Raw genomic sequence first — 144,179 nt, 5'->3', positions numbered from 1 at the left:
TTTAAATTGTTTTATGTTTTGTTAGAGACACTTGTTTAAACTGCCAAGTATAGTTGTTTTCCTAGAGAGAGGAGGACGGCCACAGCTGAGACAGCTGTGATGGAGCACTGGTGAACACCTGCTTGTGGATAGAAGTGAATGCAGTCTGTGACACCCTTGACTTCATCAGGAGTTCTATTGGTTGTTGCAATCTCTGCAGTTTTGTTTGTCATAGCTTTCTTATTTTCAGTGTTTCCAGAATTTTAAGAAGATGTACCATTGCTGAAGGTCAGCTGCCATAGGAAAGGCTTCAGATTAAACCAACTGCTGCATGGTTTAATTGGTCTGGTACCTAAGGCTTCTGATCATTTGCTTTGTACAAATGCATTTCAACAGTTTGCTGTGCTGTAAGCATCTCATAGCTGCTACCATTGAGAACCTTGCTTTAGAAATGAGTTAAGAGGCATCTTTCCAGTTTAAAGCCTAAGGCCCTGGCCAAGCCTTGACTTTACCTGGACAGAATGTTTGCCAGCAGATCCAGATATTTTCTGTCCCAAATCAGTATGTGAGTCACTTTTTGACTCAACAATTTGACCCTATTAATATGACAGCTGGATCAATTTTGAAGTGGGCTTGGAGAATCATTCCCGGAGGTGATTATCCAATCCTTCACTGATGATTTTTTTTGTTTCTGTTTGTTTGCTAACTATGGGATGCTGGTGCAGTGTTTTAGTAATTAATAGCAGTTTTATATTATATACCTTATTAATAATGTTTAAGATTTAATTGATTTTTAACTAGTATAAGTTCTTATTAATTGTGTATATGGTTTTGTGTTGCTGTTGATGTTTATAACAAAAGTACATCTAATTTTTATTTTTTTTAAGAAAAACAGGGGAAATGGATGCCCCACAAGCATTTAATTAGTGTAATTTATTAACTTCAAGGAGAGAAGTGTCTGTGTTTTGTTGGCAGGTTCAGAAAGGTCACCTGTTCATCTGACCAGACTGTGTGCCTCTGAACACACGAGATCCAGTGAACAGAGATGTCATCACACAGCCTTGGTACTCCAGACATGGATCAGAAGTGGACCTGTCAGGACACAGTTGTGTCTGAACACTATACAGACAGTTGCCAACAGAACTTTTAAGTTGTTATTATGATGTTGTGTCTCTACCAATTTTCAGGTATCCTTTGTTTTAAGATTTTGAAGGATCTGAAGAACACTTGAACATCAAAGCCCTCAGTCACCGATCAACTGCCAGCTGACATCACAGGAGCAGTGAACATTCCAGGACTGAATCGTGCTGGAGAAATTCTGTAGAAGATCTAAGAAGAGACTCCATTTAACTGTATATAAAGCAAACTGTAGTTGTGAGTTTACCCTTTTAGCAAATTGCTTTCATGCTTAGACTACATATATACCAGAGCACGTGTGTTAAAAGTAGTTAGATAATAGTTTAAGTGTTTAGCTTGTATAGTAATTGTTATGTTAGTATAAAGTATAAGCATTCCCCCTTCAAGAGGTAGTGTAAGCATCTTTGAAAGTTCATTTAACGATTGAAGTTCTAGCTGTGAGTTTGCAAATATGGTGTCATTTACATGGTAAAATGCTTATGGTAATTGTGTTGTGTATAGTCATGACCAACTGTCTGCTAACTAACATCCAAAAGTGACAGAACATATGGGTCACACTGGCACATTGAACTGGCCAAAGGTCAATGTGTTTGAGCCCAGCCACCCCTGGAGATCCTTTCGCACCTGTCTCGTAGGAGTCCCTGAATGGGATCCTCCAGCATTTAAAGGTTTAATTAGTAATGAGACTCGACTGAATCGATTGGCAATGTTGCAAGAGTGCAGTCGCACTGTTGGCTTCACATTAAGACAACTTGAAGCCTGTTGGCAAGCAAAAATTACCAAAGTTCTCAATGCTACCATAGAGCCCTCAGAAGAATTAGATTTGTTAAGTTCCACCAATACCTCAGGTGGATGGATAATGTTTGAACCCCCAACAAAAAGTCATTCTAACAAAGTAATGCAGCACTGGGCTGCAGTCAACCCTATAGCTGATCTCGTTACTACCACTGTAAGTAAAGCCTTTATTCATGGTGCAATCTCACAGGACAATTACCAAAGCGATTACCTAGTTCCATATTCCTAATCTGTGGAGATAGAGCATGGAATTAGATTCTTGCTAATCCACATGGAAGACCCTGTTATCTTGGGAAACTCACTTTGTTCCACCCAAGCTTACATCAATTGTTGAATATAGCTAGCAAAATGAAGAACATCAAACAGTCAAGGAGAAGCCTGAATGAATTAAAGTTTAGCCACCCTAAAAAGGCTCGCTTGCTGAACTAGGAAAGAATTAAACTTAACATCCACAATGTTAAGTGAGCTTTCAGCCGATGTGAGTAGTGTGTATCATGCAGTATTATGAAATCAAGTTGCAATTGACCTTTTGCTCTTAGCAGAAGGACATGGTTGTGGGGAGTTTGAAGGCATGTGCTGCTTGGATCTTACTGATCATTCAGCTTCCATCCATGAGCAACTACAACAGCTACAGGATGGGTTGCATGCCCTGAAGGAAGATAGTGATCCCATCAGAGGTTGGTTCGCCAGCTGGGGCATCTCTGGATGGTTGAGGTCTCTTGTGCTAGAAGGGGGACGGATTTTACTTATAATGTTAATTGGGACGACAGTCTAAGTTGTATGTTATCTTATCCAAAGCCTGGTTTGTGCAAAAAGAGAAAGGGGGATTTGTTGCTATATTTTATATATTAGTAAAGGCCTGTATGCACAAACCAGCCTTTGAAATAAGTCATGATATTAAGGGCTAAAGTCCTTGAAACCTTCATGCAGAAGAGAGAGTAAAGCAAAACAATATCCCTGTGTGTAAGAGAAAAAATGTAAACTGTGTGTGTTAGCCAATAGTAACTTGCTCTGCCCGCAGACCCTGTAGAACCCTATAAAAGTGTGCTAAAGATAGAAATAAACTGGCATTCACAATTACTTCTGTGAAGACTGGTGAAGAGCTGGCGGTCTCTCAATAAAGGAGTAAGCGGAAAAGATGAGCGAGTGTATTTTATTCAACCATTGTTAATAGATATGAGGGACAAGTTTGAAATGCATGAGTTCCTGTTTGTTCCTAATTGTGATTGTAATTTACTGGGAAGAGATTTAATGGCAAAAATGGGAATGCAAATCAGTATTATAAAAAATGACACTGAGTCCAGCACTGTAATATCTTTGTGTAAAATGTCTGAGAGAGCTTATGCTGAAATAGATCCGGAAGTGTGGGCAGCCCCGGGAAAATATGGAAAATTAGACATAGAGCCTCTCCAAATTACTTTGAAGCAACCAGGACAAGTTGTGTCAAAAAAACTATACCCTCTTTCAAGGGAGGGAAAGAAGGGGTTACAGCCTATCATTGAGTCCCTGCTAAAGGCAGGTCTGTTGGAACCATGCATGTCTCCTTATAACACCCCTATCTTACCAGTTAAGTAACCAGATGGAACCTACAGAATGGTGCAAGATTTAAGAATAATAAATAAAATTGTCAAATCAAGGCATCCCACAGTTCCGGATCCCTATACGATTCTGAACCAGGTCCCCTCCTCACATCAGTACTATTCAGTACTGGATTTAAAGGATGCTTTCTGGGGGTGTCCGATTACAGAAGAGAGTAAACAGTATTTTGCCTTTGAGTGGGAACAAGAGGAAGGAGGTAAAATGATAAAACAGCAATTGACTTGGACAGTCCTCCCACAGGGTTATACAGAGTCACCTGTATTGTTTGGACAAGCTTTGCAAAAAATACTAAGAGAATTTACTCCACCCTCCAGAGTTAAGTTGTTACAGTATGTAGATGATTTATTGTTATCAGGAGAACAAGAAGAAATGGTTGAAAGAGCCACTGTGAAACTGCTTAATTTTCTTGCTAAAAAAGGACTTAGAGTGTCTAAAAAGAAAGCACAGTTAGTAGAGAAACAGGTCAAATATTTGGGGCATATTTTAACTGGAGGTTTACGGTGTATTGATCCAGAAAGGATACAAGGAATTCTACAAGTACCATTACCCCAAACAAAAAGGGAATTGCGGCAGTTTTTAGGGTTGGTAGGATACTGCCGAGTGTGGATAGAAGACTTTTCTGTTGTGGCCAGACCTTTATATAGCTTTTTAACACAAGACAGTCCTAATGTTGTAGTATGGACACCAGAAGGAGAACGAAGTTTTAAAAAGTTAAAAGACAAATTGGTTAAAGCCCCAGTCCTAGCTCTTCCAGATATAGAAAAAGATTTTGAATTATATGTAGATGTTACACAAGGCCATGCAAAAGGAATTTTAGTTCAAGAGCATGGGGGAACAGAGAGACCTGTTGCCTATTTTTCAAAAATGTTAGACCCGGTGGCCAGAGGCTGGCCCCATTGTTTGCAAAACTGTGCAGCCACAGCGCTGATGGTCGCTGAGGCTAGAAAGCTGACAAGGGGGGGTTATCTGATTGTTAAAGTTTCACACCAGATTAAAGCTTTGTTAACTGAGAGAGCCTCTAAGTGGATGACCAGCTCTCGGTTGTTACAATATGAGATGTGTTTATTAGAACAGGAGGATTTAGAATTTAAAAGCAAGGAAAGTTTTAACCCAGCCTCCTGGTTGAATGGCCCCGAGGAGGAGAGCCAAGGCAAAGTCCATGATTGTATTCAAGTAATAGATCTGCAGACTAGGGCAAGGAATGATTTTCGAGACATTCCATGGCCTGAAGGAGAAAATGTGTTTATTGATGGGTCTTCAAGGGTAATCAATTAAAAGAAGGGGGGAGGTTACCGCCCACCTGGTCAGCTCAGACGGCCGAGCTGTATGCGCTTGTGAGAGCCTGTGAGTTATACCGAGACAAGACAGTAAATGTTTTTACTGATTCTAAATATGCGTATGGTGTGATACATGCATTTGGGAAACTGTGGGAAGAGAGAGGTTTATTAACCTGCAGAGGAAAAACGTTAGCTCATGAGAACTTAATCTCCCGCCTATTGGAGGTGGTGAATTTACCAAAAAAGGTAGCAATAATACACATCAAGGGACACCAGGCAGGGTGCTCGGAAGAAGCAATAGGAAACAGACTAGCTGATGAAGAAGCTCGAAAAGCTGCACTGTTGCCAGAAATCTCTAAGTTGCTTCCCTTGCTCCCAGTAATTGCCCCCTTGCCAGAAAAACTGTCTTTTCCACCAGAAGAACTTGAGATAGTTAAAAAGAGTGGGGCAGAAGAAAGAGGGGGTAATTGGTTTACAAGAGATGGTAAGCAGTGGATACCGAAAGCTTTAGCCTTACAGCTGTTAAAACAGCTCCACGAAGGGAGTCATTGGGGCTCCCGAGGGATAGCAGAAACCTTCCCCAAGATGTATGTTGCTGTGGGTCTTTTTGTTCTAGCAAAACGAGCTGTTGATGGTTGTTTAATTTGTGCTAAGACAAATAACAAAGTTACAAAGAAACTGGCCAGGGGTGGAAGGCCTTGGGCCGTATGTCCCTTCCAAAGATGCCAGGTAGATTTTACTGAGATGCCCCGAGTGGGGAAATTTAAATATCTTTTGGTAATAATATGTCAATTAACAGGATGGCCAGAAGCCTTCCCTGCTGTTTCAGCAACCACAGGGTCAGTTATTAAAGTATTCTTGGAACAAATAATTCCAAGATATGGGATGGTAGAAGCAATAGACTCAGATAGAGGAACTCATTTTACTGGAAAAATTCTTAAAGGAGTAATGACTGCTTTAGGGATACAATGGAACCTCCACACTCCCTGGCATCCCCAAAGCTCAGGCCAAGTTGAAAGGATGAATGGAGAGATAAAAAAACATCTTCTGAAGCTAGTGATAGAAACCAAAATGCCATGGCTCCGGCTCTTACCACTGGCTTTAGCAAGAATAAGAGCCAGACCCAGGGAAGATATTCAACTATCTCCCTTTGAATTGATGTTTGGAATTCCTTATCCTTGTAATTCTCAGCCTGGGGCGGGAGTAGAGATAAGTGATGTATATCTAAAACAGTATGTGGCTCGGATACTGTCTCTTGTGAAATCTCTTCGACAGGAAGCTCAGCTGACACAGACCCTGCCTTTGGACTTTGCTGTGCATAATATCCAGCCAGGAGACTGGATCCTAGTTAAGGAGTGGAAAGAAGCACCCCTAGTGGCTAAGTGGCGTGGACCTTTCCAGGTGTTACTGACTACAGAAACAGCCGTCAAGACAGCTGAACACGGGTGGACACATCATACTCGAGTCAAGGTCTCTAAAGCTCCAGAGATTTGGACATCTCAGCTGGAGGAGAAGGATGGGAAGCCGCGACTGACACTCCGCAGGAGTGGACTGGAGCAGTAGCTGGTGCGTCGACATCGGGGGAAGCCCTGAGTGCCTACCCACAGACTGACTGCTGAAATAGTCTGTATGGGCATCCCTACTCTCAAATCTCCAGACACTGAGAGCCAATCCAGGCTGTCACTGCTTTCTTTATGCTAAAATGTTTCTGTGCTTTCACTTGCCACAGGTGGTGTAGAAGACAACGTGAAATTGAAAATTAGAAATTAGATTGTAACACTATTAGAATGTTTCTCTTAATAATTTTACCTTTATATTTTCAGTTAAGTTGGAGTCTAAAGTGGGAAAATAATTTTTTTACTTTAGGAGAACAAGTAGCAAAGACCTTTAACCTTAAGAACTGTTGGGTCTGCGGGGGGCCGGGGGGATCTGAAAGCTGGCCATGGGTGGCCAGCCCGGTGGAGCCTAAATGGTGGGTTAGCACCCTGAGTGTAGTCCATAATGGAACAGGATTTTGGGACAAAGAAGGAAGTCCATGGCAGCTTCATTCTTCTGAAAGAGGCATTTATTGCCTAAACAGAACAGGGAGCACATATGTGGGAAAGAGCGTTTGTGACTGGACTTTATCTTTGGGTTTAGATTGTTGGACCCCCAACTGCCCTCCTTATGACTGTTCCAGATATCAAGGCAGATGGAATCAAACACATGTTAAGCTCACTAATGGTAGCTGGGTAAAGTGTTCCTTCCATAATTACCAAAAAGATTTTGAAGGCTGTAAAGCAGTGGGGAAGGATAAGTTTTTTGACCCTTTATTTTTAAGCTGCCCCCGAGATAATTCCACAAGTCCGACACATGTTGTCCGAGACTATCAGTGGAAATGGCAACACCGGAATGGAACTCGAACCCTTTTCAGTAAGTTCTAGTCCAGATCTAATAAAACAGATCTGGGATGTGATTGCAAGTGGAAGCCTCATGTAGGAGCTTGGAAATGTAAATATTGTGATTCTTATGGCGAGGCAACTATTGTTGGTGGACCACTAGGCCCTGGAAGCAAGCTGTATTTTGACCTACCAGTTGATGATGAAAATTGGAAAGGTCCCTTCGCTAATGGGACCTGGGCTCTAAAGGGGCATTACTGGATTTGTGGCCAAAATGCTTACTGCAAGCTACCCCCAAACTGGTCAGGGATATGTTATGTGGAGTATATTAGACCATTGTTCTTTCTGCTACCACAAGTTCAGGGAAATCAGTTAGGAATCAAAGTATATGATGATCTAATTAGAGAAAAGCGGTCCATTGATACATTCCTGGTTGGAAAGAGCACCCAAAAGTGGGGAAAAGATGAATGGCCACCTGAACGAATCATACAACACTATGGACCAGCTACCTGGAACCCAAATGAATTAATATCAGGTGCCAGAGAACCCATTTATAATCTAAATCGGATAATTAGGTTGCAAGCTGTCTTTGAAATAATAATCAACCAGACAGCTACAGCTCTTGACCTTCTTGCTGACCAGTCTACCCAGATGAGAAATGCAATATTTCAACATCGGATGGTATTAGACTACTTATTAGCAGAAGAAGGGGGGGTGTGTGGAAAATTTAATGACTCAAACTGCTGTTTGCAAATAGATGACAATGGAAAGGTAGTGAAACAAATAACAAAAGGAATAAGAAAGTTAGCCCATGTACCGGTCCAAACATGGAAAGGATGGGAATGGGACATGTTTTCATGGTTACCTGGTGGCCTATGGGTCAAACAAATGCTTTTTTTCCTCTTATGGTTGTAGCAACTCTAATCTTTTTACCATGCATGATCCCTTGCTTCATACAACTCATTCAACATGTGATCAAAGGAATGCAGGTAGTAGCAGTGCCTACTGACCCAGAGATAGCTACAAAAGGGCAGAGAGTGATGCCACTGCAAATAATTGCAAAGCCAAAAAGGACCCAAGAACAAGAAATTAAGTCAATGATAACTAAAGTTTGTAAAGACAATTATTAACAAAAATTAAAAGAGGAGGGATTGAGAGGAATGATAGGTTTGTCTTTACAAACAAGCTGTGGGTCAGTTGATAAGATGTACTATCAGTGAGAGACGACAGAAACAATGGGATGGATTCCAGTAGAAGATCAAAGGGGCACTAAAAGAACACTATGAATTCTATAAAAGTTAAGAAGGGATTATGCATGGGGGGGGGGGGGGGGAAGGTATCACCGCCGGTATCAGGCGTTCTGGGAAGTCTGTACCTCTCAAGTACCTTAGCCTATGGGGAAAGAGAGAAGGGACAAGCGGCCGGGAATTAGGATAAAAAGGAGGCTGCGCCCTCCAAGAATTTGAGAGACCCCAGGGGAATGCCCCATGGCCTCTCCCTTTATTCGAATAAAGAAAAAGGACTCCTCTGTCTCCTTTTTGGACATAAACCTCTAGTGTTTGTGGATTAATTTTCCTGACAATTCTATTAACACTTAATCTATATCAAATAAAAGCATAACTTAATCTTACTCTATTATTACAAAAAGGCAACTAAAAGTTTGGTATATACCTTTTGAACACAATATAACAGTAACATGGATTGACTATAAAGATTATAAAAATGTAACAAATACATCACAATTCTATGTCATTTGGCTTTAAAAATAACTCACAATAACTGCAAATGTTACTAAAAAGACTTAATCGTAGCAGGAATTTGCTTGATATATGTCGCCCTGAAAACTCAGCTTCTGAGCTTGCTGACATAGTTTTCTAAAGACTTTCCCAGGACAGTAACTGTAAACATAGATATGTGTACATTCTTTCTGTTACATGTCTTGTGATGGACATCTCTTATGGCCAGTGCAGTGGGAAAGTGTTTGTTGAGGGTTAGGTGGGTTTTTTTTGTGTTTTATTTTGTGTTCTGGCCTGCCCAGGGAATTTTTACCCATTATGTGCTGGGACAACCTAACTACTGGTACTTAGGGGTGCTCACAAAGGACAAAGAGTGGCCGGGCCCGGGGGGGGGGGGATGGGGGGGGGATGGGGGAAGGGGGCAGAAAAGGAGGGTGGGGACAGTTTTTAGCTGGCTTTCTTCGGCTTCGGGGAAGGACGTTCGTGTGCTGGGTCGCAGAGCTGCTGCGGTGGAGAGAAGGGAATTTCGTCATCACCCAGACGGAGCTGCTGCTTCTTCTCCTTCTCCCCTCTTTGTTGGTGGCCTTGCACCCCCTGTCCTGCCGGGACGCGTGGCAGCCACAGCCGCGGAGCTGCTGATCCACCTCAGCCACCGGCCCAGGACCTCAGCTCGTCCCTGCTGTTTCCAGCCGACTGTTCCTCGGAGCCCTGCAGGAGCACCGGGACTGACTGCCCAAGGGGGTTTGTGAAAACAAAACCTCTCCCCCATCCCATCTCAGCCGAGAAAGCTGTCCCGGAGTCCCTGGTTCTGTGTTCTTGTTATTGCTGTAGTTATTGTTGTTTGTTTGCCTGGTTGTACTAGTAAAGAACTGTTATTCCTATCCCCAGATCTCCACCTGAAAGCCCCTTGATTTCAAATTTATAATAATTCGGAGGGAGGGGGTCTACATTCTTTCATCCCAAGGGAGGCTCCTGCTCTCCCTAGCAGACACCTGTCTTCTAGAACCAAGACAGTGTTATTCTGACCATCCAATCCCTGGCCGTGGTCAGAAGCCTATAAATCCTGGGAGGAAAAATAAACTCTCTCTTCCTTTCACCACACCTTGACCTGTGTCCGTGTGATCTATTTATCTTCAGCGGCAACAGATATATGCTTTAGTTGGTTAGGATTTTTAAAGTGCAGTTTTACTAGAGAAAAACCACAACAACACTGGATTTGGCAAGTTGCCATTCAGCTTTTGTAGCACTTTTCAGAAACATCAAGTCCAATTCTTAATTAAAATCTGAAGTCCAAATTGGTATATATGCTGTTATACACGTTTTTTATAACAAAAGGACTCACATTGAAATTGATTTATTAAAATTGTGGAAAAAACAAACAAATGGGTAATATATGCTTAACTTAACTCTGTCTTGTGCAGTGAAGTTATCCTAGGTAATTATTTTTAAACCATTAATATCTTTTGTAAATAACATTAATTGGAAGGTCATTTTATTAGTAGCTGTAAATGATTCAATATTTGGACATTAGGTTTAAAACTAATTATTGCAAGGTAACTTTTTCTTCTGTTAATATTCACCTTAAACACTTTTTTAAAAAGGGGCTTTTTGAACTTTCAAAGAATCACAATAATTTCTCTAGTAAAACTCTAAAAACTGCAGCTGCATAAACTCATAATTACTTAAAACACAAAATTAACTCTAAAAGAGTGTATAAAAACATTTTAAAAAAACAATGAATCATGACTTTTTAACAAACTGGGTACTATCCCAATGCTTTTTCTTGGGGGCGGGGGGGGTATGTGAATTGCCCTCTCTGCTGCTGCTCTGCTACTGTGTCCTGTGGAGACTCTACTTTTAAGATAGCTTCGGGAGCTGGGGGGAAGTTGAAGCTGCGGGAGGCTGATGGGAGTTTTTCTCCTGACCAATTGCTATCCATTTCTGAGAACTGAGAGTGATTCTGACCACTGAAAAGTGAGATCAACTTGTGAATACCTACCTTAAGACTCAAGAGCGGGAATTTCTCTTTCTTTTTTGGTTTCCAGCTTTTGGAAAGGTAGTTGGGCTCCGGCTTGGCCTCCCCCCCCCCCCCCCCCCCCCCCCCCCACCAGGCCGGACAAGGCCGCAGAGGGTAGGGGGGAGAAAAGCAGAGCTGGACGGCCTGACTTGGTTTGCAGTTTCTGACGCTGAACTGAAACCTGACACCATGAACATCTGTAGCTTTCCAATACTTTAACTCTTTTACTGCCTGGATGAGACTTACAGATTACTCTTTTTTCCCAGAGAGAGGGGAAGAGAGAGAGAGAGATAATCAACATGAAGAAGATACCATAAAACCATCAAAGACAATGAAGAAAAGAATTAAATTTTACATGGGGAAGAGAGAAAAAAGAGATGCTTTAATAAGCTGAAATATTTTTCTGTTAAAGTTATGGAAATGGACAATAGTGTTTTGAAAAAAACCTCCTTTAATTCATGACAGTATATTGGGAGGAATGGAGTGTTCAAAGTGTGGATTTTGAGCAAAAGGTGGAGTAGTTGTGATACAGTGAGGTGCTGAAACAGAGGGGGAGAAGTAACAGTTGAAGATTTAGGGCCGTTAAGAGGTAAAGAGAAAACTGTTTTCCAGAGAAGCTCACAGAGACAGATGAAGAGAACTTTTGCCTTTGAATAACTCATCCTTAAAAATGACATCCCTAGACTCATTTGACCCATAACACACCTCAGAGTGATGTGAAATGGGAGGAGACAACTGATGGCAAATTTTTTCCAGCCAGCTGGCATCAGAGAAATAGAAAGCTATAACAGAAATAGTTTTCTTGTGAGAAACTCCATAGATTAGCAGAAGAAGACTTCTGTTTCTCTGCAAAGACTGATGGAAAGACTATAGCAAGAATTAGGACTGTTGTAAACACTCAAGTTTTTTTGACTCTATGTTGTCATGTGAACAAGGGAATGGTTAGGTAGTGGGGGAGAAAAGGGTTTTCTGGAAGTTTTATTCTGGTTTTCTTATTCTTGTAATTTTGTTAATAAACTTTCTTTATTCCTTTTAAGTTTTAAGCCTGTTTTGCTCTTGTTCTAATCCATATCTCACAGCAAGAAATAAATAAGTTTTCTAGTGATTTTTTAGTTGCTGCTTTAAAACCACAACATACTGTTATCTCTGAAAGGTTTGAGTGAAGTCTTCGTCATTCTCCACATACTCTCGCAGAGGGGAAAAATGGAGAGCAAAAAAAAACTCACAAAGTTAACTTTAAAAAATGCAGTTCTTTCTCTCAATATTTTTCTCGTTGTTCACAGAGGGAAAAGGGCACAATTTTACAAAAAAAACAGTGTTACACGAAAAGCCTCTCAAGGCCAGGTGGTAGCAACAGTGATCATTGCAACTTATTAACCTTTAATTACACTGATGAATTTCAAACTAGATATCATATAGTTAGCGATTTTTTGGCTATTTTGTCTCCCATTGAAGCTGTCTGAGCCACCTGTTTCTTCTCAACTGTTTCTGTAATTGTTGATACTTGTCCCACGTGGCCTTGGAGCTTCTTCTGCACTGCCTCTGCCCTGGGGGGGCCTTTGTTCTCTGCGCACACTTCAGTGCTCCCCCCATGCCCCCCTGGTTCAGGTGGAAACCGATCTAAATCTGGCTTCTCTTCTTCCAGGGTAGCAGAGTTGGAACTTGCATAAGATTGTGGTGTTAAAAGGGTCTCCAAAGGTGGAGTAGATGGTTCAGGACGTATCATATCCTGCTGTTGCTGAACAGATTCTGTTCGTTGTTTCAGCGTTTGCTGTGGAGCTACTTTCTCTTGATGATGCTGAGCTCCACTTGTACTTAATGACTGCTCAATATGAGCTTGTAGTTGTTGCACAAGTTTCTCTATTTGTTGTTGCCACTCTAATAGATCTTTTTTTGATGCATCATTACAATTTACTGGTTCTTCTCATGCCGGTGGTTGCCCATCTTCTGAATGCATCGACACGTCTGGGGGGAGAGGGACGCCCTGCGGCTTTCCCAAGAGAACAGTAGATGGTGGATGGCAATCTGGGGCTCTTATTTCCACTGACATTCAGGGCTCCGCCTGGCTGGGTGTCCTGGGGTGACTTTATGATACTGGTATCCCCAATCATCTGGTTTATGTTATATATTAAGTTCTGCACCTTTAGGACTAGATCTGAGAGTGAGGGGGGGGGGGGGAAGAAGAAGCACGCAGTTTGTGTTAAAGAAAAACATTACTCCCCCACATCCCGCTCCTGGACTGTGGTGTCTACAGAACAGACACACTGCAAGACAGAGCTTCTCTCTAGCTTTTAGTTAGTTTTAGCTAGCTGAGTCAGAGGAGTTCCCTGGACTTCTTTTTTTCTTTTTTTTTCCTGAATCTGTGCAAACCTGCTTTGGACTGAAAAACACCCAGACAAACCCTGGGAGCTCATGCCTGTGGCTTACCGGGGCCTGGGCCTCGGTACTTTCCAGCGCCGGAGGGACTGATAAGAACCTGAGCAAGCCGAGCTACACCACATGAAAAGGACTTTTCTTCCTAGATTTGCCATCCCACCGAACAGCGAGAAATTTTATTATTTAATATTATTCAATTTCTGTTAAATAAACAGCTTTGTCCACTTCTCTCCAAAGAAATTTCTTTTCCTTTCCTGGACCAGTTTGGGGAGAGGGGTCATTTGAATTTTTTTTCCCTGGGGAAACCCCCATTTGGAGTTTTTCTCCCAAATTTGCCCTAAACTAAGACAAATACTGTTCCTGGCTCCCAACGTGGGGCAAGAGAAAGTAGAAAAACCTGTACTGATTACTGACTGTATTTTGGTTGTACTTACTCTGTATTGAGATAAAGCAGTCAGTAACCATGTTGTTTAGATGCATAATATCTCTCAAAGTAGAGACCTTCATGTGGATCTGGTCCCTAGAATTTTTTTAAGTTTTAATACCTGTCTTTTGCCTCTTTTACAGTAGAAGAGCATGGATTAGAATAGTTATTGTGCTAGGCTCAGTAATAATTATTTATAAGAAGTTCATAAAACTACTGAAGTTTCTACCAGGTATGCTTGGCTTATAGTTTCTTCGTCCAACCCTGCCTCCCAGTCCCAGTAGCACATTTTGAGAGTTTATTAGTGATTGTACCCAGTTTGTTAAAAGAAGAGCAGAAGATGAGGCTTTTCAGCCTTTTCTTTCCTTCTTCTCCTTTGAATCTGTTATATCCCTCTTTGAGAATATCCAGTTTCCCCTGAGTGTCAAGGATGCCACTTTCTAGTAGTTCAACTGTTAAGCTTCCTCTATATAGTCTTCAACTTCTCTAGAGTGAAGGCTGAGATAGCCAGAGGAGTCAATGAGACCCCTGCCCCAAAAGTAAACTCAAGCGTAGGAAATCCTGAGTAGTGTAGAGAATGAGAGAGAATGGGCCAGAATCTGAAGAAATTTTCTGATCCCCCAGCCATGAAATTTTCACATGAACAAATTCAGAACCCAGATGAAGTAAAGAAATATCTGGAAGAGAATTGCTATAATGATTCTAAAGAGAAAAATTTCATTGCAATAAGCTAAGCCCTAGCGTATGCTTATTGCACAATGCTAGATACTGTAGAATAGAGAGATAAATCAGCAGCTACCCCAGTGACTCAGGCTGCAGCCAAGCCAGCAGCTAAAACAGACAGTGAGCCCAAGCCAGCAACCAAACCAGACAGTAAACCTAAGCCAACAGCCAAACCAGACAGTGAGTCTAAGACAGTGTTTGTTACTCCTACGACGAGAGGCATGAAATTCAAAACCAAAACCGATCAGCCAGTAAATGATGATAATAGCAATGCAGGGGAAGGACCCTCAAGACCAGCAAATGACCAAAAATCAGAAGGCACTAGTGAGCCCTTCTCCCTAAAGAACCTTCGTGGCCTGAGAAAAGATTACACTCGACAACCTGATGAATCTATAATTAGTTGGTTAGTCCGTCTGTGGTATGCTGCAGGTGAAGCTACAGTTCTAGATAGTACTGAAGCAAGGCATCTGGGGTCCCTGTCACACGATCCAGTTATCGACCAAAGAATGATGAGGGGGGCTGACCCGTATAATCTCTGAGAACGGGTCCTGAAAAGTGTGGCACAAAGATATCTTTGTGCACATGATCTCTATATACAGCAAACTCGTTAGAAGACCATAAAACAAGGGATTCAATGCTTGAGAGAAATGACAATAGTAGAGATTGTCTTTGTGAGTGACTTAAGTACTAGAGATCCAAACTTGGTGCCATGTACATCCGTGATGTGACGAAAACTTGTTCGACTTGGGCCACAAAAATACGCTTCTGCTTTAGCAACAATGAAACAAAATGACAAGGAAAAAACTGTGCTGGATATAGCAAAGAAACTCTGAGTATATGCAGATACCGTGCATGGCCCCATAAAAGCAACAATTACAGTTATAGAAACACGCATACAAAACTTCCAAGACAAAATGGAAGAGAATTTCAAAAAACTCAAGAAAGACCTTCTTCCAATCTCAGCAGTACAGACCAGGAGCCCTGGTACTCAACGCAGAAGTTCCCCAGATAGAGAGAAAAAGCTACGAGCTGAGCTGTGGTTTTTCCTACGTGACTGTGGAGAAAACATGAAAAAATAAGATAAAAAATCTACTGCTGCTCTGGCAAAACGAGTGCATGAATTAAAAGACAGCAAGACTCAAAGAGGATACTCCACCAAAAAGAAAACCACTCCAGTAGCCTGTAGTCAAACTGACAAGTATAATGATAATGATGACGTCTGATTCCCTTGAAGGAACCTCCAAGACATATACCCAAAGAAATAAGAATAACCAAGCTTAGAGGGGCCCTCCCTCTAACCAAGTAGAGGCTAGAGAAAACCCTGTCTTTTGGACTGTGTAGATTCGTTAGCCTAGCACATCAAAACCATGAAAATATGAGGCCTTAGTTGACACTAGTGCGCAGTGCACACTAATCCCATCAAGACATGTGAAGACAGAATCTGTTTCTATTGCTGGTATGACAGGGGGATCACAGGACTTTACTTTAGTAGAAGCTGATGTGAGCCTGACTGAAAATGAGTGAAAAAAACACCCCATTGTGACTGGCCCAGAGGCCCCATGCATTTTAAGCATAGACTACCTCCAAAGCGGGTATTTTAAAGACCCGAAGGGGCTTAAGTGAGCATTTAAAATAGCAGCTGTAGAGACAGAGGGCATCAAGCAATTGAACACCTTGCCTGGACTATCAGAGAACCCATCTGCAGTAAGACTCCTGAAAGCAGAACAAGTACCAATTGCCACCTCGACAGTGCATCGCCGGCAGTATAGGACAAATCGAGATGCTGTGATCCCCATCCACAAGATGATCCAAGAACTAGAAAGTCAAGGAGTGGTCAGCAAAACCCACTCACCCTTCAACAGCCCCATTTAGCCTGTGCGCAAGTCTAAAAGAGAATAGAAACTGACTGTAAACTATCGTGCATTGAATGAAGTGACTCCGTCGCTGAGCGCTGCTGTGCCAGACATGGTAGAGCTCCAGTACGAGCTGGAGTCCAAGGCAGCGAAGTAATATGCCACTATTGACATTGCTAATGCATTTTTCTCCATTCCCCTGGCAGCAGAATGCAAACCTCAGTTTGCCTTCACGTGAAGAAGAGTGTAGTACACTTAGAACCGATTACCCCAGGGGTGGAAGCACACCCCACCATCTGCCATAAACTGATCCAAGCTGCACTTAAAAAAAGTGAAGCTCCAAAACATCTGCAGTACATTGATGACATCATTGTGTGAGAAAATACGGCTGCAGAAGTCTTTGAAAAAGAAGAGAAAATCATCCAAGTTCTCCTGAAAGCCAGTTTCGCCATCAAGAAAAACAAAGTTAAAAAACCTACTCAAAAGATCCAGTTCCTGAGAATAAAGTAGCAAAATAGACAGCGTCAAATTCCTATTGATGTCTTCAACAAAATCACAGCAATGTCTCCACCAGCCAACAAAAAAGAAATGCAAGCTTTCCTAAGAGCCATAATTTTTTAGGAAATGCACATTCCTGAGTACAGTCAGATTGTGAGCCCTCTTGAAGAGACCCTTCCTTAGCCCCTCGACGTAATCCAGATAGCTCTGTCGATGGAGGGGTTCAGGAGGTCCTTCGAGACCAAGAAAAAGACCAAAAAGGATGCTGCTTCTCCCCCCGGAGTAACGGAGGATGTTTATTCTGGCTGGAATCCAGGGGAAAAAGAGACCGGGTTTCTCCTTCCCGGGCTTTTTCAAACCTCGGGAGAGGGGCGGGGGGACATATAACACCAACCAATGGGATAACGTTTCAGGGACAGGGAGGGGAGGGGAAAAACACGTCACAGCTGCTTAGAAGATCCACACAGAAACTAGGTAACACTCAGAGATATGCATTACCACACCCTCTCTACCTGATCACCTGCAAAAAAACCACTTTCCAGTGAGGCCCTGAACAGCAACAAGCCTTTGCTCAGATCAAACAAAAAATCGCTCATGCAGTAGCCCTTAGCCCAGTCAAGACAAGACCAGATATAAAAAACGTACTCTACTCTGCAGCCAGGAACAATGGCTTGTCCTGGAGCCTTTAGCAAAAAGTGCCTAGTAAGACTTGAAGATGACCACTGAAATTCTAGAACCAAAGCTACAGAAAGTCTGAAGCCAACTACACTCCCACAGAGAAAGAAATTTTAGCTGCCTATAAAAAAGTTCAAGCTGCCTCAGAAGTGATTAGCACAGAAGCACAACTCTTCCTGGCACCCCGACTACCGGTGCTGGGGTGGATGCTCAAAGCAAAAATTCCCTCTATCCACCATGCCACCAATGCCACATAGAGCAAGTGAATTGCCCTCATCATGCAGCGCGCCCATATTAGAAACCCAAATCACCCTAAAATTTTAGAAATAATTACAAACTAACCAAAAAGTAAAAACTTTAGTCTCACTAATAAAGAAGAGCAAAAACAAGTAACACAAGCTGAAGAAGCTCCACCATACAACCAACTGCCAGCAAAAAGTTATACTCTTTGCACTGATAGTTCCTGTCGCATTATAAAGATGAACCAGAAATAAAAAGCAGCCATATAAAGCCCCACACGACAAGTCCCAAAAGCTACTGAAAGAGAGAGTGAATCAAGCCAACTTACTGAACTCAAAGCTGTTCAACTGACCCTGAACATTGTTGAAAAAGAGAAGTGACCAAAGCTCTACCTCTACACTGATTCATAAATAGTAACCAATGCACTGTAAAGATAGCTGGAAAAGTAGAAAAAAGCCAATTAACAACACAGAAAAAGCCAATCTGAGCTGCCGATAAATAGAAAAACATCGCTACCAGAATAAAAAAACTATCTGTGAAAGTCTGTCATATAGATACCCATGTCCCCAAGAATGAAGCTAATAAAAAAAACCGAAACAATAAACAAGTAAATCAAGCTGCAAAGATAAAAGTATCAAAAATAAACTAAAATTAGCAACACAAAAGAAAATTATTCCTAGCTCGATGAGCCCATGATACCTCAGGCCATCAGAGTAAAAATGCCACCTCTAAGTGAGCACTAGACGGAAGAATAGATCTATCCATAGACAGTATTTCTCAAGTTATCCATGAATGTGAGACGTGTGCCACAATCAAGCAAGCCAAGCAGTTGAAGCCGGTATAGTATAGTGAGCGTTAATCCAAATATAAGTATAGGGAGGCCTGGCAAACTGACTACATCACAGCGCCCCAAACCCGCCAAAGCAAGCACTACATGCTCACAGTGGTAGAAGCCACCACTAAATAGTTAGAAACCTACCCTGTGCCTCATGCTACAGCCTGTAACACCATCCTGAAACTTAAAAAGCAAGTCCTTTAAAAGCATGGTACCCCTGAGAGAATTGAGTCAGACAATGAGACTCATTTCAAAAATAACCTTATAAACACCTGGGCTAGGGAACATGGCACTGAGTAAGTGTACCATATCCCCTAACATGCACCTGCTGCTAAAAAAGCGAAAAAGTACAATAGACTGTTAAAGACTACCTTGAAAGCGTTAAGTGAGAGATCTTTCAAAAATTAAGAACAGCATCTAGCAAAACACACATAGATAATTAACACCGAAAGTTCCACCAACCGAGCAAGCCCAACCCAATCCAAGCCCCAACATATAGCAAATGAAAACAAAGTCCCAGTAATACATGTCAGAAGTTTGTTTAAAAAAACAGTTTAAATCAATTCTACTTCGAGTGCAAACAAACCCATTCGTGAAGCTGTCTTTGCTCAGACCAAGTTACGCATAGTAAATAATACCAAAAAAAATAAAACAACACAATGTGTACCTCAGAAAAATCTAATTCTTGAGTAAAAATCATGAATGAATACCTTTGTTTGTATATAATGTATGTGTTATAGAGTTAAAATATATATATTAATTTTAATAATAAATTAACAATATAGAAATAAAGGGAAAAATGTCCTAGAGTAACTTTATCATACTGATATCCCCAGTTGTCTAGTTTATGTTATATATTAAGTTCTGCACCTTTAAGACTAGATCTGAGAGTGAAGGGGGGGGGAAGAAGAAGCACGCAGTTTGTGTTAAAGAAAAACATCACTCCCCCACATCCCGCTCCTGGACTGTGGTGTCTACAGAACAGACACACTGCAAGACAGAGCTTCTCTCTAGCTTTTAGTTAGTTTTAGTTAGCTGGGGCAGAGAAGTTCCCTGGACTTCTTTTTTTCTTTTTTTCCTGAATCTGTGCAAACCTACTTTAGACTGAAAAACACCCAGACAAACCCTGGGAGCTCATGCCTGTGGCTTACCGGGGCCTGGGCCTCGGCACTTTCCAGCGCCAGAGGGACTGATAAAAACCTGAGCAAGCCAAGCTACACCACATGAAAAGGACTTTTCTTCCTAGATTTGCCATCCCATCGAACAGCGAGAAATTTTATTATTTAATATTATTCAATTTCTGTTAAATAAACAGCTTTTACCACTTCTCTCCAAAGAAATTTCTTTTCCTTTCCTGGACCAGTTAGAGAAGAAAAGTAATTTGAATTTTTTTTCCCTAGAAAAACCCCCATTTAGAATTTTTCTCTCAAATTTATCCTAAACTAAGATACTGGGGCTGGCACCGTCTCCTTCCAGAGACGCCATCATTTCTACATCTGCATTCGGTGGAGTAACTTCCGGCTTTGGCTCAGCTGGCGTGGTCTTGCCTGCCCTGGCACACTCCTGAGCTTTTAAAAGTTCCGAGACCGAGCTACATTGCTTCCCTGTGAGCCCCTTCACTGGCCGAAGGTGCCCAACCCCAAAGAAAGCACCCAGATGGCTGATTTTCCCTGTGATCACTTTTTCCCCACAACAAATCTCCTATGTCTTCCCATTCTTCTGCTGCAAAAAGCAGCAGCGGGATCTGGAGGTGCCCGCGCCTATCGTCTCTAGCCCATAAAACAAGCTTTCCAAGGTCCTTATCCTTGACTGTCTCTCCTCATTTAACAATAATGTTTAGAAGCAGTATCCGTGCTGCTGCAAATTCATCCATGCTAGCAGCCCTGCAGGCAGGGGGAGGGGAGCAATCCCTCCTCCTGGGTGCTGACGTGCACTGGCCTTCGTTCTTTGCCCCAGTTCCTCCACCCTGGTTTTCCCCAGCTAGGCTCGCTTCCACGTCCCACCGCATGCGAACTCGCCACCCGGTACCGACCCGCTTCCATGTCTTCCCGCATGCAGACCCGCCAAATTCCCTTTGCCCGCAAAGGGTCCCTGTTCGGGCACCAGGTATTGAAAAACCGCTCAGACTATTCACCGAGTCTTCACAGAAGTATAGCGAATGTCATTTATTTCTATCTTTAGCACACTTTTATAGGGTCCGACAGGGTCCGCGGGCTTAGCAAGCTACTATTGGTTAATACATATTGTTTTACATTCTTTCCCCAGTACACAATGCCATTGTTTTTCTTTATTCTCTCTGTTCCAGGAGAGTTTCAAGGACACTGCCTTTAATATTGTCACCTGGATTAAAGGCTGGCTTGTGCAGACAGACTTTTACTAAAATGTCATGCTTTTACTCTGTTAAAATGTTTCCCTACAGAGCCTCTTGATTTCAAGATTATAATAATTTGGAGGGGGGGGGGGGGCTGGTAGTTTACATTTTTCCATTTCAAGGGAGGTTTCTGCCTTCCTTAGCAGACACCTGTCTTTTCAAACCAAGCCAATATCCTCTGTTATTTTATTAATTTCCTTTAAATCCTGCACTAATCAATAACTTTTACCATCAGCTTTCTTTACTGGCCGGTTGGGTATATTGCACCTGAATTCACATTCCACTAACAACCCAAATATGAGAAACATTTCAATCACAGGTGCTAATCCCTTATGACCTTCTAATTTCAGAGGGTATTTTTCTGCCTTACCAGTGTAGCTCCTACTTTAAATGTAATATTCACAGGTTCAGCTCTCTTGTATCTCCCATGAAAATCATTGGCCCACTCTATTGGAATGACAGCATTTTCAACATCTGGGAATTTTCCTATAGCATTCCTGTGTGGGAATAGCATCTGCTTTGACAAATTTAGATTCAGGAATTATAACTTTCACTCCCCCTTCTCTGGAAAACTTAATTTTCATTTCTAATTTCTCCAATAAATCTCTACCCAATAATGGTATTGAGGAATTTGTCATATACAGGAACTGGTCAGTCACCCAGTGTTTTCCAATTTAAAAGTTGGAAGAAAGGACTTGTTTCACTTACTGTAGTGGCTCCAACCACATCCACAGTATCCTGGCTCAATTTATCTTTTAAAGTATTTAACATAGAATATGTTGCCCCCTTATTCACCAAAAATTTAACATCATTGTTACTCAGCTTAACTACAACTGAAGGCTCCGCTGGGATTGATGCCTTCAATCCCCATCAGTTTTTATTCACAGTTAGTTCTGGAACTGGGGGCATCTTTTTCACCTGTGTTGGACACTTGTTCTTCCAGTGCCCCTTTTTCTTGCAGATGGCACACTGATCATCAGCTAGAGGAGGAGGGGGACCCCTTTTTGGTGTGCTAGATAACTTTCCCTTATTGTACCTTTTCTTGTGGTGGACTTTATCATGTTTATCCCTATTTGCTGAATCTCTATTCTGGTACACCTTCCAGTATGAATTCAACAATTTACTTCTATCAAATCTCATCCATTTTTTTTTGCAGCTTTTTCCTTATATCATTTGCAGATTGGCTTATAAACAGGAAGGCCGGGTGAGACTGCTGTGCAGGTGAGTCGAGGTCCAGATTAGGGTATTTTTGTGTAGCCTTTTTGAGTGTATTCAGGAACTTTGTAGGGGTCTCATTTGCGTTTTGTCTGACCTTGTATAATTTAGACCAATTCACTGTTTTAGGACTGGCACATTTTAACTTAAAGATAACCCATTTCTGGTACCACTTCAACTTTGCCATTTGTTCTGGTACATTGGGATCTCAGCCTGTATCTGCTAATGGGAAAATATAATTAATCATAGAATCACAGAATCACTAGGTTGGAAGCAACCTTCAAGATCACTGAATCCAACACATGCTCTAACACCTCAACTAAACTATGGCACCATGTGCCATATCCAGTCTTATTTTAAACACATCCAGGGATGGTGACTCAATGACCTCCCCGGGCAGACAATTCCAGTACTTTATCACTCTTCCTGTAAAAAACTTTTTCCTAATATCCAACCTATATTTCCCTTGGTGCAGCTTGAGACTGTCCTCTTGTTGTCAGATGCTGTCTGGTGAAAAAGACCAACCCCCACCTGATTACAATCACCTTTTAAGAAATTGTAGAGACTTATAAGGTCACCCCTGAGTCTCCTTTTCTCCAAGCTAAACAACCCCAGCTCCCTCAGTCATTCCTCATAGGGCTTGTGTTCCAAGCCCCTCACCAGCCTTGTTGCCCTCCTCTGGATGCGCTCAAGCGTTTCAACATCCTTCCTAAACTGAGTGGCACAGAACTGGACACAGTACTCAAGGTGTGGCCTCACCAGTGCTGAGAACGGGAAGAATGACCTCCCTGGTCCTGCTGGCCACACTATTCCTGATACAGGCCAGGATGGCATTGGACTTCTTGGCCACCATGGCACACTGCTGGCTCATGTTCAGTTGGCTGTTGACCAGTACTCCCAGGTCCCTTTCTTCCTGGGCACTCTCCAGCCACACTGTCCCCAGCCTATAATGTTGCAGGGGGTTACTGGGGCTAAAGTGCAGGACTCAGCACTTAGACTTATTAAACTTCATCTTATTGGACTTTGCCCATCCATCCAACCATTCCAGGTCTCTCTGCAGAGCCCTCCTACCTTCTAACAGATCGACACACACACCCAGCTTAGTGTTCTCTACAAATTTACTAATGAAGGACTCAATACCCTCATCCATGTCGTCAATAAAAATATAGAACAGAACTGGCTCCAGTACAGACCCCTGAGGGACACCACTAGTGAGTGGCTGCCAGCTGGATGCAGCACTGTTCACCACCACTCTCTGGTCCTGGCCATCCAATCAGTTTTTAACCCAGCAAAGAGTGCTCCTGTCCAAGCCTTTGGCTGCCAGCTTTTCCAGGAGTATGCTGTGGGAGACAGTGTCAAAGAACTTGCTGAAGTCCAAATAGAGAACATCTGTCGCACTATATTAGGAACGGCGATAAGCGTGACACGACTTTCTTAGCTGCATTGTCCAAGAGAGCAAAGTTTATTAGTCTTGATCTTCTTTTATAGACATGTTTGAGAAGGTCCGAGAGGTAAAACTCTCATTGGTCATTAAAGCAACACATCACCATCATTAGTTAAGTGGAACACCACCCCTTGACTGTTTCCTTGCAAGTAAACCTAAATACCTGCAAAGATTGTTGTCCTTTACCAAGGACTGTTTGGATTCTTTCTTATGCTTTCTCAGGCCAGAGTGAGAAGCCTGTGTGACTTAGTTTCACACAGGCTCTGTTCCTTGCTTGCTTTTTGCATTTAGTATCCACAAACATCAACATCTCCCCTTTTCTCTTTTAGGGCAGAAAGGCAGCATTTGTAATCTCTTGTTGGGCCCTTGCAGGAAAGAGAACAAACACAGCATCAGAGGTTTTTTTAGTAACTTGTTGATTACCAGACAGAACTTCAATTGGACACTGACTTAGAATGGTCAGGGAGATTCTCTGGCATGTGTTATTGAATTTTTCATGCACTACTATTAAGTCCTGTTGTTCATTCTTGCAAGGAGTCAGTTAAACCTGGTAAATTGGAGTGACTCTGAATGTGCAGGAAAAGTTTTCAATAATCAGATTCATCTTTGAAGGTATCAATAGCTTTTCTTGTTTTTCTGAGCCATCAGTAAAAGATGGTGGTCTTTGCACTGGCATCCAGCTATTTTTGGCTGCAATGACAAATTGGTTGATTTTGCCAATTTCAATAATTTGTGGCTGCGCAGATAAGCAATCAGCCGTGAAAATTTGCAGCATATTTTGCAAAGGAACACTATTTGCTGTTAGCAAAGCTCCATTAAAATTTTTCCTGCTATGTTGGAAGAACAATTTTCAAATTGTTTAATTCAGACAGCACAGGTGCTGGTTCTTTATTTTTGTTTGTTTGTTTTTTTACTTACACTTTTTTATTTTTGCAGAAAGTGTAGTGAAAATACTAGAATGATCTGTATGGGTTTTGTAGCTTGTATGTTTTAGAAAGACTCATTGCAGGATTGGACCACTGATTACTCAATTGCCAATGATACCTGTATGTTGCAACATGGCTCGGGGGAGACAAAGAGTTACATTGTCCCACCCCAAGCCCCTTGTGAAGGGCGGCCCAGGAGTTCTGATTGGGTTTGAGTCCCTGGGGGGTTCTCCCTTGGTGTGTGGAAACCCTCAAAAGTTCTGTCCCTCAAAAACCCCTCTTCGGCCTCTGTTCGGGGCTCTCTGTTCTGGACCTGAGTTTGTTCCCATGCTGAATAAATGGTTTCATGAACCGGGAGCCCGTCTTGTTGGTGTTCCATGCTGGTCCCCAGAATCCTGCGGCTTCCTGGACGAGATCCTGAAGTTGCGGACTGCAACACCTGTAGGATGATAATTTGAATTGAAAACATTAATATCAATGAAGGAATTTGTCTGATGAACTTGATCCTTAAAGATCTACATGATTTCAATTACCACAAAGTAAAACCACAGCTCTTGGTAACTACAAACAAACCAAAAGCATGTGAGATATTACATGAGGTACAATTACATCTTTTTGTAAAATCAATAATTTTTGGCTTAAAGTCCAAATAAATGAAACTCAGGGAAAAGTCCATCAGCTGAAGACATTGATCTTTAGCATCACTAGATGTCTTTTTAAATCTTGAAACATGTCTTTTTTCACTCCTTAAAGGTGATGGATGTTTGATGTGAATGCTTGGACCTGACAGTAATAAAACACAGGCATACCTTCTCTCAAGTTAATAAATTAGTTAGACTTTACTGTTTTTAGTCAATCAAATTTTAGATTTGATAATTCATTTGTCAAGCTTCTAATACAAATATACTTTGTGCAAATTCATCATCCCCTTTTCTTTTTTTTTTCCCTCTGCTTACAAACTGCAAGCAGAAATATCTGGGTTTGTTGATAATTCTTATTCAGAAAGAGCTGGCATGGCCAGTGCCTACTCCGACTGGAAAAGAATCTCTTACACGACATGATTGTAAAACAAGATTCCCAAAAATCATGGTGTAAAAACCAAATGAATCTTTAAACTGTAATTTATTAACAATATCATGTCAGTAGATTCACATTCTGTAATTAATATATCAATACTTTTTCGTTCGTCGCCCCCAGGGGAAGGGGCGGGCGAAGGCAAACCGCTATTCCCCTTGGTGGAGCCGCTCCGCTGGACCGGGGAAGGGGGGAAGCCGCACCCATCCCCTGCCACGCTGCGCTAATGTTACAACAGCGGCTGCTTGCTGCGCGGCAGGAGGGGGAGAGGGGGAGCCCAGACCAGACCTAAAAACCGGAGCCGCCACTTTCCAACCTTCCCCCCGCCGGCCGCCGCCCCAGCTCCTCCGACACCAGAGCGGGGGGAAGGGGGCTTCCTCCCGCGGCTAATCGGTAAAACAAACATAGGAAAAGTTAAAGGCATAAAACACTCAGAAAACAAACTTTTTCGCCCCGAAACTCAGGGGGTGCGACCATGTGGAGAACGTCTTTGTTACAGCGTCTTTTGTCCGACTTCTTCTCAGCTTTGTGACCACAGTCTTCTGTCCAAAGCTGTATCACTGGAACTGGTCTGTGTTTTCAGAAGTCTGAATGGGCTGGAAGCACCGAGGCGGGGGAAGGGAACCACATTCGGCAGGGAGAGGAGGCGGTGCAGACTGATGCGTGGGCCCCATAGCTGGAAGTGGAGCTGAGGGGCTGTTTGCAGCAAAGGCTTTCTCGCGGCCGCTTGCGTTGCTGAGAACGGTGGCGCGGGGGAGAGGAAAGGAGGGGGAGATCTGCCGCTTCCCTGCCACTCCTGTGTTAGCGGAGCCTTCGCGAACTGTTGCGCGGGTTAAAGGTATCTTGGCCCCAGCAGCCGAATCATCCGCATCTCGACCCCAGATGGCCACAGCTGAAACACTTTAAAAGCCTTCTGATTCAAGGAGTCTTATGGTGTTTACACCCAATTCAGAGAAAGGACGAGTCGTTCCTTTGCGCAACTTTTGGTTTCTTTTTGCAGGAATACTGGTATCCCGATGACCAAATGCAATATGCAAACTCAGTGGCTTATCCCGGGAGTCAAGCTCTAGCTTCGTTGAGATTGCTGTTCCAGGCCTGCTCACTGGCTGGCCTCTATTCCGTGGTTGGAAAAGACCAGCTCCCTCCAGGAGACCGTGGGAGATTTTTGCTTACCTCTGTCTGGAGGCAGCAGGTGGAGTCTTTTTCAAGTTCGGCTGCAAATCACAACGTCATCGGGATCCACCATATGTCACACTATATTAGGAATGGCAAAGAGTACAACGTGACTCTCTTAGCTGCATTGTCCAAGAGAGCAAAGTTTATTAGTCTTGATCTTCTTTTATAGACATGTTTGAGAAGGTCCGAGAGGTAAAACTCTCATTGGTCATTATGAAACAAAGAAATTAAGAATTAGGAAGAAATGCTTGAAAGGGGTGTCTGACAAAAACCAGACCCTAACACCCTAATCCACAAGAACAGGAAAAAGAGTCAGACTGCAAGATAAGATAAGGAGCTGGAATACACAAACAAGATGCAAAGACAAAGGCACCACAGGATAAAGGAGATTCCTGGACCCTAAGCCGGAAGAAACGGATTTGAAGTCCCAAAAAAGTGGCCAAAGGACTGAAAGGGGCACAGGGCTAATTGTAATATGAAGTGAAGACAGGCGGGGTTAGGAAATTAATATGTATTAGGCATATCGTGTAAACCTGCTCTGTAAACGATAAAAAGGGAAAACCCAATCAAAAAGGGGGGCACGTTTTTTGGAGGAGATATCCCCCATGTACCTCAGCGCTGAATAAATTCATACCTGCTCTTATAACTCCTCTGCGAGTTATAGGGTTCCTTTTATTCCGCAAGTCAATTAAAGCAACACATCATCATCATTGGTTAAGTGGAACACCACCCCTTGACTGTTTCCTTGCAAGTAAACCTCAACACCTGCAAAGATTGTTGTCCTTTACCAAGGACGGTTTGGATTCTTTCTTATGCTTTCTCAGGCCAGAGTGAGAAGCCTGTGTGACTTAGTTTCACACAGGCTCTGTTCCTTGCTTGCTTTTTGCATTTAGTATCCACAAACATCAACAGCCATTCCCGCATCCACCAGGTAGGTCACCTGGTCATAAAAGAAGACAAGGTTGGTCAAACATGACCTAGCCCTTCTAAACCCATGCTGGCTAGGTCTGATACCCTGGCCATCCTGTAAGTGCTTGTCGTGGTTTTAAGGCAGTAACTAAAAAAATCACTAGAAAACTTACTTATTTCTTGCTGTGAGATATGGATTAGAACAAGAGAAAAACAGGCTTAAAACCTAAAAGGCATAAAGTTTATTAACAAAACTACAAGAATAAGAACACCAGAATAAACTTCCAGAAAAACCCTTTTATCACCCACTACTCAACTATTCCCTTGTTCACATGACAACATAGAGTCAAAAAACTTTGGAACTTTGGTGTTTAAAACAGTCCCAATTCCTGCTAGAGTCTTTTCATCAGCCTTTGTAGAGAAACAGAAGTCTTCTTCTGCTATTCTATGGAGTTTCTCACAAGAAAACTATTTCTGTTATAGCTTTCTATTTTTCTGATGCCAGCTGCCCTGAAATCCTGTCATCAGTTCACTCCTCCCATTTCACATCACTCTGAAGTGTGTTATGGGCCATGAGTCTAGGGATATAATTTTTAAGGATGAGTTATTCAAAGGCAAAAATTCTCTTCATCTGTCTCTGTGAGCTTCCATGGAAACAGTTTTCTTATTGCCTCTCAAGGCCTCAAATCTTCAACTATTACTTCACCTCACTCAGTTCAAGCACCTCACTGTATCACAATTACTCCACTTTTTTCTCAAAATCCACACTTTGAACACTCCATTCCTCCCAATATACTCTGTCATGAATTAAAGGAGTTTTTTTCAGAACACTATTGTCCATCTCCATAGCTTTAACAGAAAAATATTTCAGCTTAATTAAAGCATCTCCTTGTTCTCTACCTCTTCTGAAGTTTAATTCTTTTCTTTACTGTCTAATAGTTTATAAAATCTCTTTACATGTTGATTACTCTCTTTTTCTTTCTCTGGAAAAAAGGATTAATCTGCAAGTCTCATCTGGGTAATGAAAAGGTTAAAATCTTGCCCAGGCTTGGTAGATGGTTCTGTGATCTCTGCCGGAGCAGCAGCTGGAGTTGTCTGCGATGGAAGATTCTTCATGGCTGCTCTGGAGAGTGTGGTCACTGTCTCAGCCCGCTGCAGGTCAAGAGTTTTTTTCTTTCTTTACTCGGCAGTCTCTGGTGAATTCAGTCACAGCAAAAACTGCAGCTGAGCCAGGGACTGGCCTGGCCCGGCCAGAGCCCGGGGCAAGCCCCGCTGGTCCCATCTCCTGGCCGGGAGCTGTGGCAGGCCCAGCCCAGCCCCTGCCTGGGCTGCATGGCCTGGGCAGGGGACGGGAAGCCAGCTAAAGCTCAGTTACCTTTCACAGCCAGGAAACAAAGAGAGAAAGAAATTCCCGGCTTAGGTCTTAAGGTGGTGTTCACAGGTTGATCTCACTTTTCAATGGTTAAAACTGCTGTCAATTCTTAGAAATGGCCAGCTGTTGGCTAGGAGAAAAACTCCCATCAGCCTCCAGCAGTTTTAACTTCCTTAGGTGTTTCTCTTTGTTTCCTTAAATGCCAATCTATCACAGTGCTGCGTGATGACACTCAATATAAACTGTTCCATTACCTTACCAGGTACTGAGGTCAGGCTAACTGGCCTATAATTTCCAGGATCCTCCTTCCTACCCTTTTTGTGAATGGGTGTCACATTGGCCAGCTTCCAGTCATCTGGAACCTCACCAGCAAGCCAGGACTGTTGGTAAATGATAGACAGCAGCTTCACAAGCTCATCTGCCAGCTCCCTGATCGCTCTGGCATCTATCCCATCTGGTCCTATAGATTTATGAACATCCAAGCGGCTCACCAGTTTTCTGACTGCCTCCTCCTGGATAACAGGGGGACCATTCTGCTCCCTGACACCATCTACCAACCCAAGAGGACAGTTGTCCTGAGGACAAGCAATCTTCCCACTAAAGACTAAGGCAAAGAAGGTGCTAAGCACTCCTGCCTTCTCCTCATCTGCAGTTACTAAGTTCCCTCCTGCATCCAATAAAGAATAAAGGCTGGTCTTACCCTTGCTTTTGCCATTAATATATTTGTAAAATATTTTTTATTATTCTTTACAGATGTTGCCAAATTAAGTTCAAACTGAAGCTTGTTCTCTCTAATTTTTTTCCTACATGCCCTAACAATCCCCTTAAATACTTCCTGAAACACCTGACCATCCTTTCAAAGATGATATATCCTCTTTTTATTCCTAAGTTCCTTCAAAACCTTGTTGCCCATCCAGGCTGGACATTTGCCTCATCGACTCATCTTTTGGCACACAGGGAGTCTGTTCCTATGCCCTCAAGATCTCTTTTGAAGCATGTCCACCTTTCCTGGACTCCTTTGTTTTTAAGGGCTGCTTCCCTGGGAGATTCCCAGCTTAAATTTGAGCCTCTATAGCAGACGTAGCAGTCTTATTAACCATCTCCTTTTCTGTGCTATCTAATAATTCATCTATCCTAACATTCAGATCACCCTAATCTGGGTTTTGGGCTCTGATTGTCATTTCTGCATGCATAGCTACCCTCTCTGGGTTGTCTCTTCATTTCCCAACCGAGTTTTTCCACTGCTGTAGTTCTCCAAGGGAGAACGGTGTTTATATATAAACCATTCCCTGATTTCCCACAGCTTGTCTCAGAGGTACTTCCAATACAGGCTCTTCCCCTCCTTCTTCTTTCTTCAATCTCGTATGATTGGCAATTGGACTGGCAGCTCCTATGGCCTCTTGTGTTACCTTTCCCATTCTCTTACCATCTTCTTTGTGGGAACCATTTGTATTGGAATAATCTCATTCGCTTTTAATCAAGACCGTTTTATGGGTATTAGAGGTTGTCTCAGCCAAAGGCCGGTCAGGGACTGTGTTGCAGCGCCCTCAGGGAGACAAAGAGTTACATTGTCCCACCCCAAACCCCTTGTGAAGGGCGGCCCAGGAGTTCTGATTGGGTTTGAGTCCCTGGGGGGTTCTCCCTTGGTGTGTTTCTAATGGTCCCTGACCCTGAACTCCACCCTCAAAGGTGTAAACCCTCGGTTCTGTCCCTCAAAAACCCCTGCTGTGCCTCTGTTCGGGGCTCTCTGTTCTGGACCTGAGTTTGTTCTCATGCTGAATAAATGGTTTCATGAACGGGAGCCCGTCTCGTTGGTGTTTCATGCTGGTCCCCAGAACCCTGCTGCTTCTCTGGACGAGATCCTGAGGTTGCGGACTGCAACAAATGGTGGAGAATGCGGGCATCCAGCGAAGCACCAGGAGAACAGCAGGACCCGGCTCCATGGACACCTCGTAAGTCCCCGGCTGATGGCTTGAGAGCCGGCGAGACCCCCGCCTTAGAAAGGAGGACTCGAGAGTACCTGGCAGGGAGACTGGGTTGAGAGTGCCTCGGGCATGGGGAAGAAAAGGGATTACGGAGGTGTGGGAGCAGAGACCAGACGCTGGGACAAGCACCTAACATCACCCAACGAGACGTATTATGGACGATATCAACATTATGGACGATTATGGACGATATCAACACTATGGACGATATCAACATTATGGACGATTAACATTATGGACGATTATGGACGGTATGGCTCTTCCAGTGGACTGTTTTTGTCTTCTGTGGAGTTCCTTTTTTGGTGTATACCTCCCTGTACCTTCCCCTTTCCTCTGTTCCTAAGGGCAGGACAAAGGGTGAAAAAAGCTAAGATGGCTCGGGGTTGCTGCCGACTCCCCGTCACCCCAGTGTCTTTTCTGCCATCCCATCCCCCGTTTTCCTGAAGGCAGGCAAGGGACGGAGAACATCCAGAGTGATGCGGGTCTGCTGCCGTCTGCCCGCCGTTCCGTGTCCTCCTTCACCCCTGTCTTTCCATATTCCCGTTCCCTGTCCGGGAAAGCCTGTCCCGGCCTCCCCCCCCATCCCAAGATGGCGCCGGCCACGCTGCCTGGGATCCCTTGTTTCCCGCCTTGCTCCTTCTTTTCCGGTCCCAAACCTTCCCTTCCCGAACCTCCCAGTAACTCCTGCTTGGCCCCATCCCTTTGTTCGGTGCTCCACCCCTGGGGGCTGTGCCTTCTCCATCGTGGGCAACACCTCCTCTGGGGAAATCGAAACTGTAACCGAGCTCCGAAAGCCAGTGTTACACCGAGATCATCTAAAGGGGTGACGCCCACATGGGAGCCAGAGCCGAAGCTGGAGATCGAAGAATTCTGCCCCTCGTAAGAGGAGATCTAAGAGCTGCACCCTTCCTAACAGAGAATCCTAAAGTGGAAGAGACTGAACAAAAAAAAAAAAAAAAAATTATGTTTGCATTAAGTACCATCACCGTTTAATTTGCCCGGCGTAGTCCGAGATTTAAGTGTTCGTTTTCAATTTTGTTTTTTCTGTTTGCTTAATGTGTTTTGTTATTGAGCTATTGGTGTCCCACAAAACAAAGTGGGTGCTCTGTGGAAGAGGTGAGATTTTAAGGTGTATGTTTGGAAACGTTTTAAGCTCCTAATTAAAATTTGAAAAAAAAAAAAAAATAAAAAAAAATAAAAAAGGAGCAGATGTTGCAGCGCCCTCAGGGAGACAAAGAGTTACATTGTCCCACCCCAAACCCCTTGTGAAGGGCGGCCCAGGAGTTCTGATTGGGTTTGAGTCCCTGGGGGGTTCTCCCTTGGTGTGTTTCTAATGGTCCCTGACCCTGAACTCCACCCTCAAAGGTGTAAACCCTCGGTTCTGTCCCTCAAAAACCCCTGCTGTGCCTCTGTTCGGGGCTCTCTGTTCTGGACCTGAGTTTGTTCTCATGCTGAATAAATTGTTTCATGAACGGGAGCCCGTCTCGTTGGTGTTTCATGCTGGTCCCCAGAACCCTGCTGCTTCTCTGGACGAGATCCTGAGGTTGCGGACTGCAACAGGACTGCTTCTCTTAACCATGGCATTGACAGCCTGGCAGAGCGGGAACCGCCCTTGGCCCCATCTGTCCCCAGCTCTGGTGGAGCAATCTAGGTCAGAGTCATCCTGCCTGCCTTTAATTGGAGTGGCTTGGCCCCTAGCCCTGGCACTGATGGCTCAGTGGAGCAGGAGCCACAGTTGGGTCCCCCTGTCCCCAGCCCCAGAGGAGCCGGGGGCGGTGGTGAGCCCACCTTCATCTCCACCCTTATTTCTGCCTTCAGGGCAGTTGGGGGACTGCGGTAAACCCACCCCCTGCTTCTGCTTTTGCCTCCATCCTTGGAACGGCTAGGGTAGAGGGCCGCGGCAGTGGCAGTGGTGGCGGCCCATGGCCGGCCGCCTCCGGTTTCAAAGCGGCTGCTGGCCACGGTGGCAGCAGCGGTGGTGGTGGCTGCACACTGCTGTCCCCTACTCCCGGATGGCACTGGTGGTGGCAAGGGGGGTGATCTTCCCCCCACATAAAAGCGAGCACCACCATATCTACGTCCATCATGTCTGTTTTTCCCAGTCCCAACTGGATCAGCCAGTGGCTGTTTCACCCTACCTCTCTCTTTTTTCTTCCCTTGTAAAACCATTTCCAAACAGCCTTTCTTCACTTCATATGCTTCGTCTCTATTTAGAAATACAGTAAAGAGTGCCGCATACCTCAACTCATCAAATCTGTGCAAGGACCAAAGTTCTACTAATAATTCTCTGACTAATTCATTTTTTAGACTGCCAAAGAGAGGCTACTTTCCTTGCTCCCCTAATTTTAAAGTTGGCCAGACCTGTGTAGAGAGTATGATCAACTCTCACGTGTCAAGGAGGGTTTTTCTCCCCCTTAGATATCGCTAATGTTTTAATATCAAATCTAACGGGAAATTGCAGGGTATTTGTACATTTTAGCAAAGGACGTGCAACCCATATCTTACTTATAAACGGGAAAAATCTGCTGGAAAGGAGTTATTAGTCCTGCAATTCAGCCTGGAATCTGACACCGGAAGTCCCACTCTCCTGGCAAACTATCTAGTCTACAAGCCACAGCACCTAGCCAGATGTACCAGCATAAGAAGTTGACTATAGAGAGTGAAAGTGCTTGCGTGTGAAAAACTTTCCTTCACCAGGATCCAACCTCATGACCTCCCACCTATTCACTCAGCACTTTAAGCCTCTGAGCCACTCTGCAGCTGCACACTCCCAGCCTCTAGGCCCTCTGCATTCAATGGAGGTCGTCCATCCCTCTCCACAATTTTGCGGGAATGGAGTTAAATTCTCCCCCCCTTTTATGGGCCTCTTTGGCCACACTCCCGCCCTATCTTCCTTGTAGATCTCTCTTACCTGATGCTAGCACAATACCGTCCCCTTTTTAACTCACTTCCCTTCCATCCTTCCGTGTTGGGTCCTGGAGCCCTGATCACAGTCCTGGACTGCCACCTCAGTCCCTGTAATATGCTGGCAAAGGGGGTGAAGCGAGGATGTTCTTCAATTCAAGGACTGCAAGTTTCAGGGTCCTTCTAGTCCTGGTGGAGCCGCCAAAACCGATGCCTTTTCCTTGGTCTTAAAATTGAGAGCCAGACACGGTTAAGGGATAAAGGGGTTTTACTTTGGTATTTAATAAGGATCTTTATGGTGCAACACTTTGTCAAGATGAAGCACACCGAAATGCACACCCCCGATAGATCTCGTATACAATTTTATAGACTTTGCAAATTAGCATATCTAACAAAAATGCCCCAATGAGAGGCTTGAATGAATAGCGTAATATCCCCCATCCTGAAGAATTACCCCCTGGATGGGCCTAATCCTAGTTTACAGGATGTATTGTAGAGAGGACTTCGGTTTTTCAAGACAGCGTAGGGCTTTCCAGCCTCTAACTGTGAGGCCTCTAAGATGTTTGGTCTTCTGGCCTAACAGAATACCAGGACTATGCTAAATTATCAGAGTTAAGGAATTACAAGTATGCATGCTAAGAGGACTGAAGATATATAAAAGAAAAGGCAAAAAATCATCATGGCATCAGGGGATACTGCTGATCACAGGCCCAGCGGTCCAGGAGAGATCAAAGGGCCCCATCTTGGACCACTGTTTATAGGGTTGCAAGAGAGTGGGCTTTAGTCATAACAATGTTTCATTCGGGCTGCAGTTTGGGTTGGCACTTTCTTTAAAAGGGTGAGAATTGGAATGTTATGCTATTCAGGCCAGATAAATATTTTCCCAGGCTGGTCATGAGGAAAACAGAAGCTTGTTAGGAGTTCCTGGAAACAGACTGTTTTTTGATAAGCTCAGAAAGAGCTGAGCCCAGGTGGTGTTTTCAAGGATAAGACCTAACAAGCATTTCTCAGATCACACTGCAGCCTGGAAAGGAGTGGAGGAGGAAGATGCACCATCACAGCGCCTCAGATGGAAACTAAACTTTGTTTATGAAAAAGTGTCTTTAAGAGCTGTTTTTCAGCCTTGGTTACTTGAAAGAACCAAGATAGGATGAAGGGCCTTGTAATGTGTTTTGTCTTTGTCGTGGTTTGACACTGGCCCAGTGCCAAGCACCCATGAAAGTCGCTCACTCACCCTCCCCTGCCACAGCTGAGCAGAGGAAAGATAAACAACAAAGGGTTCATGAATTGTGATAAGGATGGGAAGAAAACACTTCAAGGGCAAAACACGTTCAACTTAAAGTTGCAAAGTGAATTTATTACTAACAGAATTAGAGGAGGATAATGCGAAGTAAAATAGGCCCTTAAAACATCTTCCCCCCCCAGGCCTCTCTCTCCTTCCCACTAACAGTGCAGGGAGAAAGGGCATGGGGGTTTTTTGGGTCAGTTCACCACTGAGATTTTCTTCCACTGCTGTGGGAGAGAAGTCCTTTCCCTGTGAGACCATGGGGTCTTTCTGTCCTGGGGTGACTTTATGATACTGGTATCCCCAATCGTCTGGTTTATGTTATATATTAAGTTCTGCACCTTTAAGACTGGCTTTGAGAGCAAGAGAGGGGGGAAGAAGAAGCATGCAGTGTGTTAAAGAAGGGGAGGGGCATTTCCCTGGGGAAATCTCCATTTGGAGTTTTCCTTCCTAATTTGCCCTAAACTAGGACAAATACAGTTTTTGGGCTACTGGGACTACAGGTGCGCGCCACCGCGCCTCCCCACCAACTGGTCCGGGAAAAGGGAAAAAAAAATTCCTTGGAGAGAAGTGGAAAAAGCTGTTTATTTAACAGAAATTGAGTAATATTAAATAATAAAACCTCTTACTGTTCAATGGGATGGCAAATCTAGGAAGAAAAAGTCCTTTTCATGTGGTGTAGCTCGGCTCGCTCAGGTTCTTATCAGTCCCTCTGGCACTGTAAAGTGTCGAGGCCCAGGCCCCGGCGGGCCACAGGCGTGAGCTCCCGGGGTTTGGCTGGGTGTTCAGTGCAGAGCAGGCTTGCACAGATTCAAGAAAATTGGGAAAAAACAAGGTCCAGGGAACTTCTCTGCCTCAGCTAGCTAAAACTAACTAAAAGCCAGAGAGAAGCTCTGTCCCGCTGTCTGTCCATGCTGCAGACACCACAGTCCAGGAGTGGGATGTGTGGGAGTGATGTTTTTCCTTAACACACTGCGCGCTTCTTCTTCCCCCTCTCTTGCTCTCAAAGCCAGTCTTAAAGGTGCAGAACTTAATATATAACATAAACCAGATGATTTGGGATACCAGTATCATAAAGTCACCCCAGGACACCTTCCCATGGAAGACAGTTTTCCATGAACTTCTCTGGCATGGGTCCACTCTCATGAGCAGCAGCCATAGCACACCTGCTGTAAATGTGAATCCCTCCCACAGGCAGACAGTTCTCCCAAAAGTGCTGTGGGGTGGGTCTCTCTCCACGGGGTGCAGTCCTCAAAGGACAGGCTGCTCCAGCCTGGAAGCAAGGGCCCTCTGTCTCTACCTGGTCTTCCACTGGATCATAGCCTCGTTCAGTCATCTACCTGCTCCAGCATGGGCACCTCCTTCATGGGCTGCAGATGGATGTCTGCATCCCCTGTAGACCCATGGGCTGCAGGGGGACAACCTGCTTCACCATGATCTTCACCACGGCCTGCAGAGGAATCTCAGCTCTGGCGCCTGGAGCACCTCCTCCTCCTCCTTCTCCACTGACTTTGGTGTCTCCATGTTGTTTCCCTCACATGTTCTCACCTCCTTCTCTTTGACTAGAAGCAAAACCATGTGACTTTGTTTTGATTTTCTTAAATATGTCCTCCCAGAGGTGTTTCCAACCTCTCATTTTTGTTGCCCCTCTGCTACCAAAAACCAGGCCATGCAAAACCAATACAGTCTTTCTGCCTATCAGAGTAGCGAAAAGGTAGGGAAAACTAGCTACGAATAATAGGCTACAGAACTACAAATATATGTGTAAAAATATAGAGAAATAGAAACAGGGCAAAAATAATTTGGCATCAGATACTGGAATATTACATCCATGTCTTCATCTTGGTTGGGTGAAGTTATAAGACTCCCATCATGAGATCTGCCTTGTTGGCCTCTCCCCTGATGGTTTCTTATAGACACAACTCTTCCATCACCATTGTTAATCTCTAGACAATCAAAACATCCCATGACATACAGGGTTACCTCAGTGCCCCTCCTTCCTTGCTTGTCCCTTCTAAAGAGTTTTTAGCCATCCATAGCAGCATTCCAGTTGTCCAAGTCATCCCATCATGTTTCTGTGATGGCAGCTATATAGTTTTCCAGCTGTACAATGGCTTCTAGCTCCTCTTGTTTGTTCCTCACACTGTGTGCATTGCTGTAAATGCACTTCACTTGGATTATTTGCCCTTCCACCTTTTTGGGGGGGATAAAGCCCTAATTCCTGTGACTATTCTCAGGCACTTCCATGGTTTCTCACACATCAATATCCCTTGTGTCTTTGCTGCTTTGTGGATCTCCATCCCTTACTTCCACTGAGATGGCAGACCAAAGGATCTCACTGGCTCACCATTCTTCCTCAAACACTGGTAAGCTGCCCTCAGACTTAACTCTAGCAACCGTGTTTTTCTGCCTTTCCCTTTTGAGATCTAGTTTAATGCTCTCTCAATGAGCCCTACTAACTCCTGTGAAAAGATCCTTTTCTCCCTTTGAGACGGGTGCACCCCATCTGACATCAGCAGGTCTGGTGTCATGTAGACTTTCCCATGAAATATTCATCAGTGTCTTGGTTTTGGAAGACAGGTGTCTACTAGGGAGGGCAGGAGCCTCCCTTGGAATGAAAATGTAGACCCCTCCTCTCTCTGAATTATTATAATTTTTAAATCAAGGGACTCTCAGGCAGAGATCTGGGGATAGGGATAACAGTTCTTTACTAGTATGTACAACAAGGCAAACAAACAACAATAACTACAGCATTAACAACAAAACAGAACCAGGGACCCCATGACAGCCTTCTTGGCTGAGACAGGAAAGGATGGAGGAGAGGCTTTGCTTCACAAACCCCCTCGGGAGGTCAAGTCCCAGTGCTCCTGCAGGGCTCTGAGGAACACCCAACTGGAATGGCAGGAATGAGCAGAGATCCCGGGCTGGTGGATGAGGTGTATCAGCAGCTCCACAGCGGTGGCTGGCACTGCTGCACGTCCTGGCAGGGCAGGGGGTGTGAGGCCCACCAACAAAGAAGGAAGAAGAAGCAGCAGTTCCATTCGGGTGATGGCGAATTCCCTTCTCTCTGCCGCAACAGCTCCCAGCAAGTGTCCTTCTCTGAAGCTGAAGAAACCAGCAAGCTGCCCCCGCCCTCTCTTTTTTCCTGCCCCCCTTCCCTCCTGGGCCCAGCCGAACTCTTTGTGTTTCTCAAGCATCTACTCAGTACCAGCAATCAGGTTTTCCCCTGCAACTAATGGGTAAGAATTCCATAGGTGAGCCAGAATTAAAGGAAGGACACCTAACCCCCAACAAACAGTCAAAGCCAAAGTATAAAAACTTAATGGCCTTGGTAAACATTTCTGGGTTTTTTTTACTGTGTGATCCTTTGAAGAACAGCAACTTGAAAAGAAACTACCAAACCCAGTGGTAAAATTTTTGGTTTTGATAATATTCTTTTAAACAAATATATAACTGAGAGGAATGATGAGCTTGTCTTTACAAACAAGCTGTGGGTCAGCTGATAAGGTGTAGCTATCAGTGAGAGACAACAGAAACAATGGGATGGATTCCAGTAGAAGATCAAAGAGGCACTGAAAGAACACTATGAATTCCATAAAAGTTAAGAAGGGATTATGCATTGGGGGTGGGGGGGAAGGTATCGCAAGTATTAGGTGTTCCGGGAAGCCTGTACCTCTCAAGTACCTCAGCCAATGCGGAAAGGGAGAAGGGACAAACGGCCGGGAATTAGGATAAAAAGGAGGCTGCGCCCTCCAAAAATTTGAGAGACCCCAGGGGAATGCCCCATGGCCTCTCCCTTTATTCGAATAAAGTAAAAGGACTCGTCTGTCTCCTTTTTGGACATAAACCTCTGGTGTTTGTGGATTAATTTTCCTGACATAACTAACAAAAGAAAACCAAGAAAGTAAAAAGTTTAAAACAGAAGGGAAACCAACTAGGTGTTTACTTGTACTTAAGTGGTTAAATGTTGAGAGAATTGAAGGTTAAGCAAGCATATATGAAAGTTTAAAAATTGGTAGTGAATAGTAAGAGAATATTGTAACTTCTCTCTTCTTGCCTCTTTTGGGCTGAATTTTTTGTGGATATAACTTTTCTCTAGTCTCTCAGCCTCCTTTGGGCTGAATTTTCTTGGGATCCTCCCTCGTGGGGAGTCCCACTTATCTCAGTCCTTATTATTCGAAGAAAACTCCCGGGCTCATTAGATTCTGGTTTCTTGTGTTTATTGAAGGATCCTTACAAAAACTTGTCAGGTCTATCCAGACTAGCTGCACAAGCTCAAATCACTACAGCCTGGCTCATCTCATACTAATGATACAAAATGGCCTCGAACTACACGGTTTTTTCACTTTTATACTAATTTTTATCTTATTAACTACTGACACGTGTATTGTAATTATATCTCAACAAATAAGTTTTCTATATCTACTCACGTAATTAAAAGTGTGACTAACTTTAAACTAATCATTCATTGTGCTTCTATAAAATGCAGAAGCATGGAGAAGAAGGAAGAAGAAGGATTAAATACTACACCCTTTTTCTTCCATCTTTACTCCACGTGTGAAACCTTCTTAAAATTTGTATTTTCACCTATGTGTTAAAAGAAACATTTTTTTTACTTTCTAATTAATTTCTTACAAACTCTGGCTTGCTCAGGGATATTTGGAAGCCTTTTTGTCAATATTATATATGATTGATGTATTTTTTAAAGAACTGTATAGACAGAGAAATGTCCCTGCATTTCTAGACTCCTACAAATATAATTATACCAGAATAGAAATGGATATATGCACAATTTGTTCACATATAGAACTCAATATATTTGTACACTTCTATCTTTTAGAGAAAAACAGTTTCTATCCACTAATTGGAACAGGAGTCTTTGTGTAATCTGTAGCTCTACCAGTAGCGTGTGAAGATGAAACTTGTTCATTTCAGCCCATGCAAAAAAGTAAAACCAATGCTACTGTGATATAATTGGTAACTTCACTCTATAATGCTTCAGTATTCACACAGGTGGGTGTGAAAAACTTGTCTAAAGAAAGTATTCATCAGACAGCATCTGACTCTGAAGCTGGGGGATACCTAAACAGCATCTTCTGCATGGTCAGACAAGTGTACTGACCAGTAAGTCTTTTTGTGTGACTGGCCTTTTTAATCCCTTTGTTCCCTCTGTTTTTCCACGCTTGTTCTTCTGAATCTATTTATATCTCTCTGTTTCCCCACCTTTGGTTTCTCCCGTAAAAATCCCATGCAATCCCCAAATGTTCTTCACCTGCAGTCCATAATGTATCCCATACCCCTAGGCAGCGGTCCCTCAGTCCAAAAGGGGCTCCCAGTGTTGACTCATCTTGGTGGGTTTCAGCCTGAACAATGAATTTACATTTGGACTGAATGATCTTAGAGTTCTTTTCCAAACAAAATGATTGTATGATTCTGTGATTCACCCTGATCAGACAGACATGGGACCAGGATAAGGCAAATGGTGCTGTGTTTTTGTGAGAGCTGAATGTGTCTGTCTTGGTTTGAAAGACAGGTGTCTGCTAAAGAAGGCAGGAGCCCTTGGATTGGAAAATGTACACCCCTTCCTTCTGAATTATTATAATTTTGAAATTAAGGGGCTCTCAGGCAAAGACATGAGAAAAGGAATAACAGTTCTTCACTAGTATGTATAATAAAGCAAACAAACAACAATGGCAGTGACAACAAACAGAACCAGGAAACCAGTAACCACCTTCTCGGCTGCAGGTACTTTCCCCTCCGGTGCAGTTACAGTCTCAGCTGTCTGGGGCGCTGTTGACTCCTGGTGGGCAGGGCAGGTGCAATGATTCCCCTGCAGCTGCAGGGGGCGCTGTGGCGCAGGCTTGGAGGAGGATGTGGTAATGGCGGCTCAGCTGAGATGGGAATGGGTGGAAGAGAGGCTTTGCTTCACAAAGCCTTGGGCCAGTCAATATCGGTGCCCCAGCAGGACTCCCTGAAGCAGCAAGCTGGGATGGTAGGACATCTCGGCAGGCAGGGGGTGCAGGGCTACAGTGTAGAGAAACACAGAGCAGTGCTGAAGAAGCAGCGAGGGCGGGGCAGTAGCAGCCTGGCTCTGAGCAGGGCAGGGAGAGGCAAGCTCAGGACCCCAGGCACCAGAGCAGATGGTGATAGGTCCCTCTTTTAGTGAGGTAGGTGATAATAAGGTCCCAGATCAGTGGATGCTCTCACAGCAGAGGCTCACCCCACAGAAAAAGAAGCAGCTCCAGGCTGGGTTGATGTCACTGATGACAGAGACAGGAATGCGACATAGACATGCCAAGATCGTGCAGCAACAGCCAATGTTTATTGAGGGGCAGCCCTTTATATAGGGACTTTGAATTCCCCAGGCTTAAAAACATGATTGGTTGTGATCTTAGTACCGCCCAGCTCACTTGACCAATGATATGTGTGCATCCATGATTCATAGGGATTGGCTGGGGTTCCCTTGTTTGAGCTTGAATTCAGCCAATCACTTTCATACCTGGGGATGTGTTTTTCTCAATTCCCTAACGAGCTAAGCTGTCTGTCATGGCCAAATTATCTGTGCAGCTATAGATCAGCTATAGCTGTCACAGGTTATGGCAATGACAGTGAATTCCTATCCCTCAGACAGAAGTCAAACCATCCTCCTCTGAAGCCCAGAGAGAGAGCAAGCTAGCTGCTTCCCCCAGCCCCACCCTTTACCTGCCCAATTCTCAAGGTCTTTCCCCCCTGGGAGAATAACTTCCAGTGCCACCAGATGCCCTCCTCTCCTGAGGTTTGGCCACTTCTTTGTTTTCTTAAGTACACAGTTGTTAAGGTTTCCTAGCAACTTATGGGAAAAATTCTACAAGTAAAAAGGAACAAAAGGAAGAAAAAGCCTAACCCCCAACAGTCTGTCTGTGTTAATCTGTATGACTAGCTGTGCATATATGCATATATTTGTGGGTATATGTATGTTTATGTGTGTGCATGTGTCTGTGCCTATTGGGAATATATTATTAACTTTGCTACTAGTTAGGCTTTTGGGGCATCGAGCTGTGGCAACCTTGCTCACCTCTGTCAATGGCAGGCAATCACAGGGGAGTCTGAGAACACTATGGTGGAATCAAAAATGATGGCTCCCTGCCATAAAATGATGGCTGAAAGAAAATGGCAGCCTCTCTGCATGTAGTAGGAGGGGTTGCTGGTTCTGACATTTTTCCAGGTAAAATGAAAGGAGTGACTTGCTCTTCTGTCCAATTACAGGGCAGTCTGAGAACACATGGGTTATGACATTTTAAAAAATGCCAGCCTCCAGGGCATCCTAATTTCCCGGTCGCATGCCCCTCTCTCTTTCCCCATTGGCTGAGGTACTTGAGAGGTACAGACTTCCCGGAATGCCTGATACCTAAGATTCCCCTCTAATGTATAACCCTCCCTCTTAATTTTTAATTCTTATGGAATTTATGGTTTTTCCCCATTGTTTCTTTCATCTTTCAATATCCAATTTCATTTACCAGCAAACCTACAGTTTGTTTGTAAAGGTAAATATCTTTTTTTTTTTCCATTCATCAACCAGTGGAATCCTTCCCATTGTTTCTTTTATCTCTCAGTGCTAGTTTTATTTACCAGCAGACCCACAGCTTCTTTGTAAAGACAAATCCGTCATTCCTCTCACTAGCAACATCAGTGGTGGAACTCCAGGCACCCTTCAGGAAAACTGGGGTAATTTCCAGTTATGACTACCATGTCTGCTCTACTGGGAAGCAGCTGGAGGTAGTAGGTTGCCTGGAGAAGTTGAGTTCTGTGACTAGATTTTCTAGTTCAGTCACGAGCTCTCAGTAATGCTGAGGTGGTACAAAGGAGCTGCAATCCAATTGTGACTTGGTAAGGAAGCAGGTTCCCAAATATCAGAGAACTTTTTCTTGGTCAAGAAGGATGACTGTTGCACTACTCAGCTCTGGACTTCCCTCCTTGTGTGTGAGGTATCCAGAGAGTGTAATCCTTTTATCAGAGGCAGGGGACCTGTGTTAAATACCTAGAGTTACTGTCTGTAGAATCTGCACTTATGGATCCTTTGAGGTTGAAGCAATGATTACAGGAGATCACTCCTTGAGTCTTCCATTACTCTAGAATAATAAAATAATTTTGCTTGGAAGAGAGAACAGGAAGCCATCTAGTCTGTCTACTCAGAGAAGGATGATCAGAGGATCATAGAATAATTTAGGTTAGAAAGAACTTCTGTAAGTCATCTAGTCAAACCTCCTGCTCAAAGAAGGACCAATTTGACCAGGTTGCTTGGGGACTTGTCCAGCTGAGCTTTGAGTATATCCAAGAATGGAGATTCCACCATCTGTCTGGACAATCTCTCAATATTTGGCCAGCCTCATGACGGAAAGGGTTTTTCATTATATATAATAGGAATTTCTCATGTTACTACTTTTGTCCATTACCTCTTGTCTTATCACTGCACCTTTGAAAAGAGTCTGGCTCTGTCTTCTCTATACCCTCCCATTAGACATTTATAGACAGTAATAAGATAACCCATCCCTTTTGCCTTCTGTTTTTAGGAAAAAAATCTTATGAAAAAAATAGCTGAGAAGAAAAACAACCCATAGTTCTCAGTCTCTTCTTGTATGCCCTAGGCTCCAGCCCTCTCATCATCTTGGTGTTCCTCCACTGGATTAATTTCATTATTTTCAATGTCTTCCTCCTCTTGAATGAGGAGCCCCAAAATGCACACTGTACTCCAGATTCAGACTCAAAAGTACCAACTAGAGGAGAATAATAAATTCTCTCATCCTGTTTGCTACAGTCTTGCTAATACAGTCCAGTAGATGGTTGGCTGTTGTAGTTAAGGCCTTGCGCTGCGGAAGAACTCGGGATGTAACGAGAAAGCTAGAAACCCACCCCTCTCTGTTAGGATAGCAAAACCTGCAATTAGCCAATAGCACTTAGGTGTGACGTATGTAGATGGGAGTAACACAATGACCCTAGGTTATAAATTGTCAAATTCCCCTGCAATAAACGCCATTGCTTCGCCATCCATCATATTGATGTCTTGTGGGTAGACTGGCCAGGGTGGCCCTGGAGAGAGGCCACGGGCTGGCTCCTGGAATAAGGGTGTTAGCCTTGCTTGGAAAACCCACAATTGGTGCCGAAACCCGGGAAGAAAAGTGGGAAAAAATCCGGAAAGCGAGGAATCCCTGAAAAAACAGGAGCAGCGGTCAGGACAGGCTGGACCTTTCCTAGACGAGGGAGACGTCCCTGCATCTTGAACGACGATGGACCCAAGGATAAAGGTCGTATCTGAACTATATAAACAGTGGGGTGTAGACTGTAAATCTAAGGATTTTATGCTTGCTGTTACACAGCTTTTACAAATCGGTATTATAGAACAGCCAGTGGACATTCTTCACCCTGAGGTGTGGGAGAAATGTACCAGAGCTCTGGCTAATGAAACTGTAGATTCTGGTAATATGAAACATTTTAAGTCGTGGGGGAAGGTCGTTAAGGCCTTGAAAAAAGCTAGACTGAAACAGGAAACCTGGACAGCAGCAAAAAGCTGTCTGTTGGTCACCCCAAAACTAGGGGTGAGTGCTACAACACAAACTTTAGAATCCCCAGATGAGAGTAGCTCAGCTGAGAAGGGGACACAGGAGGATGATATGCCTCCTAAAACCCCAAACCCTGAGCTGCTCTCAGAAGGGCAACAGAAAGCAAGAGATTTTTGGGAAAATTTAACAGAAGAAGCCAGAAATGTAGCAAAGAAAGTAAGGGGAGACACATCCCCCCTTGGACTTAAAGATGGCGCTGAGAAAAATGTTATAGAGCGGGAAAAGTATGTCTTTAACAAAGAACAGAAGCTGGCCTTGGAAGATGGGCACAGTTGGGGAGTCGAGAGAGATAAGAAATGTAGAGAAGAAAGCAGAGGATATGTGCAGAATTCTTGGAATGCGAAGGCGGTGGAAACCAGGGGTGGCAAAGGGCGGGTTAGAGCCTGGAGTGAGGGGCGGAGGGAAAGGTGGGATGGAGGCGGAGTGGAGCCAGGGGGGAGGGAACGGCCTGCCCACAGGGGTGGTAGTCGGGGCCCAAGGAAAAGGCACGGCAAGCAGGAAGTAGCTGACCAGTTGAGTTCTAACTGTAAAGGAGACACGAGCGGTTCAGCACCCCCCCCCCCCGCCCCCCCCCAGGAAGAAGCGCTGGGTTAATAGTGAGTTTGCTACAAAGTCATGATTTCTTGAGTTTTTAAAAGGTGTTTATGTACCCTTTTGAAGTTAATTTTGTGTTTTAAGTAATTATGAGTTTATGCAGTTGGAGTTTTCAGAGTTTTTCTCAGATTTAAAAAGTAGCCCGGCACAGCCCAGTTCAGGAAAACACACGGCAGTACGCTGTCGCCATGGCAACCACCGCTGAAACAAGTAACAGTTACTTCAATGAAACCGCGGAAAGTAAAACTACAAAACAAAAGAAGAACAACAGAAAGCTGGACATTTTTGAGAAGGATAAGAAAAAGAGAGAGTTTTAATTAAACAATTTAAAAAATTAGAAGTTTTGTAAATTGTATTGTTTATAAATTAGCAAATTGTTGTAATTAAAATTGAGATTTAAAAATAAGTTTCTATTGAATTAAGTGCCTTTAAAAATAGATTAAAAGGTTTAAATGTTGTATTTTTGCATCCCAAGAAACTTAAAAGATTCTTGTTTTGTTTCAGTAATTTCAAAGTTATGTTAATCATATATCACCCATTTGCTGAGTTTTTGACAATTTTAATAAGGAAATTTTAATGTGAATCTTTTTGTTATATAAAACACATATAACTGCATATATTAATTTGGATTTTGGATTTTAGTTTAAAAATTGGACTTGATATTTTTGAGAAGTGCTACAAAAGCTAAATGACAACTTGCCCAATCCTGTATTGTGGCTTTTTTCTTTGGAAAGGCTGCACTTTGGAGTCTTAGCTAATTTGAACATATATTAGGCAAATTCTTGTTGTGAATAAGTATTTTTAGTAATATTTGCAGTTATTATGGGTTATTTTTAAAGCTAGATAACATAGAATTGTGATGTATTTGTTATATTTTTATAATTTTTATAGTGAATTCATGTTATTGTTATATTGTGTTTAATGAGTATATATCAGGCTTTTAGGTGCTTTTTGTAGTAACAGAATAAGATTGAGTTGTGTTTTTATTTGGTATAGATTGGGTGTTGGTAGAATTGAGGATAGTTAAGTTTTGTAATGTTTGGGCTTGAATGTTTTTGAGTTGAGTTTTTTAAATTGGATATTCTTTTAAGGTTAAGTTTGTTATTTCCTTTTGTTATAAATAATTATTGTTAAGTTTAAATTTTGTTTAATTTGAATTGTTTTATGTTTTATTAGAAACACTTGTTTAAATTACAAAGTATAGTTATTTTCCTAGAAATATGAAGACAGCTACAACTGAAGCAACTGTGATAAACCACTGATGAACACCTGCTTGTGGATAGAAGTGAATGCAGTCTGTGACACCCTTGACTTCATCGGGAGTTCTACTCGTTGTTGCAATCTTTGCAGTTTTTGTTTTTTATAGCTTTATTATTTTTCAGTGTTTCCAGAATTTTAAGAAGATTAGCTGTCATTGAATAAGCCTCAGATTAAACCAACTGCTGAATGATTTAATTAGTCTGGTACCTAAGGTTTTTAATCATTTGCTTTGTATAAATGCATTTTAACAGTTTGCAGTGCTGTAAGCATCTCATTGCTGTTGCTATTGAGAACCTTGTTTTAAAAATTATCTTTCCAGTTTAAAGTTTAAGGCCCTGGCCAAGCCTTAACTTTACCTGGACAGAATGTTTATCAACAGATCCAGATGTTTTTTGTCCCAAATCAGTATTTGAGTCACTTTTTGACTTTGCAATTTGACCCTATTAATATGACAGCTGGATCAATTTTAAAGTGAGCTTGGAGAATCATTTCCGGAGATGATGATCCAATCCTTCACTGATGATTTTTGGTTTTGTTTGTTTATTAACTATGGGATGCTGGTGCAGTGTTTTAATAATTAACAGTATTTTTATATTAATTGATTTTTAACTGTTACAGGTTCTTACTAATTGTATATAAGGTTTTGTGTTAATGTTGAACAGAAATACATCTCATTTTTATTTTTTAGAAAACGGGGGAAATTGATACCCTAAAAGCAATTTGATTAGTGTAATTTATTAACTTCAAGGAGAGAAGTGCCTGTGTTTTGTTGGCAGGTTCAGAAAAGTCACCTGTCCATCTGACCAGACTGTGTGCCTCTGAACACACGAGATCCAGTGAACAGAGAAGTCATCACACAGTCTTGATACTCCAGACATGGATCAGAAGTGGACCTGTCAGGACACAGTTGTGTCTGAACACTATACAGACAGCTGCCAACAGAAATTTTATACTGTTATTATGATGATTATATGTGTTATTATGATTTTTCAGTTATCCTTTGTTTTAAGATTTAAAGGGGTTTGAAGAACAACTTGAACATCAAAGCCCTCAGTCACCGATCAGCTACCAGCTGACATCACAGGAGCAGTGAACATTCCAGGACTGAATCGTGTTGGAGAAATTCTGTAGAAGATTTGGGAGGTGTAGAGACTCCATCTAACTATATATAAAGCAAATTGTAATTGTGTGTTTATCCTTTTAGCAAATTGCTTTCACGCTTAGACTACATATATATAGAGCACGTGTGTTAAAAGTAGTTAGATAATAGTTTAAGATAAAGTGTTTAGCCTGTGTAATAATTGTTATGTTAGTATAAAATATAAGTATTTTCCTTTAAGAGGTAGTGTAAGTATCTTTGAAGGTTCATTTAACGTTAAAGTTTTAGCTGTAAGTTTGTAAGTATGGTGTCATTTACATGGTAAACTATTTATAGTAATTGTGCTATTTATAGTCATAACACCTGAAGCAGTGAGCCCCAATTTTGTGGTACAAGCTGAGAAGCCATGATCTAATAGTCTAGCCCTTGTACTTATACCCAAGCTTTAACTCCTCTGTTGACTTTTGTGTATTAGCTGTTATCATCCCCAGAGTCCTATACCACCTGGATGAAGAGTTGAGCCTGCAAGTGGAGAGACTCACCTGACTTCAGAAAAGAGAACTGGTGACAGGTGTAACCACAGCGATGCTGCTTAACCTGAGAGCAACAGGTGCTGCCACAGGTGTCTCTGTAATCGTGACCCAACAACAGAGACTGCTTTAGCTACAGATGACTGTAGATGAAGATCTACAGAGAATTGAGAAATTAATATCCTTTCTAGAAAAATCAGTCTCCTCACTCTCTGAAGTTGTTTTGCAGAACAAGTGAGGTCTCAAACTTGTGTTCATGCAGCAAGGAAGCCTCTGCATTGCCCTGAAAGAAGAGTGCTGCTTCTACGCTGACCACACCGGAATAGTGAGAGACACCATGGCAGAGCTACAAGACAGGCTGTCTCAACGAAAAGCAGAGAGAGAAGCCCAGCAAAGCTGGTTCCAATCCTGGTTCGATCAGTTTTCGTGGCTAACCACCCTGGTGTCTATCCTGATTGGACCAGTTGTGATGATTTTACTTGTGTTAATCTTTGGACTCAATTTATATTATCCATTTTCAATACTTTTATATTTTAGCAAACTAGTTATTCATGGAGAGAGGGGATATGTTGTAGTTAAGGCCTTGCGCTGCGGAAGAACTCGGGATGTAACGAGAAAGCTAGAAACCCACCCCTCTCTGTTAGGATAGCAAAACCTGCAATTAGCCAATAGCACTTAGGTGTGACGTATGTAGATGGGAGTAACACAATGACCCTAGGTTATAAATTGTCAAATTCCCCTGCAATAAACGCCATTGCTTCGCCATCCATCATATTGATGTCTTGTGGGTAGACTGGCCAGGGTGGCCCTGGAGAGAGGCCACGGGCTGGCTCCTGGAATAAGGGTGTTAGCCTTGCTTGGAAAACCCACAGTTGGCCTTCCTTGATGCAGGGGCATACTACTGACTTATGTTCAACTTGTTTTCTACTAGTACTCTTAGATGGTTTTATGCAAAGTTTTTGCAGCCAGTTTCTCCCTAGTGTTGTGAATTCATGTTGTAAATATTGGCTTTTCACAAGTATTCTGATAAATGTTATATGCTATATGCTTTTGCTATATTCTTTTCTCTCTTAGCAAGTTATAGGCTTAGATAGGAATTCTGAATGGTAAGGATATGTTTCATCCGGACAAGGCAAGATAACTCCAACAGGCAAGACAATGGGAGGACCAAGCTGTTTCCAACAGAAGGACAGTGGAAAACAGGCTGTTATCAGCAGCAGGAAATGGAGAACAAACTGTTATCAAAAAGCTGGTACCAGGATGTTGGCAGAGGGGAAAGATATGAAGCCCAGCTGCCCTCAAAGGAAGGATGAGGGGCCTGGACTGTTATCAACACTGACCATTTGCAGAAGAAAGGAAACCAAACTCCAAATAATGCTGACCAGCTAGAATAATGATGACCAGCAAAAAAAATGCTGACCAGCAGAAAACAAAACTGTACAAGAGCATGTTCTAAGAAGGCAGAACCAGGGAGGGGACATGCTTTGAATATGCATTAAACCCTCACAGCAGGATGGGATAAAAAGGGTATTCCCAAGATACCAGGTGTGTTCTTGGCAGCGCGCCAAGGCACCTGGCCGTAACTCCTTGCTTTATTTTATGTGTCTTATTGTCTTTATTAAACTTTTTAAAAATTTTACAGGAGTGAACTTTGTTTTTCACACTAGCCTGTTGTGTTGAATGGGATTATTCCATGCCAGATGCAGCACCTTGCATTGGCCTTTGCTGGATTTCATGACCTTCCTGTCAGGCCATTTCTCTAGCTTGTCACAGTCCCTCTAAATAGCAGCCCTGCAACTGCTTCCCCTGTTGCACAAAGGATTATGATACAGACTTAAATACACAAAGAATTGTTTGCAGGATTTGTAGCTGATGATATACATTTACTCTAGCGGTAAAAATACCTTTTGGGGGCAGGGAAGAAAGGAGAGAGAAACAGGAAAGGGAAACTCTTCCCCAGTGGCCAGCTGAAAAAGAAATTATGGGTATCTCCAAATTAACAACCTGTTCAGTCAGCCAGGTGGAGCTTCTGAAAACATGCTAAAACCAGAACTGACTTAAGTCTTGCAGGTAGCTGCAAACACCCACTGTGGGACAGCTGACTCAAACTGACCAAAGGGATATTCCATGCCATATAGCATCATGCTCAGCAATAAAAAAGGAGAGGAGACTGGGCTTGGGTAGGGAGGCATTGCTCAGAGGCTGGCTTGTCATTGGTCTACTTGTGGATGTTGAGCAATTGCATCACTTTGGTTTTTTTCCCTTTCTTTTTCCTCTTTTTTTTTTGCTTATTAAACTGTCTTTATCTCATCCCACCAGTATTCTTGTCTTTGCTTTTCCTGTTGTCTCCCTCATCCTGCTGCAGGGGAGAATGAGCAAGCAGCTGTGTGGTATTTAGCTACCAAATGGGGTCAAACCACCACAGAGGGCCTCTTGGTCAGACTCACAGGACTGGTCTCTTCTTTGCATAGAGTGGGGGTTGTGTGTGAGCCTCTTGATTAGCCTCCCATGTTTGGTGCCTAGTCCCACAGACATGTTCAAACTTATTCGTGTTCCCTACCCATTCAGGAACACTGAACACCCACTGGCTTAAACTCCTCCCACACCAAACATGGTAGGGTTTGTTCAGCAGTTTTATAAAGCATAGTCCCAAGCCTGTGGTTTATTTTTGTTTCATTTTCGTTGTTTTCCTATTTAAACTTTAATTATTAATTTTATTATATCTTATAAAATTGTAGAAAACAGACATCAACAGCAGTTGCCATATGCTGAGAGTGCAAGGCTTTTTAGGTACCCAGGGGGTGTCTGAGATGGTTTCTGGACCCCCAGCACCCTTGAGCTGTAAGTGGGGGAGAGACCAGCCAGCAGACAGCAGGTCTCACAAGAAGGGCAGGGGAGAGGTGGGCAATGCCAGCTGTTCTTCCAGACAGTTCAAATGGCAGGAAGTTTGTATTGGATTTGCATGGCCAAGCTTTGTTAGCGGGGGGGGGTGTAAGGCCCCAAAAATCTCACTCAATGAGACCTTTAAAAGGGCTTATAGTTGTTCATGTACTCTGAGTTAGATGCATGACAGAAATAATGACAAGATATTCTCAAGAGGTCAAAACAGCAAGAAAAACTTTACTGGTGACTTAAGAAAATCAAAGAACTTTGGCAAAAAGTTTAGAGCTGCATTGAATCAGCATAAAACACTTCCCAAAGCATTAACTTAGCCCATTCAACTTGGCAAACTCTAAGCCTGTTTGATTTTAAGTTACTCAAAAATTCAGTGAAAAGGAAATTAGAAGAAGAGAAAGAGAAATACAGAAAAGATGTAGAAAAGTATAACTTTTTAAATTTGTTTCTTTTCTCTTTCTTGTTTCTGCTGTATTTCTTCTGCACTTCACTCCTGGATTTCTCAGCTTCTCTGAGCTGAGCTCCTTGGGGATACTCCCTCATGGGGAGTCCCACTTATCTCAGTTCTCCGGGTCAGAAGAAAACTCCAAAGCTCATTAGGATCTTGTTTCTCATGTTTATTAGGATGTTATCACAAAACTTGGCAGGTCTCTCCAGACTTCCTGCACAAGTTCAGTTCACTGCAATCTGGCTCATTTTGGCTCTGATGGCTCAAAATGCCCCTGAACTATGCAGTTCTTTTATCTTTATACTTATTATCCAATTTACAATAGACACGCATATTATTTTTCTTAATGTCCCAATGACCCATCACTTGTGTGCTGCACTGAGACATTTTCTATCCAATCGCCTACTATTACCCAAAAACCTCTAGAAGAACATGAAGAAGAAAGAAGGAAGAGACAACAGTCTAAATCCTCCATCTTGTCTTCTGCTTTTGTCGTGGTTTTAAACCAGTAACTAAAAAAAAATCACTTATTTCTTGCTGTGAGATATGGATTAGAACAAGAGCAAAACAGGCTTAAAACTTAAAAGGAATAAAGAAAGCTTATTAACAAACTATAATAATAAGAACACCAGAATAAACTTCCAGAAAACCCTTTTTATCCCCTACTATTCACCATTCCCTTGTTCACATGACAACAGAGACAAAAACTTTGGAACTTTGGTGGTTAAAACAGTCTCAATTCCTGCTACAGTCTTTTCATCAGTCTTTGTAGAGAAACAGAAGTCTCTTTCTGTTAATTTATGGAGTGTCTTACAAGAAAACTATTTCTGCTATAGTTTTCTATTGCCCTGATGTCAGTTGCCCAGAACTGCTGTTATCAGAGCTCACTCCTCCCATTTCACATCACTCTGAGGTGTGTATGGGCCATGGGTCTAGGGATGTCATTTTAAGGACGAGTCATTCAAAGGCAAAAGTCCCCTTCATCTGTCTCTGTGAGCTTTACTAGAAAACAGTTTTCTCATTGCCTCTCAAGGCTTCAAATCTTCGCTTCACTCTATTCTAGCACTTCACTGTATCACAATCACTCTATTTTTTTTTTAAATTTACACTTTGAACACTCTATTCCTCCCTATATACTGTCATGAATTAAAGGAGTTTTTTCAAGACCTTATTGTCCATTTCCATAGTCTCAACAGAAAGTTATTTCAGCTCATAAAAGCATCTCCTTATTCTCTACTTTTTCTGAAACTTCTTTTTCCTTACTGTCTCTGACAGTCCATAAAGTCTCTTCACATGTTGATTACTCTCTTTTTCTTTCTCTGGAAAAAAGGATTAATCTGCAAGTCTCATCTGGGTAATGAAAAGTTTAAAATCTTGCCCAGGCTTTGTAGATGGTTCTGTGACTTCTGCCGGTGCAGGAGCTGGAGCCGTCTGCGATAGAAAATTCCCCATGGCTGCTCTGGAGAGTGTAGTCGCTGTTTCAGCCCGCCGCAGGTCCAGAGCTTTTTCTCCTTCTTTACTCGGCAGTCCCCGGTGAACTCCGTCACTGCAGCCGAGCCAGGAACTGGCTTGGCCCAGCCAGAGCCCGGGACAAGCCCCCCACAGGCCCCCATCTCCCAGCCGGGAGAGGCGGCAGGCCCAGCCCAGCCCCCGCCCGGGCCACATGTCCGGGCAGGGAACGGGAGGCCAGCCGGAGGTCTGTTACCTTTCACAGCCAGGGAAACAAAGAGACCCAAGAGTGCTCTGGCTTTACATCTTAAGGTAGGGTTCACAAGTTGATCCCACTTTTCAATGGTCAAAACTGCTGTCAATTCCCAGTAATGCCAGATAATTGGTCAGGAGAAAAGACTCCCATCAGTCACCAGCAACTTCAACTTCCTTAGCTCTCAAAACCACCTTAAAGGTAAAGTTACCCCATGACAGCTTTCTAAACTATTTTAAACTCTAAACTAACTTTTTCACCCAGTGACTTAAGAAAACTCTCTAATCTACACACTATTTTAGCTTTTCTATCTAACTTTAACAGTTGTTTTCATGTAACACTATGAAAACATGTTCATAAATTTCATGTTATATGAAATTCAGTGTTCTCCTGGATCTCAGAGTTAGACATCAGAGACAAGGGCACACACTCTGTGTTTCAGACTCCAACAAAAAGGACACACATAACTACCACTCCTAGGTTGCAGCAGTGTTCAGCTGATAGAAATTCCAGGAGGAGGTAGGGTCAAGACGTGTTTGCCGTGTGTTACGCTTTAAATACCCCTTGACCTTCCTGGGCCCTTCCCCCAGGTGGGACTTCTGTTTATCTGGTGACTTAGGAGCTGGGTTAGGAACTCCAGAGGCAGGGTGTGGAGCATTGCCTCTGGTGTGCCAGTGATTGTCAACCACTGCAGGGGCTGGGACATAGGCTGAGGAGGGTGGGTGGTACAGGGCAGTGCACTGTCTCACCAGGGAAAGGCCTGATCTACCTCTTCTCCCACACACTCACACAAAGAAATGTTTTCAGCCAGCAATCCCTCCAGTCTCTCACAGGGGGCTAGAAGGGTGGCTTCTGTGAGAACCTGCTGGAAGCTTCCTCCTTGTCTGGAAGAGCCAATTCCTGGCAGCTCCAAAGATGGACATGCTGCTGGTCAAGGCTGGGCCAATTAGAAATGGTGGTAATGCCTCTGTGATAACATATTTAAGAAGAAGGAAAAAAAAAAAAAAGTTATTTCATAGTTGTAATTGCAGCCAGAGAAGAGAGGGGTGAGAATATGTGAGAGGAACAACTCTGCAGACACCAAGGTCAGTGGAGAAGGAGGGGGAAGAGGTGCTCCAGGGGCCTGAGATTTCTCTGCAGCCCATAGTGAAGACCATGGTGAAGCAGCTGTACCCCTGCAGACCATGGAGGTCTCCAGGGATGCAGAGATCCACCTGCAACCTGTGGAGGAGACCCATGCTGGAGCAGGTGGATGCTTGAAAGGAGGCTGTGACCCCATGGGAAGCCCATGGACAGAGGACCCCCCTCTGGAGCAGCCTGTCCTTGACGGACTGCACCCTGTGGAAGAGTGCCCCATGTTGCAGCAGTTTGGGGAGGACTGTTGCCCATGTGATAGACTCATGTTGAAGAAGTGCATGGATAACTATTTCCTATGGGAGGGACCCCATGCTGGAACAGGGGAAGGACCCCTCTCCCTGAGCAGCAGGAGAAACAACATGTGATGAACTGAGCATAACCCCCATTCCCCATCTCCCTGTGCTGTTGGGAGAGGAAGTAGAGCTGGGAAGGAGGAAGGGGTGGGGGGAAGGTGTTTTTAAGTTTTTATTTTACTTCTCATTATCCTGCTCTGGTTTTGTTAGGAATACATTCAATTAATATCTCTAATTCTAGCCTGTTTTGCCCATGACAGTATTTGGTAAGTGATCTCTCCTAGTCCTTATCTCAACTCATGAACCCTTCATTATATTTTTTTTCCCCTGTCCAGATTCAGAGGGGAGTGACAGAGAAGGTTTGGTGGGTGTCTGGAATCCAGCCAGGGTCAGCCCACTACAAAGTTTTGTATAACTGGTCCTTAGGGACTGCTGAGAACAAGATCACTAAACTAGGGCATGCAAACAGGTTGAAGTATCTGTTCAGGGCAGCATCATCAGTTTGATTAGAATTTTGCATGGAAAGGGAAGGAAACTGACAGTTATTGAGCTGCTGCCTTCTCTGTTCATCCACAGGCTTAGACTGTATCCTCAATGGTCACCCAACTAACTGGTGGCTGTGCAAGCCTACCCAGAAGCTTGAGATGTCTAGGAAATTAAAATTAGAAGGACAACATCTTTAAAAATAATTGCCATTCTATAACTGGGTTAGTTTTCTGAGAACTCTAAGGACACTGTGACCTCCTGAAAGAAAATGGTGTCCCTCTACAACTGCAAGATTATGGCAGAAGCACTACAGCCTACCTATGCTGAAGTCTCTACCCAGACAGACCTCCTAAGGATCTATATAACTGTCCAGACCTCAGGCTGCATGGAGCTCCAGCTTCCACAAAGGAAACCTTGTGGCTGGTGTTTACTAGAGTCTTCCCAATCAAGGGGACCCTGTTGAAGAAACATTACTACTTCAAATACAGGAAACATCACACTCACAGGCTCTGATCCTGATGCTGGACTTTAATCACCCTGACATTTCCTGGAAAAGCAGAACAGCAAGCTACTGGAGGGCACTGAGGAGAATTTCTTAATCCAGGTAATAGCCTAGCTAGTGAAGAAGTGTTACTGGACCCGTTGCTCACCAACACAGATAAACTAACTGCAGAGGTCAATATAGGAGGAAGCCTGGGCTGCAGTGACGATGACCTGGTGGAATTCACAATCTTGAGGGATATGGGCCAGACAAAGTGTAAAGTCTAGACCCCGAGAGTGAACTTTTAGTTGTTTAAGGAATTAGTGGATAAGACCCCAAGGGAAACTGCCCCCAGAAGTAAAGGAGCTGAACAGAGCTGGCAGCTCTTTAAGGACATTTTTCTTAGGGTGCAAGAGCTGTCAATTCTCATTTGTAGGAAATCAGACAAGGAAGGCAGGAGACCAGCATGGCTGAGTAAGGACCTCCTGTTCAAACTAAACTGTAGAAGGAAACATACAGGCAGTGGAATCAGGGACATGTATCGTGGGAAGAATATAGGAATGCTGCCAGGGTGTGTAGGGATTGGATCAGGAAATCTAAGACACAGCTGGAGCTGAATTTGGCAAAGGAGGTGAAGAATAAAAAGAAGGGCTTTTACAGGGCAGACAACCAGGACATGGCGTGTCAGTCAGGGCACGGTGCAGCAGTTTGTACAGAAGGACATGCAGGAAGGGACACTTATTTCTATTCTGGGAACAACAAGAAGCAGCCTTCTACTGGAACAAAAATGGTGTCTACCTGTTGCAGCTGCCAAGCTGAGGCTGAAACCCAGAGGGGGAAAAGCCTTCCCAGGTAGATGCCTACACCCAAATAGACCTCCCGACAACCAAAAGAGCTACCCAGACCCTCAGCTGCAGGGAATTCCAGAATCTGGAAGTCCCCCTAGGGCCTGAAGGCAGAGATGGGTTTCATGGGTGCAAGCATGCCCAGATGGATAAGGTTTTTGAGCTTGTTGCATGAAGAGCTCACCAGACAGCATACTGTCTGTGAATCTGAGCAGGAGATCGATGCATGGTTTTATGCACTGACATAGGCAGAGCAACAGTCCTGTCTTCAGTCCTTGCAAGTGGATCATAAGTTAACATCCAACCCTGAGCTGGAAGGCTTGTCTGATTTGCAAGACAGGAGACTGAACTCTTGTCTCTGCTCAGAGCAGAAGGAAGTCTCCTTGCTGCAGATGTGTCCCTACATAACAGATATAATGCTCTGGGACTGGAAGGAGAAGACTCCATGATAAATAGTCAGAGCCAAGAAAAGAACAATGATACAAAGTTGATGCAACCAACCACCCATCTTAGAACCACCAAAAAAGTATGAAGGCTGTTAGTAATTAGACTCCTCACTGAGGGCATGGAAGCAGATATTTGCTGTCTTGACAACCTCTCTAGAGAGGTTTGCTGCCTACCAGGGGCATGCATTCAAAATGTCACAAAGAGGCTACCAAACCTGGTAAAACCAGATGACTCCTAGTCTTTCATGTAGGGTCAAATGAGGCTGCAACAAGAAGATTGCAAAATATCAAAAGGGAATTCATGTCCCTCTAAAAGATGTTGGAGAGATCAGGAGTGCAGGTAGTGTTCTCTTCTATTTTCCCAGTTGGAGACTTGGACCCAGGAAGGAAGAGATGAATGGAGCAGGTGAATGACTGGCTGCGTGGCTTGTGCCACACTTGGGGTTTTGGGTTCTATGATCTTGGATGTACCTTCAAGAGACCTGGTATGCTGACATCAGATGAGACCAGATGGGGTAAGAGTGTTCTGGGAAGCAAGCTGGCTGGACTAATTAGCAGAGCTTTAAACTACATTTAGTGGGGGAAGGGGATGTTCTTCTGAGTGACAGAGAGGAACCAGAAAACACCAAGACTTTAGGAAGCAGAAGGGAAATATCTGTAAATTGTCTAAAAGGAATTAGCAAGGGCTCTTCCCTAAAGGGGCCAATAGATCAGCTGAGGTGTCACTGCACCAATACACGCAGCATGGGGAACAAGCAAGAAGAGTTGAAAACCATGGTGCATTTAGAAAACCCTGACCTAACTGCCATCACAGAAACATGGTAGGATGAATCACACAACTGGAGCACTGCAATTGAGGGCTACAAGCTTTTCAGAAGAGGCTGGGAAGGAGGGGTGGGTGTGTTGCCCTCTATGGAAAGGAATGGATAGTTGTGAAGAGCTGCCTCTGAGAAACAGCCACAAACAGGTTGAGAGCTTGTGGGTAAAAATCAAGGACCAGACCAATAAAGGACATCTTGTGGTTGGGGTCTACTGTAGGCCATCCAATCAAGGGGAGCCTGTTAATGAGGTCTTGTTTCAGCTACAGGAAGCATCACACTCACAAGCTCTTGTCCTGATGGGGGATTTCAACCACCCAGATTGGGGGAAAGCAATACAGCTGGCTATAAGTAATCCAGGAGACTTCTGGAGTGTGTAGAGGACAGCTTCATGGTCCAGGTATTAGAAAATGAGCCAGAGGAGCAGCATTACTGGGCCTGGTGCTCACAAGTGAGGATGAGTTCATTAAAAAGGTTAAGATGGGAGGCAATCTGGGCTGTAATGACCATGCCCTGGTTGAGTTTGCAATGTCAAAGAATGTGGGCATGCCAAAGAGCAAAGTTGGGACCCTGAACTTAACAAGAGTGACCTTGCAGCTGTTTAAATAATTAGTGGATGAGATCCTCATGGAAACTGTCCTTAGGGAAAGAGGAGCTGACCAGAGCTGGCAACTCTTTAAGGCCACTTTTCTCAGAGTGCAAGAGCCCTCAAATCCCCATGTATAAGAAATCAAACAGAGCAGGCAGAAAACCTGCATGGCAGAGCAAGGATCTGCTCCTCAAATTGAGGAGTAAGAAGGAAATGCGCAGCCAGTGGAAGCAGGGACAGGTGGCCTGGGGAGAGTACAGGGATATGGTTTGGATGTGAAGGGATGAGGTCAGGAAAGCCAAGGCACAGATGGAACAGGACATGGCAAGGAATGTGAAGAATAACAAGAAGGGATTCTATAAGTACATAGGTCAGAAAAGAAAGGCCTGGATAAATGAGAAAAGAGAACTGATAAGAACAGATATGGAGAAGGCTGAGGTAGTCAATGAGTTCTTCACCTCAGTCTTCACTGGCAGTAAGGTTCCCCACGTCTCAAATCCCTGAACCTCTAGGTGGGGGTTGGGGTCCCTCCCACTGTAATCAAAGAGCAGGTTCAAGACCACTTGATGAAGATGAATAGCCACAAGTCTATGGGGCTTGATGAGATGCATCCCAGAGTCCTTGTTGCCAAGCCACTATCCATCATATTTGAATAGTCATAACAGTCAGGTGAAGTCCCCAGTCACTGGAAAAAGGGAAACATTCCTCCCATTTTTAAAAAGGGGGAAAAGGAAGACCTAGGGAACTACAGACCAGTGAGTCTCAACTCTGTGCCTGGGAAGATCATGAAGCAAAACTTAATGGAAACAATATTAAGGCACATGCAAGATAAGGAGGTGATCCAACACAGCCAGCATGGCTTCACTAAGGATAAATCACTTCTGATCAATCAGGTGGCTTTCTATGATGGAGTGACTGCAACAGTCAACAAGGGATGACTGATCACTATCATCTTCCTAGAGTTCTGTAAGGCTTTTGACATGATCCCACACAACATCCTGTAGTGGTTTGGATTTGTTAATTTGAGTTTTTTAGTTAATGTATTAAATAATGTGGTGGGTTTAGTGTTGGTTAAAATTACTAGTGTACTTTATTTTTTGCTGTGAGATATAAATTAGGAGAAGGGTAAAATAGGTTTAAAACTTAAAAGGTATGAAGAAAACTTTATTAACAGGACTAAAAGTATAAGAAGCATTAGAATAAAACTTTTAGAATTTTTTTTGTTTGACCTTTTTTTTCCTCAACTGACAACGTAGAGAGAGGGCCTAGTTTAGCTTAGGGCTTAGCAAACTCCAGCTCAGCGCGGGCCAGGAGAGGGAGAAAAGCTTAGTGTTAGCAAGATATTAGCAGCCGTGGCCTGGCCCAACCTGGGTCTGGGCCCCCCTGGCCTCCTGTCCCCTGCCCAAGAACTGCTGAAGTCTGGCCTGGCCCACCCCCAGGCTGCACAAGCCGCGGGGGAGCAGGGCCAGCCCTACCAGAGCTCAATTTCTTTTAAAAGCTAAAAGCAAAAAAGCTTTCCCAAGCTTGTCTATTTTTAAAATATAAATCTCACAAAAACAAATTTAACTTCTAAATAGTTCAATCAACTGTCAGTTCTTAAAAGTAGCTATTAGTTTTTTTCAAACACAAAAAAGCTCTTAACAGCTCCTCTTAGAAAAATAATTTTTATAAGTAGTTTTTTCTTTCTTACTAAATATCAAATACTACAAAACTAGCATACATCCTTATCTCAAAATTGGACAGACATGGGTTTTAAGAGTGGACTATTCAGTAGATAAGGAATTGGCTGGATGGATGCAGCCAGAGACTTGTGGTCAATGGCTCTATGTCCAGGTAGAGGCTGATGACAAATGGTGTCCCTCAGGGCTCTGTCTTGGAATTGGTGCTCTTTAATATCTTCATCAATGACATAGACAGTGGGATCAAGTGCAAGTTTGTAGATGACTGCAATACAAGTGGTGCAGTTGATGCACTAGAGAGAAGGGATACCATCCAGAGGGACCTTGACAGGCTTGGATATGAGCCGGCAATGTGTGCTTGTATTCTAAAAAGCCAATCATATCTTGGACTACTTCAAAAGAAGTGTGGCCAGCAGATTGAGGGAGGTGATTCTTCCCCTCTGCTCTAGTAAGACCCAACCTGGAGTATTGCATCCAGTTCTGGGGCCTCCAGTACAAGAAAGACATGGACCTGTTGGAGAAGGTCTAGTGCATGACTACAAAGATGATCAGGGGAATGGACCACCTCTCCTATGAGGAAAGGCTGAGACAGTTGGGGTTGTCCACCCTGGAGAAAGCTCTGGGGGATACCTTTCATTATATAAAGGGAGCTTACAAGAAACACTGAGACTTTTTGCCAGGGCCTGAAGTGACAGGAGAAGGGGCAACAGTTTTTAACTCAATGAGGATAGATTTAAATTGGACATAAGGAAGACATTTTTTTACAATGAGAACAATGAGACAGTGGAGCATATTGCTCAGAGAAGTTCTTGACGCCCCATCATTGGAAGTATGCACAATGAGGGTTCAGTCCTTAGCTAGAATATCCAAATAGCATATCTGTTGCGGTCATGGGCAACAGAGAGATAACAAGACATCAAAATTCATGTGGCAGAGAAAGACTTAATGGCCTGCACTGCTCTTATATAGGCTATTCAGAAGACTCCATGTTTGAACCTGATTGGCTATGATTTTCTTACCACCCGGCACACGGGCCAATTGATACCTGCTTATGTTCTTGTCAGGGATTGGCTGGCATCCACTCTCTGTAGCCAAATCCCTCCTCTTCTCAGTGCTCTCTCTAGGTTTATCAGGATAAAGTCAGGAATCTATGATGGCAAACTATTGAGAGACCCCCAGCTATTCACAAGCCTTCACAGAAGTAAACGTGAACGCCGTTTATTTCTATCTTTAGCATACCTTTTATAGGGTTCTACAGGGTCTGCGGGCTAAGCAAGTTACTAGTGGCTAATACACACAGGTTTACATTTTTTCTCTTATACACAAGGATATTGTTTTGCTTTACTCTCTCTTCTGCAGGAAGGTTTCAAGGACTTTAGACTTTAATTTAACAACTTATTTCAAAGACTGGTTTGTGCAGACAGGCCTTTACTAATATATAAAATATATCAACAATTCCCCCTTTCTCTTTTTGCACAAACCAGGCTTTAGATGTGACTCATTCTATACTTTTATGAAGACAAGATAACATACAACTTAAACTGTCATCCCGATTAACACTAAGTAAAGTCCGTCCTCCTTCTAGCACAAGAGACCTCAACCATCCAGTGATACCCCAGCTGGCGAACCAACTTCCAATGGGGTCACTATCTTCTTACAGGGCATGCAACCCCTCCTGTAGCTGATGTAGTTGCTTATGGATGGAAGCTGAATGATCAGTAAGATTCAAGCAGCACATGCCTTCAAACTCCTCACAACCATGTCCTTGTGCTAAGAGCAAGAAATCAATTGCAGCTCGATTTTATAATACTGCATGACATACACTACTCACATCGGCTGAAAGTTCACTTAACATTGTGGATGTTAAGTTCAGTTCTTTCCTGGTCCAACAAGCGAGCCTTTTTGGAGTTGCTAAGCCTTAATTCATTCAGGCTTCACTTTGACTGTTTGATGTTTTTTTATTTTATCAGCTACATTCAGCAATTGGTGTAAGCTTGGATGGAAACAAAGTAAGTTTCCCAAGATAATAGGGTCCTCTATGTGGATTAGCAGGAATCTCATTCCATGCTCTATCTCCACAGATTAGGAATATGGAACTAGGTAATTGCTTTAGTAATTGTCCTGTGAGATTGTACCGCAAATAAAGGCTTTACTTTCAGTGGTAGTAACGACATCAGCTATAGGGTTGACTGCAGCCCAGTGCTGCATTAATTTGTTGGAATGACTTTTTGTCAGGGGGTTCAAACATTATCCATCCACCTGAGGTATTGGTGGAACCTAACAAGTCCAATTCTTCTGGGGGCCCTATGGTAACATTGAGAACTTTGGTAATTTTTGCTTGCCAGCAGGCTTCAAGTTGTCTTAATGTGAAGCCAAGAGTGCAACTGCACTCTTGCAACATTGCCAATTGATTCAGTTGAGTCTCGTTACTAACGAAACCTTTAAATGCTTGAGGATCCCATTCAGGGACTCCCATGAGACAGGTTTGAAAAGGATCTTCAGGTGTGGCTAGGCTCAAACACATTGATTTTTGACCTGTCAAGTGTGCCAGAGTGACCCATATGTTCTGTCGCTTTTGGATGTTAGTCAGCAGACAGTTGTCTGGGACTATACACAGCACAATTACCATAAGCAGTTTGTTCCATGTAAATGACACCATACTTGCAAACTCACAGGTAAAACTCGAACGTTAAATGAACTTTCAAAGATGCTTACACTAGCTCTTGAAGGGGGGAATGCTTATACTTTATACTAACATAGAAATTACTACACAGACTAAACTCTTTATCTTAAACTATTATCTAACTACTTTTAACACATGTGCTCTGGTATATATGTAGTCTAAGCATGAAAGCAATTTGCTGAAAGGGTAAACACACAACTACAATTTGCTTTATATACAATTAGATGGAGTCTCTACACTCTTAGATCTTCTACAGAATTTCCTTCACAAACAGACTACGATTTAATACGATTCAGTCTTGGAACGTTCACTGCTCCAGTGATGTCAGCTGGCAGCTGATCAGTGACTGAGGGCTTCGATGTTTAGGTTGTTCTTCACATCCTTCTAAATCTTAAAACAGAAGATAACTGAAAAAATTGGTAGAGACACAACATCATAATAACAACATAAAATTTCTGCTGGCAACTGTCTGTGTAGTGTTCAGACACAACTGTGTCCTGACAGGTCCACTTCTGATCCATGTCTGGAGTACTAAGGCTGTGTGGTGACTCCTCTGTTCACTGGATCTCACATGTTCAGAGGCAGACAGTCTGGTCAGATGAACAGGTGACCTTTCTGAACCTGCCAACAAAACACAGGCACTTCTCTCCTTGAAGCTAATGAATTACATTCATATAAATGCTTCTAAGGCATCAATATTCCCCGTTTTCTTAAAAAAAATAAAAATGAGATTTACTTCTGTCATACACATCAACATCAACACAAAACCATATACACAATGAATAAGAACTTATAGCAGTTATAAATCAATCAAATCATAAACATTGTTAATAACATATATAATATAAAACTACCACTAACTACTAAAACACTGCACCAGCATCTTATAGTCTGCAAACAAACAGAAACAACAAAAAAATAAGTGAAGGATTGGATAATCACCTCCGGAAATGATTCTCCAAGCCCACTTCAAAATTGATCCAGCTGTCATATTAATAGGGTCAAATTGCTAAGTCAAAAAGTGACTCAAATACTGATTTGGTGCAAAAAACATCTGGATCTGTTGGCAAACATTCTGTCCAGGTAAAGTCAAGGCTTGGCCAGGGCCTTAGGCTTTAAACTGGAAAGATGTCTCTTAACTCATTTTCGAAGCAAGGTTCTTAATAGTAGCAGCTATGAGATGCTTACAGCACAGCAAACTGTTAAAATGCATTTGTACAAAGCAAATGATCAGAAACCTTAGGTACCAGACCAATTAAACCATGCAGCAGTTGGCTCAATCTGAAGCCTCTCCCATGGCAGCTGATCCACAGCAATGGTACATCTTCTTAAAATTCTGGAAACACTGAAAAATAAGAAACCTATAAAAAACAAAACTGCAGAGATTGCAACAAACAATATAGCTCCCGATGAAGTCAAGGGTGTTACAGACTGCATTCATTTCTATCCACAAGCAGGTGTTCATCAGCGTTCTATCACAGCTGTTTCAGTTGTAGCTATCTTCATCTCTCTAGGAAAATAACTATACTTTGCAGGTTAGACAAGTGTCTCCAATAAAACATAAAACAATTTAAATTAAACAATATTTAAACCTGATAAAAATTAATTATAACAAAAGGAAATAACAAAACTTAACTTTAAAATAATATCCAAGTTATAAAACTTAACTTAAAAACATTCAAGCTTAACATAATAAAACTTGACTTTTCTTAATTCTATTAACACTTAATCTATATTAAATAAAAACATAACTTAATCTTATTCTGTTACTACAGAAAGGCAACTAAAAGTTTGATATATACCTTTTAAACACAATATAATAATATCATGGATTCACTACAAAGATTATAAAAATGTAACAAATACATCACAATTCTATGTCATCTAGCTTTGAGAATAACTCACAATAACTGCAAATGTTACTAAAAATACTTATTCAAAACAGGAATTTGCCTAGTATATGCTCAAATTGGTTAGGATTTTAAAGTGCAGTTTTTCTAGAGAAAAACCACAACACAGGATTTGGTGAGTTGCCATTCAGGTTTTGTAGCACTTTTCAGAAACATGAAGTCCAATTCTTAATTGAAATCCAAAATCCAAAGTGGTATATATGCAGTTATATGTGTTTTATATAACAAAAGGACTCACATTGAAATCCTTTCCCAAATCAACACCATCTGTCCTCTGTTGCTGAGACCCCTTCTTGACTCCCCTTATTGCTCCCTCTGGGTGCCCATGTCCTTAACTGCCTCTGGGAGAATGTGCAAACCATCTCAACACGTTCCCAAAGGACCCTTCGGAGGTATTTCGGGATAGTCATCCCTATAGTCGAGACCCTTCCTTGACTTTCCTTTACTGTCCCCCCTGGGTGTCCTGCTATGTTTTACTCTGCAAAGTAGTACTCACTGGTGAGATTTCTAGTGGTATTTTCCTGTGGACTCTTCACGGATCACCCTGGTATGCCTTTCATCTGTCTCCTGGACAGTCTCGGGTACCCCATCAATCGCCCAGTGCCAGCCAGTGTTGAAGGGAGCTAGACACCTAAAATCTGGGTGAGGTGCGCCTCTTCCAGCTCCTCTTGCCCTGTGCCAGCATCAGACAATGGAAGGATACCAGATGGGTCCTCATTTTGTATGGAAAATCATGCTAAGAAAAGACAGTGTCTGTCGGGGTGCGACACTGATAGCTCAGTTCTTTTCCTCAGGACCAAAAATTGAGATAAAAACATAAAAAAAGCATAAAAGCATAAACTATCCAATTATCAAATGCCACCTATTTTATTTTTACTTTTAACCCAATAACCAAACACCTGTGTTCCACAGTGTGGATTCTACTATCCAATCACCCAATACCACCCAAAACCATGAAGAAGAAGGAAGAGCAAGGCAGGTTAATGCTCTAAACCCTCCATCTTGTTGCATACATATTACTATATTTAAAAAACCTTAAAGTCTAAATTTTCTACCAAGTGATATAACACAATTCTGCTTAAACTACACACTCACAGTTTTAGTTCTATCTATTAATTTTGGAAGCCTTTTCTATGGGCTCAGGTCAAACACAATGTTCTCTTGTGGGTCTGTGCCTGCCAGCACAGAAAGCATGAAATTCTCTGTGCCCAGGGTTCCAACATCTCCCCTCCCTGTTTTGAACCATGAACACTGCTTTGATGGCCTTGTCAATTCACTGATCTACACCATGGTCTTGCCAACAAGGCTCTACAACACTAACAATTCCCACACTTTTTGCATTGGCATAAAACCCAAGGTTCACAGTTCTTGCATGTGGGACAAAAGATGTTTGTCATCAGCTGTGGTCTCAGTGCAGTTCACGTCTGTGTGCTTGCTTCTCTGTTCTTGGAGTTGTCAATGTGCTTCTGTACTTTATATAGCTTCACGCTCTTTGCTGAAATCTACTTTAGTGGAAGTTTCTGTGGAAACACAAACATACCCTGTGCCCTAGGTTATTAGCAAAAATGAGCTTTTAATTTGCCCTATTTCTGGGTTTCTGATCAACTTCTGTGTTTTATGTAAATGCATTTGAGGCATTGTCTCTGCCTCCTCCCTTCATGTCTTTTGTTGAGAGCATGAAGAAACATCAAAGCAAGACAATACATGTAGTAAACAAGAAGCTTACAGCAATTAGGAATCAGATAATACACACAATTGATAACACATGCGAAATTAGATGATCATTAATTACTAAAATACTATCATCCCAGAGTCTGCAACAGCTGATAACTCTCAAATCAGTGATGAATTAGAAAATTATGTCCAGACAACAATTTTCCAAGCCCACTTTAAATGTAGATTCAGCTGTTATATTAATAAGGTCAAATTGTCAAGCCAAAGAGACTTGAATATTGTTTTGATGCAGAAAACATCTGGGTCTGTTGGTAAATTTCCCAACAAGGTAAAGTCAAGGCCTGGCCAGGGCCTAGGCTTTAAACTGGAAGGATGTCCCTAACTTATTGTTTAAAAACAAAACTCTTAACAATTAGAATCTAATCAAACATCCAATATTTGGCTCCTCTTGAAGATTAACATTGGAAATATTGAAAAATCATGAAGCTGCTTTGGATCAAATCCATAACAAACCTGTTTTGTTGGAGTCAGAGGCACAGAGAGTGTGCCCTTATCTCTGATACCTGGCTCTGACATCCAAGAAAGCACTGAATTTCATATAACATCCTGAAAACAACTGTTAAGGTTAAATAGAAAAGCTAGGAGTGTAAATGTGTAAATTAGAAAGTTTTCTTGAGTCACTGGGTGAAAAAGTTAAAGTTTGGAGTTAAAGTAGTTTAGAGAACAGAAGACAAGATGGAGGATTTAGGGTGTTGTCTCTTTTCCTTCTTCTTTCTTCTTCATCTTCTTCTTCTAGAGGTTTTTGGGTAGTAGCAGGTGATTGGATAGAGAATGCCGCAGTGCAGCACACCAGTATTGGGTCATTGGGTCACTAAGAAAAATAATTTACTTGGCATCTGTTAATTGGGTAAATGGACATATAAAAGACCTTGAAGAAAATCCTTGTTAGCCATTTTGCGCCTTTCTATCTTAGTGCATGTAGCTCCTTGTACCTTGTATACATGTAATGCAGATAAGAGAAGAATAAACAACCAAGTCCGAACAAGAGAAAAAACAGCCTCCCTCTCATCAATTTCAGTTCAAGGGGAGAAAGAACCTAACCACGAGAGTCATGTAGAGACACTGTTTAAACAAAGAAAGAGGCTAGAGAATGAGAAAAACCTGTGCAGGATTAGCTAAACAGCTTGTTCAGAGAAATGCATTTTGCGATTAGAGAACAAAAATGATAGAACATATGAGAAGCCGGCTATAAATACAGTAATAATACCTTATAAGCAATGCCTATCATAAAAAATCCACAAATTTACATCATACAATGAATACATCAGCAGCAAATGTCTAAAGAAGTCAAGACAACATTTTCAAAACATTCATGTATCAACAGCAAAAGTGAAACAAAGTAAATTTTTAAACTTCTCAAAATCAATAACAATTATTATTTTTTTCATGTTACCTATAAAAGACAAAAGCAGCGGAGACTATAACAAATAATAGAACCTTCAGTGCAATAGACTGCTTCTTATTTCCTAATATAGCAAAATTAAACTTCAATATCCATAAGCTTTCTAACTTATTTTTGATATTGTTGACACAAAAAGGCACTTTACTCAACATGAGCTTTTCTTTGTAGCTAAATTTTGTTTGTAAAAGCTCTCTGTTTCAGGGGCCACTGATCCACCTGGACAGGTTTGTGGAGTTATGTTGAGCGCTGCAAGAGTTCTTGCGAGTCTCTCATCTTGTGCCTCAAGGAGTTTTCCGAATGTCTCCCAAGATATCTGCTTGAATTGCTGTGATGTGTTGAGGTGTGCCTACCTTGCTGCAGGCCTCTCAATAATTGAAGTATGGAGAGCCTAACCCATTGTCTCTTATGGCTTGCATTAAGTCCTTGATGACATCATGAGTCAAGGCTCCCATCTGGGATTTGCATTTTGCCTGCCATATCTCACTGGCAGTGCCATGATTTCTGTTTCTGCCATGTTGAAATTTCCTTCCTTTAGTGCTTTTCTCCTGATATCTGCCCAATTTGATGAATTGGATTCAAATCTTACAACATGTCTTGGAGGCGTCAGGAAAATTAATCCACAAACACCAGAGGTTTATGTCCAAAAAGGAGACAGAGTCCTTCTACTTTATTCAAATAAAGGGAGAGGCCATGGGACATTCCCCTGGGGTCTCTCAAATTTTTGGAGGGTGCAGCCTCCCTTTTTATCCTAATTCCCGGCCGTATGTCCCTTCTCTCCCTATAGGCTGAGGTACTTGAGAGGTACAGACTTCCCGGAACGCCTGATACCTGGGATACCTCCCCTGCCCCAATGCATAATCCCTTCTTAATTCTTAACTCTTGTGGAATTCGTGGTGCTTCCTCAGTGCCTCTTTCATCCTTCAATGGAATCCATCCCATTGTTTCTGTTATCTCTCAGTGATAGTTTCATCTTATCAGCAGACCCACAGCTTGTTTGTAAAGACAAGCCCGTCATCTCTCTCAGAGGACATGATACCAGAGCTCTGCTTGCATCTCGCAAGGATGTCTCTTCTTTTAGCCTGAAGGCGCTGTTCATCCCGTTGATCCCTCCCCCCCCCCCCCCCCCCCCCCCCCCGCTTTGTAAGGAAGGGAAGTCATTCTCTGCGGTCCTGTATTAAAGTGCATTGAGGAAGCAATACAAGGATTCACCACAGGTGGCGCTCCAATAGGAGGTTGGACGTCTTGTTGACCACAAGATGGCGCTGACTGAAGGGTATAGGGACTATAGAGGTCACGTCGCCATCAGGTCTCAAAAGGCGTCTGAGGGAATCCTGCATTTTGTGGAAAAAAAGTCTTTTGCACGGTCTCTAAGCGGTAGAAAGAGTTTTCGAAGGAACTCTCTTGGAAATTTGACCGACGGGATGATGGATGGACGAGAGAAGGAGTTGATTGTTTGTCCCATGAATGAGGGATCAAACCAGGCACTTGGGGTGGTTGTGCCAAATTCTGGGGTGCTGCTTGCCATTCCCCAAAGATTTGGAGTAGCTTGTGGGAACAAGGGTATATTTACAGGGAAGCCTTGACCGGCAGACATTGTAATAATGTCTTCAGTGTTTGTATTTTTGAATGACAAATTTGTATTACCTATTTTTGAGTTTTCTCCGTTCTGTTCTTTGGTTTCTGTTTCCAGGTTGCTCGGTTGGAGCGGTGTCAGAGATGCTGAAGCCTGTGTTGACATGTCCCATGGTCCTGGGTCCATGCCTGCTGTGAGGTAGGTTGCGGGATGTGTGGTTAGAAGGGGCTGCACCGCTGTTTGGTTTGTCAGGCTGTGGTTAAAAGCGGTTTGGATTTGTTTTGTTGTTAGCGTCGCTGTCTCTGGTAGAAAAGCTGCTGCTCCTATAAGCTGCTGTTCCTGGGCTGCTGCGGGGACGCCGGGCGGTCCCGGCTTCGCGGACTCCGCACGGCGCTGGGTCAGCTGCGGAGTGGGTGCTTCTGCTGTCTCTGCAGCTTTTGCCGGCTCAGCTGCGGTTGATGTCTGTCCCGGTGGTGGTTGCCATGGTTGCAGTACAACCGTTCGTGGCAGAGCCACCGCGGCTGCTGTCGGCCCCCCTGCAGCTGGGTTTTGGGTACGGGAGAAAGGAACCACGCCTGCTTCTGACGTAATTTTCGGGGGTTGGGAAGGGGCCGGGCGATCCCGCCGTCGTCAGTGGGCGGTGCTGAGGCGGTGCAGGGGCTGGAAGGGGCGTGGAAAGCGCCCCTGCCGAGGGCAGACCAGGAGGAGGTGGCACGGGCGGGGTGAAGGGTTCCGAGGGCGTTAGCATCACTCCTTACGTAGATTTGACTGGCAGCTGGGACTCAAGGGGGATCCAGGGCAGGTGGGACGCGGGCGGAGCCGCGCACGTTACAAGGATCTGCTCTGGGGACACGGGGAGGATCCCGCCCAGCCCTGGGGCGGGCAGTGCTGCCCGCCCCCCTGCGCGCTCCACCTCCCAAGGCCTAGAGAGGGGTGCAGCCAGGGCCTCGCCGGCTGGGTTGTCCCTCCCGCCCGCCACTGCCCCCTGCACTATCTCTGACGCATGCGCAGTGCCGAAAAGCATTAAATATGTAGTTTCTGAGAACTCGGGACCACCTTTTGGGCATTTATTCGCTGCAAACATGGTATGTACTTGATGTCTACCCTTTGGAATCGCTCCCATACCTCTCTGTGGTTGTGGCACTGGGTTTTCCAGAGGCTGGCCGGTCCCAACTGCCGGAGGGGAGATTTTTTGAGGTTTGTAGCAAATCTGCCTTTAAAAGTCCCGCGGCAGGTCGGGGCGACCCCGCCTCCTCTCTGAGTGGGCTGCTGTGTTCCACAGTCCCACTCTCGGCTCCCGTGATTGGTGGTGGCAAGGAACCCACACTCGTCGAGATTATAAACGGTAAAATGTCTTTTTGGGCTTGTGCCGCCGAGATTTTATCCTTTGAAAGGACATCCAATGCTCGCAGCGCTGTATTCTGGGACTGGGGTATCCCCGACCTGCCGCGGATAAAGGATACAAGAGACAGGATAAAGGAGACAGAGGAGTCCTGCAACTTTATTCGAATAAAAGGAGAGAGTCCACTGGGGCACATGCTCACAGGGGTTTTCTCTCTCGAGGTTTTGGAGGACCCAGCCTCCTTTGATCCTAAACTCCCGGCGACATGCTGCCCTCTTCCTTTCCTCGTTGTCTGAGGAACTAGGAAAGTACAGTCTTTCTGAACCACCTGGTATTTTACCCCAAAGTTCAGAAACTCAGGCTTCTTTAGACCCTTTATCTCAGGACCCAAGCTGTCTGGGCTCTGCAACAAACCTGCTGCTTGTAGTAGAGACATTAAGACCCATTTCAAAGATGTTAACACCCATACCCTCATCCATAGAATTGTTTCTACAGACATTATCACACGTCTTTTCTATCACTGTTGCTACAGAGGATCTTAAACTTAGTCTGCTGATAATAAGTGAAACTTGAAAGCTGGCCTTACCAGTGCCATCAGAAGTGATGGTGACAGGACAGCAGCATCAGAAGCTGAGGAGGACCTCATTGCAAGAGGCTCATGTGCTTTAAGTACACGGGGATCTCTCCATTCTCATGAGCTGTCTGCCAAGGTCTAACCTGGTGGGAAGAGTGCGCTTAGCAACAAGTCCCATATGTGAAACACAGGATTTAGTCTGCCAGGGAAAAAGTGCCAAAACTCAGACAGGCAGTGTGATGGTGTCCACTTGGTAATGTGAAAAACGAGGTTAACTCTCCTGGTCAAATTTAAAAGTTTAATAAAGGACAATAGGAGACAAAGATAAAGCAAAGTTTAACTGCCTGGTGCTTGGTGTTCAGGCAAGAGCACACCTGCTATTTCAGAGACATTATATACCTTTTCTATTGCATCATCCTATTGCATATTCATAAACAATTATACATATTAAAACTTTTCTCCAAACTAGTTTAAATGTTCCAAGAACTGTTTAGCATGGCTTCTCTTTGGGACTGCCTTCTTAGAGCTTGCACCTTTCTTGGTTGTGGTTTTAGTCCATTCTTATTATCACCTTCAGTTTGGGTTTTAGTCCATACTTTCTTCAGACAGTAAGTGCTGATACTTGGCATATCAGTAGCAGGAATCTTCATCATATGTTCATTGGATGTCATCCTAACCAAGCAGGCAGTTCAATTACCACAAGTATAACTATATCAGCTACTACACCTAAGTTTAGTTAATAGCAGAAAAAAAACTATAGCGAAGTTACTTTAACATTATATATAATATCCATTTCAATATTTTGCAAAAAACCAATATTATAATATGTATTTATAACAGTAATCCAGACAAGTTGCTAAAGACAGATCCCAATATACATTTCTGGAAATTTAAAAGGTTAAGTGAAAAATCCTCAACCATTTTTGCATGTGTTGTAATAAACATGATGCTTCAGCAATGTTTCTCATGCTGATTATTTCAGTAATCATTTAAAATTCTGTGTAACTGCCTGATATTAACAGTGATTTAAATAACCCATCTAAGTTTCATGCATTTGTACTTTGTTGCTAAAGAAAGGTGGTTTGATATGCGGAAAGAAAACTCTATAACCCACAGAGTAAGTTATAAGAGTAGGTATGTATTTATTCAGTGCTGAGGTGCACAGGAGATAGCTCCTTCAAAGACATGCACACCCTGGAGACTTGCCCCTCTCTTTTTATTCTCTACAAACTAGGGTTACACAGTATGCCTAATACATATTCATTTCCTAACCCCGCCTGTCCCCACTTCATATTAAAATTAGCTCCACACCTCTTTGCAGCTGTGCACTGCTACTTGTTGGTCACTCTGGTGGTCTGTTGCTGTTGGACACAAAATAAGGAGCGTGAGTTCAGTTCCACAGCAGAAAGAGGATCATCAGAAGGGCTTTTTATTTAGCCTTTTGGCTCCTTTTTATAAGGTGTTTCGATACAGGTTTAACATGATTGGTAAAGGGAACAACAACTCTCTAGTCCCACTGATGGAACAAGAGAAAACACACTCATCACAGCTGTACAATATTGTTTTGAGAACTATAAACTATTTACAAAAATAGTCCTTGAGAGAGAAACTTTCTCAAGAAACTCCCTTGGGAAGAGGAATTTTCACTGACAGGCTGAAAACTCTCTCAGACTCAGAAAATCAGGTCCACAGTGGTTGTCTGGGGGCCTTTGGGGCTGAAGTAAGCGATCTTCCTCTCAGTTGAACTTTTCACCTTGTCTCCTTGTGCATGCTCCTTTTAGTCCTTTGACCACCTTTCGGACTTTGATACCATTTCTCCGGGCTTAGGGGTCCAACGAATCCCCTTATCCTGTGGTGCCTTTGTCCTTGCATCCTGTTTGCGTATTCTAGCTCCTTATCTTATCTTGTAGTCTTGCCCTCTTCCTGCTCTTGTGGGAGCAGTAAGCATTTCATGTGTTTTTTTCAGCCCCCCCCTCTTTTAGTCAAAGCATTTCTTGATGCTTCATTCCTAATTCTTAATTTCTCTGTTTCAGGTTCCTTGATAATTGTTTAAAAAATTTGTCTCAGAAGATAGATTTTTATGACATATTTTCTGTTATAAATGAAAGTATAGTATTTGCTTTCACATTTATGTAGTAGCTTTTGCAAGTTATTATTAACCACAAACATTTTGATATGGTGCAATTTTTAATTCCTTTTAACTGCCTTTTGATATAGTATAATGCCATCTTATGTATGCACCGTATAGCTTATAAAAATAGTAGTGTGATAAACATATATTATCTAAGGCCTTAGCATAATATTAAAATAGACTGTGTAATGTTAAAATGCTTTTATTTGTGTAGCTAACTCAGGTAATGATGTGAAATAGCTATGTTGTTTCTCACATTTGTGGATCATCTTATCTGAATGATAACAGTGACAAGAACCAGGACACCAAGAGAAAAATTTACTACTGACTCTCTGGTTATCAGGAAGTGTCAAAACAACAGAATGGAGCCTTGAGAGGAAATAAAATATATTGATTTAATCTACAAGATGGCATGCAGACAAGTCAGAGATTAAAACTAAGCAAAAGAATTCCTGGAACAACTAAATTCACAGGAATGTTTGAATATGTATAACTCTCATGAATATGCATTTAACCCATGTAATGTAAACTTATGTAATAACATCGTTTCAAGCTAACAGTGTGCTTTTGGCAGATGGCCAAGCAACCCAGCACTGGATATTGTCCCTTTTATGCCTTATTAAACCTTTATAAAAAAAATGTAAATAGTGAGCCGTGTTTCAGGTCTCATCTATGCACTAAAAGAGTTAATATCTCGCCTAGGGCCTGCGAAGGCCCATGCGATCTCTTCCAGGCAGCGGCGGAGGACTAGAGGTGATGTATTTCAGGCCGCGCTGGGGGGACTGTGCCAGGATCTCAGCAGGCAGGCCAGGACTCTGCGGCCGATGGCCTCCCCTCCCCTTGCCCAGCAACCTCCCCGGGAAGGGGCCCCACCCCGTGGCAGAGCCCGCCCGGCCCGGCCGTGCAGGGGCCAGGCCGGCCTGTTACCTGCCTCGGCTGGGGCCCTGCAGCCTCCTCCCCCTCGTCCGGCCACCGCGCCGGGAGAAGGGAGGGAGAACTTCTCTCTTCAAAGGCCGGAAGTAAGAGCTTTTTCTCGGGCTTGTTCGTCTTAGAATGTGAATCTCACAGAGGCGTATTCAGCTCTTTAACTGGTTTAACAGGTTGTCAATATTCGAACCAGGCACTGATTGGTTTTGTTAGGCACGGAGAAAGCTCTTAGCAGCTTCTCTTAAAAAAAATCACTTTCATGACTGGCTCCTACCCTCTTCACCAAAAAACAATTAATGCAAAACCAACACAAATTGTTACTTCTGCTTCAAAAGGATATCTGCCTAGGAGTGTACAATTGAGCATAATCAAAGCATTCTTGCAAGTATCAAAGGCTTCTGGTTGTTGCTTGGCCCATTGCCAAACAACTTTCTTATCAGTCGTTTTCTGCAGAGAGCACATTAGTACCACCAGCTGTGGAATGAAAGTTCTCCAGCATCCTGAAAGCCCCAGGATAGTTTGCAGTTGTTTCACCATGGTTGGTACAGAGAATTGCTGGACTGTTTGCTGTACCATGTTCAGTATTTCTCTAATCTGCCCATGCCAAACTGTCCCCCAAAAATGCACAGTAATACTAGAGCCCCTTATTTTCTCTGGATTAATTGCCCAGACTCATTCCTGTAAGTGGGGTTTCAGCAATTCAGCAGCTGCCTCAATTTCTTATTGTGACTCTACCATAATCAATAGATCATCAATATAACAGTGAAAAATGATAGCACCTGACCACAGCGCTACATCAGCTGCCACCATTTGGCAGCAAACAGAAGGACTGTGGTTACATCCCTGAGGCAACCTGAAAGATATACAGCTTTTGCTGCCAGGTAAAGACAAAGCATTAGCAAGATCTGTTACCACCTTCTGAGGTTGTAAATTTTTTGCTGATTTTTCCCATGAGGGTAATCATGTCTTGTACTGTAACTGCAAGTGAGAGGGTGTCATGGTTTGACACTGGCCCAATGCCAGTGTTGACTTTATTAAATTCTCTGTAATTAACAGTCACTCTTCAAGTGCCATCCAGTTTTCAAACAGGCCAAATAGGGTGGTTAAAAGCAGTCATGGTGCATGGAGTGATCCAAACTTGTTGGAGTGCCTGAGTCATATGAGTAATTTCCTCTTCACCCCCTGGAATGCAATACTGCTCTGCTCTCCATTTACCACCTCAGCAGGTGCTGGCAGCACAACAGAATCCCACTTTGGGAACCCACGCAAAACAGTCATAGATTGAATGGAAAATCCTGCTTGTGAAGTCCCAAAATAAAAGTGATCATATAGTGTTTCAGTTGTTCATCCTGCCAGCACATCAGTGCCCAATATATATTCTTTAATTGGGGCAATTTGGGGCAACCCACTACCCCACTGCTCTCACTATTTCGGCATTTGCCAGGAGTTGCAGTATTTTGAGGCAGCAGGGGGGGTGGTGGGAGGATTATTTTTTTACTAGGCACTAACTTTTGCCAACAGCAAAACATTTCTGATGTTGTAATTCCATCTACTTCTGACTGTGGAACACTGGCTTGCACAAGATTGTTCCACATTTGTTTCCTTGTCACCCATGCGGTGACTCTCTTCGGCTTTGCCGACTTATTTTCTTTCACTACTCACACAGATGGCTCTGAGGCTGTAGCTCCAATATCCCTCAAGACATTTGTTAAAGCACTTATGTTACCAGTAGCATTCATGACTGTTGATGTAATCAGGGGTTTCAATTAATCAGATGCCCCTTTCAGAAACTTCATTTTGTTACTGTTATAAATGCAATGGCAAAATTAGGTTAATAAAAAGCGATTTTTTATAAAACAATTTCAAGCACCAGTAACGAGAGAAAAAACTACAATAAATAGATCAACGCAGCGCCGGGTGGACAGGGGTCTGTACCCAGAGGTACCAAGTTCCCAAATTCACGCTGTATGTGCTGCAGTCCGGGGTTCTTATAGGGGTTTTCGTATCCTGGGGCAAAATCCGGAGTAAGCACCGTCCAACAAAGGTGTTTGAATAGACTTTCCGGATCCGTTGAGCTGAGTCAATGGTCGGTGGAGCAGAGTCCTTTCACATGTGAGAGGCTCTGAATGTCCTCTGATTGCATTTCCCGGAATGGGGCGTCCAGTTTGGGTGCGGGAGCAGATGGATATCTCGACGGAGCAGAGTCCCTTTCACATGCGAAATGGCTCCGAGTGTTTTCTGATTGCACCTGCCGGGGTGGAGTGGCCAGTCTGGGTTCGGGAGCAGATGGATATCTCGACGGAGCAGAGTCCCTTTCACATGCGGAATGGCTCCGAGTGTTTTCTGATTGCACCTGCCGGGGTGGAGTGGCCAGTCTGGGTGCGGAGCAGATGGATATCTCGACCGGGCCACTCTCATTGTCTGATTTTTTGGCTTGTGTCCTGCCCTTTGTTTTGTGTTGGTAAGCGTTGCTGTTGATCGTTACTGCCTGACTTGGGAAGAAATCTCTGGATTATTTTACATTTTGTATCTTTACAGTATTACAAATATAACATATAATTCTTTATTCTCTTTCACGAATTTTTATCCAATGTTATATTTATCACATTACTTTTCGTTACTACTGCTCTGTAAGGATTGGATCCTCTGGTTAGGGCTTGAGCCATCCCCATCTGCCACAGTAAACAAATGCTTTCTTGTCACACTATATTAGGAATGGCAAAGCACTACATGGACTCTCTTCTGGGTTGCACAAGAGAGCAAATTTTATTATTCCAGATCTTCTTTTATAGACAAGTCTGAGAAGGTCTGAGAGGTAAAACTCTCATTGGTCATTAAACTAACACATCACCATCATTGGTCAGTTGGGAACAACACCCCTTGACTCCTTCTTGCAAGTAAACAACAAGGATCCAAACAACATCTGCAAAGGTTGTTTTCCTTCTCCAAGGACTGTTTGGATTCCTCCTTATGATTTCCCAGGCCACAATGAGAACCTTGTGTGACTTAGTTTCACACAGGCTCAAGCTAATGCCTGAAGCCTAAAAATCTCTTATTTGACCATTGTCAGTTCCCATACCTTCTTCCATTGTGCGCCAGTTTCTGAGGGATGACACTAACTCATCAGTATCTGTGTGTTCCATTAAAGCTGCTGCACACAGCCAGTGATACAGTGTAGGTGCAGCAATATCCCCTCAGGACCCCTGATATTCCATAGCTGAGCCTACTTCTGTTGGATTTTATTATCAGTGGCTATAGGAGTTAATAGATCCTTTTCACTCACTAATAAGTGACTAGATGCAGCACCACCATCCCAAGCTCGTAAAATCCATGCCAGTATGCTCTCTGCTCTTCTTCCAATACATCTCTAAAAATTCCCATAACTCTCTTGGGATATAGGTCCATGTGACCTGTACCCTTCCATCCATCAGATCCTGCTGCCCCTCCATTTGTATGAGGGGACTTGCCTCTACCAGCTCTTTATCTGCCATGTCTGGCTGAAACTCAGTCTCAGAGTCTGAGGATTCTGTCCAAATATTTCCATTCCATTCCTCAGGATCGCATGAAGGGTTCTTAATAAGAGCACAAACTTGGGTAGTTGAGACATTTTCCCATATTTTTGCCTTTGTTAGCAATGTGTGCCGCCAGTACTGGTAATTAACGACCTGCTGTGATGGGTTGATGCTGGTGAAACACCAGTGCACCTACAAAAATCATTTATTCATTCTCTTTGGCTATAGTTAAGCAGAGGAGGGGAAAAAGAAACCTCATGGGGTGAGATAAGGATTAGGAGAAAAACACTTGAAGGACAAAACAGGCTCAAAACTTTAAAAAGTATAACAAAAAAAAGATTTATTAACACACTTAAAAGAGGATAATGAGAATTAAAATAAACCTTTAGAACACCTTTCCCCCCTCACCCCAGCCCTTCTTTCCTGCCCATCGACAGTGCAGGGAGAAAAAATATAGGATTTTTAGTCAGTTTGTTATATTGATGCCCAAAAGATAGGCTGGAAATAAAACCCCATAAACCAGTGTCTATAGACCAGGTATTTGTTTATTGCAGTGCTGGAGATGAGGGGGATTTTCCCTCCTAACTCACCCACCTATGTCAAGTGCTGTGGTATATTTATACAATAAGTATTGCTTAGTGTTACTATGTCATTATAACATCATCATATATGAGCCGGAACTAATTTACATGGTATGATCTCATAAATAGTTCTTTTGTAATGTGCTTGCGCTTCCCCAATTTGGGGGTCATTGGGGATCTTTGATAAAGGCTTCCAGTCTTCTTTGCATTTGAACTTTTCAACTTTGTCTTCGGAGCATGTGCAGTTATGGTGTTCCTTGGTCTGTCTGGTCTTAACTGGTCTAAATTCTTTATTTTGTAGCTAATTTGCTTTACATTTGCCAATTTGTCATTAGCACTATTGTCCTGGTTTAGGTGATGTCCTGGGGTGACTTTATGATGCTTGTATCCCCAATCGCCTTGTTTATGTTACATATTAAGTTCTGCTCTTTTAAGACCGGTTCTCAGAGCAAAGGAGGGGGAAGAAGAAGTGCGCAGTTTGTGTTCAGAAACAGCACTCGCTCCCCCGTAGGTTTCTCCTGGACTGTGTTATCTGCAGCATGGACAGAGAGCAGGACAGAGCTCTCCTTTGCTTTTAGTTAGTTTTTAGCTAGCTGAGGCAGAGAAGTTCCCTGGACTGTTTTTTTTTCCTTTTTCTTGGATCTGTTCAAACCTGCTCTGGACTGAAAACCCAGAAAAAACGCAGGAGCTCACGCCTGTGGCCCACTGGAGCTTGGGCCTCAGCACTTTCCAGCACTGAAGGGACTGACTGCGCGAGCCGAGCTACACCACATGAAAAGGACTTTTTCTGGATTTGCCATCTCATCAAACAGCGAGAGGTTTTATTGTTTCATATTATTCAATTTATTTTAAATAAACAGTTTTTTCCACTTTTCTTCAAGGAAATATTTTTCTCAAACCAGTTGGGGGAGGGGCTGCTTGAATTTGCTTTATGGGGGGACCCCGTTTGGAGGTTCTTTCCCAAATTTGCCCTAAACCAGGACAAATACTTATCTATCTAACAAGGACTATACTTATCTATCTCTGAAACTATCCACCTGGTGAGTTTTTTTTCTTTTTTTTGTCTATTCAGCATTAAGCAACTAGTTAACCATATGCTAGGCGTTACATTGTATAGAAAGTTATTTATATCAGGTTATATAAGTCTAAAAAGCTATGATTCAGGTTATATTGATATCAGGTTATATAGATATATAAAAGTCATTATCCAAGTTATATTGATATCTTATAACTCAAGCTATATAAGCACCTTGTAACTTTGACCTAAGTTATATAGGCATCAATTTCTTAAGATCTTTCTTCAGTTCACTTAGGGAGAGGAGTCTCTTTTGGTATGCAATGGTGTCTTTCCTATGGGAAACAGTTCTCTGTGAACTTTTCCAACCCGGTTTTAATTTTCATGGCTAACAGTCTGTTGTAGTTGATAGCTTGAAATGTATCTTTTCCCATCTTTTAGTTGTGATTTCCCCCCCAGCTTCTCTTGCTCCTAACTGTTTACCTGGTGTCAAGTTACCATGGTTACTGAAGTTTCTCTCCTCAGCTCTACGGCGAGAGGCCGGATAGAGTAAAGAGAGGACCCTGCTGGCATTTCCAGCTGCTTGAAGTTTCTTTAGCCCAGGAAAGCACGGGGTTGGGAGAAGAGAGACCCTTCTTTTCAACACGGAAGTTTCTAACTTTGTTTTTCCCGTCCCAGAATGCCTCTGAGCTATGGAAGCTGAGAGGGCATGTTTACCTTGCCTTTCCTTTCTTTCCCCCCTGTGTTGCCAGGAAACCAAGCCCCCCCTCCCTCTCTCCCCTCCTCTGCCCCTCTGTGGAGTATACTCCTACACCTTTGTGGGCATTTGAAGAAGTTGGTGTCTGTTATTTCTTATCTTGGTGTGTGTAACCTTGATTTGTAGAAAGTTTGTAAGATGTACTAACTGAGAAAAATAATTGGTTCTTTCTCTGATGTTCCCACCCTCCGAGAAACCTTGTTAAAAGAGACCCCCCAGACCCCAAACCTTTTGTCTCTCGTCCTTTGGATTCCCTTTCACAGAAATAAACTGTGGAATGCAAACCAGAGAGAGAGTCCCCCCCGATTTCTTTACTCGCTCTATAGACTTGAATTCTTGAAAGAAATCAGTGAACCCCACAAACATATGCTGGCTCGAAACTCGAGTGAAGAGAAACCTCATCACTGAGCTAGCCGGGCCACACTCGAGAAGATCAAGTCAACAGTCCACTCAGAATCTGCTTGCAACATGAAGTCCCTCTGATGGCTTGCAGTCTTCACACAACTGCTTTTTGTGAGCCATTTAGTTTATAGGGTGCAGATTTTAAGGATGAGTTGTTCTAGTATAAAAGCAAAAGTCCTCTTCCTCTATCTCTGAAAGCAAGGGTTCTCTCTCTTTCTATTCAAGACTCTCACCAGATCACAGCTCTTCAGCATCCACAAGCTCCAGCACGAGTTCCTTTTTCTCATGGGCTGTGGGGTGAATGCTGCATCCCCCCCACACTTCATGAATTACAGGAAAACTGGTGTATTATAATCCTCACTACGGCTTGCAGAAGAATCTCAGCTCCAACACTCGGAGCACCTCCTCCTCCCCCTCTCTCTCTTGTATCGACCATATTGCTCTCCTCATGCATCCTCACTTTTTCCTTTTCTCTGACTCAAGAGAAAATTTGTGTTCATAGGTTTGTTTGTTCTCAAGTTCTATCAATTGAAACAGTTTTTATAGAGCTCTGCAGCACTGAAAGATTAATCTTGTCCAGGCTCCACAACTGAGGAATCGCTCGCTGTGGTTTTCTCTCTATTGGTAACGTGGTGTCCACTTGAACTGTGCAAGCCGTGCAGGCTGCTGGCTCTACTCCATGCCTTTTCTTCATGCTGGATGCCAAAAAAAGAAAAGCTGCTGCTGCTGATTTTGTCTTTCTGTTCTCAGTATGGCTGGCTAGAAGCGGCTAAGTAAATAAAATCCATTGCGAGCCATGCCGAGACAACTGTGGCTGCTCTTGAACCAGAATGGTGGTGGGGCCTCTCTTGGCCCTGGTCCTGGCAGCATGGGTGCTCACGGTACCAGGATGGCCCCCAGCAGTGTGGCCTGGAGGCCGCGCTGAGACAAGATCCAGCGGCCCCCTCTCAGAAGGGGCCCCAGCCAGGCCCACTAGGGAGGGGGGTCCAGCTGGTCCTGCCACTCCTCTGCAGAGAGCAGGGAGCAAAAGAGCTCCCCACGGTTTTTCGTTCTTAAATATGTTTTCATTGAGGCGTTACTAGCTTTTGTAATTGGCTTAGCAGTGTGCCTATATTCAGAGCTAGCCAGCGATTGGTTTTGCCAGGCACAGAGGAAGCTGCCAGCAGCTCTTCAGAGAGAATCACTTCTGTAGCTGACTTTTTCCCTCTTCACCAAAAATCAAATATTGCAAAACCAGCACAATCCCCCCACTAACTTGTGAGCAGACTTCCATGCCTCTTTCCACAGTAATTCATACATAGCTGACTCAGTCATCTGGGGGGCAACTGCTGCCCCACCATATATTTCAGGCCATGTATTTCAGGCCATGCCTCCAGCAGAGCCATTGTCCCTAGGAAAGCAGCCACAGGGTCCAGTGTTCAATGCTCGGCCATCTAAAAATGTGGAGAATCGCCATTACAGCCTCCCCAGTTCCTGACTTTTTCCTTAGTCATGGCATGGTTGTTCCCAGATCCTGCCAACTATACCAAATGTGTGAATCAACACAGACAGGCAGTTGGAACAACCACAAAACCACAGCTGAAATGCAAAGAGTAAATTTGTTTCATGCCATTGCTAACCAGGGGATCCTGAAGCAACACCCAGGTGGAGATAGAAAAGCAGGAACACAGTCACCATTAGGCTCAGTCCATACTAGTGGGTGGCGGGACTGCTGTTTGCACCAATTTATCAAGGGCTAGCGCACGCATACTTTAGCACCATGCTGTGATGTCTTCTATGGATGCTGAAAGCAGTCAGGGAGCACAGAGCCTGTATTAAACTAAGTCACACAAGGTTCTCACTCTGGCCTGAGAAAGCATAAGAATCCAAACAGTCCTTGGGGAAAGACAACAACATTTGCAGGTGTTGTTTAGATCCTTGTTGTTTACTTGTAAGAAACAGTCAAGGGGTGGTGTTCCAATTGACCAGTGATGGTGAGCTGTTAGTTTCATGACTATTGAGAGTTTTACCTCTCGGACCTTCTCAGACCTGTCTATAAAAGAAGATCTGGAATAATAATATTTGCTCTCTTGTGCAACTGAGCCAGAGAGTCTGTTGTACTTTCTGCCGTTCCTAATATAGTGTAACAGTCGTCTGTGCTTTTTGTGATCTCTGAGCTTGGATCTTCTCTCTTAGAAAACAGGGAGCTCAAGCATGTCTGTGAGAGTGCCTCCAAGTCTCTCCAAACACCTACATTATCTACACAGAAATTCTACTTCTGAAACAGATGGGAGACAAAAAATAGTAGGCATATGTAGCCGTTTTGGTTCACCAATTTGAGTTTCCCAGACAATGCACCAAATAATGTAGTGGGTTTAGCGCTGGCTAAAATTGCCAGTGCACCTACTAGAATTATTTACTCATTTCCTGCTGTGAGATATGAATTGAGGAAGGCAAAGCAGGCTCAAAACTTAAAAGGTATAAAGAAAACTATATTTACAGAACTAAAAGAATAATAAAAATCAGAAAAAAAATCTTCAGAACACCTCCTCCCCTCCCCACAATCCCTTTTCTTTCCCACTGACAACGTAGAGACAAAACCTGAGATTTTCAATCAGTTACCACCTCTACAATAGTCTTTCATCAGTTCTTGTAGGGAGATGAGTTTCTCTCGCCATGCTATGGAGACTTCTCCACAAGAAACAGTTCTCTCATGGCTTTTTAATTTCCACAGATAGCAGCTGTCCAGAAAATCTGCAATCGTGAAGTTCCTCCCATCTCATGGAGCCTTCCCACAGCTGCGTTTATGGGCCATGTTAAACTTATGGGTTACTATTTTAAGGATGATCTGTTTAAAAGTGAAGGTTCTCTTTATTTGAGGCAAGAGAGTTAGAGACATAGGGAATACATAGGGAATAATTGATTAGGGATACCTTAATTGGAAATGCATATTGTTTTTAAAATGTATTCTGCTTGGTAGAAAATGTATATTGTCTCTGTAACCTCTGCTATGCTTTCAAAAGCAGGATGAACATCTGCCATGCTAGCAAAATAGTGTGAAAGAATGCAGGACTCTTGTGATAAGGAAAGAGTTATAACCCAAACACAGGATGAGAGGAGACAAGAATGCAAGGAGACTGAAATAAAAGGATTGGTTAGACCCCAAAACTGGCCAGGACTACTCCTGAGGCTTGAAGTATGACCAAGGGGCCAGGGGAGCATGCGTGAAGAGGAAAGGTGAAAAGTTCAGATGTGAATAAGAGCTTGGAAACCTTCATCAAAGACCACTGATGACCCTCAAATTGGGGAGGCGCAAGCGCAAGAGCAGACAGGACCTGGAGCTAATTACCGTACAAAGCGAGGCTAGACGGGGTTAGGGAATGAATATGTATTAGGCGTATTGCATAATCCTAGATTGTACATAATAAAAGGGAAATGATTGTTACACTCAGCGCATATGCCTTTGGGAATGATCCCACATATGCCCGGTGCTGGATTTAATACATATCTACTTTACAACTTTAATGAGTTGTGGAGTCTTTTCTGTGTATCAATCTATGTCTGAAATCATCTTCATCTCTAGGAATAGAGGTCTTCTTCTTTCCCTGGGGGCAAAGGGTCATCATCACTCTCATCTCTCCCTCTTCAAACTTCTCATGGGATCACAGCTGCTTCAACATCCGCTTTTCTTCATTATGGATACCTCTGCTCATGTCTACAGTCTGAACACTTCATCCCCTCGTGCTTTTTCTGTAATTAAAGGGGATATTCTAGTGTATCATAGTCCATCTTCATGGCCTTACCAAAAGAATTTTCAACCCGTCCTAAGTCATCTCCTCATTCTCCTTCCATCTGGGACTTGATTCCTTCTTTACTGACCTTGGTGTCTTCATGTTGTTTCTCTATCTGTCTTCACTCTGTCCTTTTCTCCCACTTGAGAGAGGATCAATGTTTCACAAGTTTCATCTGTGCAGTGAGAGTTAGTATCTCACCCAGGCCTGTGGGTAGTCATATGATCTCTGTTGGGCTGCGGCCAAAGCTGCTTATGATGAAAGTTCTTTGGGGCTGTGCTGGGTGGGAAGCTAGGATCTCCAGGCAGTTTCTGGTGAAACTCAGCAGTGGCAGGATTTTCAGCTGAGCTGCAGGTCAGTCTGGCCACACTGGGGTGGGAGACCCAGCCCAGATCTACTCTTGGGGCCCAGAGGACCCCACTTGTCCCAGGCCAGCAGTGGAGGCAGGCCTTAGTGTTGGCAAGATGTTAGGAGCCGTGGCCCAGCCCAACCTCCCCAGCATGGGCTGCTGCAGAGCGGGACCAGTCTGACCGGAACCCAGTTACCTCTTCAAGATTGGCAGCAAGAGAGAGATTTCCTGGGTTTGCTCATTTTTAAAATGTGAATCTCACAGAGGTGGACCCAGCTTCTAAATGGTTTAATAGGTTGTCAGTTCTCAGAGATAGCCATCTATTGTTTTGTTCCAGGCACAGAGGAAGCTCTTACCAGCTTCTCTCAGAAAAATAATTTCTATGGGTGGCTTCTTCCCTTCTCACCAAATGTCAATTAATCCATGTCCTGGGTTGATTATGATGTTAAATTGTATCCCCATTCGTCCACCTAACCCAGAGACAGGTTTTATATTCTTAAAATTCCATCTGAGACTAAAAGTGAGTGAAAAAGAAGCACCGAGTCTGTTATCAGAGACTGTACTTGCTCCCCCCGCATCGGGAGTTTTGACTACAGCACAGACAGACAAGACACAGATCGCCTTGGCTTTCCAACTAGCCGGAGCAGAGAGGTCTTCCTAGACTGTTTTCTTTCTCTTTTTCTGAAACAAATCGAACCTGCTTTAGACTGGAGACTCGGGGGAGCACCGGGAGCTTGCACCCGTGGACTACCAGGAGCCCAGCCTGGGCAGCGGCATTTTCCAGCGCCAGAGGGACTGATAACAGAGCGAACACCCACAGGAAAGAGACCCTCTGAAGTTTGTCATCTTTTCTGAAGGGCGAAAGGTTTTGTAACTTGATATCATTCATTTTTGTGCTGGGTAGTGCTGTGCCTGTGAAATAAACAGGTTTTTTCCACTTCTCTCAGAGAAATCTCTTCCCGAACCGGTTGGGGGGTGGGAGAAAAGGGCCACGTGGGTTTGCTTCCCGGGGGGGGGGGGAAGCCCCACTGGAGGTTTTCTCCTAAATTTGCCCTAAACCAGGACAATCCAAAACCAGCACAGCATAATATATGTGTGTGGTAGTTTCACATTGATTGACTTTTGGGAAAGGCGTAAAAAAACACTTATGGAAGTGAATTTTTTAAGAGGAGCTGTTGGGAACTTCTGTGCCTAGGACAGGCCAATAGTTGGCTAGTTCTGAGAACTGACAACATTTTGCACTATTTAGAAATCAGGTCTGCCTCTGTGAATTCCACCTTTTAAAAACTACAAGCCCGGGAACTCTTTTTCTTTTGCTTCTGGCTTCAAAAGGTAACAGAGCTCAGATGGGGCTGGCCCCACTCTCCTGCGGCTTGCGTGGCATGGGGGAGGCCAGGCTGGACCCCAGCAGCTCCCAGGCAGGGGATGGAGGCTGCGGGGTCCTGGCCCCAGTCTAGGCCAGGCCACCACGGCTACTGACATCTTGCCAAAACTAAGTTCCTCCTCCGGCTCGCACCGATGTCTCCAGGCCATGTCTGTCGGGTGGAGGGAGGCGTTCTTCCATTCTTCGTGGCCTGAAATCTAACACTGTGACTGCTGTAGCCACTGGGAAAGATATTAATTCTTTCACTACACAGATGAGACCTGCAGACTTTGTTCTCTCCAGGGAGAGAAAAGGAGTGATGGCACATAAAAAGACAACATGAAAACACCAAGGTCAGTAAAAGAAAGAGTCAAGCCTCAAATGGAAAGAAGATAAAGAGATGCCTTAAAAAAGCTGTTTGTTTTTTTTTTTAATAGTACTATGGAGATGGACAATGATATACTGAAATATGTCTTAATTTATGAGAAATGTATGGGGGGATGAAGTATTCAAACTGTAGTTTTTAACAGAGGCATCCATTGATGAAGCCAAGCTATTGAAAGACCCCCGAGCTGTTCACCAGTCTTCACAGAAGTAATTGTGAATGCCGTTTATTTCTATCTTTAGCACACCTTTTATAGGGTTCTACAGGGTCTGCAGGCAGAGCAAGCTACTATTGGCTAACACACACAGTTCACATTTTTTCTCTTACACTCAAGGATATTGTTTTACTTTACTCTCTCTTCTGCATGAAGGTTTCAAGGACTTTAGCCTTTAATATCACTACTTATGTCAAAGACTGGTTTGTGCATACAGGCCTTTACTAATACATAAAATATAGCAACAATTCCCCCTTTCTCTTTTTGCACAAACCAGGCTTTGGATAAGATAACATACAACTTAGACCGTCATCCCAATTAACACTATAAGTAAAGTCCATCCCCCTTCTTGCACAAGAGACTTCAACCATCCAGTGATGCCTCAGCTGGTGAACCAACTTCCAATGGGGTCACTATCCTCCTTCAGGGCATGTAACCCATCCTGCAGCTGTTGTAGTTGCTTATGGATGGAAGCTGAATGATCAGCAAGATCCAAGCAGCACATGCCTTCAAACTCCTCACAACCATGTACTTGTGCTAAGAGCAAAAAGACTATACTAACATAGCAATTACTACACAGGCTAAACACTTTATCTTAAACTATTATCTAACTACCTTTAACACACGTGCTTTGGTATATATGCAGTCTAAGCGTGAAAGCAATTTGCTGAAAGGGTAAACACACAACTACACTTCCCTTTATATACAATTAGATAGAGTCTCTACACTTTTCTTAGGTCTTCTACAGAATTTCTCCAGCACGATTCAGTCCTGGAACGTTCACTGCTCCCGTGATGTCAGCTGGCAGCTGATCAGTGACTGAAGGCTTTGATGTTCAAGTTGTTCTTCAGATCCTTCTAAATCTTAAAACAGAATATAACTGAAAAATTGGTAGAGACACAACATCATAATAACAACATAAAATCTCTGTTGGCAACTGTCAGTATAGTGTTCAGACACAACTGTGTCCCGACAGGTCCACTTCTGATCCATGTCTGGAGTACCAAGGCTGTGTGGTGACTTCTCTGTTCACTGGATCTCGTGTGTTCAGAGGCACACAGTCTGGTCAGATGGACAGGTGACCTTTTTGAACCTGCCAACAAAACACAGACACTTCTCCCTTTGAAGTTAATAAATTACACTAATTAAATGCTTTTAGGGCATCAATCTCCCCTGTTTTCTTAAAAAAAAATAAAAATGAGATGTACTTCTGTTATAAACATCAACATTAACACAAAACCATATACACAATGAATAAGAACTTATAGCAGTTAAAAATCAATTAAATCTTAAACATTATGAATAACATATGTAATATAAAACTGCTATTATTTAATAAAACACTGCACCAGCATCCCATAGTTAGCAAACAAACAGAAACAAAACAATCAGTGAAGGATTCGGTAATCACCTCCGGAAATGATTCTCCAAGCCCACTTCAAAATTCATCCAGCGGTCATATTAACAGGGTCAAATTGTTGAGTCAAAAAGTGACTCAAATACTCTTGTGGGACAGAAAATATCTGGATCTGTTGGCAAACATTCTGTCCAGGTGTCTTAGTTTAGGGCAAATTAGGGAGGAAAACTCTAAATGGGGATTTCCCCAGGGAAATGCCCCTCTTCACTTTCTGGTCCGGGAAAAGAAAGAAAAAAATTCTTTGGAGAGAAGTGGAAAAAGCTGTTTATTTAACAGAAATTGAGTAATATTAAATAATAATAAAACCTCTTGCTGTTCGATGGGATGGCAAGTCTAGGAAGAAAGGTCCTTTTCATGTGGTGAACAGCTCGCTCAGTTTCTTATCAGTCCCTCCGGCGCTGGAAAGTGCCGAGGCCCAGGCCCCGGTGGGCCACAGACGTGAGCTCCCGGGGTTTGGCTGGGTGTTCAGTCCAGAGCAGGCTTGCACCGATCCAGGAAAAAAGGGAAAAAACAAAGGTCCAGGGAACTCCTCTGCCTCAGCTAGCTAAAACTAACTAAAAGCCAGAGAGAAGCTCTGTCCCGCTGTCTGTCTGTGCTGCAGACACCACAGTCCAGGCGCGAGATGTGGGGGAGTGATGTTTTTCTTTAACACAAACTACGTTCTTCTTCTTCCCCCTCTCTTGCTCTCAGAGCCAGTCTTAGAGGTGCAGAACTTAATATATAACATAAACCAGACGATTGGGGATACCAGTATCATAAAGTCACCCCAGGACATTCCACCCCTTATCCCCATATTGTCAACTTATTATCAAAATTAATATATATATATATTTTAACTCTACAACACATGCATTATATACAGACAAGGGAATTAATTCATGATCTTCACTCAACCATCAGATCTCCCTGAGGTACACATTGTGTTGTTCCAACTTTCCGCATTATCCACCATGTGTAACCCGGTCTTTGAGCAAAAACAACCCCACAAATGGGTTTGTCTGCACTCGAAGTAGAATTGATCTAAACTGTCTTTCCTAACAAATCTCTGAGGTGTACTGCTGGGACTTTGTCTCCGTCTACTATATGTAGGGCTTCGGATTGGGCTGGTCCTGCTCGGTTGGTGGAACCTCGGGTGTTAACTATTCAGGTGGCCTTTGCTAGATGCTGCTCTCAATTTTTGAAAGATCCCCCACCCAACGCTTTCAAGGTAGTCTTTAACAGTCCATTGTACTTCTCCACTTTCCCTGCAGCCGGTGCATGGTAGGGGATATGGTACACCCACTCAATGCCATGTTCCTTAGCCCAGGTGTTTATAAGGTTATTCTTGAAATGAGTCTCATTGTCTGACTCAATTCTCTCAGGGGTGCCATGCCTCCAAAGGACCTGCTTTTCAAGTCCCAGGATGGTGTTCCGGGCAGTGGCATGAGGCACAGGGTAGGTTTCCAACCATCCTGTGGTGGCTTCTACTATTGTGAGCACGTAGCGCTTGCCTTGGCAGGTTTGGGGCAGTGTGATGTAGTCAATCTGCCAGGCTTCTCTATACTTGTATCTGGACCACCGCCCACTGTACCAGAGGGGCTTCAACCGCTTGGCCTGCTTGATTGTGGCACACGTCTCACAGTTATGGATAACCTGAGAAATACTGTCCATGGATAGGTCCACCCCTCGGTCTCATGCCCACTTATAGGTGGCATCTCTACCCTGATGACCTGAGGCGTCATGGGCCCATCGAGCTAGGAACAACTCTCCCTTGCGTTGCCAATCTAAGTTTATCTTTGACACCTCTATCTTTGCAGCCTGATCCAATTGTTCATTGTTTCGGTGCTCTTCATTAGCCCTACTCTTGGGGACATGGGCATCTACATGACGGACCCTCACAGACAGTTTCTCTACTCTGTTGGCGATGTCTTTCCACTCATCAGCAGCCCAGATTGGCTTTCCTCTGCGTTGCCAGTTGGCCCTTTTCCACTTTTCCAGCCATCCCCACAGAGCATTGGCCACCATCCATGAATCAGTGTAGAGGTAGAGTTTTGGCCACTTCTCTCTTTCAGCAATGTCTAGGGCCAGTCGAACAGCTTTGAGTTCCGCAAGTTGGCTTGATCCACCTTCTCCTTCAGTGGCCTCTGCGACCTGTCGTGTGGGGCTCCATACGGCTGCTTTCCACTTCCGGTTCATCCCTACGATGCGACAGGAACCATCAGTGAACAGAGCGTAGCGTGTTTCTTCTGCTGGCAGTTGGTTGTACGGTGGAGCTTCTTCAGCTCGTGTCACTTGTTCCTGCTCTTCTTCATCAGTGAGACCAAAGTTTTCACCTTCCGGCCAGTTTGTAATTATCTCCAAAATCCCAGGGCGATTTGGGTTTCCAATACGGGCGCGCTGTGTGATGAGGGTGATCTACTTGCTCCATGTAACGTCGGTGGCGTGGTGGGTAGAGGGAACCTTTGCTTTGAACATCCACCCCAGCACTGGCAGTCGGGGTGCCAGGAGGAGTTGTGCTTCAGTGCCAATCACTTCTGAGGCGGCTTGAACTCCTTCATAGGCAGCTAAGATTTTCTTCTCTGTGGGAGTGTAGTTGGCTTCGGACCCTCTGTAGCTTCGGCTCCAGAATCCCAGTGGTCGGCCTCGAGTCTCCCCAGGCACTTTCTGCCAAAGGCTCCAGGACAGACAATGGCTCCCGGCTGCAGAGTAGAGCACGTTCTTCACACCTGGTCCTGTTCTGACTGGGCCAAGGGCTACTGCATGAGCAATCTCCTGTTTGATCTGAGCAAAGGCTTGTTGTTGTTCAGGGCCCCACTGGAAAGTGTTCTTTTTGCGGGTGACCAGGTAAAGAGGGCTCACGATCTGGCTGTACTCAGGAATGTGCATCCTCTAAAAACTTATGGCACCTAGGAAAGCTGCGTTTCTTTCTTGTTGGCTGGTGGAGACATTGCTGTGATCTTGTTGATGACATCAGTAGGAATCTGACGCCGTCCATCTTGCCACTTTACCCCCAAGAACTGAATTTCACGAGCTGGTCCCTTAACTTTGCTCTTTTTGATGGCAAAACCGGCTTTCAGGAGAACCTGGATGATTTTCCCTCCTTTCTCAAAGACCTCTTCAGCCGTCTTTCCCCACACAATGATGTCATCAATGTACTGCAGATGTTCTGGAGCCTCACCCTTTTCCAGGGCAGCCTGGATCAGTCCATGGCAAATGGTGGGGCTGTGCTTCCACCCCTGGGGCAGTCGGTTCCAGGTGTACTGCACTCCCCTCCACGTGAAGGCAAACTGAGGCCTGCATTCTGCTGCCAGGGGAATGGAGAAAAATGCATTGGCAATGTCAATAGTGGCGTACCACTTCGCTGCTTTGGACTCCAGCTCGTACTGGAGCTCCAGCATGTCCGGTACGGCAGCGCTCAGCGGTGGAGTCACTTCATTCAATGCACGATAGTCCACAGTCAGTCTCCATTCTTCTTCAGATTTACGCACAGGCCAGATGGGGCTGTTGAAGGGTGAGTGGGTTTTGCTGACCACTCCTTGACTTTCTAGTTCTTGGATCATCTTGTGGATGGGGATCATAGCATCTCGATTTGTCCTATACTGCCGGCAGTGCACCGTTGAGGTGGCAATTGGCACTCGCTGTTCTTCCACCTTCAGGAGTCTTACTGCAGATGGGTTCTCTGACAGTCCAGGCAAAGTGTTCAATTGCTTGATGCCCTCTGTCTCCACAGCTGCTATCCCAAATGCCCACCTAAGTCCCTTTGGGTCTTTAAAATACCCACTTCGGAGGTAGTCTATGCCTAAAATGCATGGGGCCTCTGGGCCAGTCACAATGGGGTGCTTCTTCCACTCATTTCCAGTCAGGCTCACATCAGCTTCCACTAAAGTAAAGTCCTGTGATCCCCCTGTCACACCAGCAATAGAAACAGATTCTGCCCCTACATATCTTGATGGGATTAGGGTGCACTGGGCACCAGTGTCAACCAAGGCCTCATATCGTTGTGGTTCTGATGTGCCAGGCCAACGAATCCACACAGTCCAAAAGACACGGTTTTCTCTAGCCTCTACCTGGCTAGAGGCAGGGCCCCTCTAAGCCTGGTTATCCTTCTTTCCTTGGGTATATGTCTTGGAGGTTCTTTCTTTTCTTTTTGGTAGAGTATCCCCCCTGAGTCTTGCTGTTTTCCAATTCACGCACCCGCTGTGCCAGAGCACCAGTAGATTTTCCATCTCATCTTTTCATGTTTTCTCCACAGTCACGTAGGAAAAACCACAGCTCAGCTCGTAACCTTTTCTCTCTATCTGGGGAACTTCTGCGTTGAGTACCAGGGCTCTTGGTCTGTACTGCCGAGACTGGAAGAAGGTCCTCCCTGAGTTTCTTGAAATTCTCCTCCATTTTGTCTTGGAAGTTTTGCATACGTGTTTCCATAGCTGCAATTTTTGCCTGTATGGGGCCATGCACGGTATCTGCATATGCTCGAAGCTTCTTCGCCATATCCATCACAGTCTCCTCCCGGTCATCCCGCTTCATTGTTGCTAAAGCAGAAGCATATTCTTGTGGCCCAAGTCGAACAAGTTTTCGCCACATCACAGATGTACATGGCACCAAGTCTGGATTTCTAGTACCTAAGTCACCCACGAAGACAATTTCTACTATTGCCATTTCTCTCAAGCATTGAATCCCTTGTTCTATGCTTTTCCAACGAGTTTGCTGTATATAGAGATCATCTGCACACAGATATCTTTGTGCCACACTTCTTAGGACTCGTTCCCAGAGACTATAAGGGTCAGCCCCCCTCATCATCTCCTGGTCAATAACCGGATCGTGTGACAGGGATCCCAGATGCCTCGCTTCAGTGCCATCTAGAACTGTAGCCTCACCTGCAGCATCCCACAGACGGACTAACCAACTAATTATAGATTCATCAGGTCGTCGAGTGTAATCTTTTCTCAGGCCACGAAGGTCCTTCAGGGAGAAAGGTTCACCAGCGCCTTCTGATTTTTGATCAGTTGCTGGTCTTGAGGGTCCTTCCCCTGCATTGCCATTATCATCATCTACTGGCCGATCGGTTTTGGTTTTGAATTTCATGCCTCTCGTGGTAGGAGCAACAGACACTGGCTTAGGCTCACTGTCTGGTTTGGCCAGTGGCTTAGGCTCACTGTCTGGTTTGGTTGCTGGCTTAGGCTCACTGTCTGGTTTGGCTGCAGCCTGAGTGACTGGGGTAGCTGCTGATTTATCTGCCTGCCTTACAGTGTTTAGCAGTGTGCGATAAGCATACGCTAGGGCCCAGCTTATTGCAATGCTATTTTTCTTCTTAGAATCATCACAGCAATTCTCTTGCAGATATTTCCCTACTTCATCTGGGTTCTGAATTTGTTCACATGAAAATTCCCAGGCTGGGGGATCAGAAAATTCCTTCAGAGTTCGGCTAATTCTGTCCCATTCTCTACACCACTCAGGATTTCTCACACCTGAGTCTACTTCTGGGGCAGGGGTCTCATTGGCTCTTCTGGATATCTCAGCCCTCATTCTAGAGAAGTTGCAGATCATATAGAGGAAGCTTAACAGCTGAACTAACAGGAAAGTAGTATCCTTAACACTCAGGGGAAACTGGATATTCTCAAAGAGGGACATAACAGATTCAAAGGAGAAGAAGGAAAGAAAAGGCTGAAAAGCCTCATCCTCTGCTCTTCCTCTAACAAACTGGGTACAATTACTAATAAACTCCCAAAATGTGCTACTGGGACTGGGAGGCAGGGTCGGGCGAAGAAACCATAAGCCAAACATACCTGACAGAAACTTCAGTAGTTCTATAAACTTCTTATAAATCATTATCACCGAGCCCAGCACAATAACCATTCTAATCCGTGCCCCTCTACTAGGAAAGAGGGCAAAGACAGGTATTAAAACCTCAAAAACTTTTAGGGACAAGATCCACATGAAGGCTTCCACCCCGAGAGATATTATGTATCCAAGCAACATGGCTACTGACTGCTTTATCCCAATACAGAATAAATACAACCAACAATCAGTACAGGTTTTTCCACTTTCTCTTGCCCCTGTTCGTTGGGCGCCAAAAACTGTATTTGTCTTAGTTTAAAGCAAATTAGGGAGGAAAACTCTAAATGGGGATTTCCCCAGGGAAATGCCCCTCTTCACTTTCTGGTCCAGGAAAAGAAAGAAAAAAATTCTTTGGAGAGAAGTGGAAAAAGCTGTTTATTTAACAGAAATTGAGTAATATTAAATAATAATAAAACCTCTTGCTGTTCGATGGGATGGCAAGTCTAGGAAGAAAGGTCCTTTTCATGTGGTGAACGGCTCGCTCAGGTTCTTATCAGTCCCTCCGGCGCTGGAAAGTGCTGAGGCCCAGGCCCCGGTGGGCCACAGGCGTGAGCTCCCGGGGTTTGGCTGGGTGTTCAGTCCAGAGCAGGCTTGCACCGATCCAGGAAAAAAGGGAAAAAACAAAGGTCCAGGGAACTCCTCTGCCTCAGCTAGCTAAAACTAACTAAAAGCCAGAGAGAAGCTCTGTCCCGCTGTCTGTCTGTGCTGCAGACACCACAGTCCAGGCGCGAGATGTGGGGGAGTGATGTTTTTCTTTAACACAAACTACGTTCTTCTTCTTCCCCCTCTCTTGCTCTCAGAGCCAGTCTTAGAGGTGCAGAACTTAATATATAACATAAACCAGACGATTGGGGATACCAGTATCATAAAGTCACCCCAGGACACCAGGTAAAGTCAAGGCTTGGCCGGGGCCTGGCTTTAAACTGGAAAGATGCCTCTTAACATATTTCTAAAACAAGGTTCTCAATAGTAGCAGCTATGAGATGCTTATAGCACAGCAAACTGTTTAAATGCACTTGTACAAATCAAATTATCAGAAGCCTTAGGTACCAGACCAATTAAACCATGCAGCAGTTGGTTTAATCTGAAGCCTCTCCTATGGCAGCTGATCTTCAACAATGATACATCTTCTTAAAATTCTGGAAACACTGAAAAATAAGAAAGCTATGAAAAACAAAAACTTCAGAGATTGCAACAACCAGTAGAACTCCTGATGAAGTCAAGGGTGTCACAGACTGCATTCACTTCTATCCACAAGCAGGTGTTCACCAGTGTTCCATCAGAACTGTCTCAGCTGTGGCCGTCCTCCTCTCTCTAGGAAAACAGCTATACTTTGCAGTTTAAACAAGTGTCTCCAATAAAACACAAAACAATTTCAATCAAACAATATCTAAACCCAACAATAATTACATATGACAAAAGGAAATAGCAAACTTAACCTTAAAAGAATATCTAAGTTAGAAAACTCAACTTAAAAACATTCAAGCCTAAACATTATAAAACTTGACTATCCTTAATTCTATTAACACTTAATCTATATTAAATGAAAACATAACTTAATCTTATTCTGTTACCACAAAAAAGCAACTAAAAGTTTGATATATACCTTTTAAACACAACATAACAATAACATGGATTCACTATAGAGATTATAAAAATGTAACAAATCCATCACAATTCTATGTCATCTAGCTTTGAGAATAACCCACAATAACTGCAAATGTTACTAAAAATAGTTACTCATAACAGGAATTTGCCTAGTATATGTTTAAATTGGTTAGGATTTTAAAGTGTAGTTTTTCTAGAGAAAAACCACCACAACAACATGGGATTTGGCAGGTTGCCATCCAGCTTTTATAGCACTTTGCAGAAGCATCAAGTCCAATTTTTAAACTAAAACCCAAAATCCAAATTGGTATATATGCAGTTATATGTGTTTTATATAACAAAAGGACTCACATTAAAATTACCTTATTAAAATTGTGGAAAAAACAAGCAAATAGATAATATATACTTTAACTTAACTTTGTTTTGTACAGTAAAGTTCTCTTAACTAATTATTTTTTAAACCACAAATCTCTTCTGTGGCTAACATTAATTGGAAGGTTTTCCTAGAAGCTGTAAATCACACCGTGTTTTAACCTTAGGTTCTAAAACCAATTATTGCAAGGCAACTTCTGTTAATATACACCTTAAAAACCTTTTTTTTTTTTTTAAACTTTCAAAGAACCACAATAATTTCTCTAGTAAAACTCTAAAAACTGCAATTGCCTAAACTCATAATTACTTAAAACACAAAATTAACTCTACAACGGTATATAAAAACATTTTGAAAACCCAAAAAATCATGACTCTCCAACAAACGGCACCATCCCGGTACCCCCCCCCAGAGAGGGAGCGGGGGGTTTGACTGCCCGCCCTGCTGCTGCAGCAGCTCTGCTGTCATCTTTCTTCACATTCTCTACATACCCTCGCAGAGAGGAAAAATGGAGTCAAAGAAAAAAAAGAGCCTCACAAAGTTAACTTTAACAAATGCAGTTTTTTCTCTCAATCTCTCTTGTTGTTCGCTGATAGAGGAAGAAAGGGCACGATTTTGCAGAAGCAGGCGATGTTACACGAAAAGTCTCTCACACCAGGTGCTAACAATGGCGATCATTGCAGCTTATCAGCATGGCCTTGGAACTTTTCTTGCGCTGCTTCTACCCCCAGGGTGCCTTTGTTCTCTGCGCCCACCTCGCTCCCCCATGTCCCCCTGGTTCGGGTGGAAACCAGTCTAAATTTGGCTTCTTTTCTTCCAGGGTGGTAAAGATGGAACTCAAATAAGATTGTAGTGCTAAAAGTGACTCCAAAAATGAAGCAAATAGTTCCGAATGTATCACATCCTGCCATAACTGAACAGATTCTGTTCGTTGTTTCTGCCGCAGTGACACAGGTAGAATTACGGAGCTCACAGCCTCAGCATATTAATTACAATTTGCAAAGTTTGACCGAGAGACAGTGTCCTTGCTCTTTTACGTAATTGCCGTTTCCCATATCAGAGCCGATATATCAGTCCGTTCTTGTACCGCAAGAAGCAGTGAGCACTGCAAATGCCCAAGACAATTAGCCCATATAATGAGCATATCCAGGTCCTTTTCCTGGGCTGCTTCGCCTCGTTTAACGAGGATGCTGAGAAGCAGTTTTTTCGCTGCCGCAAACTCTGTCTCCATGCTGACGGCAACCCACAAGGCGGAAGGTTGCGATCCTTCTACCACGCCCTTGCCTGCCTGGGCCCCCCCCCAGCAGCCTGAATTTCCACGTCCTACCGCACCGCGTCTCACCGCGCTCAAGCTGCCTATCTGGTGCCGATCCAAGCCCGTGACGTCTAATGCCCAGATCCACTCCGCTGACTCCAAAGCCCCTCTGCCCGCAGGAGTGTCTCTGGTCGGAGCGCCAGATATTGAAAGACCCCCGAGCTGTTCACCAGTCTTCACAGAAGTAATTGTGAATGCCGTTTATTTCTATCTTTAGCACACCTTTTATAGGGTTCTACAGGGTCTGCAGGCAGAGCAAGCTACTATTGGCTAACACACACAGTTCACATTTTTTCTCTTACACTCAAGGATATTGTTTTACTTTACTCTCTCTTCTGCATGAAGGTTTCAAGGACTTTAGCCTTTAATATCACGACTTATGTCAAAGACTGGTTTGTGCATACAGGCCTTTACTAATATATAAAATATAGCAACACCAAGCAGATGTTAGAATAGCTGTGATCTCATGAGAAGCTTGAACAGAAAAAAAAATGTGAGTTGATGAAGACTCTTTGCCCCCAGGGAGAGAAGAAGAAAACTTCTGTTCCCAGAGATTATCCCAGAGACAAATAAAGAGAACCGTTGCCTTTGAACAACTCATCTTTAAAATAATACTCTTAATTCATAGCCCATGGACACACTTCTAAGAAGGCTGTGAAAGTGAGATGAATGTCACGATGCAGAATTTTTGCCCGGGCGGTTGCTATTTGTGAAAATGAAAAGCCACGAGAAAACTGCTTTTTGTGGAGAAGTCTCTATGACTTGACAAAAGAAAAAGCCTCTCCTTACCTGAACTGATGAAAGACTATTGTATAATTAATACTGCTTTAACATCCCAGGTTTTGTCTCTACAGAGTCAATTAAAAGAAAAAAAAAAGTAATCAGGGGGAGGAAAAGTGTTCTAGAAGTTTTATTCTAATGCTTCTTATTCTTGTAATCCTGTTAATGTCTTTATACCTTTTAAGTTTTAAGCCTGTTTTTCCCTTCTCCTAATCCATATCTCACAGCAAGAAATGAGTAAGTGCCCTAGTGATTTTATCCAGCTCTAAACCCACCGCATTATTTAATGCATTAGTTGAGAAACTCAAATTAGCAAATCTAAACCACTAGAATGGGGTTTCCTACACTGATATCCTCCAGGCCTTGGCATTCTCAGCTGCAAGATTACTTGAGTGAGTCAACCATCCTCCTCACTATTCTTCTGCTTTTATCCCTTTTCTCCCAACAGTGAACCTGAAAATTAATTTTGTTAAATTCTTATGAGAATATATATATAAATAAATATATGCAATTGGAATTAACTCAACTTTTTTTCTGGAACAGCTTTTACTACAATGCATTCCATACCTTCCTTTCAGCAAAATACATAAGGTTGGTCAGTCAAGAGCAATTTTTTAAGTCATCTTGAGTAGGCCTAAATACAGACAAGCAGATAAATTGTTAAAACCTCCTAGCCTTCTAGGCTGAATAGCACAGCATTGAAATATTGGCTGGATAGACAGGGAAGCAACCTTACAGGTGATTTTAGTCTGAGCTGGTGCTAAGCCACTCTTAAGGAAAGCTATTAAAAAATCTGAATCAACAGTTAGGTGATTAAGTTATTCTTGAGCTCCCTCAAGTGAGGTTCAGAAGACCATAATACATTTTTAACATGTGCTAAAGGATTGTCATTCACTGTTGTTTTTTTTTCAGGAAAGAATTTTACTTTTCTCCAAAAAGACTGGCATTGTACACAGTAAGACATTTCTATAAAAACTCCTATTTGTTTTTTTCCTTCAGTCTTCTAGTGCCTTGCCATCAAATAAATAATGATGGAGACAGAATGGTTGATTTATCCTGTCAGAGAACCGTGAGTGCTACCAGACAGGCATGTGTGGGAGCTCTGTTGCAAATTCAGACTTCCCAGGTCTGCCATGACAAGTATGCATATGCTCAGGAACAGACTTGGGCTGAGCTCTGCAGAAAGACCTGTGTGTGTTCATTGCCCTAGCACAAAGGTGAACTCTGGCTTGTATGAGTTCAGACAGGCTGGTTAGGGAAGGGGTGGAGCAGCGCTCACTTCCTCAACATGCTGAATTTGGTTGACAAGCGAGAATGTGGCAGCAGTTTGGCATGTTTAAGCCTTCTTTTAAGATGTGTCTTTCCCTAACAATGGAGAGGTAGCCAAGTTTCTGGAGTAGGACTGGGTTTTAGCTTTGGAGAGTCCCTTAAAAGAACAGTAATGTTAAAAAATTGCTATTTTGGGTTGTATTTGTTTTCCAGTTAACTGTCTATAGGGTCTTTTTGGAGAAAGCCTGGGTCTTTCCCTATCCAGTCTGTCCAGTAAAGGCACCAGTTACCTCAATGTTCTTGTAAACTGTGCAATGACACTTGAAACAAAGGACAATTTTCTTGCCAGGTAATTTTTCACACTGTGAATCAGGGGTGATGGTCTGTGCTGTTTCCCTCTGATTTTTCAGTTCATCAGTTTCAACCTTGATGTTTAGATCAGTGTAACTTTTTCTCTAATAATTCTTTTTCGTTTCTTTTTTCTCTTTCTCTGATTCTGCTGTGCTTCTGTATTTTTCTTTCTCCTCCTGGATTTCTCAGTCTCCTCTGAGCTGAGCTCCTTTGGGATCCTCCCTCATGGGGAGTTTGGCTTATCTCAGTTCTCTAGGTTTGAAGAAAACTCCCGAGTTCATTAGCATCTTGTTTCTCGTGTTTATTAGAAGGTCATTACAAAACTTGGCAGGTATCTCCAGACTTTCTGCACAAGCTTAATTCACTGCAATCTGTTACATTTCTTTCTGATGGTACAACAAGGCTTTGTGGCTCACTTTGTCTTTGAAAGCACAAAATGGCCCTGAACTACGCAGTGCTTTTATCTTTATACTTATTCTTACCCAATTAATAATAGACACGTATATTATTTTTCTTAGTGACCCAATGACCCATCACCTGTGTGCTGCACTGCGGCATTTTCTGTCCAATCACTCACTACTACCCAAAAACCTCTAGAAGAAGAACATGAAGAAGAAAGAAGGAGGAAAAGAAACAACATTCTAAATCCTCCATCTTGCCTTCTGCTTTCTAAACTAACTTAAACTCTAAACTAACTTTTTCACCCAGTGACTTAAGAAAACTCGCTAATCTACACACTCACACTTTTAGCTTTTCTATCTAACTTTAACAGTTGTTTTCATGTATCACCATGAAAACATGCTCAGGAATTTCATGTTATATGAAATTCAGTGTTTTTCTGGGTCTTAGAACTAAGTATCAGAAACAAGGGCACACACTCTGTGTCTCAGACTCCAACAATCAGGAATCTTACTTGTCCAGCTTATTTTACACCCCTTGGGCAGCTTTGAAGGATACAAGAACTGAGCACAAAACTCTAGATTGTCTCAGCAAGGGAGATCTCTGAAGCCTGAGAAGTGTCTTGGCCAGGGTTAAATCCCTCCTTGTTTTGACCATGCTTTTGTGGTCAGTGGCTGCAGGATGCTGCCACTTAGGCTGTTTAAGGTAGCATAAGCTAGAGCAGCATTCATACTGCTTAAGCAAGGACTGGGGAACTATAACTAGTCTTTCAGTCTCAGCTCCTCATTCTTTCTCTAATCTGGCCTCAGTTAATTTCCTTAAGGATTTCCTTTGCAACTTTAAACCACTTGGGAAAAGGAAGAGACTCAGATACTGCTGAGTATGTCTTGGGGACATGCATTTTCAGGGACTGAATACAGTTTCTCTCAAAGGCAATTTGACAATACAGGAGTGAAGCATCTGATGATTTCAAACGCAGTAGTTATATTCACTAGAATTTCAGGTCTTGTTCACTTACTCCTTGTCATGGGGTTACTTTACCTTTAAGAAGGTTAAAGTTGCTGGGGGCTGCCGGGAGTCTTCTCTCCTGACCAATTATCGGTCATTGCTGAGAATTGACAGCAGATTTAGCCATTGAAAAGTAGAATCAACTTGTGAACCTCACCTTAAAGTGTACAACCAGAAGTCTGTGGTTCTCTTTGTTTTCTGGCTGTGAAAGGTAGTAGAGCTTCGGCTTTTCGCTCTGCCCGGCCACTTGTGGCCGGGCGGGGGCCGGGCCGGGCCTGCCGCGTCTCCCGTCTCCCGGCCGGGAGATGGGGCCTGCGGGAGCTTGCTTCGAGCTAAGCTAGGCCAGGCCGGTTCCTGGCTTGGCTGCAGGTTTTGCCGTGATGGAATTTACTAGAAAACTGTCGAGTAAAGAAGAAGAGCTCTAAGCCTGCTGCAAGCAGAGACGGTGACCATGCTCTCCAGAGCAGCTATGAGGAACTTTCCATCGCAGACAGCTCCAGCTCCTGTTCAGCAGAGATCACCGAACTATCTACAAAAGCTTGGGCAAGATTTTAACTCTTTCTTATTCAGATGAGACTTGCAGATTAATCTTTTTATCCAGAGAGAGAAAAAGAGAGTGATCAACATGAAAAGAGACTTTATAAACTACTAGTGGCAAGAAAGAAAAGAAACTTCAAGAAAGGTAGAGAATTAAGAAGATGCTTCAATTAAGCTGAAATATCTTTCTGTTAAAGCTATGGGGATGGACAATGAAGTCCTGAAAAGAACTCCTTTAATTCATGATAGAGTATGGGGAGGAATAGAGTGTTCAAAGTGTAAATTTGAATAAAAAGTAGAGTAATTGTGGTATAGTGAAGTGCTGGGAGATTTGAAGCCTTGAGAGGCAATGAGAAAACTGTTTTTCTAGTGAAGCTCACAAAAACAGATGAAGAATACTTTTTGCCTTTGACTAACTTATCCTTAAAAATACTATCCCTAAACATCATGACCCATAACACATTTCAGAGTGATGTGGAATGGGAGGAGTGAGCTTTGATAACAGCAGCTCTGGGAAGCTGATATCAAAGAAACAGAAAACTATAACAAAAATAGTTTTCTTGTGAGAAACTCCATAAACTAACAGAAAGGAACTTCTGTTTCTTTACAGAAACTGATGAAAAGACTGTAGAAAAAATTGAAATTGTTTAAACCATCAAAATTATACAGTTTTTGTCTCTGTTGTCATGTGAACAAAAGAATGGTGGGCAGTGAGAAATAAAAAGGTTTTTCTGGAAGTTTATTCTGGTGTTCTTATTCTTGTAGTTTGTCAATAAACTTTCTTTATTCCTTTTAAGTTTTATGCCTGGTTTGCTCTTATTTTAATCCATATCTCACAGCAAGAAATAAATAATTCTTTTTTCCCCTTTTTGTTAATTACTGGTTCAAAACCACGACACTCCTACTCAGATTGCTGGACCCTTTTCCTTCCAGATGAAATCTTTGTTAGTTGAGGAAAGCAAATACACTTAGTGACTTATTTTCATCTTATCATAATATCAGAACAAAACCAAGTAATTTGTGTAAAGTGTGGAGAAAATAATAATAATTCTGAGTTTCAGAAGAGCTGACTCCTGAGCATTCCCATGGAATCTCTCTTCACCAGCTTCTTTTGTGTCATCAATGATATGACTTTGGAGCTGTATGTAACAGAGTCAAAAACCAGAGAAAAGGAATTGAAAATTAGCAATATCAGGAAAGAACTAGCTGTGGTGTTGATGCTGGAAAAGCAGTTTGAGGAGTGAGTAATGGATGAGAAAAAGGGAAAGATATAAGCAATAGTGCTAATCTCTGCAATGTGGAACTTTGGTTGTGACAACTAACAGAATTAACTGAATTTTCAGGGTTTTGGCATCTCTAATTCAAAATATTTTGAAGTATCTACGAAAAAACGTGTTAGGGACACATTCAGTAATCAAAAGAGATTTGGAGTACCATCAAACCCATTATTTCAAACAACAACAACAAAAAAATTATCTACAAGTAGTTTTCAGATATCATAGAATGGTTTGGGTTGGAAGAGACCTTAAAGACTATCTAGTGCCATGGGCAGGGATACCTTCCACTAGACCACGTTACTCAGAGCCCCATCCAGCCTGGCCTTGAACACCTCCAAGGATGGGTCATCCACATCTTCTCTGGGCAACCTGCGCCAGTGCCTCACCACTCTCACAGTCAAGAATTTCTTCCTATTATTGTCTCAGTTTGAAAGACAGGTGTCTGCTAAGTAAGGCAGGAGCCTCCCTTGGAATGAAAAATGTAAACCCCCTCCCTCCGAATTATTATAATTTTAAAATTAAGGGACTCCCAGGCAAAGATATGGGGATAGGAATAACAGATCTTTACTAGTATGTATAATAAAGCAAACAAACAACAATGGCAGTGACAACAAACAGAACCAGGAACCCAGTGACAGCCTTCCCAGCTGCAGGCACTATCCCCTTTGGTGCAGTTCTGGTCACAACCGGCAGGGGCGCTGGTGCTCCCAGTGGACAAGGTAGGTGTGTTGATTCCCCTGCGGCTGCAGGGGGTGCTGTGGCACGGGCTCAGGGAACACGCAGTAATGACAGATTTGTCCGAGATGGGAAAGGGATGGAAGAGAGGGAACTCCCCCTGGGGCAGTTGATCCTGGTGTTCCAGCAGGACTTATGGAAACAGCAAGCTGGGCCAGCAGGAATGAGCAAAAATCCCTGGGTGGTAGATGAGATGCATCAGAATCTCTGGAGCTGTGGCTGGAACCATGGGACGTCTTGGCAGGCAGGAGGTGTGGGGCCACAGTGCAGATGAGAGGAATGACAGATTTGTCTTGACAAACAAGCTGTGGGTCTGCTGGTAGCTAAAACTACCACTAAACTAAAAGAAACAATGGGAAGGATTCCACTGATTGATGAATGGAAAAAATATATTTGCCTTTGCAAACAAACTGTATGTTTGCTGATAAATGAAATTGGATACTGAAAGATGAAGAGACAATGGGGAAGAACTATAAATCCCATAAGAATTAAAAATTAAGAGGGAGGGTTATACATTAGAGAGAAATCTTAAGTATCAGGCGTTCCAGGAAGTCTGTACCTCTCAAGTACCTCAGCCAATGGGAAAAGAGAGAGGGACATGCAGCCAGGAAATTAGGATAAAAAGGAGGCTGCATCCTCCAAAAATTTGAGAGACCCCAGGGGAATGCCCCATGGCTTCTCCCTTTATTTGAATAAAGTGAAAGGACTCCTCTGTCTCCTTTTTGGACATAAACCTCTGGTGTTTGTGGATTAATTTTCCTGACACAGAGAAAGCTCGGAGCAGAGTCAAAGAAGCAACGGGAGGTGGGATAGCAGCAGCCCGGACCCCAGCAGGGCAGAGAGGGGCGAGGCAGTACAGAACTGGGCTCCAGCGGTGACAGTGAATCTTTTTTGCAGTAAGCAACAGCTTGCCTGTCCTCCTCTGAAACCCAAAATGAAAGAGCCCTAGCAGCTTCCCAACCCCTGTCTTTCTGCTTGTCCAAATCTCCAGGTATCCCCTCCCCTCTCCCCTGAGTTTGGCCACTCTTGTTTTTCTTAAGTACCCATAAGTACCCAATAGTTAGTTTCCTAGCAACTTATGGGAAAAAATTCTATAAGTACAAAAGAAAGAAACCCATCCCCCAACAACTATCTAAACTAAACCTACACTCCTTCATTTTAAGGCCATTCCCCCTTGTCCTATCACTATATGCCCTTGTGAAAAGTCCTTGTCCAGCCTTCTTGTAAGTCCCCTTTAGGTACTGGAAGGTGTTCTAAGGTCTCTCCAGAGCCTTCTCTTCTCCAGGATGAACAACCCCAACTATCTCAGCTTGTGTCCATAGGAGAGGTGCTCCAGCCCTGTGATCAACTTGGTAGTGTGAGATGTTACATAGTGATTTGTGTCATTATGAATGGGATATAAACAGGAATACTGATCTTAAAGTAAAACATGGACATGAGAAAAAGGAAAATATAATGATTTCATTATTTTTGTTTAAATCCCTTTGCTGTGAATTGCTAGCTTTTGCTGCTGTTTATTTTTGCCACTATGTAATTGCTTTAATTATGAATTGTACCCACTCTTTATGTACAAAGAAACAGCAGGCTTGTGCAAACATGTAAAAACTTGTTATTGCTGTTACCTGCTTGCTAGGAGTGTAACCTGTCCACATGTTGGAGCTTTGTCCAGACCTGGTGGGGGCTTCTAGCCACTGCCACTTGGGAGTTAACGAACATGTTTGGGCTTGCCCGGACTTGTACCCCAGCACAGTAGGCATGACACAGCTGAAATAAAGAAATTAAGAATTAAAAAAACGCTTAACTAAAAGGGGTGTTATAAATGCAAAGGCAAATTTGGGATAAAATTAAAAGAGAAATTTATTAATAAACAACATAGAAAAAAACAGAGAGAAAAACCACAATAAAAATGGTCAGCGCAGCGCTGGGTGGACAGGGTCTACACCCGAGGTGTAGGGTTCCCAAATCCACGTCTGAGCGCTCTCGGGATTGGAGTTTTATAGGATTTTTGAGTCCTCAGGCTAAAAATTCCAAGCAGGCTCCATTCACCAAGTGTTCTTGATTGCTCGGTGAATAGATTTCCTGGCTTGGAAGAATAGACCTAACTTGTGTCCGGACAGAGTCTCCTCATATGCAAAGAGACTCTGTATGTATTTTAATTTTGCGTTATCAAGGATGAAGTGATGTGATCCGGGGTTGGTGCCGATGGGAATCTCGGCGGAGTCTCCCCCTTTGTTCCCAGTGATTGTATCTCCAACACTGGTCTGGCAGGTGGGCGATCCAAGACTAGCGGCGGATACTTTTCTGAGGCCCATCTTTGTCGACTTTGATTGTTTCACAATCGAGGTCTGCAGAGACGTTGGTCAGGTCCGGAGTTGGGTTCCTCCTCCGAGCTAGTCCTTTTGTTATCCTTGATGGCTCCCATCCTGCCTATTTTCCGAGTTAATGTTTGTTATCTGGGTGTTGGCTACAATCCTTTTTCTTTCAGAGGAGAGCTCCCAGCCAGGCTTGGGAGAGAGGTTTCTTTCTTTTTTTCACATACACATCTTTGGTTTTTATTATTTCAACATATACATCTTATTTATGTTTCTTACGAATTTTTATTTACACATAATTTATTACAGGGGTGTCTGACAAAAACTAGACCCTGACACCCTAATCCACAAGAACAGGAAAAAGAGTCAGACTGCAAGATGAGATAAGGAGCTGGAATACACAAACAAGATGCAAAGACAAAGGCACCACAGGATAAAGGAGATTCCTCGAACCCTAAGCCGGAAGAAACGGATTTAAGAAATTAATATGTATTAGGCGTATCGTGTAAACCTAGTCTGTAAAGGATAAAAAGGGAAAACCCAATCAAAAAGGTGTGCATGCTTTTTGGAGGAGATATCCCCATGCACCTCAGTGCTGAATAAATTCATACCTGCTCTTATAACTACTCTGCGAGTTATAGGGTTCCTTTTATTCCGCACTTCACAGCCCCACAAGAAACTGCCTATAAAAGAGGCAGAGACCAGGGGTAAGGTGGATGTGTTGGTGGAGCAGAGACTCCTTGCGTCCCCAGCACTGCTTGCTCATCCCTTATCAATGAATTAATAAATTGCCTTATTGACTAACCAACCCGATTGTGGTGAGCTATTTATAACAAGTTTGGTGACCCTGACATGATGGATTTCCATTTTTTGGGGGAGAACAACTGATCCTGGGGAGGTACCCCACCTTTGGTGGCCTTGGGTGATGATTGGACTCTGCTGGGATAGGAAATTCATAAAAAAGATAAGGTACGAGCTAGGAATTCGAGCTTCAGGAGGAAAACTGCAGTAAAATTACCAGCAATTTCATGTGCACGAAAATCCAGGCGAGAACACTGGACTGTATCGCTTGGTTGGATGGTGTGTTACTGGTGTGTGTTTGAGACGTAACATAGTTATGAAGCAAGTGTGGAGTCCTTCTAGCCTCGGTTCTGACTCCTCACAAGAGGATCAGCAGGCGAAGGGACGAAGTGATTGAAAAGGGGACTTTTAAATAAAATCAGGGGCTGGGAGCGCTTGTTGAAGGGACTTGAAATAAAGTCGGGGGCTGGAGGCATTTGTAGAAGGGATTTTATTTTAGTCGGGTGCTGGAGGCACCAAAGGACCAGTTGGGAATGGGTCAGGTTTTTGGAATACCTAAGGACCTGGCTACCAAGGGTTCAGATAAGAACCAAGGTTCCCGTAAGAACTGGGGTACAAAAAATAAAGGGAGCACATTACCGGGTATTCCTCATGACAGTCCCCAAGGGGTTATGTTAAAATTTTGGGATTATTGGAAAGACAGAAGAGATAAAAGTAAGGAAAAAATGATCCAATACAGCATGGTTACATGGATCAGTTAAATGATAAGACCTGACAATTTGTTTTGGCCCATGTATGGGTCTTTTGAGAGTTGGATATGTCAAGCACTTAATGAATATGTAAATGAGAAAAAAACTCTTAATCAAGAAGAAAGTAAGTATGCAACATGTTGGAGCGGGAAGGGGCCATTGCCACTATATGCCTTAAGATCTAAAAGGGAGATGGAAAAAGATAAAAAGCCCTGATGTCGTGTTGCACTTATATGGTTATTGTATTTGCATTGAGTGGTTTCTCCCTGTTGCGCCCCTCCCCCCCCCCCCCCCCCCCCAGGTTGGTGGTGTGTTGGTTCCTTCTCTTTGATCCTCCCCTTCGGTCTCACCCCATTGGCTGGTGTCCTGTTCTCCCCCTCCCTTTTTCCCCCAGTTTAAAAGTCCCCACAATTTCTCCCTCTGTCTCTTTTTTCCCTGGAGTTCATTCTGAGAATAAACTGTGGGACTTTGTCCCAGAAAAAAGAGCCTACTTCATCTTTTACCTTTGTCCCTTGTCAGACCTCATCCCCAGGTGGACTGGAAGCTAGCCGGGTGATCCCCAGAGCTGGGGAATAGAGGATTCTGACAGCTGGCGCCCAATGTTGGGGCTTGTCATAAGGACAGAAAACCCCACGCAGCAGCTGGAAATTCACATGTGGATTGTATAAGCTTTGGATAGTCGGTTTCCTTGTTGCTGTGGGTTTCAGTCTCCTCATGGCTGAGCCCCTCTGGGATACGCCCTCATGGGGAGTTACCCTTATCTCAGTTCTGCTTCACGAAGGATTCTCCAAAGGCTCGTTTGCTTATTGTTTCTAGTGTTTATTAATATATATCAAAAGACTTGGCAGGTCTTCCCCAGACTTTCTGCTCAAGTTCAACCCACCATCACCTGGCTCAAGTTGGCTTGAAAAGCACAAAATGGCCCCGAACTACGCAGCTTTTTTATCTTTATACTTATTTGTTGCAGCCTGCAACCTCAGGATCTTGTCCAGGGAAGCAGCAGGGTTCTGGGGACCAGCATCAAACACCAACGAGACGGGCTCCCGTTCATGAAACCATTTATTCAGCATAGGAACAAAGTCAGGTCCAGAACAGAGAGCCCCGAACAGAGGCACAGCAGGGGTTTTTGAGGGACAGAACCGAGGGTTTCCACCTTTGAGGGTGGAGTTCAGGGTCAGGGACCATTAGAAACACACCAAGGGAGAACCCCCCAGGGACTCAAACCCAATCAGAACTCCTGGGCCGCCCTTCACAAGGGGTTTGGGGTGGGACAATGTAACTCTTTGTCTCCCTGAGGCCGCTGCAACATCTGCTCCTTTTTTTTTTTTTTTTTTTTTTTCAAATTTTAATTAGGAGCTTAAAACGTTTCCAAACATACACCTTAAAATCTCACCTCTTCCACAGAGCACCCACTTTGCTTTGTGGGACACCAATAGCTCAATAACAAAACACATTAAGCAAACAGAAAAAACAAAATTGAAAACAAACACTTAAATCTCGGACTACGCCGGGCAAATTAAACGGTGATGGTACTTAATACAAACATAATGGTTTTTTAGTTCAGTCTCTTCCACTTTAGGATTCTCTGTTAGGAAGGGTGCAGCTCTTAGATCTCCTCTTACGAGGGGCAGAATTCTTCGATCTCCAGCTTCGGCTCCGGCTCCCATGTGGGTGTCGCCCTTTAGATGATCTCGGTGTAACACTGGCTTTGGGAGCTCGGTTACAGTTTCGATTTCCCCGGAGGAGGTGTTGCCCACCATGGAACAGGCACAGCCCCCAGGGGTGGAGCACCGAACAAAGGGATGGGGCCAAGCAGGAGTTACTGGGAGGTTCGGGAAGGGAAGGTTTGGGGCCGGAAAAGAAGGAGCAAGGCGGGAAACAAGGGATCCCAGACCGCGTGGCCGGCGCCATCTTGGGATGGGGAGGGGGGTCCGGGACAGACTTTCCCGGACAGGGAACGGGGAATATGGAGAGACAGGGGGTAAAGGAGGACACGGAACGGCGGGCAGACGGCAGCAACCCCGAGCCATCTTAGCTTTTTTCACCCTTTGTCCTGCCCTTAGGAACAGAGGAAAGGGGAAGGTACAGGGAGGTATACACCAAAAAAAAAAAAAGGAACTTCACAGAAGACAGAAACAGTCCACCGGAAGATCCATACCGTCCATAATCGTCCATAATGTTAATCGTCCATAATGTTGATATCGTCCATAGTGTTGATATCGTCCATAATCGTCCATAATACGTCTCATTGGGTGATGTTAGGTGCTTGTCCCAGCGTCTGGTCTCGGCTCCCACACCTCCGTAATCCCTTTACTTCCCCCATGCCCGAGGCACTCCCAACCCAGTCTCCCTGCCAGGTACTCTCGAGTCCTCCTTTCCAAGGCGGGGGTCTCGCCGGCTCTCAAGCCATCAGCCGGGGACTTACGAGGTGTCCATGGAGCCGCTCCTGCTGTTCTCCTGGATGCCACGCATTCTCTCACCATTTGTTGCAGCCTGCAACCTCAGGATCTTGTCCAGGGAAGCAGCAGGGTTCTGGGGACCAGCATCAAACACCAACGAGACGGGCTCCCGTTCATGAAACCATTTATTCAGCATAGGAACAAAGTCAGGTCCAGAACAGAGAGCCCCGAACAGAGGCACAGCAGGGGTTTTTGAGGGACAGAACCGAGGGTTTCCACCTTTGAGGGTGGAGTTCAGGGTCAGGGACCATTAGAAACACACCAAGGGAGAACCCCCCAGGGACTCAAACCCAATCAGAACTCCTGGGCCGCCCTTCACAAGGGGTTTGGGGTGGGACAATGTAACTCTTTGTCTCCCTGAGGCCGCTGCAACACTTATTTTCACCCAATTAACAATAGACACATAAATTATTTTTCTTAGTGACCCAGTGACCCAACACCTGTGTGCTGCAGTGTGGCATCTTCTATCCAATCACCTACTACTACCCAAAAATCTCTAAAAGATGAAGAAGAAAGAAGAAGGAAAAGAGACAGCACCCTAAACCCTCCATCTTGTCTTCTGTTTTCTAAACTAGCTTATACTCTAACTTTTTCCACCCAGTGACTTAATGTCATGGTTTTAAAGCAGTAACTAAAAAAATCACTAGAAAACTTACTTATTTCTTGCTGTGAGATATGGATTAGAACAAGAGCAAAACAAGCTTAAAACTTAAAAGGAACAAAGAAAGTTTATTAACAAAAACTGCAAGAATTAGAAACCAGAATAAAACCTCCAGAACAACCCTTTTCTCCCTCACTACCCAACCATCCCCTTGTTTACATGACAACATAGAGACAAAAAAACTTCGGAACTTTGGTGTTTAAAACAGTCCCAATTCCTGCTAGAGTCTTTTCATCAGTCTTTGCAGAGAAACAGAAGTCTTCTTCTGCTAATCTATGGAGTTTCTCACAAGAAAACTTTTTTTCTTCATAGTTTTCTATTTCTCTGATGCCAGCTGCCCAGAAATTCTGCCATCAGTTATCTCCTCTCGTTTCACATCACTCTGAGGTGTGTTATGGGTCAAATGAGTCTAGGGATGTCATTTTTTAAGGATGAGTTATTCAAAGGCAAAAGTTCTCTTCATCTGTTTTTGTGAGCCCCCCTGGAAACAGAAGTTTTCTCTTTGCCTCTTAAAAGCCACAAATCTTCAACTATTACTTCTCCCCCCACTGTTCCAGCATCTCACAGTATCACAACCACTTCACCATTTGCTCAAAATCCACACTTTGAAACATTCCATTCCTCCCAATATACTCTGTCATGAATGAAAGGAGTTTTTTTCAGAACACTACTGTCCATCTCCATAGCTTTAACAGAAAAATATTTCAGCTTATTAAAGCATCTCCTTATTTTCTCTTCCCCCTCTAAATTTAATTATTTTCTTCACTGTCTTCGATGGGTTTATGGTTGATCACTCCCTCTCTCTCTCTGGGGAAAAAAAAGATTAATCTGCAAGTCTCATCCAGGTAGTAAAAGAGTTAAAATCTTGCTCAAGCTGCTGATGTTCATGGTGTCAGGTTTCAGTTCTGTGGCAGAAACTGCAAGCTGTCAGGCCAACCGGCTTTCCCCGCCCCCCCCCCACCCCCCCCCCCCACCCCCCCCGGCCCTCCGCAGCCTTGTCTGGCCTGGGGGGAAAGATGAGACAGAGCCTGTTACTTCGTCAGAAGCCAGAAACCAGAAAGCAAGAAATTCCTGGCCTTACATCTTAAGGTGGTGTTCCCAGGTTGATCTCACTTCTCAGTGGTTATAACCACCGCCAATTCTCAGAAATGGACAGTCATTGGTCAAGAGAAAAACTCTCATCAGCCTCTAGCAGTTTCAACTTCCCTAGCTCTCAAAGCTATCTTAAAGGTAAAGTCACCCCAGGACACTTCAGAAAACTCTCTAATCTATGCACTTACACTTTTAGGTTTTCTATTTAACTTTAACAGTTGTTTTCATGGTGTTATATGAAATTCAGTGTTTTCTTGGATGTCAGAGCTAGGCATCAGAGACAAGGTCACACTCTGTGCCTCAGACTCCAACATTCCTTGTAGCAGCAAGCTGCTTTTTGTGTAGCTGTGATTACGAGGATGGAACCAACAGCCTTCCCAAGCCTGGGGAAGGTCAGTCTCAGGACATTAAGGACTTCCTACAACAGCCCCGAGTCAGCCGAGGTCCCAGGAAGAGGTGAGTGTGCTCAGCCACACAAGTTCGCCAGCACAGGTGGGTGTGTGGTGTGTTTGCAGCAAGCCACGAGGCACAGGGCGCCTGGTGTCCTCGAATGGTATGTTACACAGTGCATGGCACTCGGCAAATGCAGTGCGGGCAGCAAGCCACATGGCGCTGGCGCAGGAGGGCTCCAGCGCACATGGGACCTGTGGTTTTTCAGGCAGCCACGTGGGCATGGCGAACACACTGCGAGTGGAGACAGCCATGAGCTGCGGTTTTAAAGAAAAACATGGTTTCTCTGCCAGGCAGCTTCTTCTCTTACCCCAGTGTGTGTGTGTGGGGGGGGAGGAACGGCGAAAAAGCCTCCCAGGGCTGGCTGTGGAGTTTTTGCTGTAAAGGAAGGTAGATATAAGTGTGTAGGTAGCTTTTAACACCAGGATGGGCTTGCAGCTATCAGCACACCAAAGGAATTTGTTTTCCCAAGTTCGGGAAACTGTAAGTGGTGGAAATGTTAAGATTTCTAGAACTCAGTTGAAACAGTTTGTTCATTGGCTGACGCTCCATTTCCCCCAGTTCACCCTGCAAGATCTGGATTCTGTCTCTTCCTGGGACAGAATCGAAAACTTGTTAACTCTTAAAGTAAAACAGGGAGACAAAGTTGCTTCACAGTTTCTCCCGTTGTTTCTTTTAATTCAGAAAGAGCTGGTTAACAGGGAAGTGAAGGGACATTCACAGCAGATTCCCTCGGTTTCCCCTACCCCTTCTCCCAAACCCTCTTCCCCTGAACTGAAGGGGACACATGGGCCAGCCCAAGAAACGCAGGACACCTGACTCAGCCACTGCTGTCCTGGCTCCCTGCCCCCCATTCAGCACCCTGTCTCTGGTGGTTGTGCACAGACTGACAGAGATCCTTCCCTGCATGCTGTTACCCCAGTGGTTACTCCTCAGCTTCAGCGTTCTGTTAGTTTTAAAAATGATGACCCCCCCCTCCCCCCGCCCCCCGTCCTGGGATGACTGTGATGTTAAATGGTAATGTCACCAGTCTCAGTTGGAGTCAACTGGAACTGCTTTTGCAATTGTCCTGGGCTGAGTGTGATGTTAAATTGTATCCCCATTTGTCCACCTAGCCCTGAAATAGGTTTTGTATCCTTAAAACTTCATCTAAGAGTAAAAGTGAGTGGACAAGAAGCACCGAGTCTGTTATCACAGACTGTACTTGCTCCTCCTGCATCCCGGGACGGGGTTTTGACTACAGCACAGACAGACAACAAGGGACAGATCGCCTTGGCTTTCCAACTAGCCGAAGCAGAGAGGTCTTCCTGGACTGTTTTCTTTCCCTTTTCCTTGGAACGGACTGAACCTGCTCTGGACTGGGGACTTGGGGGAGCACTGGGAGCTTGCACCCGTGGACTACCGAGAGCCCAGCCTGGGCAGCGGCATTTTCCAGCGCCAGAGAGATTGATAACAGAGCGAACATCCACAGGAAAGAGACCCTGTGAATTTTGTCATCTCTTCAGAGCGATGAGTGGTTTTGTAATTTGATATTGTTCATTCTTGTGCTGGGTAGTGCTGTGCCTGTGAAATAAATAGGTTTTTTCCACTTCTTTCAGAGAAATCTCTTCCCGAACCGGTTGGGGGCAGGGGAGGGGGGGCGGGGGAAGGGGCTGTGGCCTGAAAACTCAGCTTCTGAGCTTTCTGACATAGTTTTCTAAAGACTTTCCCAGGACAGTAACTGTAAACATAGAGATGTGTACATTCTTTCTGATACACGTCTTGTGATGGACATCTCTCACGGCCAGTGCAGTTGGGAAAGTGTTATCCTGACCATCCAATCCCTGGCCGTGATCAGAAACCTATAAATCCTGGGAGAAGGAATAAACTCTTTCTTCCTTTCACCACACCTTGAGCTGTGTCCGTGTGATCTATTAATCTCCAGCGGTTACAAGGGGCCATGTGGGTTTGCTTCCTGGAGGGGGACCCATTGGAGGTTTTCTCCCAAATTTGCTCGAGACCAGGACACCCCCCTATCTGCACCAGGCCGAGGTCCAAGATGGTGCCTGCCACATGCTGGCTGGCCACATGGTGGAACCTGTATCTTAACCTTCTCTTTCCCACAATCCCTTTTTCCCACCTGTCCCCTCCCCCAACCCTTACCCCACTCACAACCTCTTCATTCCCTCAGAAATCCCTCCCCCCTCCACCATGTGTTTACACCTTGCATGACGTCACCCTGCTACTTAGCTCCCAGTTGTTGCAACCCTGGTTCCCACGGTGGCCCCACCCCCTTTCCTGTCCTTGGTTCTCACACCCTTCAGCCTGGTTCACATGGTAGGGTGGGTGGCTCCGCCCCCTGTTCCCACAGTGGAGGGGGGGTGAATCCCTGCCTGGCTCATTCGGGGGTAAGACTGGGCCCCTCCCTGCACCCAGTAAGGGGGCTGTATTGAGAGACTGCCAGTTTATTCACCAGCCTTCACAGAAGTAAACGTGAACACCATTTACTTCTATAATTAGCCCACCTTTTATAGGGTTTTACAGGGTCTGCGGGCAGAGCAAGCTACTATTGGCTAACACACACAGCTTTACATTTTTTCTCCTACACACAAGGATATTTTTTTGCTTTAGTCTCTCTTCTGCATGAAGGTTTCAAGGACTTTAGCCTTTAATATCACGACTTATTTCAAAGGCGGGTTTGTGCAGACAGGCCTTTGCTAATATATAAAATATATCAACAATTCCCCCTTTCTCTTTTTGCACAAACCAGGCTTTGGATAACATGCAACTTAGACTGTCATCCCAATTAACATTATAAGTAAAGTCCATCCCCCTTCTAGCACAAGAGACCTCAACCATCCAGTGATACCCCAGCTGGCGAACCAACTTCTAATGGGGTCATTATCTTCTTTCAGGGCATGTAACCCATCCTGCAGCTGTTGTAGTTGCTTATGGATGGAAGCTGAATGATCAGTAAGATCCAAGCAGCACATGCCTTCAAACTCCTCACAACCATGTCCTTGTGCTAAGAGCAAAAAGTCAATTCCAGCTCGATTTTGTAATATTGCAAGACGTACACTACTCACATCGGCTGAAAGCTCACTTAACATTGTGGATGTTAAGTTCAATTCTTCCTTAGTCTAACAAGCGAGCCTTTTTAGAGTTGCTAAGTCTTAATTCATTCAGGCTTCACTTGGCCTGTTTGATGCTTTTCATTTTGCTAGCTACATTCAGCAATTGATGTAAGCTTGGGTGGAACAAAGTAAGTTTCCCAAGATAACAGGGTATTCTATGTGGACTAGCAGGAATCTCATTCCATGCTCTATCTCCACAGATTAGGAATATGGAACTAGGTAATCACCTTGGTAATCGTCCTGTGAGATTGCACTGTGAATAAAGGCTTTACTTTCAGTGGTAGTAACGAAATCAGCTATAGGGTTGACTGCATCCCAGTGTGCGGATTTTCAAGCAAGGCGGGCACCCTGGCTAGAGCCAGCACGGGCGGCTATCCTCAGCCGCACAGACCATAACCCACAGCATCAATGTGATGGATGGCGAATATGGCAATTTATTGCAGAAGAATTTAACATTTATAGCCTGGGGTCACTGTGTTACTCCCATCTACATACGTCACACCTAAGTGCTATTGGCTAATTGCAAGGGGCCTTGCTATCCTAACAGAGAGGGGGGTCTGCTAACTTTCCGTTACATCCCGGTGTCTTCCGCTCCGCCAGGCCTTAACTACAACATATTCCCCTCTCTTTATGAATAATTAATTTGCTAAAATATAAGGTGTATTAGTCTTAAAAATGGATAATATAAAATTGAGTAAAATATAAGATACATTATACTTAACTAAAAAGCTAAAAGCTTATAAAAAAGATACTACAATTTTCATTGGTAAATATAAAACACATGCAGTAACTAAGTATATTTTAAAGCATCTGTTGCCTTTCTATAAACAGAATGTTAACTTTTTCTAGTCAGCTCTTAACAAAGGACACAAGCTTATTTAAAATACATGGTCCAAAGATCAGCACAAGTAAAATCATCACAACTGGTCCAATCAGGGTAGACACCAGGGTGGTTAGCCATGGAGATTGATCGAACCAGGATTGGAACCAGCTTTGCTGGGCTTCTCTCTCTGCCTTCCGTTGAGACAGCCTGTCTCGTAGCTCTGCCATGGTGTCTCTCACTACTCCGGTGTGGTCTGCATAGAAGCAGCATTCTTCGTTCAGGGCGATGCAGAGGCCTCCTTGCTGCATGAATAGAAGGTCGAGACCTCGCCTGTTCTGCAAAACAACTTCAGAGAGTGAGGAGACTGACTTTTCTAGAAAGGATATGGATTTCTCAGTTCTCTGTAGATCTTCATCTACAGTCATTTGTAGCTGAGAGAGACTCTGACTCTGGGTTACCAGAGCGGAGACACCTGTGGCTGCTCCTGTTGCTCCCAAGCCGAGCAGCATTGCTATTGACAGTCCTGTCAACAGCTCTCTTTTCTGAAGGCGGCCTGCTCGCTCAAGGTACTGGTTCACTTCTTTGGAGTGGTATAGGACTCTGGGGATGATAACAGCTAATACACAAAAGTCAACAGAGGAATTAAAGCTTTGGGTATAAATGCAAGGGCTTAGCCCACTGCGGTTGCAAACCCACATTCCAGACAAGGGGGCGATTGCCCATCTCTTGGACTTGTCCACCTGCACGGTGGTCACACAAACTTTTTTGTCAACAACAGTGGCTTTGCCCACGCAAAATCCTTGCCCTGTCATGTGGCTGATGGTGATTCTGCGAGAAGGTGACTCACTGCGGCACTGGACTGGGGCTTCTGCATTAACCCACAACGGCCGGTTGTTAAGGGCCACAGCCTCATAGTAAGGGGGCTGTGTGTCATAACACAGCCAGCAGGATTCTGTGGCATTAGGGTTGGATTGATTTAGAGGTAAAAAGGTGGCATCTAACATTCGATAGAGCGAATCAAAAGCAGCGGCTTCAGATCTTTGGGGAGAAGCTTCTTGCTTATGCAGCGGGTACAGACTATTAGATCGTGGGTTCTCAGCCTGTACTACAAGGTTGGGGCCAACTGCTTCAGGTGTTATAACTGGGAGCCGGATAATTTGTACTACTTCACCAGGATTTTTACCAGGTTTGTGCAAGAATACCGACCACATTTTTCCGGTGGTCCAGCCCACATCTGCTGGCTGCAGAACCTGCATGATCATTTGATGACAAACTTTAGACTGGTCATCATAAAAGCCTATAAAACACTTGCCCTATAGAGTTGAAACTGGGACACATACAGCCTGCCGGACCCCAGGTTACCTGCAGAAACTTGTCTGCTTTTGGTGGTGCCCACCTGTTACTCAGGACTATTGTTTTACTTCCCCAATAGCCACAAAACCAATACCCTGGTTGGTGGCAGTAGTCTGCCTGGGTTGGTGGCTGGTCACCAGTATGACTGGTACAGCTCAAAGCGAGGGTGGATTTTATGAGTTACTATACCAGGGAAAATGTCTCGGATGAGCACAAAAAACTTTGGGGTGCCTGCTGTGACTACCTCTTTGATCACTTTGTTCGAGGCACGGCGTAAGATCCACCTGAATGGTTGATGGGGGTTATATTCTGCACCAACCTGCTCGCTGTTAACAAGTGCTAAAAGCAAGATTACACACAAAAGTTGTTGTCGCTTGGGTTTCACAGGCTCAGGAGTTTTGGGCGCTTTCGGGTTGTCTGGTAGTTCATCGCCTCCTTCTGGCAGTGGAGCATATGCATCACACGGGCGCCCAATGATCAGGTCCTGCAAATAAAACTTCAGAGTTCTTGTCAGTTTCATTTTTAAGGTCTGGTTTTATTGACTTAAGTGGACACCACTTTACCATCTCTTTTCACTGCAGCGTACCCTCGCCCTGAGAGTACTAATCTCCAAGCTTGCTCCCACTCCCCTAACTCATTTCTGATTATGACCTGCGGGCCCTCTTCTAGAGCTCGAGTGGCCCAGTGTTTTTGGGAGGGACTGTTTATTTCATCTCCCCTAGGGAATTGGTTCAGTGCTAACAGTGCAGTTGCTAGCAAGCACGCCTGGTCTGCCTGGGGAATGGAATTGTTAAAGCTTTCTGACTTTGCTAACACTTCTAGCTTGGCTTTCAAGGTTTGGTTTGCTCACTCAACGATGGCTTGTCCTGTGCTATTGTACGGGATGCCTTGCACCAGAGTGATACCCCATTTGGAGGCAAATTCGTGGCTCGGCTTTGAGATAAAATTTGCACCATTGTCCATTTTGATTTGCTTGGGGATGCCGAGCCAAGCCATGGCTGTTAGCCAATGCTGGATAGTTGCTTTGGAGTTGGTTTTCAGGTGCTGCTTGGCTACAATCATTTCGCTGTATGTACCCACTGTTACTGCAAGCCATGCTCGGGGTTTTAACAGCTGGCACAATGTAAAGTCTGTTTGCCATATCTCTGAGGCTTTTAGGCCTCTGGGGTTGATTCCACAGGACCACAGTGGTGCTTTTTGGCAGTGAGGGCAGGAAGCTACTACGTGTTTTGCATCAGCAACTGAGATTTCACATCTCTTTGCTAGTGCTTTGGCTCCCATGTGCAGGGTTTTGTGTAGCTGATGAGCTTCTTGTAGGGTCCACAATCCTTTTGCGGCAGCATCTGCTTTGTCGTTGCCGACTTGGAGGAACCCTTTGATTGGATTGTGGCTGTTAACATGGATGACTGATATGGTACCTTTTCGAGAGGAGAGCGCTTCTTCTAGCATTAGAGCTTCTGTAGATGTTGATATGCCGGGTCCTGACATAGCCAGGCAAAGCTTGGCTACAAACATTGAATCAGTTACAATGTTAAGATGCTCTGTTTGGAACAGTCCGCATGCCAGTACTACAGCTGCTACTTCCAGTTGCTGGACTGAGAGTGTACAATCAGTCACTTTGACACAGTGCCACTCGTCCTCTGATTGCCACACTGCAGCTGCCGTGGAGGTTGTCGAGGATGCATCTGTGAAGACTGTCGGTCCTGGCTGGGGCCAGTCTATGACATTTTGTGGGAGGTCCATGTCGACAACAGCTAGCATCTGAGTCCAAGGGGGCTTTGCAGAATACTGAATCTCTCTGCCGAACCCAACTAGGGCTGTCGCCAGGTATTCTGACATCACTGTTGACTGTGTAGAGAGTTGCTTGCGGAAAGGCAAGAATATTCTGGCTGGTTCAATGCCAAGATGTTTCAGAGCAAGTTTTCTGCCTTTCATAATGAGGCTGCTGAGGTATTCAGCTCCTGGGGAAAATGCACATGTCTGTTTTCCCAGGACTATCCACTGTATTGGGTGAGCTTTTTCTGGGGGGCCTTGAGCCAGTGCTCCTACCCCCCCTCCCTTTGTGAAGTGCACATACAGATCGAGTGGTACCTGGGGCTTCCACCTGGCAAGAGAACTTAAAGATACCTGCTGTTCGATAAAGTCAAGAGATTTCATTGCTTCTGCTGTCAGGGCTTTGTGTTCCCATGGATTTTTCCCTCTCAGGAGATCATACAGGGGGGTCATCTTGTTGCCCGATCCGAAGAAAACACAAACAACCGAAGTCGTTTATGCGGTGCTTTATTGAGGGCCCGGGAGCCTGTGGACTAGCATCCAAAGACAGAGCCCCATTCCACAGAAAAATCACAGGGTTTTTATATGTTTTCTACATGATTTCTTCATCATCACAATTTATTAATTTCTTTCACTACTTGGTACGATTATCTCTTTAACCTTTAAATTCTGCCAACAGGTACATTCCTTAGATTATCTCCTAGTTACACTGCTTACATTGCAATATCTGCTATACAGTTCATCTGCAGGTTACATGCGGCCTACCAAGCCTTAGCATAACTACTACTAATGTCAACTAATGCTAACTGTTAACGTTTGCTACTATCTTAATAATACAGTTTATTGAATCAAATGGCAACAATCTTCTCAGGTGGGATTAGGACGATGTTGCGGAGCCATTGCAGGGATCCCACCAGCTGCTGCACGTCATGGAGCGTTTTGATTTCCCGATGGATCTTTATCTGGGGAGGGGATATGTAAGAGTCTGTGAACCCCACCCCCAAAAAGGTTACACACGGCCCCTTTTTTATTTTTGCACTCGCGATTTCAAAGCCATTTGCTTTTAGAGTCTCTGTGATTGTTGACACTAACTGGTCTACCTGACCTCCCGAGGGTGCAGCAATCAGGATGTCGTCTATGTACTGGATTGTTGGAGTCTGAAATACAGACTGTGTGCCCTTGTTTTTAATGTTTAGTTCTGGGATCCAAGAAAACACTGAATTTCATATAATATGAAATTCATGAGCATGTTTTCATAGTGATACATGAAAACAAATGCTAAAGTTAGATAAGAAAGGTAGGTGTGTAGATTAGAAAGTTTCTTAAATCACTGGGTGAAAAAGTAGTTTAGAGAACAGGAGACAAGATGGAGGATTTAGAGTGTTGTCTCTTGTCCTTTCTTCTTTCTTCTTCATGTTCTTCTCCTAGAGGTTTTTGGGTAATAGTTAGTGATTGGATAGAAAATGCCGCAGTGCATCACAGAGGTGATGGGTCATTGGGTCATTAAGAAAAATAATATACGTGTCTACTGTTAATTGGATAAAAATAAGTATAAAGATAAAAGAACTGCATAGTTCGGGGCCATTTTGTGTATCAGACATGAAGTGTGCCACAAGGCCTTGTTTGTACCATCAGAAGAAAGAAATGTACCAAATTGCAAAGATTAACCTTGTAACCAGCCTGGAGAGACCTGTTAAGTTTTGTAAGGATCCTTCAATAAACACGAGAAACAAAATTCTAACGAGCTCGAGAGTTTACTTCGAATAATAAAGACTGAGATAAGTGGAACTCCCCACGAGAGAGGATCCCAGAAGAATTCAGCCCAGAGAAGGCTGGGAAACTATAGAAAAGCTGTATCTACAGAGAATTCAGCCCAAAGAAGGCTGGGAGACTAAAGAAAAGTTATATTCATAGAGAATTGAGCCCAAAAGAGGCAAAGAAAAGAGAGACAGAGGTAACACTGGATGATGGTCACAGTCGAGTTGCTATGACGGATCGGTGCTAGCGCTCGATCGACTGTGATTTGACAGATTGTAGGTGAGTTGACCATCCCCTGAGGCAGCACTTTCCACTGAAAGCGTAGGTTGGGGCGCTGGCTGTTTGGAAACACCACGGAGAAAGCAAACCGCTCCCTGTCTTCTTCATGTAAGGGTATAGAAAAGAAACAGTCTTTGATATCAAGAACAGCACAGGGTTGGCCCTCCGGCACCATAGAATTCATAGGTAACAATGTTTGAACAGGTCCCATGGGTTGAATTTTCTTATTGACTTCACGTAAATCGTGGAGGAGGCGAAACCCTTCTCTGGATCGCTTAGAGATTACAAAAACAGGAGTATTCCACGGGCTAGTAGATGGCTCTATATGACCTTGTTGTAATTCACGGTTAACTAACTCAAGAAGGGCATCTAATCGAGGCTTGGACAGGGGCCACTGCTTGACCCACACTGGGTCAGATGATTTCCAAGAAAGCTTGATTGGTGGCAGTGGGTGCACAGCAGTGGCCCTTAGGGTAAATTTGTCACCCTGGCTTTTAGCAAGGCTGGGGTCCTGTCCCCCAAGTGTGATCCCTGCTGTCCCTGAGGCAGATAAGGCAGGGTTGGCTGACTAACTGGCTGGGTTACAAAAGTGGTTGCCTCTCGGGGGGGTAATGGGTTCGGGAGCAGCTCGGTTCTTGCAGGATTGGCATAGTTGGGCCGCCTCGCATCCCAAGTGGGAGAGAACTGGGTGCGGCCCTGCTGTCCTCTCCCCCTCCCGTTTCCCTGAGCCTTGGATCTGCATTCTCTGGCAAGGTGCCCCTTTTTCCCACAAGCCCAGCATGGTCCTTTAAACTGGTTCTGCTGTGAGGTGGGGGCTGCCAGGGCCCCCCCCTTTTTGCAATTTGCAGCAACATGACCTGCCTGACCGCATTTGAAACACGCCATCACGTTAGCAACTGCTGTGAAGATTGCAGTTTGAATCGGAACTGCCTGTTCCTCCCTCACGACATGTTTAATCATCTCTGCGATATTTGCCCCTGCCGGTAGTGATCGAAGGATTTCCTTGGTTGTCGAATTGCATTGCTGTTGCAAGCAGTCTGCCATGACTGGGCCTTTTGCCTCTGGGGGCAGGGAAGAGGAGTCAACAGCTACCTGAAGGCGGTCTACAAATTGTGTAAAGCTCTCACTTTCTTTTTGCTTTATGGTAGCCCATGGTGCTGGCTTAGCAACAACTCTAGAGGCCGAGCGAATAGCTTCTCTGGCCGCACGAGTGGTTGTCATAACTTCATGGGCTTGCATACCCTGGGCTTGTGCCTGAGGTGTAGCCATGGCTGGGTCTGTGCCCATTAATCGTGGCAAGCTGGAACCATGTAGTGGATGGTCTGCTCCATTTATTTGGGATAGGTATCTGGCACAGTTGTCTTCCCATTCTTGTTTAAAAACAATCATCCCTGCTCCATCAAAAAACATTCTGCAAGTGTGTTTTATATCAAAAGGGAGCAGGTCGTCACCTCCAAAAAGACCATCGATAAGGGAGGTGACCATGGCTGAATTAAGCCCTTTTTCTGAAACTGCTTTAACAAGCGTTTTAACTTCTTTAGGATTTATTGGTGAATAAACCCTTTGCCTCCCCTCAGACACCCTGACTGGGAATACTAACGCATCTGGAGGAACCCAGGTGGCACATTCTGCTCTTATCTGTCCCCAGTCTGTGAGAGGGGTGTCCTCTCTCAGTTCTTTTTTAATGTGGGGGGGGATGTTCTTGTTTATCTTTATTGTTTCCTCTTCTGAGGACTCTGGCTCTGACCCTTCATCGCTCGTATCTCGATCAGAGTCAGAACTCGACTGGCTGGCTACTTCCTGTTTGCCGTGCCTTTTTCTTGGGCTCCGGCCCCGCCTACCACCCTTGTGGGCGAGCTGTTCCCTCCCCCCTGGTTCTCCACGCCTTTTGTTCCACCCTCCACTCCGCCTTTCCCTCCGCCCCTCACTACAGGCTCTGTCCTGCCCCTTGTTCCCCCCACTTTCCACCGCCTTCGCATTCCAATCCTTCTGTACCCATCCCCCGCTGTCCTTTACACATTTCTTATCTTTCCCAACCCCCCAGCTGTGCTCATCCTCCAAAGCCAGCTTTTGTTCTTTGTTAAAGACATATTTTTCCCACTCTACAACTTCTTTCTCTGCTCTATCTTTAAGCCTTTCGGGGCATGTTTTTCCCCTTACTATCTTTGCTACATTTCTAGCTTCTTCTGTTAATTTTTTCCAAAAATCTCTTGCTTTCTGTTGCCCCTCTGAGGGCAGCTCAGGGTTTGGGGTTTTAGGGGGCATATCATCCTCCTGTGTCCCCTTCTGCTCAGCTGAGCTGCTCTCATCTGGAGGCTCTAAAGTTTGTGTTGTAGCACTGACTCCTAGTTTTGGGGTGACCAAGAGACAGTCTTTTGCTGCCATCCAGGTTTCTTGCTTTTGTCTAGCTTTTTTCAAGGCCTTAACGACCTTACCCCATGACTTAAAATGCTTCATATTACCAGAATCTACAGTTTCATTAGCCAGAGCTCTGGTACATTTCTCCCACACCTCAGGGTGAAGAATGTCCACTGGCTACTTTGTAACTCCCATTTTTAAAAGCTGTGTAACAGCAAGCATAAAATCCTTAGATTTACAATCTATCCCCCACTGCTTATATAATTCAGATACGACCTTTATCAGTGATTGTATCTTCCTTCTGGGCCCAGGATTTCCCTCGCCAAGACTAGTCCAGCTCTCTTGGCCGCTGCTCGTGATCCAGGGTATCCTTGCTTTGTGAGTTTCTTCTCATGTTTCTTCCCACTTTTCTTCCCGGGTTTCTGGCACCATTTGCGGGTTTTCAAGCAAGGCGGGCACCCTGGTTAGAGCCAGCACGGGTGGCTATCCTCAGCCGCACGGACCATAACCCACAGCATCAATGTGATGGATGGCGAATATGGCGATTTATTGCAGAAGAATTTAACATTTATAGCCTAGGGTCACTCTGTTACTCTCATCTACATACGTCACACCTAGGTGCTATTGGCTAATTGCAAGGGGCCTTGCTATCCTAACAGAGAGGGGGGTCTGCTAACTTTCCGTTACATCCCGGTGTCTTCCGCTCCGCCAGGCCTTAACTACAACACCAGTGCTGCATTACTTTGTTAGAATGGCTTTTGTTGGGGGTTCAGACATTATCCATCCACCTTAGATATTGGTGGAACTTAACAAATCTAATTCTTCTCAGGGCTCCATGGTAACATTAAGAACTTCGATAATTTTTGCTTGCCAACAGGCTTCAAGTTGTCTTAATGTGAAGCCAACAGTGCGACTGCACTCTTGCAACATTGCCAATTGATTCAGTCGAGTCTCATTACTAAATAAACCTTTAAATGCTTGAGGATCCCATTCAGGGACTCCTACGAGACAGGTGCGAAAAGGATCTCCAGGTGTGGCTAGGCTCAGACACATTGACCTTTGACCAGTTCCATGTGCCAGAGTGACCCATATGTTCTGTCACTTTGGATGTTAGTTAGCAGACAGTTGGTCGGGACTATACACAGCACAATTCCTATAAGCAGTTTACCATGTAAATGACACCATACTTGCAAATTCACAGCTAAAACTTTAATGTTAAATGAACTTTCAAAGATGCTTACACTACCTCTTGAAGGGGGAATACTTATACTTTATACTAACATAACAATTACTACACAGGCAAAACTCTTTATCTTAAACTATTATGTAACCACCCTCAACACACGTGCTCTGGTATATACGCAGTCCAAGCATGAAAGCAATTTGCTGAAAGGGTAAACACACAATTTGCTTTATATACAGTTAGATGGAGTCTCTACACTTTTCTTAGATCTTCTACAGAATTTCCTTCACAAACAGACTACGATTTAACACGATTCATTCTTGGAACGATCACTGATCCCGTGATGTCAGCTGGCAGCTGATCGGTGACTGAGGGCTTTGATGTTCAAGTTGTTCTTCAGATCCTTCTAAATCTTAAAACAGAAGATAACTGAAAAAATTGGTAGAGACACAACATCATAATAACAACATAAAAGTTCTGTTGGCAACTGTCTGTGTAGTGTTCAGACACAACTGTGTCCTGACAGGTCCACTTCTGATCCATGTCTGAAGTACCAAGGCTGTGTGATGACATCTCTGTTCACTGGATCTCGTGTGTTCAGAGGCACACAGTCTGGTCAGATGGACAGGTGACCTTTTTGAACCTGACAACAAAACACAGACACTTCTCCCCATGAAGTTAATGAATTACACTAATTAAATGCTTTTAGGGCATCAATTTCCCCCCCGTTTTCTTAAAAAAAAATAAAAATGAGATGTACTTCTGTTATAAACATCAACATTAACACAAAACCATATACACAATGAATAAGAACCTATAGCAGTTAAAAATCAATTAAATCATAAACATTATTAATAACATATGTAATATAAAACTACTATTAATTACTAAAACACTGCACCAACATCCCATAGTTAGCAAACAAACAGAAACAACAAAAAATCATCAGTGAAGGATTGGATAATCACCTCCGGAAATTATTCTCCAAGCCCACTTCAAAACTGATCCAGCTGTCATATTAATAGGGTCAAATTGCTAAGTCAAAAAGTGACTCAAATACTGATTTGGTACAGAAAACATCTGGATCTGTTGGCAAACATTCCATCCAGGTAAAGTCAAGGCTTGGCCAGGACCTAGGCTTTAAACTGGAAAAATGCCTCTTAACATATTTCTAGAACAAAGTTCTCAGTAGTAGCAGCTATGAGATGCTTACAGCACAGCAAACTGTTAAAATGCATTTGTACAAAGCAAATGATCAGAAGCCTTAGGTAACAGACCAATTAAACCATGCAGCAGTTGGCTCAATATGAAGCCTCTCCCATGGCAGCTGATCCTCAGCAATGGTACATCTTAAAATTCTGGAAACACTGAAAAATAAGAAAGCTATAACAAACAAAACTGCAACAACCAATAGAACTCCTGATGAAGTCAAGGGTGTCACAGACTGCATTCATTTCTATCCACAAGCAGGTGTTCATCAGCGTTCTATCACAGCAGTTTCAGTTGTGGCTATCTTCATTTCTCTAGAAAAATAACTATACTATGCAGTTTAAACAAGTGTCTCCAATAAAACATAAAACAATTTCAATTAAACAATATTTAAACCTAACAATTATTTATGACAAAAGGAAATAACAAAACTTAACCTTAAAAGAATATCTAAGTTATAAAACATAACTTAAAAACATTTAAGCCTAAACATAATAAAACTTGACTGTTTTTAATTCTTTTAACACTTAATCTATATTAAATAAAAACATAATCTTATTCTGTTACTACAAAAAGCAGCCAGAAGTTTGATATATGCCTTTTAAACACAATATAACAATAACATGGATTCACTATAAAGATTATAAAAATGTAACAAATCCATCACAATTCTATGTCATCTAGCTTTGAGAATAACCCACAATAACTGCAAATGTTACTAAAAATACTTATTACAGGAATTGGCCTAGTATATGCTCAAATTGGTTAGGATTTTAAAGTGCAGTTTTTCTAGAGAAAAAACACAACAACACGGGATTTGGCAGGTTGCCATTTAGCTTTTGTAGCACTTTTCAGGAACATCAAGTCCAATTTTTAAACTAAAACCCAAAATCCAAATTGGTATATATGCAGTTATATGTGTTTTATATAACAAAAGGACTCACATTGAAATTACCTTATTAAAATTGTGGAAAAAACAAGCAAATAGATAATATATACTCTAACTTAACTTTGTCTTGTACGGTAAAGTTCTCTTAACTAATTATTTTTTAAACCACAAATCTCTTCTGTAGCTAACATTAATTGGAAGGTTTTCCTAGTAGCTGTAAATCACACCATATTTTAACCTTAGGTTCTAAAACAAATTATTGCAAGGCAACTTCTGTTAATATACACCTTAAAAACCTTTTTTTTTTTTAAACTTTCAAAGAATCACAATAATTTCTCTAGTAAGACTCTAAAAACTGCAACTGCATAAACTCATACTTACTTAAAACACAAAATTAACTCTAAAAGGGTATATAAAAACATTTTGAAAACCCAATAAATCATGACTTTTTAACAAACTGGGTACTATCCCGGTGCTTTTTCTTAGAGAGGTAGCGGGGGGGGTGGACTGCCCACTCTGCTGCTGCTGCAGCTCTGCTGTTATCTTTCTTCACATCCTCTACATACTCTCTCAGAGAGGAAAAACGGAGAGAGAAAGAAAAAAAACCTCACCAAGTTAACTTTAACAAATGCAGTTTTGGCTCTCAAATTCTCTCTCGCTCTTCGCAGATAGAGGAAAAAAGGGCACGATTTTTACAAAAGCAGGCGATGTTACATGAAAAGTCTCTCATGGCCAGGTGCTAACAATGGCGATCATTGCAGCTCATCAGCGTGGCCTTGGAACTTTTCTTGCACTGCCTCTGCCCCCAGGGTGCCTTTGTTCTCTGCTCACACTTCAGTGCTCCCCCATGTCCCCCTGGTTCGGGTGGAAACCAGTCTAAATTTGGCTTCTTTTCTTCCAGGGTAGTAAAGATGGAACTTAAATAAGATTGTAGTGTTAAAAGTGACTCCAAAAATGAAGCAAATATTTCTGGATGTATCACATCCTGCCATAATTGAACAGATTCTGTTTGTTGTCTCAGCATTTGCTATGGAACTTTTTTCTCATTATTTTCTTCTCTCTGACTCTCCCTCCCTCATTCCATGGGCAGCATAGATGGGAGTGCTTGCCCAGCAGTGGGAGGTAAAGGCATCTGCCGCTGTGACGCAGGTAGAATTACGGGGCTCATAGCCTCAGCATATCTCACTTTTCTGTTTTTTAAGGTATTAATTACAATCTGCCAAGTTCGACCGAGAGACACAGTGTCCTTGCTCTTTTCCGTAATTGCCGTTTCCCATATTAGTACTTTAAAATCCATCCGTTGATTCACTGCAAAGAGCAGTGGGAGCACTGCAAAATGCCTGTGACAATTAGCCCATACAATGAGCATATCCAGGTCGTTTACCTGGGCTGCTTCGCCTCATTTAACGAGGATGCTAAGAAGCAGTTTTTTGGCCGCGGCACATTCCACTTCCATGCTAGTGGCAAACAGCGGGGGGGAAGGTTGCGACCCTTCTACTACACCCCCTCACCTCGGTCTCCCCAGCAACCTGAATTTCCACGTCTAACCGCACCACATCTCACCACGCTCAGGTTGCCTATCTGGTACCGATCCAAGGCAGCATCTATCTGCGCTCAGATCCGCTCCACCAACCTCAGTCCAAGGCTCCGTCCCACCGTGTGTGGACCCACCGAAGCCCCCCTGCCCGCAGGGTGTCCCGTTCGAGCACCAAATATTGAGAGACCGCCAGTTTATTCACCAGCCTTCACAGAAGTAATTGTGAACGCCGTTTATTTCTATCTTTAGCACACCTTTTATAGGGTTTTACAGGGTCTGCGGGCAGAGCAAGCTACTATTGGCTAACACACACAAGTTTACATTTTTTCTCCTACACACAAGGATATTGTTTTGCTTTATTCTCTCTTCTGCATGAAGGTTTCAAGGACTTTAGCCTTTAATATCATGACTTATTTCAAAGGCTGGTTTGTGCATACAGGCCTTTACTAATATATAAAATATATCAACAGGGCTGGGCCCCCCAGGACCCACAGGGTTGGGGGTGGGGGACCCACGCAATGGGGACCCTGAGGATAATGAAGAAGTATTGCTGTACAAAACACTCGCTCGCAGTGAGAGACTTCTCTTGGGTCAAGCTGTTCAGGTATAAGCAGTTTATTACATGGGTAATGAGAGGGAGAGACCCGTGTCCGCCACCAGCCTCGGCGTCCACGTGGTCAGGGGGAGGGGAGAGAGTGCGGGGAGAGCAGGAGAGATAAGGTTAGAGATGGGGATGGAGAGGGAGGGATCAAGAGAGCATGAGAGAGATCAGGGAGAACTAGGGAGGCTTAGGAGAGAGGGGAAGGTCAAGAGAGGGGTAAGAGGGGGAAAGAGGGAAAAACAAGAGGGTAAGAGTAAGAGCGGGAGAGGGGGAAAAACAAGAGGGAGAGAGAAGGGAAAACTAAGAGGGTAAGGGAGGGAAAAGCTAAGAGGGTAAGAGTAGGAAAAACAAGAGTTGGGTAAGAGCAGGGAGGAACTAAGAGAGGGGTAGGAGCAGGGAGGGACTAAGAGCGGGGTAGGAACTAAGAGCTGAGAGTAGGGAAAGGCTAAGAGCTCAAAGTTCTGTTACAATACAATATATATTTTTCTATAGTGAATATTCTAATTCCCAGTAACCAATCACTACGAGATACATCCACTAAAGAATTTACATACAGCCTATGAGAATTACTACATTAACATACAGTGTTGCATTTTAAACTCGAAAAGCTTTACAAATTCTTCCCTTGCTTCTTGACCTTTGGATTCTCTATCAGCTGAAGGACATTGTTTCATCAACTAGGGATTCTCCTTTAGCTGGCTAGGCTATTGTTCTTTGGTCATATAGTAACTAGTACTCAGCATCTTATGACTCAAAGCAGGCTTTCATTTCTATTTCGATTCTAGGCTTCATATTTTCAGAATCTTCTGTCAAACAATCACATTCATAAAGTTTCCCTGTTTCATCCTCCCCAACAAAGAAGCTATACCTTCAGCCTCTCCTGTCATATATATTGGTAAAAGAAGGGCAAATAAGCACTACCAGCCTTTCTCTTACCAAAACATAAAAGAAGTCTGTAAAGTCCAAAGGGAGTTTGGCAGAAATAGTGAGACATTTAAGGGAATGGTGAGAGCTACTTTAACATCTCATGAGTTAGTTCCAGCCAATCTCAGAGACCTATGCCGGTGTCTCCTAACCCCCTCAGAGTTCGATCTTTGGGAAAGCACGTGGAAGAGATCCTTAAAAAGTCTCTTGGTTGAGCTCAAGCAAAGCTCCCAGGATGCAAAAATGCAGATGATAATGAGATCATATTTGACCATCTATGTGGCGAGGAGATGTAGGCTAAACCCGAGGACCAAGCTCAGGTGTTAACAAAATCCATTCTAGATAAGATCTGTGGAGTGGCAGAAAAGGTTTTTAACCAATTACCAATGGTTGAAACCGTGGGCAGCTACATTAATATTAAAAATTATGCCTCAGAAAGTTTTTTGCACTTTTTTGACAGAGAGACAAGTGGAAGGACGAGTGGCACAGGCAGAGCTGATTAAGGAGAGGACTGAGAGGAATGCCAACGAGACCTGCTGCAGGGTGATCCTGGGAATGCCCATTGATCCTCCACCTACCATAGCACAGATGATAGAGGTGTGTACCAAGAAAGCAGAGCTGTTTGGTGCACAAGACAGGAAGCTGGGACCAGCAAACCCAAAGACTGCAGCAGTAGTAACACCAGGAATGAAGAAGCTGCAGATGTCATCAGAGCAGCTCCAACATATCATCTGCTTCCAGTGCAAAAAGCCAGGACACTTCACCAGAGACTGTCCTCAAAGCCAGCACCAAAAGAAATACCAAAAGGAAGCAGCAGCACACCAACAAAAAAAACTGGGACTAGAGTGTAGTCCCAACCAGCCCAATGATAAAAATATAGCAGGCCCCAAAGTGGGAAAAGCCTCTCTTAATTGAAAAGGGGGAGGAAGGGAAGCAGGGTGCTAGACAGGGGGAAAAAAATTTGGGGAACGTGTGCCTAACAAAGTTCGGCAGCCTCACAAGCAATCCAGACTTGTAACTGCCAAAGCTTTTCTTTTCAGGTCTACTCGTTGAACAGTCCTTGGAGTGGACCTGCTGGACGATTCACGAGACGTGACAGGACTGGATGATGAGTATTTTCTTATTGGGGACACAACACACACCCATGGAGATTGAGGCGGCTCCCATGACAATCAAGGGAGACTTAACACACCTCACTCTCCTGGCGCATTGCCATCAGCCACCCTTCTATTTGGCCAAATGGCAAATCATCACCCAGGCCATTCCTGTTCCAGCAGAGGTCCCAGTAGATGACAAAGCACCTGGTGTCTACTAGGTAGAAGTGGTTGGCGAGGACAAACTCATTATGGGATGCAACCTAACCCATGGATCAGATCACTTCCATGTGGAAGGGTTGATCGACACAGGGGCAGATGTGACAATCATACCTAAAAGGGTGTGGCCATCACATTGGGACTTGCAACCCAGGGCTGGCAAAATCCAAGGTGTAAGAGGAGTAAAACTGGCAAAAGTCTCTAGGAGCATTGTTCAAATTGAGGGGCAGGACAGGAAATTGACCAGGGTTTGTCCGTTTGTCACTGACTACAAGTGCCCCCTGTGGGGGAGAGACACCACGTCTCAGTGGGGAGTCAAGCTAATTATCCCTGTGACTCCCCAGGATTTTTAGATGTGGCCACTGTGGAGCACCCTACATAAAGCTAACATGGCTGGATGACAATCCAGTCTGGGTAAGTCAGTGGCCACTCAGTAAGGATAAGCTCAAGTTGCTCGAAGAGCTCGTGGAGGAACAATTGGCCAAAGGCCACACAGAGGAGACAACCAGCCCTTGGAATTCTCTGGTCTTTGTAATAAAGAAGCCAGGGAAGGATAAGTGGTGCCTCCTTCAAGACCTCAGAGAAATAAACAAAGTAATTGAGGACATGGGGTCACTCCAACCCGGAATGCCTTCCCCAACGATGTCGCTGCCCGCTCGGCCCCTTTTGCCTCGGCTAGCTGTGGCCGATGTCAGCGGCAGGAGTGGGGAACCAGGCAAGCACTGCGAGGCTCAACCTGGAACCTCCAGAGCTCCTCTGCGCTCTGGCGTTGTGGCTCACAGGGCGACACGGGTTGTGGCGAAGGGAGAAAGAGTGCTCAGGCTCTCCCGATTTCCCAGGAACAAGTTTATTCCAACAGGTGCAGGGCTGGGATCACAGGGGAGAGGTCTGAGCCGAGACCCTGGGCACCCCCATGCGCCAGCTTTTAAGGACCATGGGCGGCTCATATGGTGACCAATGGGACAACAGCAACGGAGGGGTTATGGGTGGGGATTACAATATGCAGGACCAATGGTAAGGACCCGGGGGAGGGAAAGCAACTGTACAATCAATGGGGCGTCGAGGAAGGGATGATAGGCAAGGAAAGAACTGGAACAAAAGGTGGGGGTTCACATAGATTGATAGGGCTTAGGGGCAGGATTGGGGTGATGGATGGGGAACAATCTGGAAAAATGGGAAGGGTTTACAATGATGGGCAACTGGGGACAAACCATTCTTTATGACAGGGGAGCAACTGGGGTAAACCACCTCTGAACTTAATAAAACCAAGAAAATGGGCGGCAACATCTCCCCCTTTCTTTTTAAGAAACAGAGGAAAGCGTGGGGTCTAGGGGAGCAGAGGGTACAGCAAACTATTCGGGAGCGGGAGAGGGAAGAGGAGGAGGAGGGGAAAGAGGGTTTACATCAACATAGTTAACTTGCCGTGGGGGGGATAACAAAGAAAGGATGGATTGAATTAAACACTTCCGCAACACCGCGAATGCACCTAAAATAATAAAAAATTACAAAAACAATCCATAATATGGTCCTTATAACAGAAGAGAGCCATCCGGAGACACCCCATCCTGCAGGAGCACGGTGGCCAGTGCGACGTTCGGGGTGGTCATCCTTCTGATGGCTCTCTGAAAATAAAGGAAAACAAATACTTCAGTTAACATAAAGGGAGAGCAAAAAATCAATAGAGAAAAGGGGTTCGAGACATTCCTCCTCCTCGTCGCCCTCGGGGGTTACTGGGGCGGCCTGCACGGACGCAGCGACATCCTCTTGCTCATCTGGTGGCCTGGTAGGATGTTTTGGGACATAAGGTTTCACCCACTTTTGTGGGATCCACCTTAGTCCCTGGGGCGAGGAGACGCAAGCGTAACCTCGCCCCCAGGTCACCAGATCGAATGGACCCATGATCTTTTGGGTTTCTGGGTCCCGGACCAGCACTGGAGGGCGATGTTGGAGCTCGTAGTTGCTGGTGGAGTTAAAGTGCAGTGCCACTGGAGGATTGGGATTAGTATCAGTACAGTTCAGAAAATTGATAGTAAACAGCGCCTTTGATAGCCTATCCTGAGGGGCGCAACCTTTCATTGAATCCCATTGACGTTTTAGGACGCGTTTGAGCGACTGGTGGGCTCGCTCTACAATCGCTTGGCCGGTGGGGGAGTGTGGGATGCCTCTCTTATGTGTCACTCCCCAACTCTGCAGGAATTCTTCCAGTTTCCTGGAAATGTATGCTGGGCCATTATCTGTCTTTAGCTCTTTGGGGACCCCCAGCACAGAGAAAGCCTGCATGAGGTGTTTGCAGGCATGCTCGGCTTTCTCTCCTGTATGGGCAGAAGCAAAGACTGCCCCTGAGAAAGTGTCTATGGATACATGTACGAACTTTAGCCCGCCAAATTCGGGAATGTGAGTTATATCCATCTGCCACACCTCACAGCTCCCCAGGCCTCGAGGGTTCACCCCCGCCCCTAGAGAGGGCATGACGGTGGTCTGGCAATGGGGGCATGTGGCCACAATGGCTCTGGCCTGATCCCGCCGCAGGTGGAATTGGCGGACCAGGCCAGGCACATTCTGATGGAACATTTGGTGGCTCAGCTTAGCTTGTTGGAACCGATCGGGGAGCTGAGCCATGGAAACAGGGGCAGCGAGGGAATCAGCCATCTGGTTTCCCTCGGCTACTGGGCCGGGGAGATCTGTGTGCGACCTCACATGCATCACGAAAAATGGTTGCTTCCTGTGGGAAACAGTATATATTAATTTAGAAAGCAACTCGAACAATTTTGGGTTAGAGACCTCCTTCAGGGCAGCGTGTTCTGTTCTGGCAACCACCCCTGCAACATAGGCCGAATCAGTGACTAAATTGAAAGGTTCAGAGAACCTCTCAAAGGCCCTGACGACTGCATCCAACTCAGCAACCTGTGGAGATCCCTCCACATATTGAACATCTGCTTCCCACTGCTGAGTCTCAGGATTTCTCCAAGTCACCACAGACTTGTGAGATGCCCCGGATGCGTCAGTGAACACAGTCAGGGCTTTGAGGGGCTTCCTGCTCCGTACTTCTTTTGGAATTGGTTCGAATTTGGAATTGAAAAATTTGTGGGCAGGGGCATGAACAGAGACTTGGCCCTCAAAACTATCTAAAGCAATCTGGAGTGTCTCATTTTCCCGAAGTAACTGATTAAACATCTCTTTTGTCAGCTTATCTGGGGACTCTTTGTCCCGAGACAAGCTGACTGGTACCCGAATGCATGCAAAGTCGCACCCAGCCATCTCCCGAAGCCTGGCCCGAGCTCTCCCGATGAGCTGAGCCATCAGCTCCTGTGGCCGGGTGACACTTTTGGACCTTTGATGGCTCAAGAAAACCCACTCTATGATTAAGAGGGGATCCTTTGAGCCCTGGTCCCACTGAAAAATCAGCCCACTGAGGTGTGGCATTCTCCCGAGCACAATAAACTCAAAAGGCAGGGTCGGTTCGTACCGATGCGCCTGTCTTTCGACAAGCGCCTCTTCTACTTTCTCCAGGGCTTTCCTCGCTTCTGGGGTCAGGGTCCTGGGAGAACTCAGCTCCTTCTCCCCCTTCAAAAGTGTGAAGAGGGGGGCTAGGTCTTCAGTGGAAAGGCCCAGCCAAGGCCTGACCCAGTTTAAGGTCCCACACAGCGAGTGAAGGTCTGACAAGGTTTTCGGATTGCTGTTTATTGCCAATTTTTGAGGCACAACAGTCCTCTCAGCAATCCGCAGACCCAGATATTTCCAGGGTGGCATCCGTTGAACTTTATCCTCCTGGAGTTGAAAGCCTGCAGCTGTTAAAACTTTAACCACTCGGTCAAGTGATCGGGTGAGTAGATTGTCATGGGGGGCGCACACTAGGACATCATCCATATAGTGATGGATGATGACCTCCCCCATCCCTTTGCGCACGGGAGACAGCAATGAGGAAACATACCACTGGCAGATGGTAGGTGAATTTTTCATGCCTTGTGGCAACACCCGCCAGTGGAATCTCCTCATTGGGGCTTCTCGGTTGAGGGTGGGCACCGAGAAGGCAAACCGTGGGGCGTCATCAGGGTGCAAGGGAATTTGAAAGAAGCAGTCTTTTATATCAATTACGGCCAGATCCCAATTTCGGGGGAGCATAGTTGGAGTAGGCATCCCTGGTTGGAGGGGCCCCATGTCAACAATGATCTTATTGATGGCACGAAGGTCGTGAAGGAGCCGCCACTTGTCTTTCCCCGGCTTCCGGATAACAAATACCGGGGAGTTCCAAGGGCTGGTAGTCTCTACAATATTACCTTTTAATAATTGCTCCTCCACGAGCTCGTTGAGCGCCCTTAATTTGTCTTTTCGAAGCGGCCACTGATCAATCCAGATTGCTTCATCAGTGGCCCAATCAAGTTTCTGGAAGGGGCGCTCCACAGTGGCCGCTATTAAAAATCCCGAGGGGTTTTCGGGATTTCGATCTTTACCCCCCATTGTGACATAAGGTCTCTCCCCCACAAGGGAACCTGAAAATCCGCAACAAATGGGCGCAGGTTTGCCAATTGCCCATCCGGCCCCACAATTTGCACTACGCTCCTTGATACCTGCGCCAATTGAGTACCCCCTATACCCTGAATTTTCCCTGCCACAGGTTGCAGCTCCCAATGTGACGGCCATCTCCTCTGGGGGATGATCGTCACATCTGCCCCCGTATCAAGCAGACCCTTCAGATGGACAGATTCCGCACCCTGCTTGATGCTGCAATCGACGATGGGTTTGTCTTCACCCAGTACTTCTGCCCAGTAGACGCCTGGTGCGTGGTCGTCCACTGGGACTCCCTCCGGGACAGGAATGTATTGGGCTATGATTTGCCCCTTCGGGAGAAAATATGGTGGGTGAATGCAGCGTGCTAAGAGGATGAGATCTTCCGGACCCTCTGGGAAGGTGATCGGGGAGATCTCAATCTCTGGGGGTGTGTGTTTAGTGTCCCCGATGGCGATGTACTTACAGTCACATCCAGTATTTTTCTTGCCTCCCTCCAGTGGATCCACAGCAACTACTGTCCAGTGCTGGGTCCGAAAGAGGATGTCCTTGGTGGTGGTTAGATGTCGCGTCCGGTTGGGTGTCCAAGCCTGATGTAAAAAGCCCCCCTCCCCCGCGAGACCTGCCCCATTTATTGCTTCGCGCGGGGCAGGCTCGCGCCGCTCCCCTAGTTTTTTTTTATTATTGTATTGCTTGCCCTCGCCCCCGCACTGCTCCCTTGGCTAGGATGCCCTGCCGGGCAGTCCCTAGCTAGATGTCCAGGTTGCCTGCAGCGGAAACACAGTGGTTGACGCGCTGGTGATGGTGGAAACTGCGTCACTGCTGCAGTCGGCGCTCGTCTCAACTGTTGCGGTGGGATGGCTCTGGACATCCCCATCATCGGCACCTTCTTGGAGCAGGCTTCGATGAGGATGTCTAGTGTCGGGGTTGGGTAGAGAGGCAAACTGAAAATTATCTGTTTACAAATGTCATTGGCATTGGCTTTCGCCGCTTCTAATACAAGCTGTTCTTGTAGATTTGCCTCTTCTACTTGCCTCTCTGCCTGGGCTTGCAATCTATTGATAAACTTATTAAAAGGTTCATTAGGGAGCTGGAAAATACTCATTAAATTTATCTGGGGTCCCTCCTCAGGTAATGTATTGAAAACCTTTTCTGCGGCCTCCATGACTTTAATCAGGACAGGCCGGGGTAATACCCTGGCCTGCTCCTCTGGCTTGTCCCAATTTCCCTCACCGCACAAGTGATCTAAAGTCAGAGGGACTCCATCTATACATCCATCAATACTGTGCAAGAGGCTTGGAAGGATGGTCTCCAATGATCTCTTCCACCCCTGTTTCCACAACCTGAAGTCAGCTGTGGAAAGGAGGCAGGAAAACAACTCCTTCAGATCACTGGGCACCATTTCGTTCGCAGAAAAGGTAGCTTTTAATAGACCTTTAAAATATTCGCTACCCCTCCCGAACTCCTTCTGTGCCTTGCACAGCTCCCTCTTAGTTTGGAAGGAGAGGGCTTCCCATTCCCGGGACCGCCCACCCCTTCCACGAAAAGTCACCGGTGCAGCAAGGGGGATTTCTACCTGTTCCGGGTTCTGGCTTCCAGGCTTACCACCTCCAGCTCCCAAAGCATGGGAACCGGATGTGGGACCGTGGGAACCGGAAGAAAGGGCGTGGGAACCAGGAGCCGGAAGGGGCGGGACTGGAGGACCGACTGAGGAGGAGGGCAAGGGGGAGGAGCGGCAATCAGAAAAGGCGGGGTTTAGGTGCATGACTTCAGAGGGGCCCGCCCCTGAGGAGGAGGAGGTTTTCGAGGGGAACTGGGTGGAGTTAGGGTAGGGAGAAAGGGTGGAGCTAGGGAGGAAAGGGTTGTTCATGGGGGTCTGAAAGGGATTATGGGGAGAAGAAGCACAAGGGAAGGTCCCAGCCATGTGGGGAGGAGAAGCACAAGGGAAGGTCCCAGCCATGTGGGGAGAAGAAGCACAAGGGAAGGTCCCAGCCATGTGGGGAGAAGAAGCACAAGGGAAGGTCCCAGCCATGTGGTCCCCGCCATCTTGTGCCCTCCGGGAGCCATTTTGAGGGTTAGGAGAGGGGTAGGGGAACACAGGGGAACATTGGAAACTGGGGGAAACTGAGGCACGGGGATCTGAGGGTTAAAACTGGGGACTTGCAACCTGGGAAACGTTTAGCTGAGGGTTTGCAACTGGGGAGACGGGGGAATGGGAAAGTGCTCTGGTAGCTTGGCCAGGGCTACCAGGGCAGGGGTTCTGGGAGAGACGTGGGGAGCCAGGGATCCTGTTACCCTTGGGGGAACCCTGAACAGGACAACTTGCCCTGCAGGTCGCTCCGCAGGTCTCCCTCAACTCGGGATCAGGGGGAGAGGAACACGGGGATGGGAAAACTGGGGCAACTGGGGCAGTTTGTGGCTGTTGCTCCTGCATTTTTTTTTCTTTTATTACGGCAGACTGAATTAAGATAAACAATGTTACAAATTTGTCAGCCGATGTATCTCCTTCATTCACTAACTCTGTTAACTTTGTTCCGACTTCATTCCAAAACTCTACGGTGTTTGCTCTGTCTGGGGTGAAATTGGGGAAATGCAGGAACAGCCATCTCACAAACTGTTTCACCCTCCCACGAGAAAACCGTCTACTCCCTCCCTCAAGGGTACCCACAACTTGGTAGAAAACTCTTTTTTGCTGTGCTGACAGACGTGCGCCCATCTTTCTAACTCCAGCACAGCAGTTCCCACCACCCCCTGCAGCTAAAGGCAAACGTAACAAAGTAAAAGTAAGGGTCCGGACCGGGCTACCCCACACTCCCTCCCCGAGGGATTCTCAACACACAGCAGGGGGAGCTGCACACCAACACACAGCAGGGGGAGCTGCACACACTTGCACACCCCCTCGTCCCCCACGTGGGGGCTACTCACCCAAGTCCGGACAGGTGCTGCAGGAAACGTCCACAACCCCGAGGCGATCGTCGGCACGTCGACGGTTGCCGCCTCGACCCCCGGGAGCGCTACTCGACAGAAATGAGTCTGCTCTACCGGGGTAGCTGCCGCTCACAGTCTTTTGTAAAATCCACACAAGTGCGTAGATTCACCGACCTCTCCAGGGGTCTCCACGCCTCACGAGAGGCCCCGCGTTTGGGCGTCAGCTGTCGCTGCCCGCTCGGCCCCTTTTGCCTCGGCTAGCTGTGGCCGATGTCAGCGGCAGGAGTGGGGAACCAGGCTAGCACTGCGAGGCTCAACCTGGAACCTCCAGAGCTCCTCTGCGCTCTGGCGTTGTGGCTCACAGGGCGACACGGGTTGTGGCGAAGGGAGAAAGAGTGCTCAGGCTCTCCCGATTTCCCAGGAACCAGTTTATTCCAACAGGTGCAGGGCTGGGATCACAGGGGAGAGGTCTGAGCCGAGACCCTGGGCACCCCCATGCGCCAGCTTTTAAGGACCGTGGGCGGCTCATATGGTGACCAATGGGAAAACAGCAACGGAGGGGTTATGGGTGGGGATTACAATATGCAGGACCAATGGTAAGGACCCGGGGGAGGGAAAGCAACTGTACAATCAATGGGGCATCGAGGAAGGGATGATAGGCAAGGAAAGAACTGGAACAAAAGGTGGGGGTTCACATAGATTGATAGGGCTTAGGGGCAGGATTGGGGTGATGGATGGGGAACAATCTGGAAAAATGGGAAGGGTTTACAATGATGGGCAACTGGGGACAAACCATTCTTTATGACAGGGGAGCAACTGGGGTAAACCACCTCTGAACTTAATAAAACCAAGAAAATGGGCGGCAACACAACGATGCTCTCACAAAGTTGTCAATTGGCAGTCCTAGACATCAAGGACTGTTTCTTCCAAATTTCCCTACACCCAGCAGATGCGCCTCAGTTTCTTTCTCAGTTCCTACGATCAACCAGGAGTCCCCAATGAAACAGTACCACTGGAGAGTTCTGCCTCAGGGGATGAAATGCAGTCCTTCTATCTGCCAGTGGCTTCATTGCTGTCCCCAGTGTGCGCAGAAGAAAGGGAAGCCATCATCCTACACTACATGGATGATGTGCTAGTGTGCTGCCCCCATGACACTATACTCCAACACACGCTTGACCTCATGGTTAAAGTTTTAACCTCTGCTGGATTTCAACTGCAGGAAAACAAGGTTCAAGGGATGCCACCTTGGAAGTACCTGGGCTCAGAGATCACTGCGTAGACTATTGTTCTGCAGAAATTGGAAATTGTTAGTAATCCCAAAACCCTAGCGGACCTCCATTCTCTGTGTGTGTCTTTGAACTGGGTCAGGCCCTGGCTGGACCACAGTAATGAGGACCTGGATCGACTTCTCAGTTTATTGAATGGGGAGAGCTGCTTTCTCCCAGGGAACTGACCCCAGAGTCAAAAACTGCAATTGAAAAAACACAAAGGGCTTTGACTGAGAGACAGGCTCACTGCTATAAGCCTGAGCTGCCTTTCAAATTTATTGTCCTGGGGAAATTACCACACCTATATGGGTTGATATTCCAATGGGCCGAGGGGCAGAGAGATGCACTCTTAATCATAGAGTGGGTCTTCCTCTCCCACCAACGACCCAAAACCATCAATAAGCCACAAGAGCTGATGGCTCAGCTGATCCAAAAGGCCAGGGTGAGACTGGAGGAACTGGCTGGTTTTGACTTTGTGTGTGTTCACCTCCCAGTCAAACTTTCTGAGGAAGGAAAGCACTCCCCTGAGAAGATGACCAAGGAGATGTTTGAGTACCTGCTCCAGAGCAATGCTAACCTCCAGTTAGCTCTGGACAGCTACACTGGACAAATATCAGTCCACGCCCCATCACACAAATTGTTTCATGAGGAATTCCACCTCATTCCTTGTGAGAATAGGAGCCGTAGGCCACTCATAGCTCTTACAGTGTTCACTGATGTGTCTGGGGCATCCCACAAGTCGGTGATGACTTGGAGAGATCCCCAGACTCAACATTGGGAAGCTGATGTTGAGTTTTTGGAGGGGTCACTCCAGGTCACCGAACTGGCTGCAGCCGTGAGAGCATTTGAGAAGTTCTCGGAGACAATCAATTTGGTCACCGACTCAGCCTACGTGGTGGACGTAGTGTCTAGGGTGGAGCAGGCAGTTTTCAAAGACATTGAGAACGAGCATCTCTTTAGGTTGCTCTCAAAACTAATTTATTTGGTTTCAATTCTAGAGCATCTGTTCTATGTGATGCATGTGTGGTCACATACTGATTTACCAGGCGAAAATGCAAAAGGGAGGTGTAAAGCAGACTCCTTTGCTGCCCCTGCAGAAAGGGTACGTCTTCCAGATGTCTTCCAGCAGGCTAAGCTGAGCCACCAGCAATACCATCAGAATGTGCCAGGTTTGATCTGTCAGTTCCAACTGACATGGAGTCAGGCTCGAGCCATTGTGGCCACCTTTCCCAGTTGCCAGCTCCAGGCTATGCCATCGCTGGGTGTAAGGGTTAACCCCTGAGGCCTTGGGAGCTGGTAAGTGTGGCAGACAAACATCACACACATTTCCAGTTTTGGCCACCTCAGGTATGTACATGTGTAAGCATTGACACATACTCAGGTATGGTTTATGCCTCTGCCCACATGGGGGAAAAGGCTGTGCATGCCAAACAATGCCTGTTACAGGCCTTTTCAGTGCTGGGGATCCCTAGGGAAATTAAAACTGACCATGTCCCAGCATATAAATCCAAGGAGCTCCTAGAGTTTGTCCAGCAGTGGGGAGTGGAACATAAGACTGGCATCCCCCACTCCCCCACAGGCCAAGCTGTGATTGAGCATACCCACCAGATGCTCAAACAAGTCCTGGCCAGACAAAGCAGTGTAACAGTGTGGATGTCACCACAACAAAAGCTTTGCAAAGCTTTGTTTACTATCAGTTTCCTAAACTGTTCATTTGAAAATATGAGTCCTCTGATGGTTCAGCACTTTAACAGCAATGACCAGTTTAAGTTGTCACAGCATCCACCAGACTTAATCAGAGACCCAAAGACCTGGCATGTTTGGGTCAAAGGTGCAAGATATGTGCCCTTATCTGTGATACCTGACTCTGACACCCAAGAGAGCACTGAATTTCACATAACACCATGGAGACAGCTGTTAAAGTTAAGTAGAGAAACTGGGAATGTGAGTGTGTAGATTAGATAGTTTTCTTAAGTCACTGTGTGAGAAAGTTAGAGTTTAAAGTTTAAGCTAGTTTAGAAAATAAGAGGCAAGATGGAGGACTTAGGGTGTTGTCCCTTTCTCCTTCTTCTTCCTTCTTCATCTTCTTATTCTAGGGATTTTTGGGTAGTAGTAAGTGATTGGATAGAAAATGCCACAGTGCAGCACACAGGTGTCGGGTCATTGGGTCACTAAGTAAAAGAATTTACTTGGCATTTATTAATTGGACAAATAGACATATAAAATACTTTGAAGTTCTTCTTTAGCTATTTCACACCTTTCTATCTTAGTGCACCTAGCTCCTTGTACCCTGTATATATGTAATATAGATAAGAGAAGAATAAACAACCAAGTCCGAACAAGAGAAAACTTTCGCTCTCTCATCAATCTCAGTCCTGGGGAAAAGAACCCACCCACCAGTGTCGCATCCCGACACTGGCAGACCAAGGGCCCCTATGAACTTGTTACCTGGCGGCCTGGCTATGCATGTGTGTCCACCCCTGCAGGCCCTCGTTGGATACCCCAATAGTGGGTAAAACCTTCCATTCCTAAAAACCCATCTCTAGCAGAAGGGGATGAAAAACAAGTGGCAGTCGCTTCCAAAAGAAGATGCCACCAGAAAGAGGGAGAAGAATCCTTCCTGACATCTGGTTACTCTCCAGCAGACACCTTCTGACTGTTAATATGCTTTAAAAATGTTTGTTTTTCCTTTTTAGAGAAAACCTACCTCCCACTCAACCTTGTGATGAGCCCTATCCCAGTTGTCCTGTTCACGCAGACTGGTTCAGTGAATTGCTCAAAGGCTGGGGACTCGTGGGGTGGTGGAAGAATTCATGTTCTGAATCAGAATAAGCCCGACGCCCGTCTTTTAACTTTATATAATTAAAAAGGGGAAGATGTCATGTTTCACTAATATGATTATTGTATTTGCATTGAGTGGTTTCTCCCTGTTGCCCCCCCACTGGGTTGGTGGTGTGTTGGTTCCTTCCCCTTGCCCCTCCCCTTTGGTCTCACCCCATTGGCTGGGGTTTTGTTCTCCCCCTCCCCTTCCCCCCCCAGTTTAAAGTCCCCATGATTTCTCCCTCTGTCTCTTTTTTCCCTGGAGTTCGTTCCGAGAATAAACTGTGGGACTTTGTCCCGGAAAAAAGAGCCTCCTTCATGTTTTACCTTTGTCCCTTGTCAGACCTCCCCCCCCACCTCAGTGGACAAGAAGCTAGCTGGGTGATCCCTGGGGCTGGGGAGTAGAGGATTCTGACACCCTGGGACCCTTTATACAACCTTCCCCCCCATACCCCCCACAAGCATCACCACCCACACAAGACAGGACTCAGGACCAGGAAGCACAGAGCTGAAACCCTGTTACAGCTTTCCCAACCCCTGCTACCTCTCTCCCTCCCCCTCCCCCTCTGAACACTACGACTGCTACTGCTTTCTCAACCCCTTCTACTGCTCCCCATCCCCCTCAGAATATCCGAAATACCACACCCCCTGTAATAAAAACTCGCTGGAAGTGTAAAGCCAGAATTATGGTATTAAAAGAAGAGACGAGTGATGAAGAAAGTGGGGGGCAGTTATATCCACTACAGGAGATTCCTTTAGGAGGAAACTCAGGAGGAATAGGATTTGTGAATATACCTCTAAACACCAGGGATGTCAGAGCATTTAAGAAAGAAATGGGAAAGTTGCTAGAGGATCTGTTAGGAGTATCAGACAGGTTAGACCAGTTTCTGGAACCAAACACCTATACTTGGGGAGAAATTCAATCTATATTACGGAGTTTGTTCACCATAGAAGAATGGCAGATGATTAGACAAGCTGGAATGAGGGTATGGGAAAGGGAACACCAGCAGGGGTTATCCGGCGATCGTAAATGGCCAGACATAGATCCTAATTGGAATCATAATGCAGCCCCTGATCAGCAGAATATGGTAGATCTTATAATTATTCAGGGGATCACGGAAGCCATTCCTAAGAATCAAAATATTAATAAAGCTTTCGGTGAACATCAGGGGAAGGAAAAGTCTCACACAGATTGGTTGGAAGGACTCAGAAAAAAATTACAAATGTATTCAGGGGTGGACCAGGATACAGCAATAGGAGAGGAATTATTAATGACTCAATTCGTTGCGAAGTCGTGGGGTGATATAAGAAAGAAACTGGAAAAATTGGATGATTGGAAAGATAGGGGATTGCAAGAACTTTTGTGGGAGGCACAGAAGGTATATGTAAGAAGGGATGGGGAAAAAGCAAAA

The sequence above is a fragment of the Poecile atricapillus genome, chromosome W (genome assembly GCF_030490865.1).
Source record: "Poecile atricapillus isolate bPoeAtr1 chromosome W, bPoeAtr1.hap1, whole genome shotgun sequence".
Taxonomy (NCBI): Eukaryota; Metazoa; Chordata; class Aves; order Passeriformes; family Paridae; genus Poecile; species Poecile atricapillus.
This window is presented reverse-complemented; position numbering follows the sequence as displayed.